At 38.9% G+C, this 144,179-nt stretch overlaps 2 pseudogenes; one reads left to right on the forward strand and one right to left on the reverse strand.

The window, feature by feature from the left end:
• Positions 1 to 13,980: 13,980 nt before the first annotated feature.
• Positions 13,981 to 76,016, forward strand: LOC128576894 (SPRY domain-containing protein 7-like; annotated as a pseudogene).
• A 4,510-nt stretch (positions 76,017 to 80,526) lies between these two features.
• LOC128578428 (syntaxin-binding protein 1-like) lies at positions 80,527 to 87,156 on the reverse strand (annotated as a pseudogene).
• Positions 87,157 to 144,179: the final 57,023 nt, after the last annotated feature.

Genomic DNA, 144,179 nt, shown 5'->3' on the forward strand with positions numbered 1-144,179 from the left:
ACACTTGAGCCCAGGAGTTTGAAGTTGCTATGAGCTATGATGATGCCAAGGCACTCTACCCAAGGTGACAGAGTGAGACTTTCTCTAAAAATAAAAATCCTTTCTTTCATCTATTTTGAGATACACAATACATTATTACTGACTACTATAAGTTCCTTTTTAAGTTTCCTTAATGTTTAAGGCTTCTCAAACTGATCAAGCTCTGCTCATCATGCAAAGACCACACTTCCTACCTCTACTTTTGTTCACTCTTTTCCCTTCTACTTTGGATATGCTTTTCCTACTTCCACTGTCTTCTCCCCATGTACAAATACTGTACATCCTTTAACTTACAATTTTTTTATTAAATCATAGCTGTGCCATTAATGCAATTATGGGGTATAATTTGCTGGTTTTATATACAATTTGAAACTTTCATCAAACAGGTTAATATAGACTTCACCGCAATTCCTTATTTTGTTAAAATATTTATCTTCAGGTAGTGCCTGTGGCTCAAGGAGTAGGGCACTCGACCCATATGCTGGAGGTGGCAGGTTCAAACCCAGCCCTGGTCAAAAAAGATATTTATCTTTTACCCTTATTACATTTAACATGTACCCTTGTAAAATACACTTTAGATGTGGTCCCACCACTTACCCTCCTTCAACCCATCCTCCCCCCCTCCCCTTCCCTCCCTCTCCTCTTTACCCTTCACCTTGGGCTATAGTTGGGTTATAGCTTTCATATGAAAGTATGGGTGCTTATATATTAGTTTCATAGTAGGGCTGAGTACATTGGATACTTTTTCTTCCATTCTTGAGATACTTTGCTAAGAAGAATATGTTCCAGCTCCATCCATGTAAACATAAAAGACGTAAAGTCTCCACCTTTTTTAAGGATGCATAATATTCTATGGTGTACATACACCATGATTTATTAATCCATTCATGGGTTGATGGGAACTTGGGCTTCTTCCATGACTTAGAAATTATGAATTGGGCTGCAATAAACATTCTGGTGCAAATATCTTTGTTATAAAGTGATTTTTGGTCCTCTGGATATATACCACTAGAGGAATTGAAGGATAAAATGACACGTCTATTTTTAGATCCCTAAGTGATCTCTAAACATCTTTCCAAAAGGAACATAAAGTTTGCATTCATACCCACAGTGCAGAAGTGTTACCTTTCCTCCACATCCATGCCAACATCTCTGGTTTTTGGATTTTTGTGATGTGGGCTAATCTTACTGGAGTTAGATGATATCTCAAAGTGGTTTTGATTTGCATTTATCTTATGATGAAGGATGATGAGCATTTTTGTCATGTGTCTGTAGGCCATGTGCCTATCCTCTTCAGAGAAGTTTCTCTTCAAATCCCTTGCCGACACTGAGATGGAATAACTTGTTCTTTTCTTGCTAATATGTTTGAGTTCTCTGTGGATTCTGGTTATTAAACCCTTGTCAGAGACAGAACCTGCAAATGATTTCTCCCATTCTGACGGCTGTCTGCTTCTTTACTTACTGTGTTCTTGGCTGTGCAGATGCTTTTTAGTTTGGTCAGGTCCGAGTAATGTATTTTTGGTGTTGCTTCAATTGCTTGGGGTGGCCTCCTCATAAAATATTCTCCCAGGCCAATTTATTCAAGTGTTTTCCCTGCACTTTCTTCTAGTATTTTTATAGTTTCATGTCTTAAGTTCAAATCTTTAAACCAGTGAGAGTCTATCTTAGTTAATGGTGAAAGATGTGGGTCCAGATTCTGTCTTCTACAGGTCGCTAGCCAGTTCACACAGCACCATTTGTAAAATGGGGAGTCTTTTCGCCACTGAGTGTTTTTAATTGGCTTATTGAAGATCAAATGACAGTAAGTAGCTGGGTTCATCTCTTCTTTCTCTATTCTGTTCCATACATCTACCTGTCTGTTTTTGTGCTAGTACCATGATGTTTTGATCACTATAGATTTATAGTATATTCTGTGGTCTGGTAGGGTGATTCCTCCTGATTTGTTTTTATTTCTGAATAATGTCTCGGGTATTTGAGTTTTTTCTGATTCCATATAAAATGAAGTACTATTTTTTCAAGGTCTTTGAAGTATGACAGTGATTCTTTAATAGGGATTGCATGAAAATTGTATCTTGCTTTGAGTAATATGAGCATTTTATCAATGTTTGTTCTTCCTGGCCAAGTGTGGTATGTTTTTCCATTAGTTAACATCTTCGGCAGTTTGTTTTCTCAGAGTTTCATAGTTCTCTTTATAGAGGTCTTTCATGTCCTTTGTTAGGTAAACTCCCAAATATTTCATCTTCTTTGGCACTACTAAAAAAGTTATAAACTCCTTGACTGTTTTTTTCAGCTTGACTATTATTGGTATATATAAAGGTTACAGATTTATGAGTGTTGATTTTGTAACCAGAGATCCTTATGTACTCCTTGATCACTTCTAAGAGTTTTGTAGTTGAATCCCTGGGGTTTTCCAGATATACAATCATATCATCGGTGAAGAGTGAATGTTTGATCTCTTCTGACCCTGTACGGATGCACTTCATTACCTTTTCTAGCCTGATTTTGATAGCTAAGACTTCCATTGCAATGTTGAAAAGCAGTGGAGATGATGGGCAACCTTGCCTGGTTCCAGACCTGAGTGGAAATTATTTCAATTGTACTCCATTCAATATGATGTTGGCTGTGGGTTTGCTGTAGATGGCCTCTACCAGTTTAAGAAATGTCCCTTCTATACCTATTTTCTTAAGCATTGTGATCATGAAAAGATGCTGGATATTAACAAAAGTTTTTTCTGCATCAATTGAGAGAATCATATGGACTTTGTTTATGTGATGAATTGTATTTATAGATTTATGTATATTGCACCAGCCTGGAGACACTGGGATAAAACACACTTGGTCATGGTGTATAATATCTTTGATGTGTTGCTGGATTCTCTTTGCTATGATCTTACTGAATATTTTTCAATCTATATTTATTATAGATGTTGGCCTATAATTTTCTTTTCTTATTGGGTCTTTTCCTGGTTTAGGGATCAAGGTGATGTTTGCTTCATACAATGTGTTGTGTAGTATTCCTTCTTTTTCTATATTTTAGAAAAGGTTAAGTAATATAAGTACTAGTTCCTCTTTAAAGGTTTGGTAGAATTCTGACGTGAAGCCATCCTCTACTGAAATTTTCTTTTTAGGGAGATTTTGTATAGTTGCTGCTATTTCAGAGCTTGATATAAGGCTGTTTAACATTTCCACTTCATTCTGGCTAAGTGTTGGGAGATGGCATGCTCACAAGTATGGGTCTATTTCCCTCAGATTTTCATATTTCTGAGAATAGAGTTTGTTGTAATATTCATTAAGGATTTTTTGAATTTCTGAGGAGTCTGTTGTTATTTCATCTTTGTCATTTCTGATTGATGAAATTAAAGATTTTACTCTTTTACTCCTGGTTAAGTTAGCTAAAGAATTATCTTTTTATTGACCTTTTCAGAAAACCAACATTTTGATTTATTGATCTGTTGTACAATCCTTTTGTTTTCGATTTCAATTAATTCTGCTCTAATTTTGGTTATTTCTTTTCTTATGCTGGGTTTAGGGTTGGAATGTTCTTCCCTTTCCAGTTGCTTGAGAAGTCCCATTAAGTTGTTAACTTCCTCTCTTTCCATTATCTTGATGAAGGTTTGCAATTCTATAAATTTCCCTCTTAGGACTACCTTTGCAGTATCCCATAAGTTCTGGTAATTCGTGTCTTCATTATTGTTTTGTTCCATAAATTTGATCATTTCCTTCTTAATCTCACATATGACCCAGCTATCGATTAGCATGAGGTTATTTAGTTTTGATGTTTTTGTATGCATATGCAGATTCCTGTTGTTACTGAGTTCAACTTTTATTCCATGATAGTCCAAGAAGATCTAGAAGATTCAAAGAATAATTTTTATACTTTAAATTTGCTGAGGTTAGACCTAAGATGTGATCAATTTTTGAGGATGTTCCATGTGCTGATGAGAAGAATGTGTACTCAGTTTTGTTAAGATGAAATGTTCTATGGATGTCTGTTAAATCCAATTGTTGAATGCTTAAGTTTAATTCCAAAATTTATTTGCTTAGTTTTTAATTGGAGGATCTATCCAACACTGCCAAAGCAATGATAAAATCTCCAACTATTCTGGTGCTGGAGGAAATCAAGTTGCTCATGTCTGTTAGAGTCTCCATTACAAATTGAGGAGCCTTCTGGTTGGGTGCATAAATGTAAATACATGAAATCGCAACATATTGAGTGTTACCCTTAACAAATAGGAAGTGACCATCCTTATCTTTCCTTACTTATGTTGATTTAAAGTCTATTGTGTCTACAAATAAAATTTCAACACATGACAGGAGGAGACAAGATGGCTGACTGAAGCCAGCTTTCCACAGAGGCTCCCATTCAGAAGGAGAGTTAAAGGACAAAAATTCAGCAAGTAACCTGGTGGATTTGAGCTGCACTAAGAGAGAAGGTTGTAGAACGCACGTCAACCCTGCTGAGGCAAGCTGCGACCACAAGGATACAAACAAAAGGTACAAAATCCATCACCAAGCGGATGGGAGTCCCCTCCCCAATGAGAACGGCTAAGAGTGCCCCACAAACAACCGGGCAGAGTTCAAAGGTCCTCCCACTACACTCCATGGGAGAGATCCTCTAAAAACTGGACCTACCTCCCCTACTGGGGTGCCACGGCATCCTTCTGCCAGGCATAAAACTGAATAAACTATATATGGTCTCTACCTGGAATTCTGAGCCCCCAGCGCTCTCCTTCGCTCACACTGGGGTCTGGAGGCAAGTCCTGGTTGGTCGACGCAGAGGGGACTGCACCAGAGTGGCAGTTCCCTGAGGCACAGTGTGACAGCCATCTTTTGGTGATAATACGGCCAGGCATAAAACTGTGTAAAACGGTGTGTCTTCTCTGCCCGCAACCCCAGGCTTCCAGCATTCCCCGCACTCCCCTCTGCTCTTGCTCCAAGGTCTGGAGGCCTGTCCCCCAGGGATCCAGAATCTTGGGCGATTGCTCGAGGGGTGTAGACAGTGCTGTTGGTGCAGACTCTAGGGTACGGAGCGGAGAGAGGACGATTGGCCGAAGGGGAGCTACACCAGAACAATGGTTGCCTGAGCCATAAGGCAGCAGCCCTCTTTGCTAGCAATACGGCTCACTACAGAATATTCTGAAGCCACACCCCCTGTCTCCCAGGGCAACCAGAGACTCTGAGTTTGCCTGAGGCAACATAAACTTACAAACCAGGGAAACTCCCAGGTGGGACAGACCCAGAGGTCCGCTTTACTAAACCTAAGAGGCACCTGGCCCTCAGGGGATCGTCAGCCTATAGACAATACAAGAGCAAAGACAAGCTGATTTGGAACTCAATTCAGCTTCTCTTCTTCAGGGGAAACGCAGAGTTGTTGTGTTCTGTTCTGTCAGTAACATTAATCAGGGGTGAGACAGGACCTGAGTGAAAACCCCTCAACCTTCATCTAGCGCCCGAGGTTGTCAGGCCTCACATCCTCCTGCTGGAGAGAGGCAGAGCGCAGCAGCCTGGCAGACTTCCTTGTGATTCAGGCAGGTACAAACTCCTGGAGTACCAATTCACTACAGGCAACTGGGTCAGCCAACTGCAGGGTTATCAGTGACTGGGTGTGAAGTGGTGCAAGGTGGGGAAGGAGGAAGCAACCTTCCCAGACTGATTTATAGGCGGGGTGGATTCTCCTGACTCCACGCAGCACTGGAGCAAGCCACACCAGAGTAGTCACCAGACCCCTGTGATCCAGTTCCCTGAGACTTCTTAAACTCTCTCACCCGAGACAGGTGCAGACTGAGGAAAATCATTTGGACATTTTTGAACTGAACAAATCACCTGAGGACAAATCAGGTGGTGCCCTAGATGCACTGTGGTAGGAAGGTGTGATATTTCTTTTCCAATTGTTTGCCTGTGGGGGGTGGGGTGACTTAATTGCTGATATTTCTACACAGCTAAGACTTCAATCCAAAGTATCTGTTTCACTAGGGTGGAACAGAAACCAGCTGAAAACAAGGCAGAACCATTTAGCCCCACCACACCAGACAGGGCCCCAGTTTCTCAGGCCACAACACTGTACGGGCCCTTGACAAAGCCCCAGGGGAAAAAATCAGAGGGAGTAAAACAACCATGGGGCGGAATCAGTGGAAAAACTCTGGTAACATGAATAACCAGAATAGATCAACACCCCCAAGGAAAGATATGGCAGATGCAATTGAAGATCCCAATCATAAACAACTGGCTGAGATGTCAGAAATTGAATTCAGAATTTGGATTGCAGACAAGATTAAAAAAGTGGAATTAGGAATTCGAGGAGAAATTCAAAAGTGTCTCAAGAATTTAACGAATTTAAAGACAAAACCACCAAAGACTTAGACACATTGAAGCAAGAATTGGCAGCCCTCAAAGATATGAAAAATACAGTATAATCCCTCAGTAACAGAGTGGAGCAAGCAGAAGAAAGAATTTATGACATCAAAGATAAAGCCTTGAACACTCCCAAACTCTCAAAGAGGAAGAGAAATGGAGAGCAAAAACGGATCACTCACTCAGAGTGCTCTGGGATAATTTGAAGAAGGCGAATATCTGAATCATAGGAGCTCCAGAAACACATGAAGTGGCCTCACTGGGCACAGAGGCCCTTCTTCATGAAATTATGAAAGAGAATTTTCCAGACATGCCTAGAGATTCTGAAATTCAGATAGCGGACAGCTTCAGAACCCCAGGACAACTCAACCCCAATAAGACATCCCCAAGGCATATCATAATTAACTTCACTAAAGTTAATATGAAGGAAAAAATTCTCAAAGCTTCCAGGAGAAAGAAAACCATTACCTGCAAAGGCAAGAATATTACAATGACTGTAGATCTCTCTGCTGAAATTTTTCAAACCAGAAGAGGGTGGTCACCGACCTTTAATCTCCTAAAGCAAAATAACTTTCAACCCCAGCTGTTTAATTTCTCCATTTATGATGGAGAAATTAAATACTTTAATGACATTCATATGTTGAAGAAATTTGCCATAACCAAACCAGCTCTTCAGGATATTCTCAGCCCTATCCTCCATAATGACCAACCCAATCCTATAGCACAAAAGTAAACTCACTCAGAAACTTCGGATCAAACTCCAATTTCCACACTGGTAAAAGGATTAAAAATGGCCACTGGACTTTTGAAAAACTGGATACCCAAAACTTCACCAGACTTATCAATATTCTCCATTAACGTGAACGGCTTAAACTGTCCTCTAAAGAGGCATAGGTTAGCTGACTGGATACAAAAACTCAAGCCAGATATCTGTTGCATACAAGAGTCACATCTTAACCTAAAAGACAAATACAGACTCAGGGTCAAAGGATGGTCGTCCATATTTCAGGCAAATGGTAATCAGAAAAAAAGCAGGTGTTGCAATTTTATTTGCAGATACAATAGGCTTTAAACCAACAAAAGTAAGGAAGGACAAGAACAGTCACTTCATATTTGTTAAGGGTAATACTCACTATGATGAGATCTCAATTATTAATATCTATGCACCCAACCAGAATGCACCTCAATTTATAAGAGAAACTCTAACAGACATGAGAAACTTGATTTCCTCCAGCTCCATAATCGTCAGAGATTTCAACACTCCTTTGGCAGTCTTGGATCGATCCTCCAACAAGAAGCTGAGCAAAGAAATCTTAGATTTAAACCTAACCATCCAACATTTGAATTTAGCAGACATCTACAGAACATATCATCCCAACAAAACTGAATACACATACTTCTCATCAGCCCATGGAACTTACTCCAAAATTGATCACATCTTAGGTCACAAGTCTAACCTCAGTAAATTTAAAGGAATAGAAATTATTCCACGCATCTTCTTGAACCACCATGGAATAAAACTTGAGCTGAGTAACAACAGGAATCTGCATACTCATACAAAAACATGGAAGTTAAATAACCTTATGCTGAATGATAGCTGGGTCAGAGATGAGATTAAGAAAGAAATCACCAATTTTTTGGAACAAAACAACAATGAAGACACGAACTATCAGAACCTCTGGGACACCGCAAAGGCAGTTCGAAGAGGAAAATTTATAGCACTGCAAGCCTTCCTCAAGAGAACAGAAAGAGAGGAAGTTAACAACTTAATGGGACATCTCAAGCAATTGGAAAAGGAAGAGTATTCCAACCCCAAACCCAGTAGAAGAAAAGAAATAACCAAAATTAGAGCAGAATTAAATGAAATTGAAAACAAAAGAATAATACAACAGATCAATATATCAAAAAGCTGGTTTTTCGAAAAGGTCAATAAAATAGATAAACCTTTGGCCAACCTACTCAGGAAATAAAAGAGTAAAATCTCTAATCTCATCAATCAGAAACAACAAAGACGAAATAACAACAGACTCCTCAGAAATCCAAAAAATCCTTAATGAATATTACAAGAAACTTTATTCTCAGAAATATGAAAATATGAAAGAAATTGACCAATACTTGGAAGCACGTCACCTTCCAGACTTAGCCAGAATCAAGTGGAAATGTTGAACAGGCCCATATCAAGTTCGGAAATAGAATAATCCATACAAAACCTCCCTAAAAAGAAAAGCCCAGGACCACATGGTTTCACGTCTGAATTCTACCAAACCTTTAAAGAGGAATTAGTACCTATATTACTTAACCTGTTCCAAAAGGTAGAAAAAGAAGGAAGACTACCCAACACGTTCTATGAAGTAAACATCACCTGATCCCCAAGCCAGGGAAAGACCCAACAAGAAAAGAAAATTATAGACTGATATCACTAATGAATATAGATGCAAAAATATTCAACAAGATCCTAACAAACAGAATCCAGCAACACATCACACAAATTATACATCATCACCAAGTCGGTTTTATCCCAGGATCTCAAGACTGGTTCAATATACGTAAATCTATAAATGTAATCCAGCACATAAACAATTTTAAAAACAAAGACCATATGATTCTCTCAATCGATGCATAAAAAGCTTTTGATAATATCCAGCATCCCTTCATGATCAGAACACTTAAGAAAATCGGTATAGAACGGACATTTCTCAAATTGATAGAGACCATCTACAGCAAACCCACAGCCAAGATCCTATTGAATGGAGTTAAATTGGAATCATTTCCACTCAGATCAGGAACAAGACAAGGCTGCCCATTGTCTTCATTGCTTTTTAACATTGTAATGGAAGTTTTAGCCACCGCAATTAGGGAAGAAAAGGCGATCAAGGGTATCCATATAGGGTCAGAAGAGATCAAACTTTCGCTCTTCGTGGATGATATGATAGTATATCTGGAAAACACTATGGACTCTACTACAAAACTCTTATAAGTGATCAAGGAATACAGCAGCATCTCAGGTTATGAAATCAACATTCATAAATCGGTAGCCTTTGTATATACCAACAACAGTCAAGTTGAAAAAACAGTTAAGGACTCTATCCCATTCACAGTAGTGCCAATGAAGGTGAAATATTTGGAATTTATCTAACAATGGACGTGAAAGATCTCTATAAAGAGAACTATGAAACTCTAAGAAAAGAAATAGCTGAAAATATTAACAAATGGGAAAACATACCATGCCCATGGCTGGGAAGAATCAACATATTTAAAATGTCTATACTACCCAAAGCAATATATAATTTCAATGCAATCCCTATTAAAGCTCCACTGTCATACTTTAAACATCTGGAAAAAACAATACTTCGTTTTATATGGAATCAGAAAAAACCTCGAATAGCCAAGACATTACTCAGAAATAAAAACAAAGCAGGAGGAATTATGCTACCAGACCTCAGAGTATACCACAAATCAATAGTGATCAAAACAGCATGGTATTGGCACAAAAACAAAGAGGTAGATGTCTGGAATAGAATAGAGAATCAAAAGATGAATCCAGCTACTTACCGTTATTTAATCTTTGACAAGCCAATTAAAAACATTCAGTGGGGAAAAGATTCCCTATTTAACAAATGGTGCTGGGTGAACTGGCTGGCAACCTGTAAAAGACTGAAAGTGGACCCACACCTTTCACCATTAACTAAGATGGACTCTCACTGGATCAAAGATTTAAACTCAAGACATGAAACTATAAAAATACTAGAGGAGAATGCAGGGAAAACCCTTGAAGAAATCGGGATGGGCGAGTATTTTATGAGGACCGCCCGGGCTGTTGAAGCAGCTTCAAAAATACACTACTGGGACTTCATCAAACTAAAAAGCTTCTGCACAGCCAAGAACACAGTAAGTAAAGCAAGCAAACAGCCCTCAGAATGGGAGAATATATTTGCAGGTTGTGTCTCCGACAAAGGTTTAATAATCAGAATCCACAGAGAACTCAAACGCATTAGCAAGAATAGAACAACGGATCCCATCACAGGCTGGGCAAGGGATTTGAAGAGAAACTTCTCTGAAGAAGACAGAGAAGTGCGGCCTTCAGACATATGAAAAAATGCTCATCATCTTTAATCATCAGAAAAATGCAAATCAAAACTACTTTGAGATATCGTCTAACTCCAGTGAGACTAGCCTATATTACAAAATCCCAAGACCAGAGATGTTGGTGCGGATGTGGAGAAAAGGGAACACTTTTGCCCTGCTGGTGGGAATGCAAATTAATACATTCCTTTTGGAAAGATGTATGGAGAACACTTAGAGATCTAAAAATAGATCTGCCATTCAATCCTGTAATTCCTCTCCTGGGCATATACCCAGAAGACCAAAAATCACATCATAACAAAGATATTTGTACCAGAATGTTTATTGCAGCCCAATTCATAATTGCTAAGTCATGGAAGAAGCCCAGGTGCCCATCGATCCACGAATGGATTAATAAATTGTGCTATATGTACACCATGGAATATTATGCAGCCTTAAAGAAAGATGGAGACTTTACCTCTTTCATGTTTACATGGATGGAGCTGGAACATAGTCTTCTTAGTAAAGTATCTCAAGAATGGAAGAGAAAGTACCCAATGTACTCAGCCCTACTATGAGACTAATTTAGGGTTTTCACATGATAGCTATAACCCAGTTACAACCTAAGAATAGGGGGAAGGGGGAAATGGAGGGGATGAAGGGTGGAGGTGGGTAGAGGGAAGGGGATTGGTGGGATTACACCAGTGGTGCATCTTACAAGGATATATGTGAAACTTGATAAACGGTCTGTGAAGCTAGTGAATGATGCCCATGATCATATCAATGTATACAGCTATGATTTAATAAAAAAAAGAAAAAAATAAAATAAAATAAAATTTCAACACCTGATCTTTTTCTGATTTCCATTAGCCTGAATTATAGATGACCATCCCTTTACCCTGAGTCTATATTTATCTTTAAAGTTAAATGAGATTCTTGTATGCAGCAGATATCTGGCCTGAGTTTTTATATCCAGTCATCCAACCTGTGCCTCTTGAGAGCATAATTTAAGCCGTTCACATTAATTGAAAACATTAATAAGCCTGGTAGAATTTTGGGTATCTTTTCGCCAGTGTAGAAATTGGAATTTGATCAAAAGTTTCTGAATGAGTTTACTTTGGTGATGGATGATTTTTCTGGTCATTATGGAAGATAGATCTAGGAATATACTGGAGATCTGGTTTAGTTATGTCAAATTTCTTCAACATGTGAATGTCATTAAAGTATTTAATTTCTCCTTCATAAATGAAATTCAGTTTAGCTGGATACAGGATCCTAGGTTGAAACTTACTTTGTTTTAGGAGTTTAAATGTTGATTACCACCCTCTTCCAGCTTGAAAAGTTTGAGCAGAGAGATCTGCAGTCGTCCTAATCTTCCCATTGTAGGTTATGGTTTTCTTACATCTGGGTGCTTGCAGAATTTTCTCCTTCATATTAACTTTGGCAAGGTTAATTATAATCTGTCTGGGAGTTGCTTTATTTGGGTTGAGTAGTGTTGGGGTTCTGAAACTGTCTGATATCTGAATTTGAGAATCTCTTGGTATGTTTAGGAAGTTGTCTGTGATTTTCTCTTGGAGTGGAGCCTCTGGGCCTTTCAAAGCAACCTTGTCACCTTCAGGAATTCCTATAAAACGAATATTAGTTTTCTTCTAATTGTCCCAGAGCTCTCTGAGAGAATGATCTGTTTTTGCTCTCCATTTCTCTTTCTCTTTGAGTGTTTCGGAGCGTTCAAAAGCTTTGTCTTCAATGCCAGAAATCCTTTTTTCTGCCTGCTCCATTCTGTTACTGAGGGATTCTACTGCATTTCTCAGATCTTTGAGGGCTGCAAGTTCTTGCCTCAATGTGTCAAAATCTTTGATAATTTTGTGTTTAAATTCATTGAATTCTTGAGACAACTTTTGAAATGATCCTTGAATTTCTAATTCCAACTTTATCTCCATTCTGTTAATCTCATTTGCAATCCAAATTCTGAATCCGATTTCTGATATCTCACCCATTTGTTTATAAATAGGATGATCTGGTGTATCTGTTTCATCATTTCTTGGGGGAGCTGATCTACTCTGATTATTCATGTCACCAGAGTTTTTCTGCTGATTCTGCCCCATGATTATTTTTCACCATTTGGCTAGATGGGCAGATAAGTTGAAATTGGATTGGAGGCTCCTGGAGTAGATTAAGCAGCCCTTTGCCCAAGAGCTGGGAATGGTGACTGCAAGTTTTCCCCTACAGCTTTGCAAAGGACCCATACAGTACTATGGCCTGAGACTCTGGGGACCTGCTTGGTGTGGTGGGGCTAAGTGGCTCTGTCTTGTTTTCAACTGGTCTCTGGACAATCCTAGTGAATCAATAGCTCTGAGTTGAAGTCTCTGCTGTGGAGAAATACCAGCAACTAAGACACTCCACTCCCCATGGGCAACAACTGGAAAAGGATAATCAAACCTTCCTACAACAACACAACTTGGGTACCATCTTGGATGGTCCTTGGGTGATTGTCCCAGGTCAAGAGTTCAAAACCAATTGTCCCAGTCATCACCCAGTCTCAAGTGGGAGATTTCAAAAAGTCTCCAGAAACTAGATAACAGGAGACTGCTGGCAGCTCAAGTATGACTTGGTCTGGTACTCCATGAAGTCAGAAGTGCCCACCCAGCGACTGAATTAGTCTAGGAAGTTTGATGTCTCCTTCCCCACCTTGAACCTCTGTCACACCCAGTCACTGGTAACCCCACAAGTCTGTGACCCTATTCCCTCCAATGAGCAGATGCACCAGGGATTTGGGCCTGCCTGAGTCACTGGAAGATCTATGTCTCCAGGCTGCCACACTCTGCCAGAAGCCAGCAAAGGGAGCTGAATCCTGACTACCTCGGGTGCTTAATGGAGGCTGGGGAGTTTCACTCATTTCCAGCCCCACCCCCAATTGATGTTGCTGCCACTTATATTCTCACAGAATTTGCATTTCTGTCCTGGCTATAGTCCCCTGTGGGCCAAGCACTGTTTGAGTTCACAGAAATTGTGACTCATCTCCACCCTGTGCCACTGCTGCTGCACCAATTTTCACGGAGCTGATGTCTCTGTCTCCACTGCACTCTGTGTTGGGGTGGGCATGGTTAGAGCTCACAAATGACTCTCAGTTCCTGCCCTTCCCTGGGCTGATGCTGCTGCCACACCTGCTTTTGTCCCAGCTATGCTCCCCTGGGGACCAGTTGCATCTTGGGCTCACAAAAGCAGCAATTCTGACTCATCCCTGCCCTGGGAATATGCTGTCTCTGCACACACATGGATTCTATTCTCTGTCCTCTCTGTGCCCCACCAGGGTAAGTACTACCTCAGGCATGCCCTTTGCTCACAGGGCCTATGTTTCCAGCCCAGATCTGTTCCACCCATGGCCACCATCTAACCAGAGGCCCAGCTCCCTCTGGTTGCTAAGAGAGGTTGGAAGTGTTTCTCCAAAACATCACCTGGGGTGTGGGCCCTATTGTTCCCACTGCTGCTGCTGCACTGCACCACAGGGCACCATCTCTCCCTCTCCCATATGGCTCCTTCATTCCACAGTTCCCGCTTTACACCCGTGCTGCTGATTCAGCACAGAGTTTTAACAGTCCATGCCCTGTCCACACTTCTCGAGAAAATGCCAAAGAATGTGGACTGCATGGGGGACAGGCTTCCAGATGACAGAATGAGGGTGGAGGGGAGTGCTGGGAGTTCAGAAGTGATGGTAGAGTATATGTTCAGTTTTATGCCTGGCAGGAGAGTGCTATGGCACAATAACGGGTCCTCTTGGGGAAAGGGGTTCAGTTTTTAGAGGGTCTGTCCTGTGGGATAAAATAGGGGGAGATCTGAACTCTGTTTACTTGTTTGTGGAACAAACTGAAAGTTGTTCTTACGAGGGGACTCCCATCCACTTGGTGATGGGTTTTGTACCTATTGTTTGTTTCCTTGGGGTCACAGCTTGCTTCAGCAGGGGTAATGTGTGCTCTTCAATCTTCTCTCTTGACTCAGCTCCAAACCATTGGCTTACTTGCTAAACTTCTGTCCTTTAACTCTCCTTCTGGACAGGAGCCTCTGTGTAAAGCTGGCTTCAGTCAGCCATCTTGCCTCCTCCAAGTTACAATTTTAATGTCATCTTTACTATAAAGTCATTTGGGTTTCCCCAGCATCTGAATTCTCATCCTCTGTCTCTGTGCCTTCCTCAGACACTGAGCTGGTTCTACCTTAGATTATGCTCTTTATATCAGGTCCAGGAGAGAGAGTATAGAAACAGAAAATGCTATCTTGAAAGCAGAGGCATATTATAATACTAACACTCTACTATCTATGATTCCAGGTATGTCAGAAGAGATTTGGGTCCCTAGGAATGCTGAACCAGCCATACAGCTCCAAGAGTGTTCCCTGCTATTTATACCTGAGATTCTATTATCAAGATACTCTCAACAATGAGCCTCTCTTCTCATTTATTTAGCCACATTATTACTGGTCTGTTTACTAGAAAGGCCTTGACCACACCTGTTATCTCCCATACTAAACCAATTAGAATACCTGTAATAAAAATGACATTATGACCATTACAACAAAATTCTTACAGTTGGTGGACTAGTTGATGATAGAGGCTCCAAACATCAACTACAATGCCTTTCTATATCTTAAAAGGCCTTCTTGTTGGAACAAGATCTAAAACATCTGGTCAGAGAATATCTTTTAGTCTGGCTTAAACAAAACCGCTCAGCTCCCTCCAAAAGCTCAGCTCCCTCCTAAAGGATAATTATTACACTCTCTTCAACTCCACAGGAAAATTCTAATGGACCTGAAAAATAATCTCTGAAACCCACTTCTTCCATTAGGGTTATGTTCAGCTACATATAACAGAAAACCAAGTTCAGTGATTTAAGCAAGAAAGGAGTTTCTTTTCTCATGGAACCAGAAGTCTAATCATATGCATTCCAGGGCAAATATAGCAGCTCCACAATATTCATATTGCAAGATAGCTCCTACAACTCTAGATAATACATGTCCATTCCAGGAAGGAAGAAGAAAAGTCTACATGGGGAAAGTCAGCCATATTTGTCCCCTTTTGTCAGGAAAACAATTATTTTCCCTAAAGCCCCATCCAGTAGACTTCAAGGTGCATTTTATTGGCCAGAACTGCATCATATGATTATCCTTATCTGCAAAGGCACTAAATAAATCAAGTGGGTGTATTATAGACCCATATAAAGTCAGGGGTCTTTTAGTACAGAAGAAATTAAGAAAAGAATATTAGATAGGCAATGAATGGTGTTTACCACTTATATACAGAATCAAAGGAATTTAAACAAAAAAATGCATAAAAGTAATTGTAATATATGGTTTATGTCCCTTTTTAGGCTTTACCTTCTCTAAAGTTAGAAACTATGTCTTCATCTCTCCATTCATCACAGCAGGCAGATAACACCTATTCTTTACTCACTATATACCTGAAACTGTGCAGACACTTCATATATATGGTATTGTCTAAAGTCCTCCCAATAACCATAGAAGGGAAGTATCATTACTCTTCCTATTTAGTAGTTGATGAAACCGAGGCTCAGAGAGTTGGGATGACTTGTTTAAGATCACACCTCTACCAAGTGCTTTAGGTAGAATCTGAATCGTCCCTTCAGATGCTAAAGGCTTCATTCTTCCACTACATCAGTGTTCCTGACATAGTTATGGTACTTAATAAATCAACCACAATGGTTAGCTACCTCAAAGGATCATATGCCATCACATCTGGGACCATTCTGCAAATGGCTTCTTATTGGCATATACACACCACTTACCCACCCACCTTTCTGTCTCACTACAGATTTCTTTCCAGAGCAGAAAATGCTCTTGTAGCTTAATATGGGCTGTTCCAGGCTCTGAATAATCCTTGTTGCTATGGTAAAAGACATTGTTTCAAGGACAACAGACAAAAGCAGCTGTTTGAAGCAAAAAGGAGAGATAAGTTTTTATAGAAGTATGACTAAGGCTGACTATGATATCTCTGAGGGGTGATGTCTCAGTCACATCAGCACAGTGCTAAGGAGGAAAGGAGTAGAAGCCTTGCAGTCAGGAGACTTATGTCCTATTCCAAGTTTTGTCATTGATGTTTTCTGTGACCTTAGAAAAGTCACTTTCCAGTCTCAGTCTCAATCTTTAACATCTATAGAACAATATGATTGAATAGATAAGGTTGTTTTGAGATCTGAGCTGACCTATAATTAATAAGGTGCCACATGTCAGAGTCACATTCACGAGCAGATACATATGAGTATGTGTGCATGCACATGTGGACACACAAACACACACACGGTTTTGAACAAACCCTATCAATTGTGCAAGCACCAGACTTTTACAGAACACATTTTAGTAAGAGTCAAATTTAGTACTTTCTCTCTGCTTGCCAAGGCTAAGCCATGTGATTTTTTTCAATCTATATTCACTCACAAGAAGAATGTTGTTTTTCATGATGTCATTCAAATAATATTCGTTAAAGTGAGTGAGCCTTAAAGCTGGGCCTGAGAAGCCTGCTTCATTGCATTATTTCAGTATATTAAATAATGTCGGGTGCTCAAGTCTAACTATGATGAGAAGAAAATCTGCCAATATTTTGGTTTTATCCACTAGCACTGAGGATGGTCTTAGTGTTTGCTGAGCAATCAGGTAGATTTTTTTAAATGTTTACATTCTTCCTATTAAGCTTTCAAGCCCATTTTTCCATTGGCCTTGCTCCTAGAAAAGGCTCTGGGACATACCTGGGTCTAGGTATTTCTGGGTTAGTAGCCAGGGGAGAGTACCTAGCCCCTCAAGGTTCTTCACCTCTACTAGAAACCCCTTAATTTTGCTCCCCATCCTTCATAAGACAAGTGAAAAATACAAATAGTTTGTTGGAATTTGTGGAACTTTATTTTCCACTGTGTAGCTGTTTCCATGGCCCTCATACAAGTAAAGGAGCAGCATGTACAGTGGTGAAGGCAATGGCCTCAAGTAAGCCCCTACTCTTTAATTTTCTTAAACTAATCTGTAAAATTACAGGATTGAATGAGTACTTTCTCAGGATTGTCTCTTTTAATTTAATCATGGTCTGCACACACAAACACATGCTTGTTAAAATGCACTCTCCAAGTACTTGGGACTTGGAGATGATAATTAACACCATCTTCAGTACCTGTGGATCACAACAAATCCAAGGGATACCATTCACATTGTGAGGAACATCACTCACCTTAGGCTCTGAACTTTAGCACTCTTGACACTGTGAGGGGCTTTGCAGTGCATTTTAGGATGTTAAGCAGCATTACTGCCCTCTACCCACAAGATGACAGTAACACTACCTCCAGTTATGATAGTCCAATTTCTCCATACATTGCCAAATATCCCTTGTATGACAAAATCAACCCCAATTGAGTAGCTAACTAAAAGAGGAAACAAGGCAGGTAGGCCTGAGGGTAGCCTTGCAGGGGTTTGTGCACTGTTATAGGATATAGAGAAGACAGAAGAGGATTAATAAGCCTCCCAGTGAGAGAACAAGTAGCATAAAAGTACTAAGAGGAGGACTAATGAGCCAAAGTACAGGGACCTCCTGACTAGAGGAAGGCCTGACAACATCTATAGCCCTCAGCGGCAAGTGAACACACAATATGCAAAAGATAAGGTGGTCTCACATAATGACAATCATACTAATTGCTTAAAAAAAATATCACCCTGTAAGTGTAAAGGCTCAGAGCAAAGCTGAGCTCTATTCTATAAAGGAAAGAAAGTTACATTTTTGCACTGTTTTGTGAGTATTCCATTACTATTTATCCACAAGACTTTTTAATTTGTTTTTCATAGTGACAAGGTTTTGTTGTGCTGCCCAGGCTGAAGAGAAGTGATCCAATGATATTTCATTGAAGCTTCAAACTCCTGGCCTCAAGCAATCCTTCCATCTCAGTCTCTTAGAATTCTAGTATTACAGGTGTGAGCCACCATGCCTGGCCATATTGCTTCATATTCTTAGAACTGACTATAAAGAAATAAGTGCCCTTGTTAATATGTGCTCACTTAGATTTCAGAACCTCAAAATTACTTGTCCTGATATTTCTTTGTACAGGAGAAAAACTGCTTTCAGCTCATGTAAGTCTCCTCTGCTTTCACCATTTCAGATGAATAAAGAAACATGCCCACCATATCACAATTTCAGGGTGGCCATAAAGTGTGTGTGAAATTCAAAATAGTGTGCAGGAGTTGAGAAAGATGGCAGACCACTATGGCTCAAAGGAGTGGGGCGCTGGCCCCATATGCCAGAGGTGGCAGGTTCAAGCCTAGCCCTGGCCAAAAACTGCAAAAAAAGAAAGGTGGAATACCAGAAGGATCATTCATCTGAGCTTTTCTAGAACAACTGGGGTAAAAGAGAGAACACAGTCATACCTGGTGTACCTTACCCAGAGTCATAGTTCAGGGAGCACAGCGAGGAGGTGGTGAGCCAGATACACTGTATGATCTGGAGTGGTGGAAATCTGGTAAATTAGGCAAGTGATTGTGACTATCTGGAATCAGCTGACCCCCAACAGGGGTCTGGGATAGGAGGAAGCCTTTATGGGGTTTACAACTGTTAAGGGAAGCTGTGCTTTGAGTGTAAAGCTTGGAAGAGTGGGTGGACTCAAACAATATATAGGAGCCAGATTTGAATAGCAGTTGGAGTGGATTTGCCATAGGTTTGGTGTCTGGCAAGGCAGGCATACTGAAAAGGTCTCAATGGTCAGGGGGCTGCCATTGTGGAAAGGTCATGAGAAGGTCTTAGTGGGGGCCTAAAGCACAGCTCTCTTAATTACACCTGCCAGTATCAGAACTCCACTCTTGGGAAAGGATGAGGGACTCCCACACCCCATGGGAACTGGAGTCAGGGGGCACTGTGAGACTTGCCCCTGAAGGATTCTTATGAGCTTTAAGATCCCAATCCAGCAGGGTCTGAATGCTGAGGAAACAACCAGGTGATCACCAAAGGCAACTAAGTTTGAAATAAGGACCATAGAAGTTGCTGGCTGTGCTCTTTATCTCCTAAGAAAACCACAGCACCACTGGTGTCCTGACGATATATTGCAACATACTGTCATCAAGAGAAAGGACTTCTGTTTGAAACAGAGGAGGCAGTGAGATGTAAAAAGGAGAGCAAGGAGGTGAACAAGAAGAGAGAACACATAAAGAAGAACCAATAGAAAAATTCAGGCAATATGAAAAACCAAAACAGAGGAACTCCTCCAAGGGACCATGAGACAACTACTGCAGAAGACTCCACCTATAAAGATTTAATGGACTTGACAGAAAGAGAATTTAAAATATGGATGATAAAGACAATAAAAAAATGGACTAGAAAATGGAAAGACAGAACCAGAAGTCAGATGAGAGATATGTAGAATATAGAAAGGATATTGCAGAGCTTAAGGAAATGAAGGATACAATCAGGGAATGTAAAGATGCAGTAGAAAGTATCAAAAATAGGTTAGACCATGGAGGAGAAAGAACCTCAGAAATAAAGGGTAAAGTTCTCAAGTTAACCAAAGTACTTAAAGAGGCACAAAAGAAGAGAGAGAAAGCAGAACAAGTGCTTAGAGAACTACTAGACTCCATGAAGCATTCAAACATATACATAATAGGGATTCCTGAAGGGGAAGACAATTGCCCCAGAAGAATGGAAGCCCTACTGGAGACTATCATAAATGAAAATTTCTTACCTGTTTGGAGTGGGACACAATTAAAAGAGGGACTTTATCTAACACATGCAATTAGTGTAACCTGATTCTTTTTACCCTCAATAAATCCCAAACAATCAATCACTCAATAAATAAATAAATAAAATAGTGTGCAACTTAAAATTGCACCCAAACTTTACAGACACCCTCTATATATGTTTACTTAGGCTATAGGCTCCAGAACTTCTACAGACAAAGCCCCATGATTTTTTTTCTTGTCATATTTTTCTCTCCACTTATTTCCTCTCTTACCTAATTTCCCTGCTCTTCACAGTACATGGCTATGTGAAAGATAATTTGCCTTGGATTCTTCAAAATTGCCTCTTACAGATCTTGCTATGGTTACTTTTCATTTTTTTATTGATACTTATTAGATGTACAAATTTTCAGGGTACATATGATAGCTTTATATATGTACATTCATATAATCAAATCAGTGTAATATGGATAGCCATCACCCAAATATTTATATTATCTCTACACCTAGCAGTTTTTAACCAGCTTTAGAACCTGAATTCTGCCACGAACTTATTGTAGAAATTATGCCCTTCTTCTGCCCTAGAACATTTAATTTTCTACAATGGACAACAAATACATGCTTGAATACACACAGAATTTTGCTGGTCCAATAGGACCTTGTAACAGCCCTTAAGGAGCTTGGACATGAGCTGAACAACCTTTCCACCTGCCAGGCCAAATAAATTCCAATAATTCTTTCTTATTAGTCAGGGCCTTTGGGGGGGGTACTAATTATGCTGGAGTTAGGGAAGGATAAAGGAAGAGCAAGGAGACTTTCAATTACAGGGAAATTTCAAACACTGCAAGTTGAGGGTGCCTCAGTACATTGCTTAATAATCTCTTCATAATTACCTGAATTCACTTAAATACATAAGTCTCATTGGCTTTGCGTAAGTTGTATTCCCTTCCTGGAATGGCTTCCTCTTCCCTTTTACCTAATTAATACTTCAAGGCCTGGCTGAAGTTCTAGGAAGGCTGCCCTGCCTCCTTTAGCCTCCTAGATCTCTCCCTTCCCTGAACTACAACACATATTGTCACTTGGCACTTACGATAGATTGTCCCTTATAAAATATCCAGTACTTTTGTCTTTGTTAGTTATTTAGTTTTACCTGGAAGCTCCTTAAGAGAAAGGATGATGTACAGGAATTCCATATTGTCCACAGCTGGCCCACAGCAAACCATCTATAATAAGGACATATTTAGTGACCAGTTGAATGAGGATAGGAAGAGAATGTCAGGTTAACACACTCCTTTAGAAAATATTTGGGTTTTGTACCCCTAACAGAGGATTTTGTTCACAATAGAATTTTTTTTTTTTGTGGTTTTTGGCCGGGGCTGGGTTTGAACCCGCCACCTCCGGCATATGGGACCAGCGCCCTACTCCTTGAGCCACAGGCACCGCCCCACAATAGAATTTTAATAAAGACAGTCTAACTAAAAATGGACCTTCCATCTGATCCCATAATCCCATTATTAGGCATCTACCCAGAAGAACATCTACCCAATTTACCTCAAGGACATTTGCACTAGAATGGTTATTGCAGCTCAATTCACAATTGCCAATATGTGGAAGCAACGCAAGTGCCCATCAACACATGAATGGATTAACAAACTGTGTTATATCTATACCATGGAGTATTATGCAACCATAAGAAAAGATTAAGACTTTACATATTTTGTGTTTACCCAGATGGAGTTGAAACACATTCTTCTTAAAAATATAAAAGAATAGAAAAAATTATGCAGTGTACTCAAAACTTATATAAAACCAATATATAAACAACTACATGCCCACATGAAAGAAAAACATAAGTAGTCTAATGAGGAGGAGGGGAGGAGAGAGAGAGATTGGCAGGATCTCACCTAATGTGCACAACATGAAGGTGCTCAGCACACTCCCAGGGTGAAGGACTCAATTACAAATTTAAATTTAATTTAGAAATGAAAACAATGTACCTTAAACATTTATACCCTCATATCAATCTGAAATATAAATAAATAGCCAAATCACTTACAAAAAAAAGAAACTCTAATTTATAATTTTTCTCTATAAGGGGCCTGGCCTAGGAGTTAGCTGCCTTCAGGCTCTGAGATTTTGTCCTTAAATAGACAAAATATTTTAAATTGCACATGAACTTTATGGACACCCTGTAAAATAATAGCAAATACTGATGGAGAATATATGCTAGGCACTATTATAACTGCTTTATGTGAATTAAATCATTTTATTCTTCTCAGCTTTGTGAGGTAATTACTGCACTTATTTTACAGAAGAGGAAACTGTAGCACAATGATGTTAAGTAATTTGCCCAAGATCACACATTTAGAAAGTAGAGGAGCTGAATAGGAACCCACAAAATCTGACTCCAGAGTCTATTCTTGTAAGAGCTTTACTGAACAGCTGCCCTTAGTTGGAAGCATAAAGAATGTATTGACAAATAATTATGATCGGACATTTAAAACAGTATGTAAGCTCTGTGCCTGTAGCTCAGTGGTTAGGACACTGGCCACATACTCCAGGGCAGGTGGGTTTGAACCTGGCCCAGGTCTGCTAAACAACGATGACAACTACAACAAGAACAAAAAATATATATATATATTTGGGTGTTGTGGCAGATGCCTGTAGTCCCAGCTACTTGGGAGGCTGAGGCAAGAGAATTGCTTAAGCCCAACAGTTGGAGGTTGCTGTGAGCTGTGACATCACAGCACTCTACCGAGGATGACATAGTGAGACTCTATCTCGAGAAAAAAAAAAAAGTATGTAAAGGACATAGGTTTAATAAAATAAAATGCTGAAAATTTTGGGGGAGGAAGATGGCTGAATAGAAGCAACTTCCATCAGAGGCTAATAACCACAGGGAGGAAAACTGGCCAGAATTGGAATCCATGAAGACAAAGGTGGGGAGTTGAGAAGTTAGGCAAGCTGTGACTCCAAGGAAGAGCATCCAAGAAAACAAATTACAGGTACAAAGCTCATCGCCAAGACAACAGGAGATCCCTCCCTCAAGTGGGAGGCTCATTGTGGACTCTCTGCAAGCAAGCAGGGAACACAAAACCTCTCATTTTACCCCCACCAGGGAGAGATGCTAAACACCAGGTCTCCTTCTCCAGGGAGGTCCCACTTGTGAACTTAGAAAACACCCTGCCTGGCAAAAAATTGAGCAAATATTTTCTCCACAGTTCTGAACTCCCAGTCCACCCTCCTGCCCCCACTCCCTGCATGGCTGTCTGTAGTTCTGCCCCCTGCAGATCCCAGATTGGCCCTTCCCTGAGAAATCTGAGCATTGCATGGGCCACTAGAAAGCAGCATGGAAACTGAATTGTGGGAAAGCAGGGGGGCACGGGAAGAAAGGGACACATAGGGGAGAGAGAGACTCACCACAGTGGTGCACAGCAGGAGGAGGTGCAGATCCCTGGTTCTTCCTGTGCCTAGTGAGCAGAGGCATTGACCCCTGGTTCTGACTGTGTCCGGCAGGCAAGGGTGCAGATGCCTGATTCTGACTGATCCCTGCATATGGGGGCACAGAACTCCAGTTTTGACTGTGCCCAGCAAGCAGAGGTGCTAACCCACAGTTCTGACTGTGCAGGATAGTGGGAGCGCAACCCCCAGTTCTGACTGTTGCCCAAGGGTGGGGGATCAGATCCCCAGTACTGACTGTGCCCAGCAAGCAGAGGTGGTGATGCCCAGTTTGGACTGTGCTCAGTGGTCGGGGCACTGATGCCCAGTTGGGACTTTGATGGCAATTGGTGGGTCGCCAGAGGGGACTGGGCACCATCCCCTTGGGTTTGTGAGCAGGACTGCCTGTGGATTTCTATCCACCACTGGAGACTCTTTGATTTCTCTCTGTTGAACAGTGTTTGTATACCTGAGACAATATGATTGGAACTCTTTACTGGTGCTGTCCACCCAGGGACCCTCTGAGGATGAGGTGTGGAATTTCTATAGTGGGAAAGAACTGAATGGTGGGGACCTGCTGCTGTAGCGGCCCATATCCCTCCCCAGCTAGGATTTAAACCTAATACCACAATTTCTTAGAATAGGGTAGAGGTTGGCTGATTTCAAAACAGAGCCAGCTTGTGCTATCTCACCAAACAGGTCTTCAGAGTCTCCATCCACAATTCTGAAAGGGACCTTTGTAAGTTTGTAGGGGAAAAGCCACAATTACAAAGTCCATCACTTTGGTAAAGGGCTGATTAACTCTACTACCAGGGTCCCCCAATTCAATCTCACCCTACCAGTTGTAATAACCAAATGGCAGAAAATAATCATGAGGCAGAGACAAAAGAAGAACTCTGGCATCACCAATAATCAGAGTAGATCAATCCTCCCAAGGAATGACAAACAAGATACAACTGAAGATGCAATTCATAGACAAATGGCTGAATTGTCAGAAATATATTTCAGAATATGGACAGCAAATAAGATGAATACAATAGAGGAAAAGATGGAAATAGAAATCAAAAGAGTAGTTTAAATGTTGTCTCAAGAAATTAATGAATTTAAGGACAAACTCACCAAAGATATGGACATAATGAGAAAAGATATATCAGAGCTCAAGGAAATGAAAAAAATTATTCGACCAGCTTTGAAGTACAGTAGAATTCCTCAGTAATAGAGTTGGCCAGGCAGAAGAAAGGATTTCAGAAATTGAAGACAAGGCTTTTGAACAATCCCAAGTGTTCAAGGAGGCAAAAGAATGGAAATCAAGAACAGAACAGAAAGAAATGTGGGATCATTCCAAAAGAACAAACATTTGACTTATAGGAATTCCTGAAGGAGAAGAGGATTGTCCAAAAATCACAGATGCTATACTCCAAGACATTTTGGAGGAGAATTTTCCAAGTATTGCAAAAGATACAGAAAGAAATTCAGACAGTTGATACTTTCAGAACCCCAGCAAGCCTCAATCCAAATAAAACATCTCCTAGACACATTGTAATCAACTTTGCCAAGTCACTATGAAGGAGATAATTCTGCAAGCAGTCAGACATAAGAAAAGCATTACCTATAGGGGAGGAATATTAGGATGACTGTAAATCTTTCAACTGAGACTTTTCAACCCAGAAGAGTACGATCATTGACCTTCATCTTTAAAAAAAAAAAACAAAAAACTTTTACCCAGGATCCTGTACCCAGCTAAACTGAATTTCATTTGGGATGGAGAAATCAAATACTTTACTGACACACACATGTTAAGGAAATTTGACATAACTAAACAAGCTCTCCAGGATATACTCAGACCCATTTTCCATAATGAGCAACACAATGGTCAACCACCAAAGTAAACTCACCCAGAAATTATTGAACAAAGACTAACTTCCACAATGGTGAAAGGATTAAAAATATCCATTGGACCTTTGAAAAACATGACACCCAAAACACTGCCATGCTTATCAATTCTCTCAATTAATGTGAATGGCCTAAATTGTTCTCTAAAGAGTCATAGGTTGGCTGACTGGATACAAAAACTTGGACAAGATATATGTTAAATACAAGAGACCCATCATACATTAAAGGATAAAAAAGACTCAGGGTGAAAGGATGGATATCTATAATACATGCAAATAGGAATCAAAAAAAAAGCAAGGGTTGCAACTCTATTTTCAGATATAATAGGTATTAAAATAACAAAGATAAGGATGGACACTGCATATTTGTCAAGGGAAACACTCAACATAAAGAGATTTCAATAATTAATAACTATGTGCCCTACCTGAATTCTCCTCAATTTATAAAGCAAACTCTGACAGATATGAACAATTTCATATCCTCCTGTACTGTCATAGTTGGAGATTTTAACACCCCTCTGTCACTTCTGGATAGATACTCCAGGAAGAAACTAAACAAATAAATAATGAACTTGAACTTCACCCTAGAACAAACGGACTTAACAGACATCGACAGAATATTTCATCCTAATAAAACTGAATACAAATTCTTCTCATCAGGCCAAAGTTCATCCTCCATAATTTATCATATATTAGGACACAATACTAACCTCAGGTAATTTAAAAGAATAAAAATTATTCATTGTATCTTCTTGGACCATCACAAAATAAAAGTTGAACTCAACAGCAACAGGAATCCTCACACAAAAACAAAGTCATGGAAACTAAATAACCTTATGCTGAATGATATCTGGGTCAAAGACAAAATCAAGAAGGAAATCACCAAATATTTGGAAAAAATGATAATGAGGACACAAATTATCAAAACTTGTGGGATACTGCATAGGCAGTCCTAAGAGGGAAATTTATAGTGTCAGAAGCTTTCATAAAAAAAAAAAAAAACAGAGGAAGTCAACAAATTAATGGGTCATCTCAAACAACTAGAAAAGGAAGAACATTCCAACACCAAACCCAGCAGAAGAAAAGAAATAACTAAAATTAGAGCAGAATTAAATGAAATTGGAAATAAAAGAATCATTCAGAAGAACAAAGAAACAAAATGATGGTTTTTTTGAAAAGATTAATAAAATTGATAAACTGCTGGCTAGACTAACCAGAAAAAGAAAATTAAAATCTCTAATATTGTCAATCAGAAACAATAAAGGAGAAATGAAAAAAAATTCCACAGAAATTAAAAAAAAAACAATGATTACTACAAAAAACTCTATTATCAGAAATATAAAAATCTGGACAAAATGAACCAATACATGGAAGCACACCACCTTCCTACACTTACCAGAAAGAATTAGAAATATTTAATAGACACCTATATAAAACACTGAAGTAGCATCTACTATACAATATCTCAAAAAAAAAAAAAGAACTCCCAGACCAGATGGCTTCTCATCAGAGAATTCTATCAAACCTTTAAAGAGGAACTAGTACCTATATTATATGACCTTTTCCAAAACATAGAAAAAGGAAGTCTCCATCTCTTTTATTGCTGAATCGTATTCCCTGGTGTACATATGCCACAATTTGTTAATCCAATCATAGGTCGATGGGTACTTGTGAATAATTAATTGGGCTGAAATAAACATTCTGGTGCAAATGTATTTGTTTTAAAATGATTTCTGATCATCTAGATAAATACCTAGTAGGGGGTTTGCAGGATCAAACAGTAGATTCAGTTTAAGTTCCTTGAGTATTCTCCAAAATTCTTTCTAAAAAGGCCATATTAGCTTGCATTCCTCCCAGCAGTGATAATATAAAACCATAAAAAGAGATGGAGATTTCACATCTTTTATATTTACCTGGATGGAGCTGGAACAGATTCTTCCTAGTAAAGTATCTCAAGAATGGGGAAACAAGTATCTAATACTTAGTAAAGTATTCAATACTACTATGAAATCAGTATATAAATCACCTACACATTCATAGGAATCGTAAAACATAACTAAAGTCCAGAAAGGAAGGAAGAGGAAAGAGAGGGGAGGGCAAGGGTGAGGCCGGGAGGAGGGAGGGTATTTGGGGGATCCAACCTAACGTGCATAATGCAATGACACATTTTAAAACTATTAGGAATAGAGTATAATTGTTTTACCATAACAAATAAGTAAACAAGGAGACGGTTATGGTAATCACTTAGATGTAAGCATTCCACATTCAATATCAAATCAGCACATTGTACCACATAAAAGCATGAATGCACAGTTAAGATTTTATGAAGAATTTTAAAAAACAAGAATTAGTTACAACTAGCAAAAAAAGAAAAAGAAAAATAAGGAAAACTCCCCAACACATTCTATGAAACAAATATCACCTTGACCCCAAACCAGGAAAGGACCCAAGAAAGAAAGAAAACTATAGGACCAATATCATTAATGAATATTGGTGTGAAAATATTCAATAATATACTAGCAAGCAGAATTCAACAACACATCAAAAAAATTATACACCATGATCAAGTTGGTTTTAAACCCGGGTTACAAGTTTGGTTCAACGTATGGATATCTACAAACATAATACATCACATAACTAAAATAAAAAAACAGGCTCTTTCTCGGCCTTCTCAGCCTTCTCGGCCATGGAGAAAAAGATGCTGAAGAGCCGAGTTGTGCGCAGCTTACTGGGGGCGGAGCATGATGGCGGACAGGACGGACGTGTAGCCCACCTCTCCCAAGCCACCAGGTTAGAGGAAAGGCGGGCTGGACCTTCCCTGTGTGTGGATTATTGGAGTGGACAGACAGCTGGAGACACCCAGCGAACTGGTGGATTGCTATATATGAGGGGTAATTTAAAATCACAGACTCTGTTGTAGAGATTCTTCCCAGCTTGGCCGTGCCGGCCAGCAGGCCCCTCCCCTGTGGAGGTCAGCAGCTTGTAAATGCTGACAAAACCCAATTGACAAATAATTATTCCTGAACTGAGGGAGGCATCCGAAAGGAGAGCCACTCAAAACCACCGGGAGCTGGGCAAACTGTTGGACAATTGAAGGGAAGGGATCCTGCCCAGGAAACAGACATTTTGAACTACCCAAAAGGGCGGGCACCTTTCCTCTAGTCGTTGGAGGGGGCTGGCGGTTTAGGCTGCGCAGCGAACTGGCGGGCACCAATCCAAAAGAGAAACTCTGAACCATAAAACCCAGAATAAGTCCCCTGAATGCTCCAACCCCGGGACCCGGCTTGAAGCCATGGACCCAGCTTTGGCTGCTAAAGCCGGGAAGCTACTGAAGCCACAGACCCGGCTGTAGCTGCTGAGGCCGTGAACTTGGCTTCAGCCCCGGGAGCCGGCTACAACAGATAAAACCGCAAGCCCGCCAACGATCGCGCAACCTCAGCACCACTCCCCCTACAGCCAATTGCAGTCGCAAAGACTTGAGAAGCGTGGACACCTGCACTGAGTGGGAAGTTCGGTCGCAAGTGCTGTCTGGAAAAGAACAACCGAGGTTCCACAATTCTTAGGCGACAAACTTTTGCAGAAATTCCAAAATGGCGATCGGCCATGGAAGGTGGTTACCATGGTAACAGTATAAACTGTAAATCAGGTATAAGCCTCGGAACCACTCACAGAGCTACCTGGTGTCCAGAAAGTATATTGCAGTATGAATATATTCCTATGAAAGTTAATCCCTACAGCAAAAATATAGATAAATAGAGGTATATTTCAACACGCAAGAATATTTTTGTAGTTGATGGCTTTTTTTTTTTTTTTGTTTTTGTGGAGTTTTTTTGTTTGTTTGTTCTGTTTTTGTCTGTTTTTTCCTCACCGTTTTCTTAAAGGAGATTTCGATAATTTTTTATTATTACTTTTTATATAAATATATTTTATTTCTATGTCTTCTAATTTTAATTTCTTCTTTCTTCTCATTTAACATTCCTAATAACACCACTTTTTTCTCTCTATTTTTTTCCTTTCTTTCAATTATTTTACGATTATCACTATTTTTATTGCAGTTGTTCTTATATTGCTGTTGTCGTGGCTGTTACCTGTATGTCTATGTGTTTCTGTCTGTCTCTGTATCTATGGGCCCGTGTGCCTGGAAACCTTTGTATCTGTTTATTTGTTCATTTGGTCTCAATGAGCTTGGTGTTACGACCCACAACTCTGAGCTCCTAACACTCCCCTCCATTCTCACTCCGCGATCTGGAGACCTGCCCCCCCCAGGAGTACAGATTCTTGCGTGAACTCTCGAGAGGTGCAGACAGGACCTGGACTGCAGCTGGCCAGTGCTGACTCTATAGCAAAGGAGCGAGAAGATGATGGTCTGATAAGAGGGAATTACACTGGAGCAGTGGTGCCCCAAGGTGCAGAGCAACAGCTGTCGTCAGCAATAACAAGGCACAACCCCAGATATCCCATAGCCTCTCCTCCTATCCTCGTGGGCAACCAGATGGGGTCAAGCATCTTCTCAGATGGCAACAAACATGGAACAGACCTGGGACTGAAACACAGCCCTGTGAGTAAAGGGTTTGCCTGAGGCGGCACTGACCTGGGTGGAATACGGGGACTAGAAAACACAGCTGCAGAGCCAGGAAACTCCCAAGGTGGGGCTGATCCAGAGGACAGCTTGACTGAGCCTAAGATGCACCTGGCCCTCAGAGGATCACCAGCCTATAGACAAAGGAGGCCAAGAGGCTGCAGCCGACAACTGATCGTGCTGCAAATATAAACCCACAGGACTAAAGACAGGGCCTGAGGCACAGGTTCTGGGAACTCAAATCAGCCTCTCCTCTGCAGAAGAATCTAGCAGGGTCAGAAACAAACTCCCACAGGGTTGTTCCGTTCACCCAGTAACATAAACTAAGCGTGGGGCTGGAACTGAGTGAACACCTCCAGCCTCCATCAAGAGCCCGAGGTTGACAGGCCACACCATGCCCTGCTGGATAAAGACAGAGAGTAGTGGCCTAGATGAGCAGACACAGACTACCCTGTGACTTAGGCAGGTACAAACCCCTGGGGTATCTGCTTACTGCAGACAACTGACTGGGGGGCTAGCAGCAACTGGGTGTGACAGAGCTGCAAGGTGGGGAAGGAGGCATCAATCTTCCCAGACTGATCTATTTACTGGGTGGCTTTTCCTGACTCCACGCAGCACTGGAGCAAGCCATATTAGAGAAGTCACCAGACCCCTGTGATCCAGTTCCCAGGGACCACTTGAACTCTCCCACCCGAGGCAGCTGTTGACTGAGACAATTGATTTGGAACTTTGGAACTGAGCCATTCACCTGGGGACTATCCAGGTGGTGCCCTCGGTACATGGTGGTAGGAAGGTTTGATTTTCCTTTTCCATTTGTTGCCTGTGGTGGGTGGGGTGACTTAATTGCTGGTATTTCTCCACAGATGAGACTTCAACCCAGAGTAATTGTTTCACTAGGGTCAAATATAAACCAGCTGAAAACAAGACAGAACCACTTACTCCTCTACACCAAACAGGGCCCCAGTTTCTCAGGCCACAGCACTGTACAGGTCCTCGATCCAAAACACCAGGGGACAAATCAAAGGGAGTAAAATAATCATGGGGCAGAATCAGCAGAAAAACTCTGGTAACATGAATAACCAGAATAGATCAACACCGTCAAGGAAAGATATGGCAGTTGTAATTGAACATCCCATTCAGAAACAACTGGCTGAGATGTCAGAAATCGAATTCAGAATTTGGATGGAAAACAAGATTAAAAAAATGTAACTAGGAATTTGTGGAGAAATTCAAAAGCTGTCTCAAGAATTTAACGAATTTAAAGACAAAACCACCAAAGACTTAGACACGTTGAAGCAAGAATTTGCAGCCCTCAAAGATATGAAAAATACAGTGGAATCCCTTAGTAACAATATGGACCAAGCAGAAGAAAGGATCTCTGACATCGAAGATAAAGTCTTTGAACGCTCCCAAACTCTCAAAGAGGAAGAGAAATGGAGAGCAAAAATGGATCACTCTCTCGAAGAGCTCTGGGATAACTTGAAGAAGGCAAATATCCGACTCATAAGAATTCCTGAAACAGATGAAGTGGCCTCACTGGGCACAGTGGCCCATCTGCATGAAATTATGAAAGAGAATTTTCCAGACATGCCTAGAGAACCGGAAATTCAGATAGCAGATAGCTTCAGAACCCCAGCACGACTCAACCCCAATAAAACACATCCCAGGCATATCATAATTAACTTCACTAAAGTTAATATGAAGGAGAAAATTCCCAAAGTGGCCAAGAGAAAGAAAACTATTACCTTCAAAGGGAAGAACATTAGAATGACTGCAGATCTCTCTGCTGAAACTTTTCAAGCCAGAAGAGGGTGGTCATCAACGTTTAATCTCCTAAAGCAAAATAACTTTCAACCCCGGATCTTGTACCCAGATAAACTGAGTTTCATTTATGATGGAGAAATTAAATACTTTAATGACATTCATATGCTAAAGAAATTTGCCATAACGAAACCAGCTCTTCAGGATATTCTCAGACCTATCCTCCATAATAACCAACCCAATCCTCTACTACAAAAGTAAACTCACTCAGAAACTTCTGATCAAACTCCAACTTCCACAATGCCAAAGGATTAAAAACGCCCACTGGACTTTTAAAAAACTCAATACCCAAAATTTCACCAAACTTATCAATACGCTCCACTAATGTGAATGGTTTAAACTGCCCTCTAAAGAGACATAGATTAGCTGACTGGATAAAAAAACTCAGGCCAGACATTTGTTGCATAAAATAGTCACATCTTAACTTAAAAGGCAAAAACAGACTCAGAGTGAAAGGATGGTCATCCATATTTCAGGCAAATGGTAACCAGTAAAAGCAGGTGTTGCAATTTCATTTGCGGATACAATAGGCTTTAAAACAACAAAAGTAAAGAAGGACAAAAATGGTCACTTCATATTTGTTAAGGGTAAGACTCAATATGATGAGATTTCAATTATTAACATCTATGCACTAACCAGAATGCACCTCAATGTATAAGAGAAACTCTAACAGACATGAGCAACTTGACTTCCTCCAACTCTATAATAGTCAGAGATTTTAACACTCCTTTGGCAGTGATGGATTGATCCTCCAACAAAAAGCTGAGTAATGAAATTCTAGATTTAAATCTAACCATCCAGCATTTAGATTTAGCAGACATCTACAGAACATTTCATCCTAACAAAACTGAATACACATACTTCTCATCAGCCCACGGAACTTACTACAAAATCAATCACATCTTAGGTTACAAGTCTAACCTCAGTAAATTTAAAGGAATATAAATTACTCCATGCATCTTCTTGGACCATCATGGAATAAAACTTTAGATGAGTAACAACAGCAATCTGCATACTCATACAAAGACATGGAAGTTAAATAACCGTATGCTGAATGATAGCTGGGTCAGAGATGAGATCAAGAAGGAAATTGCTAAATTTCTGGAACAAAACGAGAATGAAGACACGAACTATCAGAACCTCTGGGACACCACAAAGGCAGTTCTAAGAGGGAAATTTATAGCACTGAAAGCCTTCCTCAGGAGAACGGAAAGTGAGGAAGTAAGAAACTTAATGGGACATTTCAAAACACTGGAAATGGAAGAACACTCCAACCTCAAATCCAGTAGAAGAAAAGAAATAACCAAAATCAGAGCAGAATTAAATGAAATTGAAAACAAAAGAATAATAAAACAGATCAATAAATTAAAAAAACTGTTTTTTTGAAAAGGTCAACAAAATAGATAAACCTTTGGCCAACCTAATCAGGAAAAAAAGAGTAAAATCTCTAATCTCATCAATCAGAAATAACAAAGATGAAATAACAACAGACTCCTCAGAAATCAAAAAAATCCTTAATGAATATTACAAGACACTTTATTCTCAGAAATACGAAAATCTGAAGGAAATTGACCGTTACTTGGAAGCATGTCACCTTCCAAGACTTAGCCAGAATCAAGTGGAAATATTGAACAGGCCCATATAAAGTTCAGATATAACATCAACCATACAAAATCTCCCCAAAAAGAAAGGCCCAGGACCAGATGGTTTTACGTCAGAATTCTACCAAAACCTTAAAAGAGGAATTAGTACCTATATTACTCAACCTGTTCCAAAAGGTAGAAAAAGAAGGAAGACTACCCAACACGTTCTATGAAGCAAACATAACCCTGATCCACAAACCAGGAAAAGAACCAACAAGAAAAGAAAATTATAGACCAATATCACTAATGAATATAGATGCAGAAATATTCAACAAGATTCTAACAAACAGAATCCAGCAACATATCAAACAAATCATACATCATGACCAAGACGGTTTTATCCCAGGGTCTCAAGGCTGGTTCAATATACGTAAACCTATAAATGTAATTCAGCACATAAACAAATTAAAAAACAAAGACCATATGATTCTCTCAATCAATGCAGAAAAAGCTTTTGATAACATCCAACATCCCTTCATGATCAGAACACTTAAGAAAATCGGTATAGAAGGGACATTTCTTAAACTGATAGAGGCCATCTACAGCAAACCCACAGCCAATATCATATTGAATGGAGTTAAATTGGAATCACTTCCACTCAGATCTGGAACCAGACAAGGCTGCCCATTGTCTCCATTTCTCTTTAACATTGTAATGGAAGTTTTAGCCACCGCAATTAGGGAAGAATAGGCGAACAAGGGTATCCACATAGGGTCAGAAGAGATCAACCTTTCGCTCTTCACAGATGATATGATTGTATATCTGGAAAACACTAGGGACTCTACTACAAAACTCTTAGAAGTGATCAAGGAATACAGCAGTGTCTCAGGTTACAAAATCAACATTCATAAATCAGTAGCCTTTATATATACCAACAATAGTCAAGTTGAAAAAACAATTAAGGACTCTATCCCATTCACACTAGTGCCAAAGAAGATGTAATACTTGGGAGTTTATCTAACAAAGGACGTGAAAGATCTATATAAAGAGAACCATGAAACTCTAAGAAAAGAGATAGCTGAGAATGTTAACAAATGGAAAAATATACAATGATGCTCATGGTTGGGAAGAATCAACATTGTTAAAATGTCCATACTACCCAAAGCAATATATAGTTTCAATGCAATCCCCATTAAAGCTCCACTGTCATACTTTAAAGATCTTGAAAAAACAATACTTTGTTTTATATGGAATCAGAAAAAACCTCGAATACCCAATACATTACTCAAAAATAAAAACAAAGCAGGAGGAATCACGCCACCAGACCTCAGACTATACTACAAATCAATAGTGATCAAAACAGCATGGTACTGGCACAAAAACAAAGAAGTAGACGTCTGGAACAGAATAGAGAACCAAGAGATGAATCCAGCTAATTACTGTTATTTAATCTTTGACAAGCCATTTAAAAACCTTCAATGGGGAAAAGATTACCTATTTGACAAAGGTGCTGGGTGAACTGGCTGACGACCTGTAGAAGACTGAAACTGGACCCACACCTCTCACCATTAACCAAGATAGACTCTCACTGGATTAAGGATTTAAATCTAAGACATGAAATTATAAAAATACTAGAAGAGAGTGTAGGGAAAACCCTTGAAGAAGTTGGGTTGGGCGAATTTTTCATGAGAAGGACCCCCCGGGCAATTGAAGCTGCTTCAAAAATACACTATTGGGACTTGATCAAACTAAAAAGCTTCTGCACAGCCAAGAACACAGTAAGTAAAGCAAGCAAACAGCCCTCAGAATGGGAAAAGTTATTTGCAGGTTATGTCTCCGACAAAGGTTTAATAACCAGAATCCACAGAGAACTCAAGCGCATTAGCAAGAAAAGAACAAGGGATCTCATCGCAGGCTGGGCAAAGGACTTGAAGAGAAACTTCTCTGAAGAAGACTGGCGCACAGCCTTCAGACATATGAAAAAATGCTCATCATCTTTAATCATCATAGAAATGCAAATCAAAACTACTTTGAGATATCATCTAACTCCAGTGAGACTAGCCTACATCACAAAATCCCAAGACCAGAGATGGTGGCGTGGATGTGGAGAAAAGGGAACACTTTTGCACTGCTGGTGGGAATGCTAATTAATACATTGCTTTTGGAAAGAGATATGGAGAACACTTAGAGATCTAAAAATAGATCTGCCATTCAATCCTGTAATTCCTCTCCTGGGCATATACCCAGAAGACCAAAAATCACATCATAACAAAAATATTTGTATTAGAATATTTATTGCAGCCCTATTCATAATTGTTAAGTCATGGAAGAAGCCCAAGTGCCCATCGATCCACGAATGGATTAATAAATTGTGGTATATGTACACCATGGAATATTATGCAGCCTTAAAAAAAGATGGAGACTTTACCTCTTTCATGTTTACATGGATGGAGCTGGAACATATTCTTCTTAGTAAAGTGTCTCAAGAATGTAAGAAAAAGTACCCAGTGTACTCACCCTTATTATGAAACTAATGTAGGACCTTCACATGAAAGCTATAACCCAATTACAACCTAAGAATAGGGAGAAGGGGGCATGGGAGGGGATGGAGGGTTAAGGTAGGTGGGGGGAGTGGGATTAATGGGTTTACACCTGCGGTGCATCTTACAAGGGAATATGTGAATCCTAGTAAAAGTGGAATGTAAATGTCTTAGCAAAATACCTAAGAAAATGCCACGAAGCCTATGTTAACTAGTGTGATGAAAATGTGTCAAATGGTCTATGAACCAAGTGTTTGGTGCCCCATGATCACACTAATGTACACAGCTATGATTTAATAAAAAAAAATAAATAATAGAAAAAAAGAAAATACCTAGAACAGGGGTGGTTGGAGAATAGGGTAGATCTCTGTTTAACTTCTTAAGAAATTGCCAAAGAATTTTTCAAAAAAGTTACACCACTTTTATTCTTACCTGCAGCATATGACAGTGCCAAGTTTATCTCCACATGTCCTTACAGACATTTTTGGCAGGACAATTATTTTAATTTTAGCATCTTCAAGTGTGTTTATTTGCCATCTGTGTATTTTCTTTGGTGAAGTGTCACTTGAAATCTTTAGACACCTTTTTAATTGAGTCATTTGTCTTCTTTTTTACTGAGTTATGAAGGTTCACATTTGTATGTTGTATATACTAGTATTTTACCAGAAATGTGATTTCCAAATATATTTCTCCAGTGTATGGTTTGTATTTTTATTCTTTTAACTGCATCTTTCAAACAGAAGCTTCTCTTGTAATGAACTTTTGATGAATTGTACTCTTGATGTCATATCTAAGAAATCTTGGTCTAATCCAAGTCACAGAGTTCTTTTTTTTTTTCTTCTAGAAGTTTTAGAGCTTTATATTTAGGCCTATGATCCATTTTGAGGTAATTCTTGTATTTGTTGTGAGGTATGGATTAAAGTTCTATTTTTTTATATGAATATCCATTTGTTTCATCATAGTTCGTTGAAAAAAAAATACTTTCTCTACTCTATTACCTTTGCATCAGTGTTGAAAAACAGAAGTGTGACAAAGGTATTTGTAAATATCTGAGGTGACGAGTAGTCTAATTAGCCTATTTGGATCAATTCACAGTTTGCCTATATTAAAATAGCAAATGTGCCCTGTAAAGATATACATTTAGTATGTACCCATATTAAGTGATAATAAACATTAAAAAAAAACCATAAGAAAATAAAATAAAAAACAAAGACCTCATGATCTCTAAATTGCTGCAAAAAAAACCTTTTGTTAATATCCAGCATACTTTCATGATCACAACACTTTAAAAAATAGGCTTAGATGGGTCAATTCTTAAACTGATAGAGGCCAGATATAGCAAGCCCACAGCCAATATCATATTGAATGGACTAAAATTGAAAACATTTCCACCCAGATCAGGAATGAGGCAAGGATGCCCACTTTCTCCACTGCTATTCAGCACTGTAATGGAAGTCTTAGCCATTGCAATCAGGCAAGAGAAGGCAATCAAGTGTATCCAGATGGGATCAGAGGAGATCAAATTCTCACTCTTCACAGATGATATGATTCTATACCTGAAAAATCCCAGGGACTCAACTATAAAACTCTTAGACGCAATCAAGGAATACAGTAGCATCTCAGGATACAAAATGAATACTTACAAATCAATAGCTTTTATATATGCCAACAATAGTCAATCTGAAATTATAGTCAAGAACTCTATTGTTTTATACTAGTGCCAAAGAAGATGAAGTATTTGGGAATTTACCTAAAAAAGGATGTGAAAGATCTCTATAAAGAAAACTATGAAACTCTGATAAAATAAATAGCTGAAGACATTAACAAATGGAAAAACATACATGCTCATGGCTGGGAAGAATCAACATTGTTAAAATGTCCATACTACCTACAGCAATCTATATATTTAATGCAATCCTTATTAAAGTATCATTGTCACACTTAAAAGATCTGAAAAAAAATAGCGCTTCTTTTTATAAGGAATCAGAAAAAAAACCTTGAATAGCCAATACATTACTCAGAAATAAAAACAAATCAAGGGGAATCACATTACTAGACTTCAGGCAATACTATAAATCTATAATGATCCAAACAGCATGGTACTGGCACAAAAACAGAGAGGGAGATGTATGGAACAGAACAGAAAACCAAGAGATTAACCCAGCTACTTATGGTCATTTGATCTTTGATAATCCTATCCAAAATATTTGGTGGGGGAATGACTCCTTATTTAACAAATGGTGCTGGATGAACTGGCTAGTGACCTGTGAAGAAAACTGAAACTGGACCCCCACCTTTCACTATTAACAAAAATTGATTCTCATTGGATAAAAGACTTAAACTTAAAATATGAAACTATAAAAATACTAGAAGATAGGACAGAGAAAACACTTGAATAAATCAGCCTTGGAGAATATTAAATGAGGAGGACCCCCCAGGCAATTGAAGCAACACAAAAAATACATTACTGGGATTTGATCAAACTAAAATCCTTCTGTACAGTGAAGAACACAATAAGTAAAGCAGACAACCTTCAGAATAGGAGAAAATTTTTGCAGGCTATGCTTCCAACAAAGGTTTGATAACTAGAATCCACAGAGAATTCAAACTAATCAATGAGAAAATAACCCCATTTCTATGTAGGCAAGAGACTTAAACAGAAACTTCTCTGAAACAGACAGATGTATGGCCTACAAACACATTTAAAAAGCTTATCATCTTTAATCTTCAGAGAAATACAAATCAAAAGCACTTTGATATATCATCTAACTCCAGTAAGATTATCCCACATCACAAAATCCCAAAACTACAGATGTTGGTGTGGATGTGAAGAGTAGGGAAGACTTCTACACTGCTGGTTGGGAAGCAAGCTAATACATCATTTTTTTGAAAGAAGTTTGGAGAATACTCAAGGAACTAAAAGTAGACCTATCATTTGATCCTGTAATTCCTCTACTAGGTATATATCCAGATGATCAAATATCATGTTACAACAAAGACATTTGCACCAGAATGTTTACTGCAGCTCAATTCATAATTTCCAAAAAAAAAGAAAAAGAAAAAGGAAAAGAAAATGGCCCAATTGCCCTTCTACCCACAAATGGGTTAACAAGTTGTGGTGTGTGTATACCATGGAATACTACGCAGCCATAAAAATATGGAGACTTCACATTTTTTAGGTTTACCTGGATGGAGCTGGAACACATTCTTCTTAGTAATGTTTCTCAAGAATGGGGGGGGGAGTAGCCTATGTTCTCAATACTACTATGAAATCAATATATAATCACCTAAACATTCATACAAATGGTAAAAAAAAAAAAAACTACACTCCTTAAAGTAGGAAGGAAGAGTAGAGAGAGGGGATCTGAGGGGGGAGGCCAGAAGAAGGGAGGGTATTTGGGGGGAATCTCACCTAATGTGCATAATGCAATGGTATGTTTGAAAACTATTAAGAAAAGAGTATAATTGTCTTACCACAACAAATAAGTAAGTGAGGTAATGGATGTGTTAATCAGTTTGATATAAGCATTTCACATCGTATATTATATCAGTACAATGAACCCCATAAATGCAAAAATGTACACAGTTATGATTTAATGAAAAATAAATAAATAAATAAATAAAAAGCTTCTGCTCAGCCAAGAGCACTGTAAGCGAAGCAAACAGACAGCCTTCAGAATTCGAGAAAATCTTTGCAGGTGATACTTCTGACAAAAGTCTGATAACTAGAATCCAGCGAGTGCCCAAACCAATCAGTAAGAAAAGAACAAACAACCCCATTTCCTTGTGGGCAAGAGAGTTGAAAAGTAACTTCTCTCAAGATGACAGGAAAATAGCCAACAAACACATGAAAAATGCTGAACATCTTTGTCAGTACCACGTGCGCTAACCAATTGTGCCACTGGAGCACTAATGCTGAACATCTTTAATCATCAGAGAAATGCAAATCAAAACCACTTTGAGATATCACCTAACTCCAGTAAGATTACCCATCATCACAAAATCCCAAAACTATAGATGTTGGCATGGATACAGAGAGAAGGGAACACTTCTACACTGCTGGTGTGCATGCAAGCTAATATAGCCTTTTTGGAAGAAGTTTGGAGAATTCTCAAAAAACTAAAGGTTAACCTAATGTTCGATCTTGCAATTCCTTTACTAGGTATCTACCCAGATGATCAAAAATCATTTTACAACAAAGGCATTTGCACCAGAATGTTTATTGCAGCTCAATTCAAAATTTCCAAGTCATGGAAGCATCCCAAATGCCCATCAACCCATGAATGGACTAACAAATTGTGTTATATGTATACCAGGAAATACTATGCAGCTATAAAAAAGGATGGAGACTTTAAAACTTTATGTTTACCTGGATGGAATTGAAACATATCCTTTTTAAGTAAATTATCTCAAGAATGGAAAAAAGTATCCAATGTACTCAATACTATTATGAAACCAATATATCATCACCTAAACATTCACATGAAGGATAAAACACAACTATAGTCCAGAAAGGAGGAGAGATGGTGAGGGTGGGAGGAAGGAGGATATTTGTTGGGACCTCACCTGTTGTGCACAATGCAATGGTACATTTCAAAACTGCTAAGAGTATAGTATAAATGTCTTACCAGAACAAGTGAGTAGTGAGATGATGGCTATGTTAGTCAGTTTGATTTAAGCATTCTACATTGAATATCAAATCAGAACATTAAACCCCATAAATGTACACATTTAAGATTTAATTATTCAAATATATAAACAATAAAAGGCTGACACAAACACCCTGGTTGTAAACACAAAGTTAGTATCATAAAGGCAAATATACACAGAATGCTGCCACCTCTGAGCAAACAATTTTGATATGTATGAATTTTGAAACTATAAGATTTTCAGCAAAGCAAGTTACTTCAAAGGGGTAACAGACTTAAATCAAAGAGGAGAAACAAACTTAAATCAAGTCTCTAATGAGCTACAAAAGAAATTAACAAGAAGATGTTTTCAGAGTTCCAAAAAGTGAAATATCTTAAGAAGATTTTCTATTTTCAAAAAATACAGAGTGGCCATAAAGTTCAGCACACTATTTTAAATTGCACATTAACTTTAAGGTCACCCTGCATATAAAGTTTTGGCCCCCTTGATGTATTTTAATTATTTTTCTCAATACTTGGGCAGGTCCTGTCAGCACATGTATGGACAGGCTGGTGTCCATAATAGATAACTAAAATGTAGATAGTTTATCATGGTGATTCACAGCTGTGTAACAAACCAACTCAAAACTTAGCAGTGGGTTGTAAGATGTTAGTTTCATTTCTTGGTTTTCAAGTTTCGATTCCAAGTGTCTATGTCTCTGTTTTTGTGTCAGTACCATGCTGTCTTGACCACTATGGCCTTGTAGTACAGACTAAAATCTGGTATGCTGATGCCCCCAGCTTTATTTTTATTACTAAGAACTGCCTTAGCTATACGGGGTTTTTTCCAGTTCCATACAAAATGCAGAATCATTTTTTCCAAATCTTGAAAGTACAATGTTGGTATTTTGATAGGAATGGCATTGAATAGGTAGATTGCTTTGGGAAGTATAGACATTTTAACGATGTTGATTCTTCCTGTCCATGAGCATGGTATGTTCTTCCATTTGTTGATATCCTCTGCTATTTCCTTTCTGAGGATTTCATAGTTTTCTTTATAGAGGTCCTTCACCTCCTTCGTTAGGTATATTCCTAGGTATTTCATTTTCTTTGAAACTATGGTGAAGGGAGTTGTGTCCTTAATTAGCTTCACTAGACTGTTTATTGCAGCTCAATTTACAATCGCCAAAATGTGGAAACAGCCTAAATGCCCACCAACCCAGGAATGGATTAACAAGCTGTGGTATATGTATACCATGGAATACTATTCAGCCATTAAAAAAAATGGAGACTTTACATCCTTCGTATTAACCTGGATGGAAGTGGAAGACATTATTCTTAGTAAAGCATCACAAGAATGGAGAAGCATGAATCCTATGTACTCAATTTTGATATGAGGACAATTAATGACAATTAAGGTTATGGGGGGGAGAGAAAGAGGGACGGAGGGAGGGGGGTGGGGCCTTGGTGTGTGTCACACTTCATGGGGGCAAGACATGATTGCAAGAGGGACTTTACCTAACAATTGCAATCAGTGTAACCTGGCTTATTGTACCCTCAATGAATCCCCAACAGTAAAAAAAAAAAAAATTAAAAAAAAATACTAAGCAGTGGGGGTGGGTGAGGAAAGATAGCCAAATGGAGCCAGATTTCAACAGAAGCTTCTACGCAGAGGGAAAGATAATGGCCAGAATGAACCCAATAAAGCTGAAGGTTAGAATCTGAGCTGAGAGAGAAGATTGATAAGTGCACATCATCCCTGCTGAGGCACACTGTGACTACAAAGAAGCAAATTTCAGGTATAAAACCCATCCCAAAGAGGATGAGGATCCATCCCCTCCCCCAAGAATGTGGCTCACTGTGTGATCTCTATAAGCAAGCAGTGAACAGAAGACCTCTTTTTTTCACCCCATGGTAGAGAGTTGCTGAAGGAAGGGACTCCTGATCCAGAGAGATCCCTCTGTGAGCCTAGGCATTCTCTTGCCTGGAACAAAAGTTGAACGAATATTTTCCCTGCCGTTCTGAGCTCCCAGGCCACCCTTCCCCCCTCGCCAAGTGGTCTGGAAGCATACTCCCTACAGAGACCAGAGTGTCTGCAGGTTCCTTGCTAGGGCTGGGCATTACATGGGCCACAGTGGCACAGCTGCCCTGAAACTGTGACTCCTGTAGAAGTGAAGAGAGACACAGGGGGGAGGGTGATTGGCCCTGTGCCACAAAAGTGCATATCAGCGGCAGGCAGAGGCACGGGAAATTGGGTGGAGGCACCAGCCATACAGCAGCAATAGTGGAGCTCTCCCACTGGGATCAAATTTTGGAGAGATGCCCCCCTAATTTTGTGGACTGCCAGGAGACAGACCTCACCCCACAGGAATACCAGAGGAGGAGTGCAACAGGGCCAAAGGCACGGACTCTGAGAAAGAGAAACACGCACTGCAAAGGTAACCCCCGGGTCAGAACGAACTCATGTGGAACACTTTCAAGTTTCCAATGAGCACTGGGGGAGTCAGGCTCGAGCTCCTCCTGCCTACTGGTGGCAAAACGCAGCAGCCCAGCTGAGGAAGCATTGACTCCCCTTTGACTCTGGCAGGTGCAAATCCCTGGCATATTTATCATTGGAGGAAACTAGGCCACGGCCCTGTGGGGTTACCAGTGACTGGTTGTGGCATGAGTGCAAGGTGGGGAAGGAGTCGCCAACCTCCCTGGACTAACTCTTTTGCTGAGCAAGCCTTTCTGACTCCACGGAGGACTGGAGTGAGCCACACTTGAGGTGCCAGTGGACCTCTCCTGTCTGATTACTGGAGACCTTCTGAAGTCTCCCATTTGATCAATAATTGTGCTGACCAGAACAATTGGTTTTGGAACTCTTGACCTTGGCTGGCCACCTGGGTAAACTCCAAGGTTGAGCCCTGGTTGTGTTCTAGTGGGAAGGACTGATTCCCCTCTTCTAGTTGTCAATGGTTGGGGGTGGGGTGTATTAGTTGCTTGTATTCCTCCCCAGCTGAGATGTCAGCCCAAAGCCACTGACTCACAAGGATTGAATAGAGGTTGGTTGAATACAAGAAAGAACCACCTAGCCCCATCACACCCAGCAGGTCCCCAGAGTCTCAGGCTGCAGTTCTGAATAGGACTTTTGTAAAGGTGTAGGGGAAAAGCCACAATCACCAGTCCCAGCTCTTTGATAAAGGTCTGATTAACTACAACTCCAAGAGCCCTCAGTCCAATTTCACCTTACCAGCTGCTCTAGCCAAACTGTGAACAATAATCATGGCAACATCGTGAACATTGTGAAAAAACTCTGGCAACATGAATAATCAGAGTAGATCAACTCCCCAAAGGAATTACAAAAAGAACACAACAGATGTCATTCATAAACAAATGGCTGGAATGTAAGAAATACAACTCAGAATGTGGATGGCAAATAAGATTAATAGAATGGAAGTAAAGTTAGAATTAGAAATTCAGAGAGTATTTCAAAAGTTGTATCAAGAGATCAATGAATTCATTTAGACACACTGAGGAAAGAAATTACATACCTCAAAGAATTGAGAAATACAGTAAAATCCCTCAATAATAGAATGGAGCAGGCAGGAGAAAGGATCTCTGATGTCAAAGACAAAGCTTTTGAATGCTCCCAAACACACACAGAGGCAGAGAAGTGGAGAGCAAAAAGAGATCATTCCCTAAGACAATTGTAGGACCACACCAAGAGAGCAAACATTTGCAATATAGAAATTACTGAAGGAGAACAGGTTGTTCCTAAAGGCACTGATACCCTATTCCAAGATATAATGGAATAGAATTTCCCAAGCATGGCAGGAGATACTGAAATTCAGATAGCAGACAGTATCAGAATCCCAGCATGACTCAATCCAAATAAACCATCTCCTAGACACATTGTAATTAACTTTGCCAAAGTTAATATGAAGTAGAAATTCTGCAAGCAGTCAGACTTCAGAAAATTATAACCTACAATGGAAAGAATATTAGAATGACTTCAGAACTTTCAGCTGAAACTTTTCAAGGCAGAAGAGGATGTTCATCAACTTTCAATCTCCTACAGCAAAACAACATTCAACCCAGGATACTGTATCCAGCTAATCTGAGTTTCATTTGTGATGGAAATATCAAATAACTTATCAACTTACACATGTTAAGGAAATTTGTCATGACTAAACCAGCTCTCCAGGAAATTCTCAGACCCATCCTCCATAATGATTAGCTTATTGATCAACCACCAATGTAAACTCACTCAAAAGCCTTGAACAAAACCTACCATCCGCAATAGTGAAAGGATTAAAAATATCTACTGGACACTTGAAAAACATGATATCCAAAACACTACCATGCTTATCAATACTCCCAATTAATGTGAATGGCTTAAATTATCCTCTAAAGAGGCACAGGTAGGCTGACAGAATACAAAAACTCAGGCCAGAAATCTGTTACATACAAGAATCTCATCTTACCTTACAGGATAAAACTAGTGTATTGCTCTGAAAGGCTAGAGATTGGACGTGCCTTCCAGTGTACAGATGGGGTGTTGCTCTTCCTCAGACCAATCTCTATTCCCGAGCTCAAGCAATCCACAGACCTCCACATCCCAGAGTGCTAGAAAACTCCTCTCACAACCTTCTTATAAGGATGACAGATGAATATCCAACAAGAACAAGGGGACGTGGGGGATGAACACTACTGGAGCAAGCACTCAACAGAAGCTCCAGTCCAGAGGGAGAGATAATGGCCAGAAAGAACCCGACAAAGCCGAACAAGGGGAGCTGAGCTGAGAGATGAGATAGATAATTTCTTGTTTTCCCTGCTGAGGCAAGCTTCAACTCCAAAGAAACTAATTTCAGGTACATATCTCATCCCAAAGAGGCTGTGTGGCCATCCCATCCCCTAAGAGAGTTGCTTGCTTGCTGTGTGATCTCTACTAATGAGCAATGAACTGAGGCTCTCCTTCCTCACCCCACAAGAGGGAATTGCTGGAAGTTGTGACTCCTTCTCCAGAGAGCCCCTGTTGTGAGCCCTGGAATTCCTTTGTCTGGCAAGAAGGTTGAACAAATACTTTCCTTGCCACCTTGAACCTTCAGTTTACTCCTCTGCCATGGCCTGGCAGTCTAGAAGTCCAAACGCTGCAGAAACCAGAATGTCTGCACTTCTTGGCAAGGACCAGGAATTGCATAGATGGAGGCAGTACAGCTGTGCTGTATCTGTGAATCCAGTAACTGTGTAGAATGACATAGAGGGAAAGGTGACTGATCTGGCACAAAAAAAGTGTATCTCAGCAGAGGATGGAGGATTGCGTCTCTGCACTATGGGTCGAGGCTCGGAAACTGCACAAACCCAAGAGGAGAAAACTCCCACCCAACATTAGCATTAATAGAGTGATCCTGCTGGGGTCTAATTTTGAGGAATCATCTCCCCAACTTTGTGGCCTGACAGAGGGAACCAGACCTCACCCTAAAGGGATACCAGAGCTGCAGAACAGCAGCAATAAAAGTGCAGTGACTGAGGGAGAAATTTTTTTGTTGTCTGGATATCCTCAAGTTTAGTTTGAGCTCAGGTGGAACTTTAACTGTCATTGAGCACCTGAGGCAGGCAGACCTCAGCTTCCCCTGCTGGATGGTGGCAAACTGTGGTAACCACGAGGAGGAGACAGTGACCTGACTTTGACTCTGGCAGGTGCATAGCCCTGGAACATTTGCTTATTGGACAGACCTGGGACATAGAGACTGGGTTAACAGAGACTGCCGGTGGGGCTACCAGAATGAGGTGACCAGAGTCCAGTGGTGAAGGGCAAGCAAGGTGGGAAGAGAGGCATCAACCCCCTTGCTCCAAACCTCCTACTGGACGTGCCTTTTGGACTCCTCAGAGCAGCAGAGGTGCTCAAACCACACTTGAGCTACCAGTAGACTCCTAATATCTAGTTGCTGGGGACCTTTTGAACTCTCCAACTAGAGAGTGGGTGCTGTTTGGAACAATTTGATTGGAACTCTTGAACTGGACAAATCACTGAAGGACCCTCCAAGGTGGTACCCCAGTTTTGCTGTAGTGGGAAAGTTTGATTTCCCTCTTCCAGATATTACCAGTGGAGGAAGGGATGTCCTGGTTTCTTGTATTTCTCCAAAGCTGAGACTGCAACCCAGAGTAACTGATTCACTAGGATTGGACAGAGATCAGCTGAATACAAGACAGAGTCACCAACTCCCACTACACCAAGCAGGCCTCTACAGTCACAGACTGCAGTACTGTACAGGTCCTTTGCAAAATTGTAGAGGAGAAGCTGCAGTCACCAGTCCCAGTTCCTTAGTGAAGGGCTAGTCAACAACAACCCCAGAAGTCTCCAATTCAATTTCACCTTACCTGTTCATCTAGCTAAACACTCAAAAACAATCATGGGGCAGAATCAGTAGAAACACTCTGGCAACATGATAATCAGAACAGCTCAACTCCCCCAAGGAATGACAAACCAGCTAAACAAGAGGATCCCATTCACAAACAGATGGCTGAGATGTCAGAAATCAAATTTAGAATTTGGAATGCAAATAAGATCAACAGAATGGAAGTAAAGATGGAGTTAGAAATGGTAATATTAATTCAGAAGATGTCTCAAGAATTCAATGAATTCAAAGACAAAATCACCAAAGATTTTGACACATTGAGAAAAGAAGTTGCAGCCTTACATCATATGAGAAATACAGTAGAATCCCTCAGTAACAGAATGGAACAGGCAGAAGAAAGGATTTCCAACATCGAAGACAAAGCTTTTGAACAATCCCAAATGCTCAAAGAGGAAGAGAAGTGGAGAGCAAAAACAGTTCATTCTCTCAGAGAGGTCTGGGATAATTAGAAGAAAACTAATATTCACCTTATAGTGATCCCTGAACTCAGTGAACAATCTTCGCAGGGCACAGAGGCTCTTCTTCATGAGATTATGAAAGAGAACATTCCATGTCAAGATATTCTGAAATCAAGAGATTCAGAAATCAAGAGATTCATGTCAAGAGATTCTGAAATCAAGAGAGCAGACAGTTTCAGAACCCCAGTATGACTCAACCCCAGTAAGACATCCCCCAGGCACATCATAATTAACTTCACTAAAGTTAATATGAAGAAAATTCTGAAAGCAGCCAGATGTAAAAAAAAAATAAAAAACATAACCTACAAGGGGAAGAATATTAGAATGATTACAGTTCCCTCTGCTGAAACCTTTGAAGCTAGAAGAGGGTGCCCATCAAATTTTAATTTCCTAAAACAAAATAACAACTTTCAACCCCGGATCCTGTATCCAGCTAAACTGAGTTTCATTTATGATGGAGAAATTAAATACTTTAATGACATTCACATGTTGAAGAAATTTGCCAAAACTAAACCAGCTTTCCAGGATATCCTGAGACCTATCCTCCATAATGATCAGCAAAATTCTCCACCACAAAAGTAAACTCAATCAGAATGTTTTGATCAATTTCCAACTTCCACAGTGGGAAAAGGAATAAAGATGTCCACTGGACTTTTGAAAAACTTGATACCCAAAATTCTACCAGGCCTATCAATATTCTCAATTAATGTGAATGGCTTACATTATCCTCTAAAGAGGCACAGGTTGGATGACTGAATACACAAACTCAGGCCAGATTTCTGCTGCATACAAGAAGCTCATCTTACCTTAAAAGATAAATATAGACTCAGGGTGAATGGATGGTCATCTATATTCCAGGAAATTGGAAAGCAGTAAAAAGCAGGTGTTGCAATTTTATTTGCAGATACAATAGGCTTTAAACCAACAAAAGTAAGGAAGGATACGGAGGGTCACTATATATTTGTTAAGGGAAAGACTCAATATGATGAGATTTCAATTACTAACATTTATGCACCCAATGAAAATGCACCACAATTTATAAGAGAAACTCTAGTGGACATGAGCAACTTGATTTCCTCCAGCTCCATAGTAGACAGAGATGTTAACTCCCCTTTTGCGGTGCTGGATAGATCCTCCAATAAGAAGCTAAGCAAAGAAATTTTAGATTTAACCATAACCATCCAACAATTGAATTTAACAGACATCAACAAAATATATCATCCTAACAAAACTGAATAGACATTCTTCTCATCAGCCCATGGAACATACTCCAACATTGAACACATCTTAGATCACAAATCTAACCTCAGCAAATTTAAAAGAATAGAAATTATTCCTTGTATCTTCTAGGACCATTATGGAATAAAAGTAGAACTCAGTAACAACAAGAATCTGCATACTCATACAAAAACATGGAAACTAACTAACCTCATAATGAATGATAGCTGGGTCATAGATGAGACTAAGAAGGAAATTAAGAATTTTTTGGAACAAAGCTACATTGAAGACACGCAGTATCAGAACCTCTGGGATACCGCAAAGGCAGTCCTAAGAGGGAAATTTATAGCATCGCAAGCCTTCATCAAAAGAACGGAAAGAGAGGAAGTTAACAACTTAATATGACATCTAAAGCAATTGGAAAAAAAAAGAACATTCCAAACCCAGGAGAAGGAAAAAAAAATAACCAAAATTAGAGCAGAATTAAATGAAATTGAAAACAAAATAATTATACAACAGATCAATAAACTAAAAAGTTGGTTTTTTGGAAAGGTCAATGAAATAGATGAACCTTTGGCTAACCTAACCAGGAAAAAAAAAAAAAAAAGAGTAAAACCTAATTTCATCAATCAGAAATAGTAAAGATGAAATAATAACAGACTCCCCAGAAATTCAAAATATCCTTAATAAATACTACAAGAAATATTATTCTCAGAAATATGAAAATCTAAAGGAAATTGACCAATACTCGGAAGCACGCCACCTCCCAAGAATTAGCCAGAATGAAGTGGAAATGTTGGAGAGGACTATATCAAGTTCTGAAATAGAGTCAGCTATACAAAATCTCCCTAAAATAGGGAGCCTGGGACCAGATGACTTCACATCAGAATTCTACCAAACCTTTAAAGAGGAACTACTACCTATATTACTCAAACTTTTCCAAAATAAAAAAAGAAGGAATACAACCCAACACAATCTGTGAAGCAAACATCACCTTGATTCCCAAACCAGGAAAAGACCCAACAAGAAAAGAAAATTATAGACCAATATCACTAATGAATATTGATGCAAAAATATTCAACAAGATCCTAGCAAACAGAATCCAGCAATACACCAAACAACTTACACACCATGAACAAGTGGGTTTCATCCCAGGGTCTCAAGGCTAATTCAATATACCAAAATATATAAATATAATTTGTCACATAAACAAATTAAAAAACAAAGACCATACGATTCCCTCAATTGATGCAGAAAAAGCTTTTGATAACTTCCAGCATCCTTTCATGATCAGAACACTTAAGAAAATGGGTATAGAAGGGACATTTCTTAAACTAATACAGACCATCAACAACAAACCTACAGCCAATATAGCACTGAATGGAGTTAATTCGAAACCATTTCCACTCAGATCAGGAACCAGGCAAGGTTGCTCATTGTCTCCACTGCTCTTTAACATTGTAATGGAAGTTTTAGCCATTGCAATTAGGGAAGAAAAGGCGATCAAGGCTATCAATATAGGGACAGAAGAGATCAAACTTTAACTCTTGGCAGATGATATGATTGTATATCTGGAAAATACCAGGGATTCTACTACTAAACTCTTAGCAGTGATCAAAGAATACAGCACTGTCTCATGTTACAAAATCAACACTCATAAATCTGTAGCCTTTATATATACCAACAATAGCGAAGCTGAAAAAAAAAATCAAGGACTCTATTCCATTTACAGTGGTGCTAAACAAGATGAAATATTTGGGAGTTTACCTGACAAAGGACGTGAAAGATCTCTATGAAGAGAACTATGTAACTCTAAGAAAAGAAACAACTGAAGATGTTAACAAATGGAAAAACATACCATGCTCATGGTTGGGAAAACCAACATTGTGAAAATGTCTATACTACCCAAAGCAATATACAATTTTAATGCAATCCCTTATAAAGCTCCAATGTCATACTTTAAAGATCTCGAAAAAAAATACATTGTTTTATATGGAATTAGAAAAAACCTTGAATAGCCAAGAAATTACTCAGAAATAAAAACAAAGCAGGAGGAATTATGCTACCAGAACTCAGACTATACTATAAATCAATAGTGATCAAAACAGAATGGTACTGCCACAAAAACAGAGAAGTACCTGTATAGAACAGAATAGAGAAACAAGAGATGAACCCAGCTACTTACCGTTATTTCATCTTTCACAAGCCAACTAAAAATTATTCAATGGGAAAACATTCTCTATTTAACAACTGGTGCTGGGCGAACTGGCTGGCGACCTATAGAAGACTGAAACTGGACCCACACCTTTCAACTTTAACTAAGATAGATTCTCACTGGATTAAAGATTTAAACTTAAGACATGAAACTATAAAAATACTATAAGAAAGCGCAGGTAAAACTCTTGAAGAAATTGGATGGGGTGAATATTTTCTGAGAAGGACCCCCCCTTCCCGGGCAATTGAAGCAGCTTCAAAAATACACTACTGGAACCTGATCAAACCAAAAAGTTTCTGCACTTCCAAGAACACAGTAAGTAAAACAAGCAGACAGCCCTCAGAATGAGAGAAGATATTTTCAGGTTATGTATCCAACAAAGGTTTAATAACATGAATCCACAGAGAACTCAAACGTATAAGCAACAAAAAAACAAGTGATCCCATTGCAGGCTGGGCAAGGGACTTGAAGATAAACTTCTTTGAATTAGACAGGCACATGGCCTACAGACATATGAAAAAATGCTCATCATCTTTAATCATCAGAGAAATGCAAATCAAAACTACTTTGAGATATCATCTAACTCCAGTAAGATTAGCCCGTATCACAAAATCCCAAGTTCAGAGATGTTAGCGTGGATGTGGAGAAAAGGAAACACTTCTACACTGCTGGTGGATATGCAAATTAATACATTCCTTTTGGAACGATGTTTGGAGAACACTTAGAGATCTAAAAATAAATCTTCCGAGGGGGAGGACACAAGATGGCTGACTGAAGCCAGCTTTCCACAGAGGCTCCCGTCCAGTAGGAGAGTTAAAGGACAAAAATTCAGCAAGTAACCTGGTGGATTTGAGCTGCACTAAGAGAGAAGGTTGAAGAACACACATCAACCCCGCTGAGGTGAGCTGCGACCACAAGGTTACAAACAAAAGGTACAAAATCCATCATCAAGCGGATGGGAGTCCTCTCCCCCATAAGAACGGCTCAGCATGCCCCACAAACAATCAGGCAGAGTTCAATGGTCCTCCCACTACACTCCACGGGAGAGACCCTCTGAAAACTGGACCTACCTCCCCTAGTAGGGTGCCATGGCGTCCTCCTGCCAGGCATAAAACTGTATAAACTGTATATAGTCTCTACCTGGAATTCTGAGCTCCCAGCACTCCCCTTCACTCATACTGAGGTCTGGAGGCCAGTCCCAGTCGGTGGAGAGGGGACTGCACCGGAGTGGAAGTTCCCTGAGGCACAGTACGACAGGTGTCTTTTGGTGACAATATGGCCAGCATAAAACTCTATAAAGCTGTGTGTGTTCTCTGCCCACAACTCCAGGCTCCCAGCGCTCCCCACGCTACCCTCTGCTCTCGCTCCAAAGTCCGGAGGCCTGTCCCCCAGGGGTCCAGACACTTGGGCGATTGCTCGAGGTGTGTAGACAGTGCTGGGCTGTAGCCAGTCGGTGCAGACTCTGGGGTATGGGAGTGGAGAGAGGATGGTTGGCTGGAAGGGAGCTACACTACAGCAGTGGTTGCCTGAGCCATAAAACAGCAGCCCTCTTTTTCTAGCAATATGGCTCACTATCAAATATTCTGAAGCCACACCCCCTATCTCCCTGGGCAACCAGAGACTCTGAGTATAGGATTTCCTGAGGCTACTCCAACTTGCAAACTGGGGAAACTCCCAGGGCAGGGCTGACACAGAGGTCCGCATTACTATACCTAAGTTGCACCTGGCCCTCAGGGGATCGTCAGCCTTTAGACAATACAAGAGCAAAGACAAGCTGATTTGGAACTCAATTCAGCTTCTCTTCTGCAGGGGAACCGCAGAGTTGTTCTGTTCTGTTCTGTCAGTAACATTAATGAGGGGCAAGACTTGACCTGAGTGAAAACCCCCCAACCTTCATCAAGCGCCCAAGGTTGTCAGGCCTCACCTCCTCCTGCTAGAGAGAGGCAGAGTGCAGCGGCCTGGCAGACTTCCTTGTGATTCAGGCAGGTGCAAATTCCTGGAGTACTGATTCACTACAGGCAACTGAGTCAGCGAACTGCAGGGCTATCAGTGACTGGGTGTGACAGCAGTGCAAGGTGGGGAAGGAGGCATCAACCTTCTCAGACTGATCTATTGAAGGAGTGGCTCCTCCTGAATCCACACAGCACTGGACCAAGCCATACCAGAGTAGTCACCAGACCTCTGTGATCCAGTTCCCAGAGACCTCTTAAACTCGCTCACCTGAGACAGGTGCAGACTGAGACAATTGATTTGGACCTTTTTGAACTGAACCAATCGCCTGAGGAAAAAATCAGGTGGTGCCCTGGGTGCACGGTGGTAGGAAGGTTTGATTTTTCTTTTCCAATTGTTTGCCAGTGGGGGGGGGGGTGACTTAATTACTGATATTTCTCCACAGCTGAGACTTCAATCCAGGGAATCTGTTTCACTAGGGTGGAACAGAAACCAGCTGAAAACAAGACAGAACCACCTAGCCCCACCACACCAAACAGGGCCCCAGTTCTCAAGCCACAAAACTGTACAGGCCCTGAACAAAGACCCAGGGGAAAAATATCAAAGGGAGTAAAACAACCATGGGGCGGAATCAGCAGAAAAACTCTGGTAACATGAATAACAAGAATAGATCAACCCCCCCCCCAAGGAAAGATATGGCAGATGTAATTGAAGATCCCATTCATAAACAACTGTCAGAAATGAAATTCAGAATTTGGATTGCAGACAAGATTAACAAAGTGGAATTAGGAATTCGAGGAGAAATTCAAAAGTGTCTCAAGAATTTAACGAATTTAAAGACAAAACCACCAAAGACTTAGACACACTGAAGCAATAATTTGCAGCCCTCAAAGATATGAAAAATACAGTAGAATCCCTCAGCAACAGAATGGAGCAAGCTTAAGAAAGGATTTCTGACATCGAAGATAAAGCCTTTGAACACTCCCAAACTCTCAAAGAGGAAGAGAAATGGACAGCAAAAAGGGATCATTCTCTACGAGAGCTCTGGGATAATTAGAAGAAGGCAAATGTCCAAATCATAGGAGTTCCAGAAACACATGAAGTGGCCTCGCTGGGCACAGAGGCCCTTCTGCATGAAATTATAAAAGAGAATTTTCCAGACATGCCTAGAGATTCTGAAATTCAGATAGCGGACAGCTTCAGAACCCCGGCACGAACTTCACTAAAGTTAATATGAAGGAGAAAATCCTCAAAGCTGCCAGGAGAAAGAAAACCACTACCTTCAAAGGGAAGAATATTAGAATGACTGCAGATCTCTCTGCTAAAACTTTTCAAGCCAGAAGAGGGTGGTCACCAACTTTTAATCTTCTAAAGCAAAATAACTTTCAACCCCAGATCTTGTATCCAGCTAAACTGAGTTTCATTGATGATGGAGAAATTAAATACTTCAATGACATTCATATGTTGAAGAGATTTGCTGTAACCAAACCAGCTCTTCAGGATATTCTCAGACCTATCCTCCATAAGGACCAACCCAATCCTATACCACAAAAACTGGGGCCCTGTCTGGTGTGGTGGGGCTAAGTAGTTCTGTCTTGTTTTCAGCTGGTTTCTGTTCCACCCTAGTGAAAAAGATTCTCTGGACTGAAGTCTCAGCTGTGGAGAAATATCAGCAAATAAGTCACCCGCCACCCACCAGCAAACAATTGGAAAAGAAAAATCAAACCTTCCTACCACCGTGCACCCAGGGCACCACCTGATTTTTCCTCAGGTGATTGGTTCAGTTCAAAAGTAAACTCACTCAGAAACTTCGGATCAAACTCCAATTTCCACACTGGCGAAAGGATTAAAAATGCGCACTGGACTTTTGAAAAACTCGATACCCAAAACTTCACCAGACTTATCAATATTCTCCATTAATGTGAACGGCTTAAACTGTCCTCTAAAGAGGCATAGGTTAGCTGACTGGATACAGAAACTCAGGCCAGACATTTGTTGCATACAGAGTCACATCTTAACTTAAAAGACAAACACAGACTCATGGTGAAAGGATGGTCATCCATATTTCATGCAAATGGTAATCAGAAAAAAGCAGGTATTGCAATTTTATTTGCAGATACAATAGGCTTTAAACCAACAAAAGTAAGGAAGGACAAGAATGGTCACTTCATATTTGTTAAGGGTAATACTCAATATGATGAGATCTCAATTATTAATATCTATGCACCCAACCAGAATGCACCTCAATTTATAAGAGAAACACTAACAGACATGAGCAACTTGATTTCTTTCAGCTCCATAATAGTCGCAGATTTCAATACTCCTTTGGCAGTGTTGGATCTATCCTCCAACAAGAAGCTAAGCAAAGAAATCTTAGATTTAAACCTAACCATCCAACATCTGTATTTAGCAGACATCTACAGAACATTTCATCCAAACAAAACTAAATAGACATACTTCTCATCACCCCATGGAACATACTCCAAAATCGATCACATCTTAGGTCACAAGTCTAACCTCAGAAAATTTAAAGGAATAGAAATTATTCCATGCATCAGTGTAACTGGCTTATTGTACCCTCAATGAATCCCCAACAATAAAAAAAAAAAAGAAATTATACCATGCATTTTCTCGGACCACCATGGAATAAAACTTGAGCTGAGTAACAACAGGAATCTGCATACTCATACAAAAACATGGAAGTTAAATAACCTTATCCTGAATGATAGCTGGGTCACAGATGAGATTAAGAAAGAAATTGTGAAATTTTTGGAACAAAACATCAATGAAGACACAAACTATCAGAACCTCTGGGACACCGCAAAGGCAGTTCTAAGAGGGATATTTATACCACTGCAAGCCTTCCTCAAGAGAACGGAAAGAGAGAAAGTTAACAACTTAAAGGGACACCTCAAGCAACTGGAAAAGTAAGACCATTCCAACCCCAAATACAGTACAAGAAAAAAAAATAACCAAAATTAAAGCAGAATTAAATGAAATTGAAAACAAAAGAATAATACAACAGATCAATAAATCAAAAACCTGGTTTTTCGAAACGGTCAATAAAATAGATAAACCTTTAGCCAACCTAATCAGGAAAAAATGAGTAAAATCTCTAATCTCATGAATTAGAAACAACAAAGATGAAATAACAAGACCAGCTCTACAGGAAATACTTCAACCTGTTCTGCACACTGACCACCACAATGGATCAGCAGCAAAGTAAGGACTCAGAAATTAAACGACAGAACCTGACCTCCACACTGATGCAAAAGATAAAACTAAGCAATGGACTCTCACCAAATAAGACGAATAGAATACTACCACACTTATCAATTATCTCAAGAAATGTTAATGGCTTGAATTCCCCACTAAAGAGACATAGATTGGTTGACTGGATTAAAAAACACAAGCCATCCATTTGTTGTCTGCAAGAAACACACCTGGCTTCAAAAGACAAATTAAAGCTCCGAGTCAAGGGTTGGAAGACAATTTTTCAGGCAAATGGAATTCAGAAGAAAAGAGGAGTTGCAATCTTATTTTCAGATACATGTGGATTTAAAGCAACTAAATTCAAAAAAGACAAAGATGGTCACTTTATATTGGTCAAGGGAAAACTACAACAAGAAGACATTTCAATTCCAAGTATTTATGCACCCAATTTAAATGCTCCCAGATTCTTGAAACAGACCTTACTCAGTTTGAGCAATATGATATCTGATAATACCATAATAACAGGGGACCTTAACACTCCTCTTACAGAGCTGGACAGATCCTCTAAACAGAAATTAAACAAGGATATAAGAGATTTAAATGAGACCCTAGAACAACTGTGCTTGATAGACGAATATAGAACACTCCACACCAAAGATAAAGAATATACATTCTTCTCATCACCCCATGGAACATTCTCCAAAATTGATCATATCCTGGGACACAAAACAAATATCAACAGAATCAAAAGAATTGAAATTTTACCTTGTATCTTCTCAGACCATAAGGCACTAAATGTGGAACTCAACTCTAACAAAAATGCACGACCTCACCTAAAGGCATGGAAATTAAACACTCTTCTGTTGAATAACAGATGGGTGAAAGAAGAAATAAAACAGGAAATCATTAACTTCCTTGAGCACAACAACAATGAAGACACAAGATACCAAAAACTGTGGGATACAGCAAAATCAGTTTTGAGAGGAAAATTCATCGCTTTAGATGGCTACATTCAAAAGCAGAAAGAGAGCGCATCAACAATCTCACAAGAGATCTTATGGAATTGGAAAAAGAAGAACAATCTAAGCCTAAACTCAGTAGAAGAAAAAAATATCCAAAATCAAATCAGAGATCAATGAAATTGAAAACAAAAGAATCGTTCAGAAAATTAATGAAACAAAGAGTTGCTTTTTTGAAAAAATAAATAAAATAGATAAACCTTTGGCCAGAAGGTTTCTAACGAGAAATAGAAAAGTAAAGTCTCTAGTAACCTCAATCAGAAATGATAAAGGGGAAATAACAACTGATCCCACAGAGATACAAGAGATCATCTCGGAATACTACCAGAAACTCTATGCCAGGAAATTTGACAATGTGAAAGAAATGGATCAATATTTGGAATCACACCCTCTCCCTAGACTTAGCCAGGAAGAAATAGAGCTCATGAACAGACCAATTTCAAGCACTGAGATCAAAGAAACAATAAAAAATCTTCCAACCAAAAAATGCCCTGGTCCAGATGGCTTCACTCCAGAATTCTATCAAAACTTCAAGGAAGAGCTTATTCCTGTACTGCAGAAATTATTCCAAAAAAAATGAGGAAGAAGGAATCTTCCCCAACACATTCTATGAAGCAAACATCAACCTGATACCAAAACCAGGAAAAGACCCAAACAAAAAGGAGAATTTCAGACCAATCTCACTCATGAATATAGATGGAAAAATTCTCAACAAAATCCTAGCCAATAGATTACAGCTTATCATCAAAAAAGTCATTCATCATAATCAAGTAGGCTTCATCCCAGGGATGCAAGGCTGGTTTAACATACGCAAGTCTATAAACGTTATCCACCATATTAACAGAGGCAAAAATAAAGATCACATGACCCTCTCAATAGATGCAGAAAAAGCATTTGATAAAATCCAGCATCCTTTTCTAATTAGAACACTGAAGAGTATAGGCATAGGTGGCATATTTCTACAATTGATTGAAGCTATCTACGACAAACCCACAGTCATTATTTTACCGAATGGAGTAAACCTGAAAGCTTTTCCTCTTAGAACTGGAACCAAACAGGTTTGTCCTCTGTCACCTTTACTATTCAAGGTAGTGCTGGAAGTTCTAGCCAATACAATTAGGCAAGACAAGGAAATAAAGGGAATCCAAATGGGGGCAGAGGAGGTCAAACTCTCCCTCTTTGCTGACAACATGATCTTATACTTAGAGAACCCCAAAGACTCAACCACAAGACTCCTACAAGTCATCAAAAAATACAGTAATGTTTCAGCATATAAAATCAATGTCCACAACTCAGTAGCCTTTGTACACCAATAACAGTCAAGATAAGAAGCTAATTAAGGACACAACTCCCTTCACCATAGTTTCAAAGAAAATGAAATAACTAGGAATATACCTAACGAAGGAGGTGAAGGACCTCTATAAAGAAAACTATGAAATCCTCATAAAGGAAATAGCAGAGGATATTAACAAATGGAAGAACATACCATGCTCATGGATGGGAAGAATCAACATTGTTAAAATGTCTATACTTCCCAAAGCAATCTACCTATTCAATGCCATTCCTATCAAAACACCAACATCGCACTTTCAAGATTTGGAAAAAATGATTCTCCATTTTGAATGGAACCACAAAAAACCCTGTATAGCTAAGGCAGTTCTTTGTAACAAAAATAAAGCTGGGGGCATCAGCATACCAGATTTTAGTCTGTATTACAAAGCCATAGTTCTCAAGACAACATGGTACTGGCACAAAAACAGAGACATAGACACTTGGAATTGAATTGAAAACCAAGAAATGAAACTAACATCTTACAACCACCTAATCTTTGATAAACCAAACAAGAACATACCTTGGGGGAAAGACTCCCTATTCAATAAATGGTGTTGGGAGAACTGGATGTCTACATGTAAAAGACTGAAACTGGACCCACACCTTTCCCCACTCACAAAAATTGATTCAAGATGGATAAAGGACTTAAATTTAAGGCATGAAACAATAAAAATACTCAAAGAAAACATAGGAAAAACACTGGAAGATATTGGCCTGGGGAAAGACTTCATGAAGAAGACTGCCATGGCAATTGCAACAACAAAAATAAACAAATGGGACTTCATTAAACTGAAAAGCTTCTGTACAGCTAAGGAGACAATAACCAAAGCAAAGAGACAACCTACACAATGTGAAAGGATATTTGCATATTTTCAATCAGACAAAAGCTTGATAACTAGGATCTATAGAGAACTCAAATTAATCCACATGAAAAAAGCCAACAATCCCATATATCAATGGGCAAGAGACATGAATAGAACTTTCTCTAAAGACGACAGACGAATGGCTAACAAACACGTAAAAAAATGTTCATCATCTCTCTATATTAGAGAAATGCAAATCAAAACAACCTTGATATATCATCTAACCCCAGTGAGAATGGCCCACATCACAAAATCTCAAAACTGCAGATGCTGGCGTGGATGTGGAGAGAAGGGAACACTTTTACACTGCTGGTGGGACTGCAAACTAGTACAACCTTTCTGGAAGGAAGTATGGAGAAACCTCAAAGCACTCAAGCTAGACCTCCCATTTGATCCTGTAATCCCATTACTGGGTATCTACCCAGAAGGAAAAAAATCCTTTTATCATAAGGACACTTGTACTAGACTGTTTATTGCAGCTCAATTTACAATCGCTAAAATGTGGAAATAGCCTAAATGCCCACCAATCCAGGAATGGATTAACAATCTGTGGTATATGTATACCATGGAATGCTATTCAGGTATTAAGAAAAAAATGGAGACTTTACATCCTTCGTATTAACCTGGATGGAAGTGGAAGACATTATTCTTAGTAAAGCATCACAAGAATGGAGAAGCACGAATCCTGTGTGCTCAATTTTGATATGAGGACAATTAATGAAAATTATGGTTATGGTGGGGAAGCAGAAAGAGGGAAGGAGGATGGGGGTGGGGCCATGGTGTGTGTCACACTTTATGGGGGCAAGACATGATTGCAAGAGGGACTTTACCTAACAATTGCAATCAGTGTAACCTGACTTACTGTACCCTCAATGAATGCCCAACAATACAAAAAAAAAAAAAGAAAATCGGTATAGAAGGGACATTTCTTAAACTGATAGAGACCATCTACAGCAAACCCACAGCCAAGATCATATTGAATGGAGTTAAATTGGAATCATTTCCACTCAGATCAGGAACAAGACAAGGCTGCCCATTGTCTCCATTGCTTTTTAACGTTGTAATGGAAGTTTTAGCCACCACAATTAGGGAAGAAAAGGCGATCAAGGGTATCCATATAGGGTCAGAAGAGATCAAACTTTCGCTCTTCGTAGATGATATGATAGTATATCTGGAAAACACTATGGACTCTACTACAAAACTGTTAGAAGTGATCAAGGAATACAGCAGCGTCTCAGGTTACAACATCAACATTCATAAATCTGTAGCCTTTATATATACCTAGAAACACAAGTTGAAAAACAGTTAAGGACTCTATCCCATTCACAGCAGTGCCAAAGAAGATGAAATATTTGGGAATTTATCTAACAAAGGACGTGAAAGATCTCTATAAAGAGAACTATGAAACTCTAAGAAAAGAAATAGCTGAAAATATTAACAAATGGAAAAAACATACCATGCTCATGGCTGGGAAGAATCAACATTGTTAAAATGTCCATACTACCCAAAGCAATATATAATTTCAATGCAATCCCTATTAAAGCTCCACTGTCATACTAAAAGATCTTGAAAAAACAATATTTCGGTTTATATAGAATCAGAAAAAACCTCAAATAGCCAAGACATTACTCAGAAATAAAAACAAAGCAGGAGGAATCACGATACCAGACTTCAGACTATACTACAAATCGATAGTGATCAAAACAGCGTGGTATTGGCACAAAGAACAGAGAAGTAGATATCTGGAACAGAACAGAGAACCAAGAGATGAATCCAGCTACTTATCATTATTTAATCTTTGACAAGCCAATTAAAAACATTCAGTGGGGAAAAGATTCCCTAATTAACAAATGGTGCTGGGTGAACTGGCTGGCAACCTGTAGAAGACTGAAACTGGACCGACACCATTCACAATTAACTAGGATAGATTCTCACTGGATCAAAGATTTAAACTTAAGACATGAAACTATAAAGATACACAGGAGAGTGCAGGGAAAACCCTTGAAGTAATCGGTCTGGGCAAGTATTTTATGAGGAGGACCCCCCGGGCAATTGAAGCAGCTTCAAAAATACACTACTGGGACTTGATCAAACTAAAAAGCTTCTGCACAGCCAAGAACACAGTAAGTAAAGCAAGCAAACAGCCCTCAGAATGGGAGAAGATATTTGCAGGTTATGTCTCCAACAAAGGTTTAATAATCAGAATCCACAGAGAACTCAAACGCATTAGCAAGAATAGAACAAGGGATCCCATCGCAGGCTGGGGAAGGGATTTGAAGGAAACTTCTCTGAAGAAGACAGGCGCACGGCCTTCAGACATATGAAGAAATGCTCATCATCTTTAATTATCAGAGAAATGCAAATCAAAACTACTTTGAGATACCATCTAACTCCAGTGAGACTAGCCTATATCACAAAATCCCAAGACCAGAGATGTTGGCGCGGATGTGGAGAAAAGGGAACACTTCTACACTGCTGGTAGGAATGCAAATTAATAGATTCCTTTTGGAAAGAGATATGGAGAACACTTAGAGATCTAAACATAGATCTGCCATTCAATCCTATAATCCCTCTACTGGGCATATACCCAGAAGACCAAAAATCACATCATAACAAAGATATTTGTACCAGAATTTTTATTGCAGCCCAATTCATAATTGCTAATTCATAGAAGAAGCTCAAGTGCCCATCGATCCACGAATGGATTAAGAAATTTTGTCATATGTACACCATGGAATATTATGCAGCCTTAAAGAAAGATGGAGACTTTACCTCTTTCATGTTTACATGGATGGAGCTGGAACATATTCTTCTTAGTAAAGTATCTCAAGAATGGAAGAAAAAGTACCCAATGTACTCAGCCCTACTATGAAACTAATTTAGAGTTTTCACATGAAAGCTATAACCCAGTTACAACCTAAGAATAGGGGGAAGGGGGAAAGGGAGCGGAGGTAGGGAGGACGTGGGTAGAGGGAAGGGGATTGGTGGGATTACACCAGTGGTGCATCTTACAAGGGTATAGGTGAAACTTGGTAAACGGTCTGTGAAGCTAGTTAATGATGCCCCATGATTATATCAATGTACACAGCTATGATTTAATAAAAATAAATAAATAAATAAATAAATAAAATAAAATAAATATAGTGCTGCCATTCAATCCTATAATTCCTCTACTAGGTATATACCCAGAATTCCAAAAATCACATTATAACAAAGATATTTGTACCAGAATGTTTATTGCAGCTCAATTCATAATTGCTAAGTCATGGAAAAAGCCCAAGTGCTCATCGATCCATGAATGGATTAATAAATTGTGGTATATGTACACCATGGAATATTATCCAGCCTGAAAGACAGATGGATACTTTACCTCTTTCATGTTTACATGCATGGAGCTGGAACATATTCTTCTTGTAAATTATCTCAAGAATGGAAGAAAAAATATCCAATGTACTCAGCCCTTCTATGAAACTAATTTATGTCTTTCTCATGTAAACTATAACCCAGTTATAACCTAAGAATAGGGGAAAGGGGCAAAGGGAGGGGAGGGAAGTGGGAGGGAGGGGGTGGGGGCGGAGGAAGGGGTATTGGTGGGATTACACCTGCGGTGCATCCTATAAGGGTATATGTGAAACTTAGTGAATGTGGAATGTAAATGTCTTAGCACAATAACTAAGAAAATGCCAGGAAAGCTATATTAACTAGTGTGATGAAAATGTGTCAAATGGTCTATAAAACCAGTGTATGGTGCCCCATGATTGCATTAATGTACACAGCTATAATTTAATAATAAAAAAATTTAAGGATAAAAATAGTCTGTGGGTGAAGGGATGGACAGCTATAATTCAAGGAAATGGAAATCAGAAAAAATAGGGAGCTTCAATTTTATTTGCAGATACAATAGTCTTTAAAACAACAAAGGTAAGGAAAGATACGGATGGTCACTTTGTATTTGTGAAATGAAACATTCAACATGAATAGATTTCAATTATTAACATTTACACACCCAACCAGAATGCTCCTCAATTTATAAAAGCAAACATAACAGACATGAACAATATGATAGCTTCCTGCACTGTAATAGTTGTAGATTTTAACACCCCTTTGGCAGTATTGGATAGATTCTGCAAGAATAAACTAAATGAAGAAATATTGGTCTTAAACTTGACCCTACAACAAATGGATATAATAGACATCTACAGAAAACTTCATCTGAATAAAACTGAATACACATTCTTCTCATCATGCCACAGATCATCCTCTAAAATTGATCACATCTTAGATCACAAGTCTAACCTCAGCAAATTTAAAAGGATAGAAATTATTCCTTGTATTTTCTCAGAAGACCACAGAATGAAAGTAGAACTTAAAAACAATAGGAATCTTCATACTCAAACAAAGTCATGGAAACTAAATAACCTTATGCTGAATGATAGCTGGGTCAAAGATGAGATTAAGAAGAAAATTACCAAATTTTTGGAAGAAAATGATAATGAAGTCATGAATTATCAAAACCTGTGGGATACTGAAAAGGCAGTCCTAAGAGGGAAATTTATAGAATTACAAACCTTTCTCAAGAGAACTGAAAAAGAGGAAGTCAACAACTTAATAGGATATCTCAAACAACTAGAAAAGGAAGAACATTCCAACCTCAAACCCAGCAGAAGAAAAAAAAATAACCAAAATAAGTCCAGAATTAAATTAAATTGAAAAAAAGTATCATTCAGAAGATAAACAAATCAAAAAGATTTTTTTGAAAAGATTAACAAAATTGAGACAAGATGGCGGACTGAAGCCAGCTTTCAACAAAGGCTCCCGTCCAGAAGGAGAGTTAAGGGACAGGAATTTAGTAAGTATCCTGGTGGACTTGAGCCTCACCAAGAGAGAAGGCTGAAGAACGCACATCAACACCGCTGAGGCAAGTTGTGATCACAAGGATGCAAACAAAAGGTACAAAATCCACCACCAAGCGGACGGGAGTCCCCCTCCCCCATGAGACCGGCTCAAGAGCCCCACAATTGAACAAGCGGGCAGAAATTAAAGGCCCTCCCACTACACTCCACGGGAGAGACCTTCTAAAAACAGGACCTACCTCCCCTACTGGGGTGCCGTGGCATTCTCCTGCTGCACATAGGGCTGAATAAAACTTTGGGAATCCTTTGCCGGCAACCCTGAATCCCCGCGCTCCCCTCCCGCCCACTGAGGTCTGGAGGCCTGTCCCCCAGGACTTCGGATCCTTGGGTGATTTCTCAAGGGGAGTGGAGAGTCCCCGAGTTGCGACTGGTCAGCATTAACTCTGAGGCGCGCAAGTGAGGAGAGGGCACGGGGCTGAGGGGGAGTCACGCCTCGCGGCACTTAACTGCGGTGCAGTGCACCAACCCTCCCCAAGCATACGGGGCCCAAGACTGAATAAGACTCTGGCCTCCCCGCTGAGAGCTGAGAACCCCTACCCTCACTCAGGGTCTGAGGCCTATCCCCCAGGAGATGGGATCCTTGGGTGATTTCTCGAGGGGAGTGCACAGTGCCTGAGCTGCGTCAGGTCAGCGCTGACTCTGGGATACGTGAGCGAGGAGAGGGCATTCTGCTGAGGGGAAATCAAGCCTTGGCGGCACTTCCCTGCGGTGCAGTGCAGGAGCCCTCCCCGGACCGCAGTATTGCGTAAAACTGAATGAAACTCTAGATTCCCCCCCCACTCACAATCGGGGTCTGGGGGCCCATCCCCCAAGAGTTCTAATTCTTGGGGGATCTCTTAAGGGGTGTGGACCCAGCACAAACTGCGGCCGCTCAGTGCTGACTCTGGGGCACGGGACAGAGGAGAAAAGGGTCGCCTGAGTGCCCACACCAGAGCAGCAGTTCCCTGGAGGTAGATCAACAGCCGTTTTTTCTTTAATGGCAGAACGCTCACTTCTGGATATTATGAGGCCACACCCCCTGTCTCCCTGGGCAACCAGAGGAGGCCACCGGCGACACGGCTCACAAAACCAGGAAGCTTCCAGGGCGGGCCGACACAGAGAGGTATTCAGACGCAATTCTCCAACAGCAAAGACGTTTGAACTCAAAACAGCCCGTCTTCTGTAGGCGACGACAGGAACAGAGACAGAACCTCACAAAGTTGTCTGTTCTGTTCTGTTCTGTTAGCAGCATCCATCAGGGACGGGGCTAAGCCTGAGTGAACACCTCCTTCCCATCACCTGCATCAAACACTCAAAGATGTCAGGCCCCATCTCCTCCTGCTAGATAGCGGCAGTCTGCGGGGGCCTGGCAGACTTCCTTGTGATTCAGGCAGGTGCAAACCCCTGGAGTGTCTGTTCACTGCAGGCAACTGGGTTAGCCATCTGCAGAGATACCAGTGACTGGGTCCGACGGAGGGGCAAAGTGGGGAAGGAGAGGTCAACCTTCCTAGACTGCTCTGTTTACTGGGTGGCTCCTCCTGACTCCATGCTGCACTGGGGTGAGCTGTGTCAGAGGAGTCACCAGGCCCCTGTGATCCAGTTCCCAGAGACCTTCTGAACCCTTCCACCCGAGACAAGTGCCGATTGAGACAGTTGATTCGGACCTTTTGAACTGGGCTAATAGACTGAGGACTTTTCAGGCGGTGCCCTGGGTGTGCGATTGTAGGAAGGTTTGATTCTCCTTTTCCAACTGGGGCCAGAGGTGGGCAGGCGGGGTGACTTAATTGCTGATTTTTCCACACAGCTGAGACTTCAAGCGAGAGTAGAAGTTGCAATAGGATCAAACAGAAACCAGCTGAAAACAAGACAGAACCACTTTGCTCCACCACACCAGACAGGGCCCCAGTTTCTCAGGCCACAACACTGTACGGGCCCTCGATAAAACCCCAGGGGAAAAACCAAAGGGAGTAAACCATGGGGCGGAATCAGCGGAAAAACTCTGGTAACATGAATAATCAGAATAGATCAACCCCCCCAAGAAAAGATACGGCAGATGTGATTGAAGATCCCATTCATAAACAACTGGCTGAGATGTCAGAAGTCGAATTCAGAATTTGGTTTGCAGACGATTAATAAAATGGAATTAGGAATTCGAGGAGAAATTCAAAAACTGTCTCAAGAATTTAACGAATTTAAAGACAAAACCACCAAAGACTTAGACACACTGAAACAAGAACTTACAGCCCTCAAAGATATGAAAAATACAGTAGAATCCCTCAGTAACAGAATGGAGCAAGCAGAAGAAAGGATTTCTGACATTGAAGATAAAGTCTTCGAACGCTCCCAATCTCTCAAAGAGGAAGAGAAATGGAGAGCAAAAACGGATCACTCACTCAGAGAACTCTCAGATAATTCGAAAAAAAAACAACAGAAGGGTTATAGGAATTTCGGAGAACGATGAAGTGGCTGCCAAGGGCACAGAGGCCCTTCTGCATGAAATTATGAAAGAAAATTTTCCAGACATGCCTAGAGAATCTGAAATTCAGATAGCAGACAGCTTCAGAACCCCAGCACGATTCAACCCCCATAAGCCATCTCCAAGACATATCATAGTTAGCTTCACTAAAGTTAACATGAAAGAGAAGATTCTCAAAGCAGCCCGGCGAAAGAAAACTATAACGTACAAAGGTAAGAATATTAGAATAACTGCAGATCTCTCTTCTGAAACTTTTCAAGCCAGAAGAGGCTGGTCATCAACTTTTAATCTCCTAAAGCAAAAAAACTTTCAACCCAGGATATTGTATCCAGCTAAACTGAGTTTCATCTATGATGGAGAAATTAAATACTTCAATGACATTCATATGTTGAAAAAATTTGCCATAAGTAAACCAGCTCTTCAGGATGTTCTCAGACCTATCCTCCACAAGGACCAACCCAATCCTATACCACAAAAGTAAACTCGCTCAGAAACTTCGGATCAAACTCCAACTTCCACACTGGTGAAAGGATTAAAAATGTCCACTGGACCTTTGAAAAACTCAATACCCAAAATTCCACCAGACTTATCAATACTCTCCATCAATGTGAATGGCTTAAACTGTCCTCTAAAGAGGCATAGGTTAGCTGACTGGATACAAAAACTCAAGCCAGATATTTGTTGCATACAAGAGTCACATCTCAACTTAAAAGACAAATACAGACTCAGGGTGAAAGGATGGTCATCCATATTTCAGGCAAATGGTAATCAGAAAAAAGCAGGTGTTGCAATTTTATTTGCAGATACAGTAGGCTTTAAACTATCAAAAGTAAGGAAGGACAAGAATGGTCACTTCTTATTTGTTAAGGGTAATACTCAATATGACGAGATCTCAATTATTAATATCTATGCACCCAACCAGAATGCACCTCAATTTATAAGAGAAACTCTAACAGACATGAGCAACTTGATTTCCTCCAGCTCCATAATCGTCGGAGATTTCAACACTCCCTTGGCAGTGTTGGATCGATCCACCACAAAGAAGCTGAGTAAAGAAATCTTAGATTTAAACCTAACCATCCAATATTTAGATTTAGCAGACATCTACAGAACATTTCATCCCAACAAAACTGAATACACATACTTCTCATCAGCCCATGGAACTTACTCCAAAATTGATCACATTTTAGGTCACAAGTCTAACCTCAGTAACTTTAAAGGAATAGAAATTATTCCATGCATCTTCTCGGACCATCATGGAATGAAACTTGAATTGAGTAACAACAGGAATCTGCATACCCATACAAAAACATGGAAGTTAAATAACCTTATGCTGAATGATAGCTGGGTCAGAGATGAGATTAAGAAAGAAATAGGTAATTTTTTGAAACAAAACGACAATGAAGACACAAACTATCAGAACCTCTGGGACACCGCTAAGGCAGTTCTAAGAGGGAAATTTATAGCACTGCAAGCCTTCCTCAAGAGAACGGAAAGAGAGGAAGTTAACAACTTAATGGGACATCTCACGCAACTGGAAAAGGAAGAACATTCCAACCCCAAACCCAGTAGAAGAAAAGAAATAACCAAAATTAGAGCAGAATGAAATGAAATTGAAAACAAAAGAATAATACAACAGATCAATAAATCAAAAAGCTGGTTTTTTGAAAAGGTCAATAAAATAGATAAACCTCTGGCCAACCTAATCAGGAAAAAAGGGGTAAAATCTCTAATCTCATCAATCAGAAACAACAAAGACGAAATAACCACAGACTCATCAGAAATCCAAAAAATCCTTAATGAATATTACAAGAAACTTTATTCTCAGAAATATGAAAATCTGAAGGAAATAGACTGATACTTGGAAGCACGCCACCTTCCAAGACTTAACCAGAATCAACTGGAAATGTTGAACAGATCCATATCAAGTTCAGAAATAGCATCAACTATACAAAACCTCCCTAAAAAGAAAAACCCGGGACCAGATGGTTTCACGTCAGAATTCTACCAAACCTTTAAAGAGGAATTAGTACCTATATTACTCAACCTGTTCCAAAATGTAGAAAAAGAAGGAAGACTACCCAACACATTCTATGAAGCAAACATCACCCTGATCCCCAAGCCAGGAAAAGACCCAACAAGAAAAGAAAATTATAGACCAATATCACTAATGAATATAGATGCAAAAATATTCAACAAGATCCTAACAAACAGAATCCAGCAACACATCAAACAAATTATACATCATGACCAAGTTGGTTTTATCCCAGGGTCTCAAGGCTGGTTCAATATACGTAAATCTATAAATGGAATTCAGCACATAAACAATTTAAAAAACAAAGACCATATGATTCTCTCAATTGATGCAGAAAAAGCTTTTGATAATATCCAGCATCCCTTCATGATCAGAACACTCAAGAAAATTGGTCTAGAAGGGACTTTTCTTAAACTGATAGAGGCTATCTACAGCAAACCCACAGCCAATATCATATTGAATGGAGTTAAATTGGAATCATTTCCACTCAGATCAGGAACCAGACAAGGCTGCCCATTGTCTCCATTGCTTTTCAACATTGTAATGGAAGTTTTAGCCACCGCAATTAGGGAAGAAAAGGCGATCAAGGGTATCCATATAGGGTCAGAAGAGATCAAACTCTCGCTCTTCACAGATGATATGATTGTGTATCTGGAAAACACTAGGGACTCTACTACAAAACTCCTAGAAGTGATCAAGGAATACAGCAGCGTCTCAGGTTACAAAATCAACATTCATAAATCGGTAGCCTTTATATACACCAACAACAGTCAAATTGAAAAAGCAGTTAAGGACTCTATCCCATTCACAGTAGTGCCAAAGAAGATGAAATATTTGGGAATTTACCTAACAAAAGACGTGAAAGATCTCTATAAAGAGAACTATGAAACTCTAAGAAAAGAAATAGCTGAAAATGTTAACAAATGGAAAAACATACCATGCTCATGGCTAGGAAGAATCAACATTATCACAATGTCCATACTACCCAAAGCAATATATAATTTCAACGCACTCCCTATTAGAGCTCCACTGTCATATTTTAAAGATCTTGAAAAAACATTACTTCGTTTTATATGGAATCAGAAAAAACCTCGAATAGCCAAGACATTACTCAGAAATAAAAACAATACAGGAGGAATCACACTACCAGACCTCAGACTTTACTACAAATCGATAGTGATCAAAACAGCATGGTATTGGCACAAAAACAGAGAAGTAGATATCTGGAACAGAATAGAGAACCAAGAGATGAATCCAGCTACTTACCGCTATTTGATTTTTGACAAGCCAATTAAAAACATTCAGTGGGGAAAAGATTCCCTATTTAACAAATGGTGCTGGGTGAACTGGCTGGCAACCTGCAGAAGACTGAAATTGGACCCACACCTTTCACCATTAACTAAGATAGACTCTCATTGGATTAAAGATTTAAACTTAAAACATGAAACTATAAAAATACTAGAGGAGAATGCAGGGAAAACCCTTGAAGAAATTGGTCTGGGTGAGTATTTCATGAGGAGAACCCCCCGGGCAATTGAAGCAGCTTCAAAAATACACTACTGGGACTTGATCAAACTAAAAAGCTTCTGCACAGCTAAGAACACAGTAAGCAGAGCAAGCAGACAGCCCTCAGAATGGGAGAAGATATTTGCAGGGTTTATCTCTGACAAAGGTTTAATAACCAGAATCCACAGAGAACTCAAACGCATCAGCAAGAATAAAACAAGGGATCCCATCGCAGGCTGGGCAAGGGATTTGAAGAGAAACTTCTCTGAAGAAGACAGGCACACAGCCTTCAGACATATGAAAAAATGCTCATCATCTTTAATCATCAGAGAAATGCAAATCAAAACTACTTTGAGATATCATCTGACTCCAATGAGACTAGCCTATATCACAAAATCTCAAGACCAGAGATGTTGGCGTGGATGCGGAGAAAAGGGAACACTTCTGCACTGCTGGTGGGAATGCAAATTAATACATTCCTTTTGGAAAGATATATGGAGAACACTCAGAGATCTAAAAATAGATCTGCCATTCAATCCTGTAATTCCTCTGCTGGGCATATACCCAGAAGACCAAAAATCACAACATAACAAAGATATTTGTACCAGAATGTTTATTGCAGCCCAATACATAATAGCTAAGTCATGGAAAAAGCCCAAGTGCCCATCGATCCACGAATGGATTAATAAATTGTGGTATATGTATACCATGGAATACTATGCAGCCTTAAAGAAAGATGGAGACTTTACCTCTTTCATGTTTACATGGATGGAGCTGGAACATATTCTTCTTAGTAAAGTATCCCAAGAATGGAAGAAAAAATACCCAATGTACACAGCCCTACTATGAAACTAATTTGGGACTCTCACATGAAAGCTATAACCCAGCTACAACTTAACAATAGGGGGAAGTGGAAAAGGGGGTGGGTCGGTAGAGGGAGGGGAATCGGTGGGATCACACCTGTGGTGCATATTACAGGGGTATTTGTGAAACTTGGTAAATGTGGAATATAAATGTTTTGGCACAGTAACTGAGATAACGCCGGAAAGGCTATGTTAACCACTGTGATAAAAATGTGTCAAATGGTTTATGAAGTGAGTGTATGATGCCCCATAATCATATCATTGTATACAGTTATGATTTAATAAAAAAAGATTAATAAAATTGATAAACCTTTGACTAATCTAACCAGAAACAGAAAAGTAAAACCCCTAATATCATCAATCATAAACGATAAAGGCAAAATAACAACAGACATCTCAGAAACTCAAAACATCCTTAATGAATACCACAAAAAACTCTATTCTCAGAAATATGAACATCTAGAGGAAATAGACCAATACCTGGGAGCACACCGCCTTTCTAGACTCAGCCAGAAAGAATTGAAAAATTTTAATAGGCCTATATCAAGCAGTGGAATAGCATCAACTATAAGAAATCTCCACTCCCCACCCCCCAAAAAAAAGGTCTGGAACCAGATGGCTTCACATCAGAATTATACCAAATATTTAAATAGGAACTAGTACCTATATTACATAACCTTTTCCAAAACATAGAAAAAGAAGGAATACTTCCCAACACATTCTACAAAGCAAATATCTCTGATCCCCAAACCAGGAAAAAAACTAACAGGTGAAGAAAATTATAACCAATACCATTAATGAATATAAATACGAAAATGTTCAATAAGATCCTAGCAAACAGAATTTATGAGAAAAAAAAGAATTTACCAACACATCAAACAAATTATATATCATGACAAAGTTGGTTTTATCCCAGGGTTACAAGTTTCATTCAATGTATATAAATCTATAAATATAATATATCATATAAACAAAATTAAAAACAAAGATCATATGATTCTCTCAATTGATGCAGAAAAAGCTTTTGATAATATCCAGCATATTTTCATGATCAGAACACTTAGGAAAATAGGGTCATTTCTTAAACTGATAGAGGACATATACAGCAAACCCACAACCAATATTATATTGAATGGAATAAAACTGAAAACATTTCCACTCAGATCTGGAACTAGGCAAGGATGCTCATTGTCTACACTGCTATTCAACATAGTAATGGAAGTCTCAGCCATCATAATCAGGCAAAAAAAGGCAATCAAGGGTATCCAAATAGGGTCAGATTAGATCAAACTCTCACTCTTCGCAGATGATATGCTCTTATACCTGGAAAATCTCAGGGACTCAGCAACAAAATTCTTAGAAGTGATCAAGGAATACAGCAGTACCTCAGAATACAAAATCAATACTTACTAATCAGTAGCTTTTATGTATACCACCAATATTCAAGCTGAAAAAATAGTCAAGGACTCTATTCCTTTTACAGTAGTGCCAAAGAAGATGAAATATTTGGGAATTTGCCTAACAAAGGACATGAAAGATCTCTATAAAGACAACTATAAAACTCTGATGAAAGAAATAGCTGAAGATTTTAACAAATTGAAAAATATACCATGCTCATGGCTCAGAAGAATCAACATTGGTAAAATGTCCATACTACTCAAAGCAATATATAATTTTAATGCAATCCCTATTAGATCTCCACTGTCATACTTTACAGATCTCGAATAAATAATACTTCATTTTATATGGAATCAGAAAAAAACTCGAATAGCCAAGACATTACTCAGAAATAAAAACAACGCAGGAGGAATCACGCTACCAGACTGCAGGGAATGCTATAAATCTACAGTGATCAAAACATCATGGTACTGGCACAAAAATAGATAGGTAGATGTATGGAACAGAATAGAGAACCAAGAGATGAACCCAGACACTTATCGTCATTTGATTTAATAAAAAAATATTGTTAAGAGAAGAAAAATAAATTAATGTAATGGGGAAAATACTTAGCAGCAGAAAATAATCCTTTTATAATGCTCACAAATGTTGGGGATGAGGAATTTTGGCTGGATTCTCCTGGGTCACTCATGTGGCTATTATTATCCAATAGCTCAGCTGAGACTTGATAGTCTAAGACAGCCTCATTTATATGCATGACAATCAGTACTGTTCATCAACTCATATTATCTCTCTATATATGTTCTCTCATGCTAAAAGTGACCAGTCCTCCTTTTCAAGTATAGAAGAAGAATTACCAGTAAAACCAGAGAACAATCACAATGGACAAGGGTTTTTCAAGATTCTGTTTGTATCATATTTGCCAGCATACCAATGGCCAAAGCAAATCACTTTGCCAAGTGTAAACGCGAGAGGGAACCATAAAAGCACATAGATACTAGGAGGCATGATTCATCAGAGACAATTACTTTAAAAATCTAATATAGCTATTATTTTGAATTTAGCCAGATACATCCAGCAGTTGATAAAATTGTCTGCTTATTTTCCCATCCTCTTTGGGTTCTACAGGAAAACTATTCAAATATTTTCTGAAAACAATGTTCAGGGTAAATCCCAAGAGGGAGAAGACCCTGTTTTTGGCCTGTTTGTGACACCAAATGCCAACAAAAGGAAAAGGGAAACTTAAATATATCCTTCTAAATGAAAGAAGCCACTCTGAGAAGGCTACATACTGTACAGTTCCAACTATACCATGTATATGACATTCTGGAAAAGGCAAAACTAAAAGGATGATAGAAAAGATATGGGAGGTGGAGCCAGTAATCCCTGCGTGATGGCCACCTAAGTTTTTGCTGACTGTGGTGCTGCAGAGACAGCAGATTTCACTACATCCCTCTGAAGGCAGTGCTGGCAGTGCAACAGGACCCACAGCACAGGGGAATAGATGTTATCATTGTAAAAAATGGAAAAATTAATGTGGAACAGGAGGTTTAGCCAATGCACCTTTGCATCAAAACAAAACTGGACCCACAGCTTTCACCTCTAACAAAAATTGATTGTCACTGGATAAAAGACTTTAACTTATGACATGAAACAATAATGATTCTTGGAGAGAGTGCAGGGAAACACTTGAAGAAATTGGCCTGGGAGAATACTTTATGAGGAGAACCCCTCAGACAATTGAAGCAATAACAAAAATACATTACTAGGATCTGATGAAACTAAAAAGCTTCTGCACTGCCAAGATCACAGTAAGTAAAGCAAGTAGACAGCCCTCAGAATGGGAGAGGGTATTTGCAAGTTATGTTTGTGACAAAGGTCTGATAACAAGAATCCACAGAGAATTCAAACTAATTAATAAGAAAAGAACAAGGGATCCCATTTCATTGTGGACAAGAGACTTCTATGAAAAAGACAGACACATGTCCACAGATATATGAAAACATGTTCATCACCTTTAATCATCAGAGAAATGCAAATCAAAACTACTTTAAGATATCATCTAATTCCAGTAAGAGTAGCCCATATAACAAAATCCCAAAACTACAGATGTTGGCATAGATGTGGAGAAAAGAGAACATTTCTGCACTGCTGGTGGGAATGCAAACTAGTATGTTCCTTTTGGAAAGAAGTTTGGAGAACACTCGGGGATTTAATTGTAGATCTGCTGTTTGATCCTGCAATTCTTCTACTAGGTATATATCCAAAAGACCAAAAATCTCTGCAACAAAGATATCTGCACCAGATTGTTCAATGCCACTCAATTCATAATTGCCAAGTCATAGAAGAAGCCCAAGTGCCCCTCGACCCATGAATGGATTAATAAATTGTGGTACAATTATACCATGGAATACTATGCAGCAGCCCTAAAAAAAGATGAAGACTTTACCTCTTTTATGTTTACATGGATGGACCTGGAACATATTCTTCTTAGTAAAGTATCTCAAGAATGAAAGAAAAAGTATCCGATATACTCAGTACTTTTATGAAACCAATTTATAATTATTCACACTTTCTTATGAAAGATAGATCACAACTATAGCCCAGGATGAAGGAGAGAAGTGAAGGGGGAAGGGAGAAGAGGGTGAAGGTTTGACTTAGGGAGGGTAAATGGTAGGACCACACCTAAGGAGCATATTGCAAGGATACAAGTCAAATCTATCAAGTAGAGAACATAAATGTCTTAACACAATAATTAAGTCAATGAGGTGAAAACTATATTAGTTAGTTTGAGGTAAGCACTTCAAATTGTATAAAAAATCAAGACATTATATCCCACAAATGCATAAATGTATTCATGATTTATGTGTATATGACTTAAAAGTAAAAATAAAAATAAAAATAAAAAAAGAAAGGAAGGAAGGAAGGAAAGGAAAGAAACTTTGAATTCAAAATCCAGTCCACAAGAATCTGGGGTGTTGGTATTGCAACTCGGAAAGGTAACTTGAATCAGACTCCTCTTGGCCAAGACATGCACAATCTGATGAAGAGAAATGATGGAGCCCTGTACTACAACAATGAAGAGAAAAAGTGACTTCCAGCAGTCAATCTTCCATGGGACAGAGAAACGATGATATTACATATGACCATGTAGTCAGGGGTCCTCAAACTTTTTAAACAGGGGGTCAGTTCACTGCCCCTCAGATTGTTGGAGGGCCGGACTATAGTTTAAAAAAAAAAAAACTATGAACAAATTCCTATGCACACTGCACATATCTTATTTTGAAGTAAAAAAAAAAAAAATGAGAACAAATACAATCACACCACCTCATGTGACCCACGGGCCACAGTTTGAGAACCCCTGAATAAAATGTATACTTGAATGGAAAAAATATGCATTGCTTAACATTAGGTATACAAGGGTCAATGTACCCAGTTGTTGATATTGATGACAGTGCAATTTTGGATTGGCAGTTCAATAAATTTTACCATACTCCTCCACCAAGTTTTAAAAAAATATTATTTGAACAACAGATCTTCTGAATGTCTTTGTTTTTGAAACTTGTATTTCTGCACCATTAAAAGTGTTTACCATTTAGTAAAGTTTCACTTGACCAATAGACTAAAATACACTCTTAACTATATGCTTTTTAATGTTGTCTAAGGAACCAATGTATTCAATATGTACAATTCTGAAGTTGTGGTTTTAAATGCTTATGTTTTATGCTATGAAAATCAACATTTGGAAAATCACCTGGCAAATGTGATACAAACAGAAGCTTAAAAAACCTTTGTCCATTGGGATTGTGTGGCGAGAGTTTTCCAGGCCTTAGAACATCATGGCCTGAGCTCATGAAGGATGATGGGAACTGTAACAGTGGCCATCTGCAGTCCTCCCCTCATACTCTTCCCCAAGTGACCCAGCTCCTTCTCAAGCCTCCTTCACAGATTTGGGAAAGAATATCTAGTACAAATAGGCAATGCTAACAGGGGCTTGTGATTTTCTGAATTGAAAAAATTCCAGACTTTATAGCACATGTTAAATGGTATCCTGTTGTATCCTTGCAAATCAGAGGGGAGAAAAGGCTCCAGTGACTATTCTTGAATCTCACCCTGGCTTCCCATCCAATACAACTGTGCTCTGGTGTGCCCATCAGAGTGGACATTGACACTCTTAGGGAGAAAGAGAGACAAGTACTATTTGTCTAGAAAAGAATGCTATTTGTGCTCCAATGTATTACTCAACAATTATCAGAGTATGGGAAGTCTACCCTAAGGAGTGGTGACAAAGAGAGAAATGACTAGACTGGAGGGCCTTTAGGCTTGGAGGGTGGAGTGAGTGAAGGGACAGTGCAGAGAGAGAGGAGATTATGTAAAGAACTCATTATAAAGAATCTCTTATGCTTGATAAAACACATGTGTATTTTCCACAGTCTATTGAAGACATTGTCCATTTCATAGGTGCATATCCCTTCCACAAGGAGCCAAACAGGAGGCAGTTATGCATTAAGAGTAAGGACCACAAGCTCTGGTGTTTAAATGGCAAGTTGATCACGGTGTGGCAGGAAGGAAAAGTACATATAAATTTGTTAAAATGGATACTGTAAGGACCAAGGGTGTGGCACCATGAAATGAAAAAAGTTTGGGGATCAGACAGATCAAGGTTTGAATTTTGCTTCAGTTATTTATTTATTTTTAATTTATCATTTCAGGTTCATTGAGGATACAAAGAATTGGGTTGCACTGATTACATTTGTTTGGTGATGTCCCTGATATACTTGTGTCCCACCCCCAAGAGGTGTTCCATACACTGTAACCCCTCATCACCCTCCTTCCTCTCCTATCCTTACTCCCACACACACACCACTGCCTACCTTGAATTAATTTTTTTCTCGTGGTTTTTTTTTCTTTTGGACCATGAAGGGGCAGTGATTTCTTTATTTATTAGACTCAAGTGCTTAGATACAGAATAGTACAAAGATGATACATGTTTATGCTTCAATACTTTAAAATACTGAGATTCTGATAATTTCAAGGTAAACAAGTTTAAAGATAGACTAATGTTTTTAAAATATCCTTTGATAAATTATTTTTATATAAATAACAGAGAAAGGGAAATTTGGACAAACAAGTTCCCGAAGCATGAGCACTGTTTGGTCTGAGGAACAAACAAGCAGTGGGAGAAAGGAACAGATGCAAACACAGCTGTGTCCTACAAAAATAAGATATCTTGGGAGGGAGAACACAGAGGGAGAGATCTGAAAACTCATCTGTGTGTAAAGGGGAGGTTTCAAAACTGTAAGAACACCACATGCATCTACTGGAAGGGCAGGAAACAGACTCTGAGAGGAAGGCAGGAGTGAAGAGAGGGCACACACCATGTTTGCAACACAACATGATACAAGGCTTCAGGAGGCCATGGGAGGCAAGGAACTTGTCGGGGTCCTGCCCCAAGAGCAGAGTTCATTGTGACCTGTACAACTGGTGGTGATCAACTGAAGAAATATGGAGTTAGAAGCAACAGTAAAGAAAGACAAAAGACAGAGTAGAATTAAAAGCAGGAGCTGAAGGATCCATTGCCCATCATGAGATTCCGGCAATGACCCAGAGTGTTTGCTCCACTCTGATTTTATTGAAGTCTATTTGCCCAGAGGGTAAGATAAGGGAGGGAACAAAGAGGTCAGCAGTTTCTGGGCTTGATCATATGAGCTTCTCTTGTTATTATAATTAACCTTAAGGGTGGCATTCAGTAATCTGAAATCTGAGCCTTGGATTGGAAGAGCCTCCTGCTTGAGGTCACACACACAGATTTCTAGAAAGGTGTTAAACTCAGCTAGTTCTCTGTGGAGTAAAATGCCACAAGCCTTAATCTCCTCTGAGGGAACTGTGGGAGGGAGGCATTTTCCTCCCATCACCACAGAGAATTTTCCTCTTCTGTAAGGGATATAAGCTCTTCTGCCCATATCTCAGGGCTAGAGCTACCACCTTGGTCTCTGCCCAATCTCCACAATGGGTATCTGCTTTGCCTGTTCAATGGGCAGGAAATGTATCTTTTATTAGGACTTGTCATACCTTCTTCTATGACCATTATTCTCCTCAGAGTGCTCACAGACCCAGCAGAGTGTTTGTAAACTGTATACCCAACAGGCTAGAATTTCAGAAAAAGCAAGAAGCTTGCTAGCAATAGCTAGCTTAAATGTAAACTAGCTGACTTTTCTTTGTTCTGACTCACTCAGCTTACTTTTTAGTTTTCCTCTTTTTGTGAGGGTATTTTCCTTTACCAAGAATGGGGTCTTCAGTCCCCATTCCCCCAGCAGAACTGGACAGGGGACTTTTTTTGTGACTTCCACTGCCATTATATTTCATGACAACAGTAGCAGAACAAATGGTGTATTCACCACTGGAGAATGAAAACTGCTGAGTCTTGAGGATGAGACATCCTTCTTGCATTTGTTTAATTTCTGCATTAGAGCTAAGTTTTTATACATCTAAGTTTTTATACAGGGAATAAATTGAAAATTTTCTCTTATAAGCATGATGACATACTACACAAAATAAAGTATTTGAAATATCTTAAACTGAGGAGAATCTGACAAAAGATACTTGCGAAGGGGGCACAGAGTCTGTATAAATCCAACAGACTATTCTCAGGCCAAGAACCTTCTCCACAGCCAAGGGCCCTCTAACCAGGGGCCTCCAGACCCATCTTTCCTAGTCCATTCCTGACCCTTGAACTAAGGTTGACCCTGCTAAGGAAGCTGAGCTATTAGGAGTAACACCTGGGGATGGAGGGCTCTGGTCAAGAGGTCAAGCCTAACTGCTTCTCCAGAAGAGACAAAGACCTCCAGTGTAAGTTTGATTTTTACTTCCCAGTACTGTAGACATATGCCATGGAGGAAGCAGGGTCAGACTATGGAGAATAAGACAGCCTGGCTTCAAAAGGACACCGAGCCTCTACTTAGAGCCGCACCACCTGGAACATGCCACTGGGAAAAGCGAAGAGGCTTTGTCACTCTTCAACTCTCATGAGATGTCCCCTGACTATCTGGGCAAAAGAAGAGACTGGGGGCAGGAACTGAAGTGAAGATAACAGAGCAATCCTCAGGGTGAAACACTCCAACAACACAGGCATCTCTGTGACCCCCAGCGAGAACAGAAACAACCCAAAATCAGTTTTAAAAATCACTCAAACTAAAAAAAGTAAAAATAAAGAAAAATAAAATCACTCAAATTTCTGCCTTTCCATACTCAAGCAATATGCACATGTTGCATAGGGCTATGTACAAGGTCACAGAATCAAATAACCGGGAAAGGTATCCATTCTAAACAATTCAAAACTCCTGCAGTACATCATCTGTACATAAACCTCTCCTTTTAGGATACATATATAAGATACTCTAAAAAAATACAATGCATTATTTTTTGTTTGTTTGTTTGAAACTAGAAGAGGGCATCATTAAACAGGAGAATGCAGTGGCAACAGTGCCATCCAGAACTTGTAGGGCTGAGGAGACAAGTCAGCAAAGTAACCGAGGGGCAGGGCGGTTGGGAGCTGCAGTGCACTGCAGAAGAGGAGTGTGTTTGGAGAGGTCGCTTTTTTTTTTTTAAGTTACATATACATAGATCATGAATACATTTATGCCTTTGTGGGATTCAATGTGTTGATTATTTGTACATATTGGAGTGCTTACATCCTACTAATTAACATAGCTTTCACCTCATTTACCTAATCACTGTGTTAAGACATTTTTGTTCAATACTTGATAGATTTGACTTGTACCCTTGCAATATGCTCCATAGGTGTGGTCCCACCGTTAATGCTCCCTCTATGGAACCAATCCCCTCCCTTCCCACCCCCCTCCCCTTCCCTCCTTCATCCTGGGCTGTAGTTGTGATTCATCTCTCATATGAAAGTGTGAGTGATTATAAATTGGTTTTATAGTAGTACTGAGTACATTGGATTTTTTTTTTCCATTCCTGAGATATTTTACTAAGAATATTTTCCAGCTCCATCCATGTAAACATAAAAGAGGTGGCTTATTTTTTTAACTGCTTATTCATCTGTTTTATTCGATTTCTTCAGCGTGTCCAGCAGTTTCTGTGGGGTGAGAATGTGCATGGATCCTATGAGCACCTCCCACTTTCTGCTGGCTTGGGTCATCTCTTGAGTGCAGTGCATCTCATTCAGGCTCACACCTACCAGGATGAAAATGATGAGACGGGGACCACAGCAGTACTCCCCTGGGGCCTTATTCTTATGCCAGTGCTCATAGTGAGTGCTGATAGCAGCAGTGCTAAAAGAGACAGAGGAATGAATGGAGATGGAAGGGTAGTGCTTGGTGTCAAGTTTGTCCTCAATAGTATCCTCCATGATGTCCTTAATGATTGGAGTCAAATGTGACAGCTGTTAGGTCTGCTCACTGACACACTCCTTCTGTTCTAGCTTGCTCCAGTGACACAGAGTGGAGTCTGTGACAATGAGCATGCCTAGGTGAGCCATGTTATAATGATCTCACTGTCCTGGGAGGTGGGGAGAGGATCTGGGCGTACTGGATCAGATGTTCAGGTTTTCCTCAGTGATGCCACTCTTTAAAAAGGTATAGACGGGAATGCAAAGTAATATGTTCCTTTTCAAAAGATGTTTGGAGAACACTTAGGGATCTAAAAATAGACCTGCTATTTGATACTACAATTCTTCTACTAGGTATATACCCAGAAGACCAAAAATCACATTATAACAAAGATATTTGTACCAGTATGTTTATTGAAGCCCAATTCATAATTGCTAAGTCATGGAAGAAGCCCAAGTGCCCATCAACCCACAAATGGATTAATAAATTGTGGTATATGTACACCATGGAATATTATGCAGCCTTAAAGAAAGATGGAGACTTTACCTCTTTCATGTTTACATGGATGGAGCTGGAACATATTCTTCTTAGCAAAGTATCTCAAGAATGGAAGAAAAAGTATCCAATGAATTCAGCCCTACTATGAAACCAATTTATAGCTTTTATATGAAAGCTATAACCCAATTATAGCCCAATAATATGGGGAAAGGGGAGAGGGAGGGGAAGGTAGAAGATGTGTGGAGGGAGGGTAATTGGTTGGACCACACCTATGGTGTATCTTACAGGGGTACATGTGAAATTTACTAAATTTAGAATATAAATGTCTCAACACAATAACTAAGAAAATGCCGTGATGACTATGATAACCAGTTTGATGAATATATTACAAATTGTATATAAAACCAGCACATTGTACCCTATAATTGCATAATGTACACAGCTATGATTTAATAATAAAAAAACATGAAAAAAGTAAAATAAAAAGATGTAAAGAAGAATGATGTGGATTTTGTCATAAGTGCTGATATTGGCATCCAGCAGAATGGGCACAATGGCTTGCATGTGGTCCTTAATCTTCTCTCCCTCGGCATCCACTCCCATGGCCAGGTCCTGCTCCACATGGCAGAGCTTGTCTATGGCACTTTGGTAATGCTTCATACAGTCCTCAGCAGGGTGCAAGAGGGTGGAGTACTTGCTGAGCTCTTTCTGGAATCTGGGCATCTTCTTCAGCATCTGGAACAGGTCTCGCATGGAGGTCTTGTCTCCAGTATTCATTCTTTTGCTAGAAAAAAAAATCTTTCAGAGACCAAGCGACTTCCTGGGACACCTCCGCCATGTGCTTGTGGCACAGCGCCATCCACAGGTCGTCATCCTCGTCCAGAAGCCATTCCTCTTTGATACCACTTTTCTCATACTTGTATACATCATTTTCAATAGGCAGCAAAATTGCAACTCAGAGCCTGAAAAGTCAGCTCGTGAAGCACAGGGGAGCTGGGATCTAAGCCTCAGTCCAAGATCAGGAGCTGAGAGTGGGCCTTGTCTTGTCCCCCCCCCCCCCATTGTTGGGTCATCAGCTTTATAGGCATCAAACTTGTCCGGAATTAGCTGAGCCACAAAGCCATTGTCCTTGTATTCCCCACCCCCGTACTGCACAGCGGAGTACTCCTTCAGGGTGGCACACAGAATTGTAATCTGCTCTGCCAGACGCTCCAATATGGAGTTCCTCATCTGAGCCTTGTGGGGACTATAAAAACTTTGGAAAGAGTCTGCACAGTCCAAGAAATACACCTGGGATTCATATGGGAGAAATGCAATGTAGATTTCCTCCAGAGTTTTGATAACTTTTGCAGCTCAAGATTTTGCCAGCTCACTAAACAAGGTATCTGGACAAGAGTCAGTGAAGAAGACATGTGCAGCCCAATATTTACCAGTTGGTAGGTCCTTAAAGTCATTGATGGAAAAGTGGACAGACTTCTCAGAGTAAGTGATGAGATATACAGCATCCAGGCTGGGGAGTGGCTTTCTGCGCTTGTTGATATTTCCCACAATTGCTATGCCTTTGGTCATGATGTCTGTCATCTTGCAGTAGGAAGAGGGAATCCTCAAGCTTAAATGATCCACCACCAACACCTTCCACTTCCCCTTCTTCTTAACCTTCTTTTTTAAAATTATTATTGTTGGGGATTCATTGAGGGTACAAATGTGTCAAATATTGACACCCCACCCATCGCCCTCCTTCCCTCTCTCTGCTCTTCCTTTCCCCCACCCCCTCCCTCCTTCTCTCTCTCTGCTCTCCCCTTTCCACACCCCCACCATGTCATTGTCATTAATTGTCCTCATATTAAAATTGAATACATAGGATTCATGCTTCTCCATTCTTGTGATGCTTTACTAAGAATAATGTGTTCCACTTTCATCCAGGTTAATACAAAGGTTGTAAAGTCTCCATTTTTTAATGGCTGAATAGTATTCCATGGTATACATATAACACAGCTTGTTAATCCATTCCTGGGTTGTGGGGGCATTTAGGCTGTTTCCACATTTTGCTGATTGTAAATTGAGCTGTGATAAACAGTCTAGTGCAAGTTTCTTTATGGTAAAAGGACTTTTTTCTTCTTTTGTGTAGATGCCGAGTAATGTGATTGCAGGATCAAATGGGAGGTCTACCTTGAGTTCTGTGAGGGTTCGCCATACTTCCTTCCAAAAAGGTTCTATTAGTATCAGTCCCACCATCAGTGTAAAAGTGTTCCTTTCTCTCCACATCTGTGCCAGCATGTGCAGTTTTGAGATTTTGTGATATGGGCCATTCTCACTGAGGTTAGATGATATTTCAGGGTGGTTTTGATTTGCATTTCTCTAATAATTAAGGATGATGGGCATTTTTTCATATGTTTGCTAGCTATCTGTCTGTCTTATTGAGAGAAGGTGCTGTTCATCTCTCTTCCCCATTGATATATGGGATTGTTAGCTTTTTTTCATGTGGATTAATTTGAGTTCTCTATAGATCCCAGTTATCAAGCTTTTGTCTGATTCAAAGTATGCAAATATCCTTTCCCATTGTGTAGGTTGTCTATTTGCTTTGGATGTTGTCTCCTTAGATGCACAGAAGTTTTTCAGTTTAATTAAGTCCCATTTGTTTACTTTGGTTGTTATTTCGATTGCCATGGCAGTCTTCTTCATAAAGTCTTTCCCCAGGCCAATATCTTCCATTGTTTTTCCTAAGCGTTTTTTGAGGATTTTTGTCATTTCATACCTTAAATTTAAGTCATTTACCCATCTTGAATCAATTTTTGTGAATGGAGAAAGGTGCGGGTTCAGTTTCAGTTTTTTGCATGTGAATATCCAGTTCTCCCAGCACCATTTATTGAATAGAAAGTATTTCCTCCAGTGTATGTTCTTGTTTGGTTTATCTAAGATTAGGTGGTTGTAAGATGTTAGTTTCATTTTCTGGTTTTCTATTCAATTCCAAATGTCTATGTCTCTATTTTTGTACCAGTATCATGCTGTCTCGACCACTATGGCCTTGTAGTACAGACTAAAATCAGGTATGCTGATGCCACACCTTTGTTTTTATTACTAAGAACTGCCTTAGCTATACGTGTTTTTTTCTAGTTCCATACAAAATGTAGAATCCTTTTTTCCAAGTCTTGAAAGTACGATGTTGGTATTTTAATAGGGAAGGCATTGAATCTGTACATTGATTTGGGAAGTATAAACATTTTAACAATGTTGATTCTTGCCAGACATGAGTGTGGTATGTTCTTCCATTTGTTAATATCCTCTGCTAGTTCCTTTCTTTGGGTTTCACAATTTTCTTTATAGAGATCCTTCACCTCTTCTGTTAGGTATATTCCTAGGTATTTAATTTTCTTTGAAACTATGGTGAAGGGAGTTGTGTCCTTAATTAGCTTCTCATCTTGACTGTTATTGGCATGTACAAAGGCTGCTGACTTGTGGACATTGACTTTATATCCCAAGACATCACTGTATTTTTTCATGAGTTCCAGGAGTCTTGTGGTTGAGTCTTTAGGGTTCTCTAAGTATAAAATCATGTCATCAGCAAAGAAGGAGAGTTTGACCTCCTCTGCTCCCATTTGGATTCCCTTTATTTCCTTGTCTTGCCTATTTGTATTGGCTAGAACTTCCAGCACTATTATGAATAGTAATGGCGACAGAGGACAACTTTGGTTCCATTTCTAAGTGGAAAAGCTTTCAGTTTTATTCCATTCAGTAAGATATTAGCTGTTGGCTTGTCACAGACAGCTTCGATCAGTTTATGAAATGTGCCACCTATGCCTATACTCTTCAGTGTTCTAATTAGAAAAGGATGCTGGATTTTATCAAATGCTTTTTCTCCATCTATTGAGAGGATCATATGGTCTTTGTTTTTCCTTCTGTTGATATGATGAATAACATTTATGGACTTGCGTATATTAAACCAGACTTGCATCCCTGGGATGAAACCTACTTGATCATGATGTATGACTTTTTTGATGATAAGCCATAATCTATTGGCTAGGATTATGTTGAGAATTTTTGCATCTATATTCATTAGTGAAATTGGTCTTAAGTTCTACTTTTTAGTTGGGTCTTTTCCTCATTTTGGCATCAGGATGATATTTGCTTCATAGAACACGTTGGGGAAGATTACTTCCTCCTCAATTTATTGGAATAATTTCTGCAGTATGGGAATAAGCTCTTCTTTGAAGGTTTGATAGAATTCTAGTTTGAAGCCATTCAGACAAGGGCATTTTTTTGTTGGGAAATTTTTAATTGTTTCTTTGACCTCAGTGCTTGAAATTGACCTATTTAGGAGATCTATTTTTTCCAGGCTAAGTCTAGGGAGAAGGTGTGATTACAAATGTTGATCCGTTTCCTTCACATTGTCAAAACTCAGGGCATAGAGTTTCTGGTAATATTCAGAGATAATCTCTTGTATCTCTGTGGCATCAGTTGTTATTTCCCCTTTATTATTTCTGATTGAGATTACTAGAGATTTTACTTTTTTATTTCTAGTTAGTCTGGCCAAAGGTTTATCAATTTTTTTTTTTTTTCAAAAAACCAACTCCTTGTTTCATTGATGTTCTGAATGATTCTTTTGTTTACAATTTCACTAATCTCTGATTTAATTTTGGATATTTCTTTTCTTCTGCTGGGATTTGGCTTAAATTGTTCTTCTTTTTCCAATTCCATAGATGACTTGTGGATTTGTTGATGCTGTCTTTCTTTTTTTTCAAATGTATGCATCTAAAGCTATAAATGTTCCTCTCGAGACTGCTTTTGCTGTATCCCACAGGTTTGGTAGCTTGTGTCTTCATTGTTGTTATGCTCAAGGAAATTAATGATTTCCTTTTTATTTCTTCCTGCACCCAACTGTCATTCAGCCTAAGGTTGTTTGATTTCCAACACTTTGTGTGGGATTGAACATTTTTGTTGGAGTTGAATTCCACCTTTAGTCCCCTGTGGTTTGAGAAGATGCAAGGTAAAATTTCAATTCTTTTGATTCTGTTGAGGTTTGTTTTATGTCCTAGGATATGATCAGTTTTGTTGAATGTTCCATGGGAGGATGAGAAGAATGTATATTCTTTAGCTTTGGGATGGAGGGCTCTATATACATCTATCAAGCACAGTTGTACTAGGGGCACATTTAAGTTCCTTATTTCTTTGTTTAATTTCTGTTTAGAGGATCTGTCCAGCTCTGTGACAGGAGTGTTAAACTCCCCTGTTATGGTGGTGTTATAGGATATCATATTGCTCAGACTAAGTAAGGTCTGTTTCAAGAATCTGGGAGCATTTAAATTGGGTGCGTAAATATTTGGGATTGAAATGTATTCTTGTTGTATTTTTCCCTTGACTTTTTTGACTTTACTTGCTTGAAATCCAATGTATCTGAAAATAAGATTGCAACCCTTCTTTTCTTCTGGATTCTGTTTGCCTGAAAAATTGTCTTCCAACCCTTAACTTTGAGCTTTAATGTGTCTTTTGAGACAATGTGTTTCCTGAAGACAGCAAATGGATGGCTTGTGTTTTTAATCCAATCAACCAATCTATGCCTCTTCAATGAGGAATTCAAGCATTTATTGAAATAATTGATAAGTGTGGTAGCATTCTATTCATCTTATTTTGTGAAAGTTCATTGCTTAGTTTTGTCTTTTGCATCATTGTGGAAGGTAGGTTCTGTCCTTTAATTTCTGGTTGCTTACTTTGCTGGTGGTCCCTTGTGATGGTCAGTGTGTAAAACAGGTTGAAGTATTTCTATACTTCTTAATCTTCTTTATCACATCATGCATGATCTTCACTCTGACCCTGGCTTTGAGACCAATGGGATCCATGGTGCAGCACAAGTCTCCAAGCTCTGACCCTCCTCAAATGATGCCTGTGAACTCCACTGCCTCCTCCCATTGGTGTTCTCAGCTACCTGCAGATTGCCACACAGCAGCCATGCTGACGACTGACTGATGCATGGACTCAACATGGGGTGCCTTGAGTTTTTCTCTTATGTGGGTATGTATTATATCAGCCGCTGGGTTCATATTAGAATTGAGTTCACTGGATACTTATTTCTCCATCCTTGTGATACTTAACTAAGAAAAATGTGTTTCAACTCTATCCAGGTTAATATATAAGATGTAAAGTCTCCATCTTTTTAATGGCTGAATAGTATTCCAGGGTATGCCTACACCACAGCTTGTTAATCCATTCCTTGATTGATGGGCATTTACGTTCTTTCCATAATTGAGCTGCAACAGTCAATTGCAAATGTCTTTATGATAATAATGATATTTTTTTCTTCTGGGTAAATGCCCAATAATGGGATTCAGAATCAAATTGGAGGTCTAATTCCAGTTCTTCGAGTATTCTCCATACTTTGTTCCCCAAAAGTTGTATTAGCTTGTGGTCCCTGCAACAGTGTAAAAGTGTTCCCTTCTCTCCACTTCCACACCAGCATCTACTGTGCTGTGGCCTATGCTCACTGAGGTTAGGTGATATCTCAGTTTTGATTTGCATTTCTCTGACAATCAGGGACAATGAGCATTTTTTTCAAATGTCTGTTAGTCATTCATCTGTCTTTATCACAGAAGGTTCTGTTCATATCTCTTGCCCAGTGATAGATGGGATTTTTTGCTCTTTTTTTTGATAAATTTGAGTTCTCTGTAGGTCCTAGTTATCAAACCTTTCTCCAATTGGTAATATGCAAATATCTTTTCCCATTCTGAAGGTTGTCAATTTGCTTTGGTAGTTGTCTCAGCTGTACAGAAGCTTTTCAGTTTAATTAAGTCACAATTATTCACTTTTGTTGTTCTTGCAATTGCCACGGAAGTTTTCTTCATAAAATCTTTCCTCATGCCAATATCTTCAATTGTTTTCCCAACGCTTTCCTTGAGGATTTTTATTGTTTAATGCCTTAGATTTAAATCTTTTATTTATCTTGAGTCAATTTTTGTAAGTGGTAAAAGGTGTGGGTCCATTTTCAATCTTTTACTGAAAAAGAACTGTGGTTATCCAGTTCTGCCAGCACCATTTGTTGAACAAGGATTCTTTTCCCCAATGTATGCTTTTATTTCATTTATCAAAGAACAGATGGAAAGTAGACACTGGTTTCATCTCTTGGTTTTCTATTCAGTTCCATATGTATATGTTTCTATTTGTGTGCCAATATGATGCTGTTTTGATTACTGTGGAAGTGTAATATAGCCTGAAGTCTTGTAGGGTGGTGCCTAAAACTTTGTTTTTATTACTGAGAATAGCTTTGGCTGTACGAGGTTTATTCTATTTCTATACAAAACAAAGTAATATTTTTCCAGTTCTTCAAAGTATGGTGTTGTTATTTTAATGGGTGTTGCATTGAATCTGTAGATTTCTTTTGGTAGAATAGACATTTTGACAATCTTCATTCTTACCAGCCAAGAGCATAGTATGTTCTTCCATTTGGTTATGTCTTTTGCTATTTCTTTTTTTAGGGTCTCACAATCCTCTCTGTAAAGATCCTTCACCTCTATTTTTGGGTATTTTCCTAAGTATTTCATTTTCTTTGAAGCTACCATGAAGGGAATTGTGTCCTTTATTTTCTTCTCAACTTAGCTGTTATTGGAATATACAATGTCTACCAATTTGTGGATTTTTATTTTATATGCTGAGACATTACTGCACTTGCTGATCACTTCCAGAAGTTTTGAGGTTGAGTCTCTGGGACTTTCTAAGTATAAGATCATATCGTCAGCAAAGAGTGAAGTTTTGAGTACCTCAGCCCTCATTTGGATGCTCTTTATATCCTTCTATTGCTTAATTGCATTGGATAGAACTTGCAGCACAAGGTTGAATAATAGTGGCAATAGTGGACGTCCTTGTCTGGTTTAAATTCTAAGTGGAAAAGCTTTCAATTTTACTACATTCTGTATGGTGTTGGCTGTGGGTTTGTAATAGATGACTTCAATCAGTTTAAGAAATGTGCCACCTACTCCTATTTCCTTACATGTTATTGTAGGAATGTATTTTGAATTTCTGTGAAATGCTTTTTCTGCATCTACTGACAGAATCATGGCCTATTTTTTTGCTTCAGTTGATGTGGTGTATTACATTTACGGATTTGCATGTTTTTTTTTTTTTATTCTTAGGGATTCATTGAGGGTACATAGAACCAGGTTACATTGATTGCTTTTGCTTGATAAGGACCCTCTTGTAGTTGTGTCCTGCCCCCAAAAGGCGTACCACACCACTTGACCCCCCACCTCCTTTCTCCTTCCTTTTCTTATCTCTCCCCATCCCCCCACCCACCTCCTTCCTTTTCTTGTCTCTCCCCATCACACTTGGTGTAGTGCAATGGTGTCATAGCTGACAACAATCTCAAACTCTTGGGCTCAAGAAATTCGCTTGCCTCAGCCTCCCAAGTAGCTGGGACTACACATGCCCACCATACCATAACATCCAGCTATTTTTATTTTTTTTTCTTATTGTTGGGGATTCATTGAGGGTACAAGAAACCAGGTTACATTGATTGGATTTGTTAGGTAAAGTCCCTCTTACAATTGTGTCTTGCCCCCATAAGGTGTGTCACACACCAAGACCCCACTACCTTCCCTCCTTCCCTCTCTCCGCTCTTCCCTTCTCCCACCCCCTCTCTCCTTCCCTCTCTCTGCCCTTCCTTTCCTCATCCCCCACCTCCCTTCTTTCTCTCTCTGTTCTCCCCTCCCCCCACCCCCCACCTTGTACTAAGACCTTAATTGTCCTCATATCAGAATTGAATACATAGGATTCTTGTTTCTCCATTCTGTGATGCTTTACTAAGAATAAGTATTCCACATCCATCCAGGTTAATACAAAAGATACATAGTTTCTTCTTTGTTAAAGGACCTAACTAAAAAGGAGAGCTACAGACTGATTTCACTAATGAATATAAATACACAAATAAAATTTTAGGTAGTAGATTGCAGCCACACACTAAAAAATTATACATCATGATCAAGTAGGCTTCATCCAGGGGACAGAAGTCTGGTTTAACATATGCAAATCCATCATAATGTATAATTTTTTAATGTGTAGCTGCAATTTACTACCTAAGAATTTATTATTTGTGTATTTATATTCATTAGTGAAATCGGTCTTTTGTCTTTTTTAGTTACGTCCTTTCCTGGTTTTGGAATCAAGGTGATGTTTGCTTCATAGACTGTGTTAGGGAAAGTTCCTTCCTTCTCAATGTTTTGGAATAAGTTCTGCAGTATAGGGACAAGCTCATTTTAGAAGGTGTGATAGAATTCTGATATGAAGCCATCTGGAACTGGATTTTTATTGTTGTTGGAAGCTTTTTTATTGTTTCTGCAATCTGAGTGCTTTATATTGGTCTGCTCAAGAGATTTATTTCTTCCTGGTTAAACCTAGGGAGATGGTATGATTCCAGGTATTGGTCCATTTCCTCCACATTGTCAAATTTCTTGGGATAGAATTTTTGGTAGTGGTTAGAAATAATCTATTTTACGTCTGTGGTATGTATCAGTGGTTATTTCCCCCTTTTGGTTTCTGATTGAGATTATTGAAGATTATACTTTTCTATTTCTGGTTAAGCTGCTCAATGGTTTATCAATTTTATTTATCTTTTCAAAGAACCAACTTTTTGTTTCATTAATTTTCTGAATTTTTTTTCAAATTCATTTATTTCTAATTAATTTTGTTTATTTCTTTTCTTCTACTAGGTTTTGGGTTGGATTGCTCTTCCTTTTCCATTTCTTTAAGATGATTCATTTAGTTGTTGATGTGCACTGTTTCTGTCTTTCGGATATAGGCATCTAATGCAATAAATTTTCATCTTAGGACTGCTTTCGCAATGTCCCACAGGTTTTGGTAGCTTGTGTCTTCATCATTGTTATGTTCAAGGAAGTTAATGATGTCCTTTTCTATCTCTTCCTTGACCCAACTGTCTCTCGGCACAGGATTGTTTAGTTTCCACACCTTAGTGTGATGATGACAATTTTTGTTAGAGTTGAGTTCAACTTTTATTGCCTTGTAGTTTGAGAAAATACAAAGCACAATGTCAATTATTTTGATTTTGTTGAGGTTTGCTTTGTTTTCTAGGATATGGTCTATTTTGGAGAATGTTCCATGGGCCAAGGAGAAGAATGTGTATTCCTTAGTTTGGGGATGGTGTGTTCCACATGTGTCTATTAAGCACAATTGTTCTAGGGCCACGTTTAAGTCCCTTTATCACTGTTTAGTTTCTATTTAGAAGATCTGTCCATCCTGCAGGAGAAGTGTTAAAGTACCCTCCTATTATGGTGTTATAGGATATCATATTGCTCAGACTAATTAAGGTCTGTTTTACAAATCTGGGAGCATTTAAGTTGGGTGCATAAATATTTAGAAATGAAATGTGTTCTTGTATTATTCCTTTGATCAATATGAAGTGTCCATTATTGTATTTTTTTACTATAGTTGTTTTAAATCCACTTGTATCTGAAAATAAGATTGTGATACCTCTTTCTTCTGATTTCCATTTGCCTGAAATATTGTTTTCCATCCCCTTACCCTAAGTCTTACTTTGTCCTTCAAGGCTAGATGTGTTTCCTATAGCCAGCATATGGAAGAATTGTGTTTTTTTTATCAAATCAGCCAGCCCATGCCTCTTCAGTGTTAATTCAAGCCATTAACAATAAATGTTAATTCAAGCCATTAACATTTATTGAGATGATTGTTCGGTGTAGTGGAGTTGTAGTCATCTTATTTTGTGAAAGAGCATTGCTTAGTTTTATCTTTTGTGCCATTGTGGACAGAAAGTTTTGTCCTTTTGCCTCTTGGGTGTTTAGTTTGCTGGTGGTACATTGTGATGGTCAGTGTGTAGAATAGGTCTAAGTATTTCCTGTAGTGCTCATCTTTTTGTGGCAAACTTCATTAATGTTTGCTTATCAGTAAAAACAAATTATTTTGCCATTAATTTTTAAGTTTAGCTTAGCAAGATGTAGAATTCTGGGCTGAAAGTTGTTTTGTTGAAGTAGGTAAAAGGTAAATGTCCCTACTCTTCTGGCTTCAAAATTTTCATTTGAGAAGTTCACTTTCATGCTGATGAATTTGCCACGTAGGTCGATTGATGTTTACTCCTGACTCCCTTCAGAATTTTCTCTTTTGTCTTCACTTTGCACAGGTTCATGACAATGTGTCTTAGAGAAGCTCTGTTTGAGTTGGAACAACATTGGGCTTGATATCCCTCTGAAAAGAGTGTGTCAGAATCTTTGGTGATACTTGGGAAATTTTCATCTATGATATCCTCTAGTAGGACTTCTATTCCTCTCAGGAATTCTTCTTTCCCTTCTGAAATACCTATAATTCATATATTTGAATGTATCATGAAGTCCCTTAATGCTCTCAGTGAAAGTTCTGCTTTCTCTTTTTTTTTTCTGTCTAACTGCTCATGTCAACTTATGAGCTTTATCCCCTACATCTGAGATTCTTTCTTATACATGCTCTAATCTATTATTGATACCTTCTACTAAATCTTCAAGTTCCCCAATTGACTACTTCAATTCCTAAAGCTCTGCTATATCCTTTCTATATCCTTCATATCATTTATCTCTTATTTGTTTCTGTTTTTTTTTATTTCCTTTTTGTTATTTTACTCATTCTCATAAATTTCCTTCATTATTTTTACCATCCATATTTTAAATTCCTTTTATATCATTTCTAAAGTTTCTTCCTAGGTGGAATCCTTTGCAGTAGCTACTTCAAGATCCCTTGGGGAGATTGCTCTGTTCTGGTTTTTCATGTTGCCAGGATTTTTCTGCTGTTTCTTCCTCATGACTCTTTTCTTTTTGTCTGCTGACTTACCATACTTTTTCCTTCCAATTTCTCTTCCTCTTTAACTCACCATGCCTCTGCCCTATGGTTTTGAAGTGCCCCTTTAGTATAGCACAAAAAGGAAGAGAAGAATGAAGAGCAAGGAAGGAGAAAAGATTAAAAAAGAGAAAAGAAAAGGGATAAGGTGGGTAAACGGGAAGATTGACAAAAAGAAGAGAGGAACAGAAAGAGATAGGAAGGAGAAATGATGTTGTACAGAAGGGTACTTTGACCCACAATCACAAATCCCAGCCTCTTGGAGGTGGTTTGGTTGGTTTCCTTGAGGTCAGGAGCTCTTTTCCAGCCTCAGCAGACACAAGACCCCACCTCCACCAAATAGAAAAAAAAATACTATAAATCAAAACAAAACAAGCAAACAAAAAACCTTAAGGTATAAAATTGGGGAGAACAAAAGAAAAACAGGAGCAGAAAGACTAGCAAAAATGGAGCCCTTATTATTGAAGAAATAATGAAAAATTATAATTATAAGAGAACAAAAAATAAAAAGAAAAATCTAGGGAAGAAAGTTGAAAATAATTTTAAAAAGAAAAATATACATATATATCTTGCCATATATTTCCTAGGCAACAGGTGATCTTCGTCATATGAGATGCTAATCACTATGCTGATACAGCTGTATAAAATGAAGGCTGGAAGCCTCTGTCTTGCTAAGGATGCCTGGTCCCGTCTTTCTGACTTCTTTGCCTTCAATCACTACAAGGTTGGGAACCTCAAGTTCTCCTCAGCCCACTTAATATACACACCTCAACTTTTCCAAACTGTGTCCCTTAGATATGCAGTGGCTTTCCCAGGAAAGTATGTAGCTCAAATCTCCCAACAAATGGCTGCCCAGCTTATCAGGTGAGCCAGACCCAGCCTTGCACTAGAATCCTGAGGGATTAATCTGCAAGGCAGCTTTCCCACAACAGCTTTACCTGGCCCACAACCAAACAATGAAAGCTCTGCTCCATCTGGTGGTTTAGTCCTGGCCCCTGGGCGCTGTTCAAGATCACTTGCTCACTCACCCAAGGTAACTCAACCAAGTGCCCAGGTCCAAAAAAAAAAAAAACCCTCAGGGAAGGCTTTCTGTGTCTGAAAACTGCCACCACTGCCTCTGCCACATTGGCCAGCCCCTGCTAGCATGCAAGTACTCACCCTTCTGCTACTTCTCCACTGTTTCCAACCTCCTCTTATGGTCCTGAAGCCTCCTGCTGCTTCCCTGTGCCCCGGAAGTGATGTTTCTTGGCAGAGCCCACCAGGCAGAGGATCCTGGAGTCCTTTCTCCCCAATCTCACCACACATGGCTGCAAAGAAGCTGTCTCTAGTCTGACAGCTAGCTTTCCATCCTGAATTAGTTATTTGTTACCAGCATGATTGAACAGGTTACTTACCATTTCTTTTTTTTATTATTATTAAATCATAGCTGTGTACATCAATATGATCATGGGGCACCATACACTTGTTTCACAGAATATTTGACACATTTTCATCTCATTAGTTGACATAGACCTCCTGGCATTTTCCTAGTTACTTTGCCAAGACATTTACATTCCACATTTGCCAAGGCTCACATGTACCCTTGTAAGATGCACCACAGGTGTGATCCTTTCAATCCCCCTCCCTCTACCCACCTCCCCCCTCCCTCCCCACACTTTCCCCCTTCCCCCTGTTCTTAGGTTGTAACTTGGTTATAGCTTTCATGTGAAGGTCCTAAGTTAGTTTCATAGTAGGGGTGAACACATTGGATATTTTTTCTTCCATTCTTGAGACACTTTACTGAGAAGAATATGTTCCAGCTCCATCCATGTAAACATGAAGGAGGTAAAGTCTCCACCTTTCTTCAAGGCTGCATAGTAGCCTTCAAACACTCCCAAACTCTCAAAGAGGAAGAGAAATGGAGAGCAAAAACAGATCTTTCTCTTAGAGAGCTCTGGGATAATTCGAAGAAGGCAAATATATGAATAATAGGAGTTCCGGAAAACGATGAAGTGGCTTCAATGGGCACAGAGGCCCTTCTGCATGAAATTATGAAAGAGAATTTTCCAGACATGCCTAGAGATTCTGAAATTCAGATAGCAGACAGTTTCAGAACTCCAGCACGATTCAACCCCAATAAGTCATCCCCCAGACATATCATAATTAGCTTCACTAAAGTCAACATGAAGGAGAAAATTCACAAGGTTATCAGGCGAAAGAAAGCCATTACCTACAAAGGTAAGAACATTAGAATGACGGCAGATCTCTCTGCTGAAACTTTTCAAGCCAGAAGAGGGTGGTCATCGACTTTTAATCTCCTAAAGCAAAATAACTTTCAACCCCGGATCTTGTACCCAGCTAAACTGAGTTTCATCTATGATGGAGAAATTAAATACTTTAATGACATTCAAACGTTGAAGAAATTTGAAACAACCAAACCAGCTCTTCAGGATATTCTCAGACCTATCCTCCGTAATGACCAACCCAATCCTCTACTACAAACGTAAACTCACTCAGAAACTCCTGATCAAACTCCAACTTCTACAATGGTGAAAAGATTAAAATTGTCCACTGGACTTTTGAAAAACTCGATACCCAAAATTTCACCAAACTTATCAATAATCTCCATTAATGTGAATGGCTTAAACTGTCCTCTAAAGAGACATAGGTTAGCTGACTGGATACTTACCATTTCAAAGACTCAGTTTTTTCATCGTTACATCACCTTCTCTTTGTTCTTTTCCCTGCTAGAGTAGGACTCTATAGTCTCCTTTCCTTTCATCACTACACCTTCTGGAAGACAATTTTTAGTTGTGAAATTTACTCCTATCAGTTGTTGTGAGGATTAAATGCAGCAATGGAGACAAAGCCCCTGCTATGTTTCTTGGCACTGTTCCTACAAGTGGCAGTTCCATTGTCTTTTCCCCACCCCTCTCTTCCTTATACTAGTAGAAAGTGAAACTCTCAAGGAGAATGAGAAAAGTGTTACAGAATGTTATTTGTGCTCTAAGGTAGCTCTGCATTAGCAGAGTCTAGGATGTCAACCTTGACATTAAAAAAAAAAAAAAACATTTCTTCATTATGTGCTATGAATACTAACTGAAGAAAAATTGAAAAATTCAGATGTTCAAAACAGAACATCTGTAATTCTACCACTCATATTACCACTGTTAACATTTTGGTATGTAGTCTTCTAGACTGTTTTTATGTGTACCTAAACAATATTTATTTGTTTTCATTTTATAAAAATAGGCTAATAAAATATATATTGTTTTGCAAACCTTATTTTTTCATTTAATAATCTATTGTGGATAATTTTTCATGTTCATAAATAGTACAGCTCTATAAGCTACATCTAAATTCTTAAAGGTCAAATTGTAGAAGTCTACTGCAAGGATCATTTTACTGAATTATCTCTCTTGATTTTTCTGCAAGCATAAAACTGCTGTACAAAATAGTCTATTTATTTTTTAAAACTATGTGTAAAAAAGACAAGGAAAAGTAATCATAGTAGACTTATATCAGTGGCAGCCAATGACCCACTCCTCCCACTATTTATGTCCTTGGGTACTTACCTCCCACATCAATGCTGGGCTTGACCTTGTGACTTATTTTGGAAAAAGGGATATTAGCTAGAATGAAGTGAAGAGAGGCCTATTTTCTACAATTTCTTGAACTAGTCCTTGGAGCCAAGCTCCTGTGCAATAAGAAAGTATGCTAGGGAAAGAATGAGGCCACTTAGAAATTCCCTGGAAGATGAGATACCATGTAGAGAGAGAAAACTCATGGAGGAAAATCAAGGAACCCCAGCTCAACCACCACCTGACCTAGGGCCACAAGTGATCCCAACAAATATCACTGGAAGAAAAGAGCCAATAATATCATGAAAAATAGAAGATTACTGTTTAAAGCCACTAAATTTTAGGGTGGTTTGCTTGCAGCAATAGGCAACTTAAGGTGGAAGCTTACCCTTAAAAACAAACAAATTGTTTTTCTTTGTTGGGTGCTTTCCTGGTTTGGGGATCAAGGTGATATTTGCATCATAGAATGTGTTTGGAAGTATTCTTTCTTTTCCTATGCTTTAGAAAAGATAATGTAATATAGCTACTCGTTCATCTTTGAAGGTTTGGTAGAATATAGTATGAACCATCTGGTCCCGGGCTTTTCTCTTTTGAAAAATTTGGTATCATTGGTGCATTTTCGGTGCTTGATATAGGGCTATTAAAAATTTCTACTTTTCTCTGCTTGAATTTAAAAAGGTGGTTTGATTCCAGGTATTGATTCATTTCCTCTATGCCTTCAATTTTCCAGGCATAGATTTATTTCTAGTAATCATTGGGGGTCATTTGTATTTCTGCAGTATCTGTTATTTCCACTTTTTTGCTGAGGATGAGGTTATTAGCAAACTTACTTTTCTTTTTTTATGGTTTAAGGCTTTTGTTTTCTCTTTATTTATTATTATTAAGTCATAGCTGTGTACATTAATACAATCATGGGGCAACATATACTGGTTTTATATACTATTTGACATATTTTCATCACACTAGTTAACATAGCCTTCTTGGCATTTTCTTCGTTATTGTTTTAAGGCATTTATATTCTACATTTTGTAAGGTTCACATGTACCCTTGTAAGATGCACCGTAGGTATAATCCCACCAATCACCCTCCCTCAGCCCACCGTTCCCCCCTTCTCCCTCTCGCCCTTCCACATATTCTTATGTTATAACTGAGTTATAGCTTTCATATGAAAGCCATAATTTGTTTCACACTAGGGCTGAATACATTGGATACTTTTTCTTCCATTCTGGAGATACTTTACTAAGAATATTTTCCAGTTCCATCCATGTAAACACGAAAGGGGTAAAGACTCCATCTTTCTTTAAGGCTGCATAATATTCCTTGGTGTACATATACCACGATTTATTAATCCATTCGTGGATCGATGGGCACTTGGGTTTTTTCCATGACTTAGCAATTATGAATTGGGCTGCAATAAACATTCTGGTGCAAATATCTTTGTTACGATGTGATTTTTGGTCTTCTGGGTATATACCTAGTAGAAGAATTATAGGATTGAATGACAGGTCTACTTTTAGATCTCTAAGTGTTCTCCAAACATCTTTCAAAAGGAATGTATTAATTTGCATTCCCACGAGCAGTGTAGAAGTGTTCCTTTTATTCCATGTCTATGCCAACATCTCTCGTTTTTGGATTATGTGATATGGGCTAATCTTACTGGACTTAGATGATATCTCAAAGTAGTTTTGATTTGCATTTCTCTGATGATTAAGGATGATGAGCATTTTTTCATTTGTCTGTAGGCCATGTGCCTGTCTTCTTCAGAGAAGTTTCTCTTCAAGTCCCTTGCCCACCCTGAGATGGGATCACTTGTTCTTTTCTTGCTAATATGTTTGAATTCTCTGTGGATTCTGGTTATTAAGCCTTTGTCAGAGACATAACCTGCAAATATCTTCTCCCGTTCTGAGGGGTGTTGTTTTACTTTCTGTGTTCTTGGCTGTGCACAAGATTTTTAGTGTGATCAGGTCCCAGTAGTGTATTTTTGAAGCTGCTTCAATTGCCCGGGGGGTGCGCCTCATAAAATATTCATGCAAGCAGATTTTTTCAAGATTTTTCTCTGTACATTCTTCTAGTATTTTTATAGTTTCATGTCTTAAGTTTAAATCTTTAATCCAGTGAGAGTCTATCTTAGTTAATGGTGAAAGGTGTGGGTCCAGTTTCAGTCTTCTATAGGTCACCAGCCAGTTCACCCAGCACCATTTGTTAAATAGGGAATCTTGTCCACACTGAATGTTTTTAATTGGCTTGTCAAAGATCAAATAACGATAAGTAGCTGGGTTAATCTCCTGGTTCTCTATTCTGTTCCATACATCTACCTCTCTGCTTTTGTGCCAGTACCATACTGTTTTGATCACTATTGATTTATAGTATAGTCTAAGGTCTGGTAGCATGATTCCTCCTGCTTTGTTTTTATTTCTGAGTAATGTCTTACCTATTCAAGGTTTTTTCTGATTCCTTATATAAAATGAAGTATTATTTTTTTCAAGATCTTTAAAGTATGTCAGTGGAGCTTTAATAGGAATTGCATTAAAATTATACATTGCTTTGGATAGTGTGGACATTTTAACAATGTTGATTCTTCCTAGCCATGAGCATGATATGTTTCTCCATTTGTTAACATTTTCAGCTATTTCTTTTCTTAGACTTTCATAGTTCTCTTTATAGAGATCTTTCACATCCTTTGTTAGATAAACTCCCAAATATTTCATCTTTTTTGGTACTACTGTGAATAGAATACAGTCCTTGACTGTTTATTCACCATGACTATTTTTGGTATATATAAAGGATACCAATTCATGGATGTTGATTTTGTAACCTGAGACACTGATGTATTCCTTGATCACTTCTAAGAGTTTTGTAGTAGAATCCCTGGTGTTTTCCAGATACACAATCATATCACCTGCGAAGAGCGAAAGTTTGAGCTCTTCTAATCATATATGGATACCCTTGATCATCTTTTCTTCCTTAATTGTGATGGCTAACGCTTACATTACAATGTTAAAAAGCAGTGGAGACAATGGGCAACCTTCCCTGGTTCCTGATCTGAGTGGAAATGATTTCAATTTAACTCCATTCAATAGTATATTGGCAGTGGGGTTGCTGTAGATGGCCTCTTTAAGTTTAAGAAATGTCCCTTGTATACCAATTTTTTTAAGTGTTCTGATCATGAAGGCATGCTGGATGTTATCAAAAGCTTTTTCTGCATCACTTGAGAGAATTATATGGTCTTTGTTTGTTAATTTGTTATATGATGAATTATATTTGTAGATTTATGTATATTGAACCAGCCTTGAGACACTGGGATAAAACCAACTTGGTCATAATGTATAATTTGTTTGATTTGTTGCTGGATTCTGTTTGTTAGGATCTTCTTGAATATTTTTGCATCTATATTCATTAGTGATATTGGTCTATAATTGTCTTTTCTAGTTGGGTCTTTTCTTGGTTTGGAGATCAGGGTGATGTTTGCTTCATTGAATGTGCTGGGTAGTATTCCTTCTTTTTCTATATTTTGGAACAGGTTGAGTAATATAGGTACTAGTTCCTCTTTAAAGGTTTGGAAGAATTCTGACATGAAGCCATCTAGTCCTGGGTTTTTTCATTTTAGGGAGGTTTTGTATGGTAGACGCTATTTTAGAACTTGATATAGGCCTGCTCAACATTTCCACTTGATTCTGGCTAAGTCTTGGAAGGTGATGTACTTCCAAGTATTGGTCAATTTCCTTCGGATTTTCATATTTCTGAAAATAAAGTTTCTTATAATATTCATTAAAGATTTTTTGAATTTCTGAGGAGTCTGTTGTTATTTCATCTTTGTCATTTCTGATTGATGAAATTATAGATTTTACTCTTTTTTTCCTGCTTAGGTTAGCCAAAGGTTCATCTATATTATTGACTTTTTTAAAAAACCAACTTTTTGATTTACTGATCTGTTGTATAATCCTTTTGTTTTCCTTTTCATTTCATTCTGCTCTAATTTTTTTATTTCTTTTCTTCTACTGAATTTTGGGTTGAAATGTTCTTCCTTTTCCAGTTTTTTGAGATGTTCCCATTATTCTGTTAACTTCCTCTCTTTCCCTTCTCGTGAGGAGGGCTTGCAGTACTATAAATTTCCCTCTTAGGATTGCCTTTGCAGTATCCCAGAGGTTCTGACAATTCGTGTCTTCATTGTCGTTTTGTTGCAAAAATTTGGCAATTTCCTTCTTAATCTCATCTCTAACCCAGCTATAGTTCAGCATAAGGTTATTTAAATTCCATGTTTTTGTATAAGTATGCAGATTCCTATTGTTACTGAGTTTGACTTTTATTCCATAGTGGTCCGAGAAGATGCAAGGAATAATTTCTATTCCTTTAAATTTACTGAGGTTAGACTTGTGACCTAAGATGCAATCGATATTAGAATGTGTTCCATGGGCTGATGAGAAGCATGTGTAATAAGTTTTGGTGGGATGAAATGTTCTGTAGATGTGTTTTAAATCAAATTGTTAAATAGTTAGGTTTAAAGCTAAAATTTCTTTGCTCAGCTTCTTATTGGAGAATCTATTCAACACTGCCAAAGGAATGTTAAAATCTCTGACTATTATGGAGCTGGAGGAAATCAAGTTACTCATGTCTGTTAGAGTTTCTCTTATAAATTGAGGCACATTCTGGTTGGGTGCATAAATATTAATAATTGAAATCTCATCATATTGAGTATTACCCTTAACAAATATGAAGTGACCATTCTTATCCTTTCTTACTTTTGTTGGTTTAAAACCTATTGTATCTGCAAATAGAATCGCAACACCTGCTTTTTGCTGATTTCCATTTGCCTGAAATATGGACGACCATCCTGTCACCCAGAGTCTGTATTTATCTTTTAAGGTAAGATGAGATTCCTGTATGCAGCAGATATCTGGCCTGAGTTTTTGTATCCAGTCAGCCAACCTGTGCCTCTTTAGAGGACTGTTTAAGCCATCCGCATTAATGGAGAATATTGATAAGCCTGGTAAAATTTTGGGTATTGAATTTTTTCAAAAGTCCAGTGGACATTTTTAATCCTGTCACCTCTGTGGAAGTTGGAGTTTGATCAAAAGTTTCTGAATGAGTTTACTTTTGTGATAGAGGATTGAGCTGGTCATTATGGAGGATAGGTGTGAGAATATCCTGAAGAGCTGGTTTGGTTGTGGCAAATTTCTTCAACATGTGAATTCCATTAAAGTATTTAATTTTGCCATCATAAATGAAACTCCATTTAGCTGGATACAGGATCTGAGGTTGAAAGTTATTTTGTTTTAGGAGATTAAAAGTCGATGACCACCCTCTTCTGGCTTGAAAGGTTTCAGTAGAAAGATCTGCAGTCATTCTAATATTCTTCCCTTTGTAGGTTATGGTTTTCTTACATCTGGCTGATTTCAGAATTTTCTCCTTCATATTAACTTTAGTGAAGTTAATTATGATGTGCTTGGGGGATGTCTTATTTGCATTGAGTCATGCTGGCATTCTGAAACTCTCTGCTATCTGAATTTCAGAATCTCTTGGCATGTCTGGAAAATCCTCTTTCATAATTTCATGGAGAAGAGCCTCTTTGCCTTATGAAGGCACTCTTCACTTTCAGGGATTCCAATGAGGCGGATATTAGCCTTCTTTGAATTATCCCAGAGCTCTCCGAGAGAATGATACGTTTTTGCTCTCCATTTCTCTTCCTCTTTGAGAGTTTGGGAACGTTCAAAAACTTTGTCTTCAATGTCAGAAATCCTTTATTCTGCTTGCTCCACTCTGTTACTGAGGGATTCTACTGTATTTTTCAGATCTTTGAGGGCTGAATATTCTTGCTTCAATATGTCAAAATCTTTGGTGATCTTGTCTTTAAATTCGTTGAATTCTTGAGACAACTTTTGAATTTCTCTGCGAATTTTCAATTCCCACTTTTTCTCCATTCTATTAATCTTGTTTGCAATCCAAACTCTGAACGTGATTTCTGACATCTCGGCCCACTGTTTATGAATGTGATCTTCAGTTACGTCTGCCATATCTTTCCTTAGTGGGGGATTTGATCTACTCTGGTTATTCATGTTACCAGAGTTTGTCCACTGATTTCACCCCATGATTATTTTACACCATTTGACTAGATGAGTGGATGAAGAAAAGTTGGGTTCATGGCTCCAGGAGTAGAGATTAATCAGCTTTTTGCCCAAAAGCTGGGACTCCTGTCTGTACCTTTTCCCCTGGAGCTTTGACAAGGATCTATACAGTGCTATGGCCTGAGAAACTGGGGACCTTCTTGATGTGGTGGGGCTAAGTGGCTCTGTCTTCTTTTCAGCTGGTCTCTGTCCGACCCTAGTGAATAAGGTACGCTGGGTTGAAGTCTCAGCTGTAGAGAAATACTAGCAATTAAGTCACTCCACCACCACCCCCACAGGCAACAATTGGAAAAGGAAAATCAAACCTTCCTACAACCACACACCCAGATACAACTTGGATAGTCCTCAGGCGATTGGCCCAGTTCAAGAGGTCTAAATCAATTGTCTCAGTCAGCGCCTGTCTCAGGTGGGAGAGTTTAAAAGGTTTCTGGCAAATAGATCACAGGTGTCTGCTGACAACTCAACTCAAATGTGACTTGTTCCGGTGCTCTGTGAGGTCCAGAGGACCCACCCAATAAATAGATTTGTCTGGGAAGGTTGATGCCTCCTTCCCCACCTTGCACCTCTGTCACACCAAGTCACTGATAACCCTGCAGGGCTGTGACCCAGTTTCCTCCAATGAGCAGATACTCCAGGGGGTTGCACCTGCCTGAATCACTGGGTGATCTATGTCTCCTCAGCCACACTTCTGCTCTCTGCCACTATCCTGTGGGGGGAGGTGAGGCCTGACAACCTCGGGCACTTGATGGAGGCTGGGGTTGTTCACTCAGTTCCAGCCCTGCCCATGATTGATGTTACTGACAGAACAGATCAACTTTGCAGAATTTGTTTCTGTCTCAGCTAAATTCCCCTGCAGAAGAGAAGCTGTTTTGAGTTCACAGAACCTGCGCCTCAGGCCCTGTCTTTGCTGCTGCCTGGTAGTTTGTATTCGCAGCACAGTTAGCTGTCAGTTCTAGCCTCCTGCCCTGCTTTGTCTAGGCTGATGATCGCCTGAGGGCCAGGTGCATCTTAGGCTCAGTAAAGCGTTCCTCTGGGTCAGCCTCACCCTGGGAATCTGCTGGCTTGGCACATGCATTTTCTAGTCCCTGCACTCCACCCAGGCCAGTACCGCCTCAGGCAAACCCTTTACTCATGGGGCCTGCGTTTCCATCCAAGATCTGTTCCGCTGGTGGTTGCCACTTGAGAAGATGCCCGAACTCAACTCTTTTCCCAGAGAGACAGGTGGTGTGACTCTGGAATACCAGGGGTAAGCCCTAATGTTGCCAAAAATGGCTGCTGCCCTGTGCCTTGGGGCAAAGCCACTCCAGTGTGGTTGCCTCTCAGCCAACCATCCTCTCCTCACTCCCATGCCACAGAATCAACACCGGCCAGCAGAAGTCCATGCCCTGTCTGCACCTCTTGAAATAATACCCAAGAATCTGGACTCCTGGGGGACAGGCTTCCAGACCTCAGAGTGAGAGTGGAGGGGAGTGCTGGGAGCTCAGAATTGCAAGTAGAGAATATATACAGTTTTATGCCTGGCAGGAGAGCACCATGTCACCCTAGGAGGGGAAGTAGGTCTAGTTTTTAGAGGGTCTCTCCCATGGGATATAATGGGAGGACTTTTGAACTCTGCTCATTTTGTTTATGGGGTACTCCGAGCCATTCTCATGGGGGAGGGGACTCCCATCCACTTGGTGATGGATTTTGTACCTTTTGTTTTTATCCTTGAGGTTGCAGCTTGCCTCAGTAGGGTTGATGTGCGTGCTTCAACCTTCTCTCTTGGTGCAGCTCTAATCTTCCAGGTTACTTGCTAAATTTCTGTCCTTTAACTCTCCTTTTGGATGGGAGCCTTGTGTCTGAAGATGACCCAAAGGTGGCAAGGACACCAAATACGTTGAAGAAAATTGAGATTCAAAATGAGCTCCAATGGACTGCAATACTGGGCTGTTCCAGCATCTTCGTGGCCCAAGCAAGGGTGAGTGGATGCCCAGCAATCTTACTTTTCTATTTCTGGTTAGTATGGCCAAGGGTTTATCAAATTTATTAATCTTTACCAAAAACCAGCTTTTTGTTTTGCTGATCTTCAGAATGATTCCTGTGTTCACAAATTCATTTACTTCTGCTCTGATTTTAGTTGTTTCTTTTCTTCTGCTAGATTTAGGAGTTTTGAAGTTCTGTAAGATGACCCATTAGGAGGTTGACTTGCACTCTTTCTGTTTTATTGATGAAGGCATCTAATGCTATAAATTTCCTTCATAGGACTGCTTTTGTAAAATCCCACAGTTTTTGATAGCTTGTGGCTTTATTGTAATTTTGTTTGAGAATTCTAGTGATTTCCTTCTTTACCTCATCCTTAACCCAGCTGTTGTTCAGCATAAGGTTGTTTAGTTTTCATGACTTTATGTGGGTCTGAAAAATTCTGTTGGAGTTGTGTTCAACTTTCATTCCATGATGGTCCAGATACAAGGAATAATTTCTATTCTTTTAAATTTGTAGAGGTTTGATTTGTGTCCTAAGATATGATCAGTTTTGGATAATGACCTGTGGGCTGATGAGAATAATGCATATTCAATTTTGTTAGGATAAAATATTCTGTATATGTCTGTTAAGCTAATTTTTCTAGGGTCATGTTTAAGTCCATTGCTTCTTTGTTTAGCTTTAGCTTGGAGGATTTGCCCATTTCTGTCATAGGGGTGTTATAATCTCAAGCTATTATGAACTTGGGAAATATCATATTGTTCAGACTAGTTTGGGTTTGTTTTATATATATGGGAGTACTGAGATTGGGTGCATAGATTTTTTTTATTAAATGCCACCCCACCCACCCCCGGCAATTGATGCATAGGTATTTAGGATTAAAAACTGTTCATGTCTTATAGTTCCCTTGAATGATACATATTGTTAATGTCTTTCTTATTTGTGTTGGTTTAACTCTAATTGGATCCATTAATGTCTTTCTTATTTGTATTGGTTTAAGTCTAATTGGATCAGCAAATGATATTGAAACCCATGCTTTTTTTCTGATCTCCATTTGCCTGGAATATTGTTTTCCATCCTTTCTCTTTGAATCCTGTTATCCTTAGAGGTTAGATGAATTTCTTGAAGCCAGTATATATTAGATTTGTGTTTTTTATTCAGTAAGTCAGCCTTTGCCTCTTCAGTGGGGAATTCAAGCTATTCACATTAACTGAGAGAATTGATAGATGTGGTGGACTTTTATTCATCTTGATTTGTGGAGATCTATTGTTCAATTTTATTCCTTGTGCCCTTGAGGAAGTTAGGCTTTATTCTTTAATATCCATGTGTGTTTACTTTGTTGGTGGACCATCATGCTGGTCAGTATGAAGAATTGGTCTGAGTACTTCCTACAGAGCTGATCTTGTGGCAAATTTCCATCAAATATGAAACTTGGTTTAGTAGGCTACAGAATCCTGGCTTGTAAAGTTTCTACTGAAATATCTGCTGTCATCCTGATGTTTTTCCTCTTGTAGCTAGGAAGTTGCATACACCTGGCTGCTTGCAGAATTTTACCTTTCATTTTGACTTTGGTCAAGTTAATTACAATGTGTCTAGGAAATTCTTTCTTTGAATTGAGTCATGCTGGAGTTTTGAAATTATCTAGTCTCTGGATTTATGGGTCTCTTGTGCTTCTTCACCATAATTTCTTTAATTAGAGTTTCTGTTCTTTTAGGACCATCCGCTTCTCCTCCAGGAATCCCTTTAATTTGAATATCCGATCTTTTGGAGTCATCGCATACCTGTGTCAGAGAATATTCTGTTTTTGTTCTCTTTTTTCTGCCTTTATAAAATGGTTGCATTAGTTCAAAAGTCTTGTCTTCAATTTCTGAATTTATTTCTTCTCCATGTTCTACTCCCCATTGTACTTTGAAACTCCTCGAATGCCTCTTTAATTCCTTAAGTTCTGCTACATTTTTCCTATTATATCCATATCCTTGATTACTTTTGTCTTTAATTTCACTAATATCTTGAGGAAGTTTTGGGATTTCTTTTTGGATTTCTATATCCATCTTTTCCTCAATTCCATTCATCTTAATTGCCATCCATATTCTGAATTCTCTTTCTGATATTTCAACAATTTCTCTATGGATGGTATTTTCTGCTGTATCTCCCTTATAATCTCTTGAGGGAGTTGATCTGCTCTTATTTTTCATGTTGTCAGGGTTCTTCTTCTGGTTCTTTCCCATGCATTTTCAATTTTTTTATATTAATTATACTCTTTAAGCTGAAAGGTTAGGTTTCCCCCTAAATAGTTATTGAGAGATGATCTAATTGGGTGCCCTTAGATCAAACAGAACCCTGGATACCTGTTTGGCAACTGAAACTAAAATGCATGGGGTGAAATCAGTTCTGGAGGCCTCAGGATATGGAACTCCCCAGCCCTTCATTTCTGAGTATTGTAATGAGTTAGTTTACATCTATGGCCCTTACCACACATACCCTCCCAAAATTCCATTTTGGGACTGCAGCATGAGAATCTCTGAGGGCAGGCCTTGTTTTTTTCACGTTGGGTGAGGTAGCTTTTGGAGGTGGAACTCTGGGTGCTTGTAGGCTGTGGGCATCTCTCGGTATCATGCTAATCTGCTTCTGTCCTAGTAACAGCCCACCCTCAGTCCACTTTAAAGAAGCTATGGAATTTCACTGAAGTCCCTGCTATAATAGATTCTAACCACTGTGTTTTCCCCTCCGCCATGACTGGAGGTAGGGTTATCCACAGACCATCCAATTGCTCCCACTCAATTTCCTGCCGCAAAGAACAAATGCCCCTCATGCAAACAATTTCAAAATGCCAGGTTTTTTTCTGGAGTCCTGGCTGCAACTGACTGGATATACTGTGATCCTCACCAACATATGAGGGAACCACGGCCATACATATGTTTTCTGGACCTTCCTAAAGCAGGTTCATTTGAGGCTAGGCCTGTCTCTCTCCAAGACAGTAGGGGAGGTACTGGGCCAAACAGCCAGGAGAGGCCTACCAGGCACTGATGCTGGGCATAGACAGTTCAGAGAGCAGGGGAAAGATCCCACTTAGCAAGAGAGACACCCAGGTGGAACTCCACTTCATCAAAGTCAATGTAGCCAAGCCACAGTTTCCTTTCACTGTGGGTGGGTGAGATACACTCAGTTCACTAGACCCTTAGAGACTCCAACAGACACATTAAGAGCACAGAACTTATCTCTCTTTTGTTGTGGCTTGTTAAAGATCTAGTTGGTTGTGGTGAGGAGAGAAAATGACATCTGTGAACCTTGGTTCCCCAGTTGGTCAGGAGATCCTTCACCTTTATGGTGCCTTGGGGTAGGGCTGACCTTCCAGGCTACCTGGGCTGGTTGGGCTAACACTCCACTTTCCTGAGCACTGAGAGGCTGGCCTTTGTAGGGGTATCTGTCATGCAACCAAAGGGGAGGGATGGGCTGTGGACACAAGTTAGAAGAGACAAAGTTTGTTCACTTTTTGTCAGGTGGAGTGGGAACCCAGGGGGTGGAAATTCCTAGGTGTAGGAAAACTGGTGTTTTGAGGGTCTTTCCCCTGTGGGGTGAGAAATCAAATATTCACTGCTCTGCACAGAGAACCCATGGAAATCCTCTAGTTTGGTACCTTTGTTTGTTATCAGGCTCTTTAAGTTCTTTCACTCCATAGTTGTTCTCTGTTCTCTCCCTTCATATTTGACGTCCTTGTTTTTCTCAGTAGAGATGTTAAGCTCCTTGATTTCTTCACCTTGTGTTCAACACACAGATTTCAACTGCTCTGAGTTCACTTCAATCCAATTTTTCTCCTTCTGGAACAGAGCCTCTGGCAAAAGATATCTCTAGTCAGCCATCTTGCCCAGGGATCAGACATTTCAAGAAAAAATTTTATAACATCCCTACATAGCATCATTTGAGGCAAAGAATCTTGGAATTGGTGAAACAAGACAAGTTTTGGAGTGAGTAGAAAATGCCAAGGGAAGTGATAAGAATCTTAGAGGTTGGGTGCAGTGACTCACGTCTGTAATCCTAGCACTTTGGGGAGGCTGAAGTGGGGGATCACTTGAAACCAAGAGTTCATGACAATATTGAAAGACCCTGTTTCTACAAATACATATATAATCTAGGCACAGTGGTGCACACCTGCTGTCCCTGCTACTTAGGAAGTGAAAGCAAGAAGACTGCTTGAACTCACGATTTTAAAGTTGCAGTGAGCTATGATTTTGCCCACTGTATGTCAGCTTGTGCGACAGAGTGAGAACTTGTCTCAAAAAAAAAGACTGAGAGTTGTGGCTAGAAATGCATACACAATATTTATTATCTAATTAGAAAGAATGAAAGAGAAAAGTCAAATCAGCTTTGTCTTTGTTTTCTATTGCTGATAAGGCATTTACCAGGTTACTAGCGAGATAGGTTCTGTAGGTATGTTCTTAAGTTGAATTTGTGTGTAAGTTGGAATAGATATATTTACCTATTACTGTAATAGCCTCCATTCATAAGTGCAAGTAATATGTCAATTGGATGCTTGTTACTCAGGACCTTATTGTAGTAGCCTCCATTCATAAGTACAAGTTGTACATAAGTCAGATGTTTGTAACTCAGGGACTGCCTGTATAAAAATTTAGTGCAAAGTTAGGGGCTTATAATAACACATATATTATCTTACATCTGTATAAGTTAAAATGTTGACACAGGTCTCAGGGGGCTAAAATCAATGTGTCAGGATGCCTGAAATTCTTTTTTTTTTTAATACTATGATCAAATGTGTTTCATTCCAGGAATGGAAGGATGGTTAAGCATATACAAATCAATAAACAGGATACATCACATGAACAGAATGAAGGACAAAAATTACATAGTCATCTCAATAGATGCAGAAAAGTTATTCAATAAAATTTAACATCCCTATATAATGAAAACTCTCAAGAAACTAATCATAGAATGAACATATGTTAGCCCAATAAAGTATATATATGGCAAACTCACAGCTAACATCATACTGAATAGGGAAAAGTTAAAAGAATTTTGTTTTAGTTTTTGTTTTTTGGGGTTTTTTTCTATTTTTTATTTTGACATGTTAATCTTTTATTTCCATTTTCAACAATGGTATCAGGTTGTATTATTAATAATATTGTTATTAATATTATAATTATATATTGGAAAAAAACTGAGATTCAGACAAATTAAAAAGTCTATCCAGTTCACAGCAAGTAGAAGCACCAAAATACATGCCCTCATGAGTATCTCTCTAATTCCTACAACCTACTTTCCTTTTTTTGTTGTTATTTATTTATTTTTTTATTAAATCATAGCTGTGTACATTGATATGATCATGGGGCACCCTACACTTGGTTCATAGACCGTTTGACACATTTCATTACATACAACTCTGTTGCACAAGTTGACATAGCCCTCCTGGCATTTTCTTACTTTGCTAAGACATTTACATTCCACATTTACTAAGTTTCACATATACCCTTGTAAGATGCACCGCAGGTGTGATCCTTTCAATATCCTCCCTCTACCCACCTCCCCCCTCCCTTCCCACCCTTTCCCCCTTTCCCCTATTCTTAGGTTGTAACTGGGTTATAGCTTTCATGTGAAGGTCCTAAATTAGTTTCATAGTAGGGGTGAGTACATTGGGTACTTTTTCTTCCATTCTTGAGACACTTTACTAAGAAGAATATATTCCAGCTCCATCCATGTAAACATGAAAGAGGTAAAGTCTCCATCTTTCTTTAAGGCTGCATAGTATCCCATGGTGTACATATACCACAATTTATTAATCCATTCGTGGATCGATGGGCACTTGGGCTTTTTCCATGACTTAGCAATTATGAATAGGGCTGCAATAAACATTCTGGTACAAGTATCTTTGTTATGATGTGATTTTTGGTCTTCTGGGTATATGCCCAGCAGAGGAGTCTCAGAGGGGAGAATCTGTTTCCTTGGTTTTTCCAGATTATAAAGTCATTTGAATTCCTTGGTTTGTTCCTTCTTACAAAGTCAAAAATCTTGCATCTCTCTGTGCCTTTCTTCTGTTAATCCTTCTCATTGACTCTTCTTCTTATTCTCCCTTCCACTTTTAAGGACCCTTGTGATTACATTAGTTACAATCAGATAATCCAAAATAATTTCCCTGGTTTAGGTCAATTAATTATAAACCTTAATTCCATTTACAACTTTAATTCCTCTTTGCCATGTACAATAAAGCACTCACAGGTTCTGAGGATGTAGACATTTTGGAGGGTTGGGCACTATTCTCCCTAACACTAGCTTCATGGGTGAATTTGAAAGCCCAAGAGGATGATATTGCAACTGATGATGAAGATTAGAGGAATCCCTTTGGAAAGGAAGACAATAATATGTCACCAAATTAAGTGGAGTGTCCAAATGGCAATTGTCCCAGAGCTGTTCATCACACCTGGAGCTAAAGTCTGAAATCCTTGATCCACTAATCCCTGAAAAGGAGTAATTTTATAAATAACACAAGGATGAAAAGCTGAAGAAGGAAGAGCCATCATCACCTCTTATCTAGGCTCAACATGGGGCAAACACATTATTTGTAGAACTGAAAGGAACCTAAAAAGGTCCTAGACTCAGGATCCAGCAGATGGTGCAACAAAATTCTCAAAAGGAGATCATTTAGCTGGTCTCCTCAACCACATCTATGGCCCAGATGTTCCATGTAACAAGAGCACATTCCCACACCAAAAAGCAGGTAGTATATGCTCCATGAAGTCTGTGGCCAATGTAAACGTGTGAAGGAACCCATCCACATGGCAAACCAAGTTTGTTATTCGTGTCACTTCAAAGCCAGGGCCTCAATATGTACACCATGGAATATTATGCAGCCTTAAAGAAAGATGGAGACTTTACCTCTTTCATGTTTACGTGGATGGAGCTGGAACATATTCTTCTTAGTAAAGTATATCAAGAATGGAAGAAAAAGTACCCACTGTACTCAGCCCTACTATGAAACTAATTTAGGGCTTTCACATGAAAGCTATAACCCAGTTACAACCTAAGAATAGGGGGAAGGGGAAAGGGAGAGGAGGGAGGGGGAGGGGGGTAGAGGGAGGGGGATTGGTGGGATTACACCTGCAGTGCATCTTACAAGGGTATATGTGAAACTTAGTAAATGTGGGATGTAAATGTCTTAGCACAATAACTAAGAAAATGCCAGGAAGGCTATGTCAACCATTGTGATGAAAATATGTCAAATGGTCTATGAAGCTAGTGTATGATGCCCCATGATCATATCTATGTACACAGCTATAATTTAATAAAAAAATAAAATAAAATAAAAACAAAGTCAGGGCCTCAATGAATTACTGCCTTATGAGGTCATTTAATTATGATTAAGTGAACTAAGAACCAGTGTAAATGGCATTTTATTCTCCACTGAATTAAGATGTGAGATGTAGCTGAAGTGAATACTATTTATGGCCCAAACTTATGCAACCTCACAGTAATTTCATGACAATTTTACTATAAGACAAGCGGTGCCAGTTCTTGAAACAATTAAAAGTACATATCAGCTCCAAGGTTGGAATTTAGGCTTTTACAGGAATCCAAGAGACAGGATGAGGAGCAGTTTCTTTGTGGCTAATTTACTCTAGACAGCAGCAGCTGTTTCGTCTACCTGCAGCAAACATCTCAATTAGGATGGGAAGACCTACCCTGAGAAAACCATGCTGGTCCCAAAAGGTCAGACCATACTGCACATCTCTAAGAGCCAGGTTCCTCCCAAATGAAACAGTCCCTCCTCAAATTGAGAAATGCTTCATAGGCAATCAGCTTTTCAAATCCCTAGACTAATGTATCGCTACACTCTGTGATATCCCTTTATGTCCTTGAGGAGATTACTTTAGTCTGAGTTACAATCCTTGAAGGGAAAGAAATTACTGTCCACAGATCTCAGGTAATTTATGGAGTAGGACATGGGTAAGTCAGAATGTGCCCCCATTTACCCTGGGTACCTTCTTATCCATTGCCAGCCATCTCTTCTATTCCAGTACTTCTACTTCTTCAGGTTGCACCAGTTGGTATCCTCCTAACTTCGGATTTTGCACTCCACCTCAGGGATTCTGATCTCCTCTCTCCCATTCACTGATGTGGGTCCCAGGAACAGATCACTGAGTCAACCAGATAAGAGAAGAACTTCACTATGTTTAGCTTCCAAGTTTCCTTACAAATTAGGAAACTTCAACTTTGCCATCACAATCAGTTAAATTCAAATATAGGACCAGGATCTTCTCCTTGCAGTTCCTGACCCTCATGACAGTGCCTGATTACATCAGGCATAAAGAAAACAGGGAGATGGGGAAAGTGTTATTAACATATAATCATTGTATAAAATAATATACTTTGATTTATAAATCCAGATAATTTGAAGAACTTGGCTATTTAAATCTTTTTCCAAGGGGCAAGATGGCTAACTAGAGGCAGCTTATGTCAGAGGGTTCCATCCAGAAGGAAGAAAATTGGACTATAGTGAATTCAGAGCAGTTAAAATTGGAGGGTATATTTCAGGGAGAAGAAATTAAGGTCTTCAGCAATCGCACTGAGCCAAACTGTGAGGACAAAGATAAGAAAGAGGGAGACAGCAGAAAACAGTTAGGGAGTGGATGAGACTTGGAGGAGACCGAAGCTGAATATAAAGATAAAAGTGGACCTCTTCCCCACCTTGGGGGCTCTCTACTAGCAGTGAACCATGGGATCTTTCACTCCATGGGAGAGTGCCATTAGGAAACAAAGGCCCACCTGTCCTGCACCTAGGCATATCCTCCTCTGGGTAACCCTCTTGTCTAGCAGAATATTAAGCAACTTTGGCTCCAGCTGACTTGTGGCCATAGCTAATCACCCCCCCCCTTTTCTTTGGTTGCTAGATACAGTACCCCCTGATGAGGCCTGCTTCCCTCTGCACTAGCAAATGAGGAATGCTAGCCCAGCTCTGACAGCCTGGAAGAGCGGCTTGACCAGCAGGCAACAAAGAGATGAAGAAACTTTGGACACTACCAGCCCCAATAGTGAACATGGAAACAAGAGTTTCAGAGGCCACTTTCTTTCTCACTGGCAACCAGCCAGAATGACTGCCAAAGAAAAGGAAAGGGAGGTAGAACTGCCTCCCCACCATATTTGATGGGAACTCAGGGCTGCCTCTGCAGTATTTGGCCCAGTGAACTGAGAGTGTTCTGCCCCTGCTGCAGAAGAAAACTGTGGCTCAACTACACTAACATTGGCAAGGCAGGAGCTTAGGCCCAGGTCTGCCTCCTGCTAGGAGGAATCTTTCTCTGCCATATGGAGTGTTTCAGTCTGCCATGGCATCTGTGTGCTGCAGGATCATCCTGGAGGTTCTGTCCCCAGCACTGTCCCTGCTGGCTTGGAGAAGGGAGAGGCCTAGCCTCAGGAGACTCTGCTATGACAAATCCTTCAAGGTATATTGCAAGCTGAAGATGCCCCTCCCCCAACAACAAATGAAAGCTGCAGCTTTCTGAATCATTGCGGATGGGGCTGACATTATGGCTGGAACACTTTAGCTTACTATCCAGTAGCCACCCCTGGCTTAGGAGCATCACGTGGAGGTCCTGTCTCATTGCCACCTCACCAAACTTAGATAAAACAAGGCCAGTCCTCAGGGAACCCCCACACTGTGCAGCACCAAAGGGAGCTTTGGGAGACTATATGTGGGGAGGTACACAGGTAAAAACTGCAACTTATTTAAATAGTCAGGGTGGGAGAGAATTGTGAGTTCTGCATTCCAAGGCCTCTAAACCTGACATCAGGCCCTCAGATTAGGCATCCAACTGGTCCTAATATAGGCAGTCAAATGGCCCTAATGCCCACTGAGCAGCTGGAGTAAAAAGGAGCTGTGGCTTAGCATTGGCAAGTCATAGAAGGGGCATAGAGAGAGCTGTGCTTCAGGGAAGCTGGTGCCAACACCAATCAACCTGACTCAACATTCAAATATCCCCAGAGACAGTTGAGCAGCACTATTGCCAATAGATAGGTCTGCCACTTGGGTGACTCAGAATCTGCCTTCTAGGCCCCACTACCTCTTGGAAGCTGCCTATTGGATCCCAGCTAGAATATCTCTCAATAACAATTTAGGGACACCTAAAATTCTAGCTTAAAATTCTTTTACATGTATATGTATAAATTGAAAACACATGAGGGGGAATCAGAAAAAAAAAATCCTGCAACAAGAAAAATTAGAGCATATCAACTCTATGAAGAGTTTATAAAGGAGATACAGCTAAAAAATACCACCCACAAAAACATGACAAAAATAGATTCAGAATATGAATGGCAAATAATATGAATGGAATTGAAGATAAGATGGAAAAAGAAGTCAAAAAACTGTCTCAAGAACTCAATGAAAGTAAAGAAAAAATCACCAAGGATCTAGATATAATTAGGAATAATATAGGAGAGTTTAAAGAATTGAAAGAGGCATTCAAAGAGTTTCAAAATACAGTAGAGAGTCTCAGCAACAGTGGAACAAGGAGAAGAATCTCAGACTCAAAGACAAGACTTTGAACTAATCCAATCAGTAAAAGAGGCAGAAACAAAGAAAGCAAAAAAAAAAAAAAAAAAAAAAAAACAGAGCAATCTCCTAGAGAGATATGGGGACTTCACAAAGCACACAAACATATGAAACATAGGTATTCCTGAAGGAGAAAAGGGGTTCTAAAAGCATGGAACCTCTGCTTCAAGGTATCATGGTGAAGAATGACCCAAGCATTGTGAGAGACCCAAAAGTACAGTTACTAGATAGTTACAGAATTCTAAGTATCCCCTAGACACATTGTAATTAACTTGGCCAAAATAAAAATGAAATAGAAAATTCTCCAAGCATCCAGGCATGAGAAACTTTTTACCTACACCAAGTTGACCGTGGACTTTTCAGCAGAAATTTTACCAGCCAGAAGAGAGTGGGTGCCTGTCTTTAACCTTCTTAAGCAAAGCAACTTTCGGCCCAGGATACTGTATCCTGCTAAACTAGTTTCACTTTTAATGATGAAATGAAATATTTTACTGACAAGAAATCATTGAGGAAATTTGCCACTACAAAACCAGCTCAGCTGGAGGTACTAAGACACATATAACCTAACCATCACAACAGACCACCAGCAATGTTAAGATACTCAGAAACTAAAAATCAGCTCCCAGCTTCCACAATGATGTAAGGAATAAAACTACACAACAGAACTCCACAAAACAATATGAACAGCACTCCATCATATTTGTTAATTCTCTCAATAAATGTGAATGGTTGAATTCCCCACTAATGATACACAGACTAGATGACTGAATAAAAAGACATAAGCCAACTTCCTGAAACACATCTAAACTCCAAGGACAAAACAAGACTCAGAGTAAAGGATTGGAAAACGATATTTCAGGCAAAAAGAAATGAGAGTAAAGCAAGAATAGCCATCTTATTGGCAGACTTGTTGGGCTTTAAACTAAAAAAGTAAAGATAGATAAACATGGGCACTTCATACTGCTCAAGGGAACAATGAAACAAGAAGACATTTCAACACTAAACATCTATGCACCAAAGTTAAATTCTCCCAGACATATAAAACAAAATATACCTGATCTGAACAATATAACATCCTCCAACATCACAATAACTAGAGACTTCAACACCCCTCTGACAGAACTGCACAGAGCTCCAAGAAAAAACTAAACAAAGAAGCAATGGTCTCAAACACGACCTTGGAACACATGAGCTTAACAGAAATATAAGACATTCAACGTCAATAAAACTGAATACATATTCTTCTCATTAGTTCCTGGATCATTCTCCAAAATTGATCTTATCTTAGGGCAAAAGTCAAATATCAACAAATCTAGAAGAATATAAATAGTACCTTGTATTCTCTTATATGATAACAAAAAAATAGAACTCAAGTCCAATAAAAAAGCTTTATCCTTACACAAAGACATGGACACCAAACAACCTTATGCTGAAGGACAGCTAGGTCAAGGAGGAGCTAAAAAATAATATCATTAAAGTAATTAAACAAAATGACAATGAAGCCACAAGCTATCTAATCCCATGGGATACAGCAAAGGCAATCCTAAGAGTGAAATTTATCAGATGAAGGCCCATATTAAAAAAAAGAAAGAGGGAAAATCAACAACCTACTGAACCATCTCAAGGAATTAGAAATGGAACAGTAATTGTACCCCAAACCTAGCAGAAGATAAGAAAAAAAAATAGATCATTAATTAAATGAAATTGAGAACAAAAGAGCTATTTGGAATATCTATGATGAAAAAATTGGCTCATCAAAAAGATTAATAGAATTGATAAATCCTTGGCCAGTTTCAGTGAAAATAGAAAAGTAAGATAACCTCAATGAGAAACAATGAATGGGGTAATAACAACAGATACCATAGTAATTCAAAAGATCATCAATGATTACTACAAAAAACTGTATGCCCAGAAACTTGAAAACATAAAGGAAATGAACCATTATCTGTAATCACACTACCTTCCTAACTCAACCAGAAAGAATTAAAAATTTTGAATAGACCAATATCAAGCACCAACAATGCAACAGAGATTAAAAATCTTCCTATAAAGAAAGACCAAATGGTTTTACACCACAATTCCACCAAACCTTCAAATAAGAGCTTTTGTGTTTATTTCAGAATCTATTCAAAAACATAGTGAAGGAAGGAATCCTCACCAATGAGTGAATCAAATATCACCACGTTACCAAAAACAGAAAAAGATCCAACAAAAAATGAAAACTACAGATAAATATCATTAATGCAAATATATTTAATATTAATGCAAAATATTCAATAAGATCCTAGCAAACAGAATACAGCTGCACATTCAAAAGATATATACATTACAGTCAGGGTGCTTTATCCCAGAGATGCAAAGATAGTTCAATGTATGCGTAAATGTAATACACCACATAAATAGAAAACAAAGACTAAGAAAGGCCATCTATGACAGAACCACAGCCAATGAATGAAAAAGCTGGGAAGATACCTAACAAAGGATGTGAAAGATCTTTCAGAAAAAAACTAAGAAACCCTGAGAAAAGAAACAGCAGAAGATATTAATAAATGGAAGAACATAACATGTTCATGGCTGGGAAGAATCAACATTGTTAAAATGTCCATATTACCCAAAGAAATCTACTGATTTAATGCAATCCCCATCAAAGTACCAACATCAGACTTCCAAGAATGTGGAAAAAAATAGTTCTTTGTTTCATATAGAACATGAAAAAAAAAAAAAAAGAGCCAATGCAAGTATAAGAAATATAAAGAAATCTGGAGGCATCATGTTACCAGATTTCAGGTTGCACTACAAGTCTATAGTAATCAAAACAACATGGTACTGGCACAAATATAGAGACATTGATCTATGGAACAGATAGAGAACACATAGATGAAACCAGCTGCGTATAACCATCTGATGTTTGATAAACCAAACAAAAGCATACACTTTGGAAAAGAATCCCTACTTAATAAATGGCATTGGGAGAACTGGTTAGCTGCATGTAGAATTCTGAAACTGGAACTGTACCTCTCCCCACTGACAAAAATTGATGCTCACTGGATAAGATTTAAATCTGAGAAAAAAAAAAAACAATAAAAACTCCTGAAGAAAGTATGAAGGAACTCTTGACAATATCAGTGTAGGGAAAATATTTTTTGAAGATGACCTCATTTGCAATTACATAAAGATAAATAAATAAATAATCAAGCTAAAAAGCTTCCTCACAGTTAAGGACACAAAAACTAAAGCAAACAATACCATTCAGAATGAGAGTAGATATTTGCATGTTACAAACCTGACAAAAGCCTACTAACCAGAATCTACAGAGAACTCAAACCAATAAACAAGAGTAAACAACCCCACTTACCATTAGGCAAGAGACATGAATGAAATGTTCTCCCAATAAGACAGATGAATGGCCAATAAACCCATCAAAAAATGATAATCATCCCTAATAATCAGAAAAATGCAAATCAAAATCACCTTAAGATACCACCTAGGGGGAAAAAAGATATCACCTAGCTATGGAAGCAATAAGGCAGACTAGAGACATTTCCTTACCAACCACTCCCAGTGAGACACAGAAGAGAGAACTTCAGACACCTCTGGCGGGGGGAACCTAGCCTTAATCATCACTCTGGGGGGGCAAGTGAAGCAGTAGGAGACTCCAGAGTGAACAAAGAGGTATACAGCTGACAAAGACCAGCACAGAAGGCAAGTATGGGTAGAGGCAAAGGTCAGCCAGCCAGCCCTCCCATGAAAGCTAAGGACAGGAAAGAGCTATCTTGCAGATTTTTGTTTTGGGAGTGCTTGCTAGAGCTTCCTGGGAAGGGCTTAAGTGAGCAAGTAAACTCAAACAGCATCTGTCAGCCAGGATTGAACACTGGGCATGGTGGAACTTCCATTGGCTTGGCTACTAACAGGGCACTCCCACTGTGAGAAGGCCATATAAGAGGAATAGTCCACAGTATCCTAGTGCACCTGCTGAGCTCAGGCATCCATCCTTGGGGTGAGCTGAACGGACCCTGCACCCCTGGGAAGGCCACTTTGCTGTCAAGGTCCACTGTTTGGATGTCAAGATGTGCCTCCTAAGAAAATTGGTGAGAGCTTCATGATCCAATCCTGGGTACCTTCATATCCATTGCCAGCATCTCTTCTGAAAATTGTGCAAGCAGCAAGGAGTAACCAGCAAATGACTACAAGGGCAGATATCCATCAGGGTGACAGCAGACATTTCAGCTGAATCTTCTCAAGCCAGAAGAGAATGGTCATCTAACTTTAACATTCTAAAATAAAGCAATTTTCATCCCAGAATTCTGTATCCTGCTTAACTAAGATTCAAAATTGATAGAGAAATCAAATCTTTTACTGATATTCCAACATTAAGGAAATTTGGCACAAAAAGACAAGCCCAACTAAAAATAATTAGACCTATACTCCAAGCTGATCATCACAATGGACTGCCAGCAAACTAAATATCCAGAAGCTAAATGACAAAACCTAGCTTCCACAATGATGCAAAAGATAAAAGTAAGCAATGGACTTTCAGATAATAAGATGAATAGAACTCCACCACACACATTAATTCTCTCAATAAACGTAAATGTTTGAATTGCCCACTGAAGAGGCACCAGTGGTCAATTGGATGAAACAGCACAAGCCATCTATATATTTCTCTAGGAAAGATACCTAACCTTTAAGGACAAACAAAGCTCAGGGTGAAACATTGGAAAACAATATTTCAGGCAAATGGAAATCAGAAGAAAGAAGGAGTCACAATATTATTTTCAGATACAAAAGGATTTAAAGCAAATAAAGTTAAGAAAGACAAAAGTGGTCACTTCATACTGGCCAAGGAAAAAATACAACAAGAGGACATCTGAATCCTAAATATTTATCCCCCCAAGCTAAACAGATCTTAATTGGTCTGACCAATGTGATATCCTATAACACCATAATAGGATAACCTCCCAAGAGAACTAGACAGATCCTCTAAGCAGAAACTAAACAAAGGTACAAGAGTCTTAAGTGTGATGCTAGATCAAATGGGCTTAAAAGACAGATAAAGACCACACCATCCAAAAGCTAAGGAATATACATCCTTATCATCCCATGGAATATACTCCAAATTGGTCATCTTCTGGGGCACAAAGCAAACTTCAACAAAATCAAAAGAATTGAAATTATACCTTGTAATCTTCTCAAAACACAAGACAATCCAAATAGAACTCAACTCCAACAAAAATTTTCATCCCCACACAAAGGCATGGAAATTAAATAACCTCATACTGGATGATAGATAGGTCAAGGAAGAAATTGAAAAGGAAACTATTAAACTGCTTCAACATAACAACAATGAAGCTACAAGTTACTAAAACCTGTGGGAATCTGCAAAAGCAGAGTTAAGAGGAAAATTTATCGCATTAGATGTCCACATTGGAAATACAGAAAGGGAGCATATCTACAACTGAATGAATCATATCAAGGAAATTGAAAAGGAAGAGAAATCCAATCCCAAACCTAGGAGAAGAAAAAAATATAAAGTCTCCTTTCCACCTTTAAGTACGCCATCAATAACTTCTTAACAGGCAAGCTGGAAAATTTTGTGCTAAGCTTTGTGCAATATTTTGAGGCTAGCAGAGCAAATCTGGCTCTATGAATGGAAAAAGGGTACACAATAGAAGAAAGCAGAGTTTTGCGCACACACAGAGCCACAGACTCCCAGGGCAGGGCTGACCCAGAGGACCACTTTACTGAGCCTAAGACACACCTAGCCCCCAGAGGATCAACAGCCTAGACAAAGGAGAGCAGGAGGCTAGAAATGACAGCTAACTGTGCTGCGAATACAAACTTTCACCAGCAAAGAAAGGGCCTGAGGTGCAGGTTCTGTGAACTCAAAATAGCTTCTCTTCAGCAGGGGAATTTAGCTGGGACAGAAACAAATTCTGCAAAGTTGTTCTGTTCAGTCATTAACATCAATCAGGGGCAGGGCTGGAACTGAGTGAACACCTCCCAGCCTCCATCAAGCGCCAGAGGTTGTCAGGCCTTACCTCCACCTGCCGGATAAAGGCAGAGAACAGCGGCTGGGCAGAGCAAACATAGATTACCTTGTGATTCAGGCAGGTGAAAACCCGTGCAGTATCTGCTCATTGGAGACAACTGGGCCACAGCCCTGCAGGGTTATCAGTGAGTGGGGGTGACAGAGGTGCAAGGTGGGGAAGGAGGCATCAACCCTCCCAGATTAATCTATTTGTTGGGTGGGTCCTCTTGAACTCACAGAGCACTGGAGCAAGTGATATTTGAGTTGTCAGAGACCCCTGCAATTTAGTTACCAGAGACCTTTTAAACTCTCCCACCTGAGACAGGTGCTGACTAAGACAATTGATTTGGACCTTTTGAACTGAGCCAATCACCTGAGGACTATCCAAGTGCGGCCCAGGGTGTGGAATTGTAGGAAGGTTTGACTTTCCTTTTCCAACTTTTGCCTGTGGGGGGCAGGGTGACTTAATTGCTAGTATTTATCCACAGCTGAGACTTCAACCCAGAGTAACTGTTTAATGAGGGTTGGACAGAGACTAGCTGAAAACAAGAAAGAGCCACTTAGCCCCACCACACCAAACGGGTCCCCAGTTTCTCAGGCTGTAGCACTGTACGGGTCCTCAGCAAAGCTTCAGGGAAAAAGCCAAATGGTGCAAAATAATCATCGGGCAGAATCAGTGGAAAAACTCTGGTAACATGAATAACCACAGTAGATCAACCTCCCAAGGAAAGACATGACAGCTGTAACTGAAGATCCCATTCATAAACAGATAGCCAGGATGTCAAAAATGGAATTCAGAATACGGATTGCAAACAAGATTAATAGAATGGAGGAAAATTTGGAATTAGAAATTCGAGAAGCAATTCAAAAGTTGGGATTAGAAATTCCAGGAAAAATTCAATAATTGTCTCAAGAATTCAAAAAATTTAAAGGCAAAATGACCAAAGATTTTGACACATTGAAGCAAGAATTGGCAGTCCTCAAAGATCTGAAAAAACACAGTAGGATCCTTCAGTAACAGAGTGGAGCAAGCAGAAGTAAGGATTTCTGACACTGAAGACAAAGCTTTTGAACACTCCCAAACTCTCAAAGAGGAAGAGAAATGGAGAGCAAAAACGGATCATTCTCTCAGATAGCTCTGGGATAACTCGAAGAAGGCTAATATCTGCCTCATTTGAATAACTGACAGCAATAAAGTGGCTTCGCAAGGCAGAGAGCCCCTTCTCCATGAAATTATGAAAGATAATTTTCCAGACATGACAAGAGATTCTTAAATACAGATACCAGACAGTTTCAGAACCCCAGCACAACTCAACCCAAATAAGACATCCCACAGGCACATCATAATTAACTTCACTAAAGTTAATATGAAGGAGAAAATTCTGAAAGTAGCCAGACATAAGAAAACCATAACCTACAAAAGGAACAATATTAGAATGACTGCAGATCTCTCTGCTGAAAATTTTCAAGCCAGCAGAGGGTGGTCAGCGACTTTTAATCTCCTAAAGCAAAATAACATTCAACACTGGATCCTGTATCCAGCTAAATTGAGTTCCATTTATGATGTAGAAATTAAATACTTTAATGACATTCACAAGTTGAAGAAATCTGCTATAACCAAACCAGCTTTTCAGGATATTCTCAGACCTATCCTCCATAATGACCAGCCCAATCCACTACCACAAAGGTAAAGTCACTAGGAAACTTTTGATCAAACTCTAACTTCCACAGCAGAGAAAGGAATAAAAATGTCCACTGGACTTTTGAAAAACTCAATACCCAAAATTTTACCAGACTTATCTATATTCCCCATTAATGTAAATGGCTTAAACTCTCCTCTAAAAAGGCACAGGTTGGCTGACTGGATAAAAATTTTATGCCAGATATTTGATGCATACAAGAATCACATCTTACCCTAAAACATAAACATAGACTCAGGATGAAAAGATGGTCGTCCATATTTCAGTCAAATGGTAATCAGAAAAAAGCAGGTGTTGCAATGCTATATACAGATACAATAGGCTTTACACCAACAAAAGTAACAAAAAATAAGAATGGTCACTTCATATTTGTTAAGGGTAATAATCAACATGATGAGATTTCAATTATTAATATTTATGTACCCAAACAGAATGTGCCTCAATTTATAAGAGAAACTCTAACAGACATGAGCAACTTGATTTCCTCCAGCTCCATAATAGTCAGAGATTTTAACACTCCTTTGGCAGTGTTGGATAGATCCTCAAAGAAGAAGCTGAGCAAAGAAATTTTAGATTTAAACCTAAACATCCAACATTTCGATTTAGCAGACATTTACAGAACATTTCATCCCAACAAAACTAAATACACATATTTCTCATCAGCCCACAAAACATACTCCAAAATTGATCACATGTTAGGTCACAAGTCTAACCTCAGTAAATTTAGAGGAAGAGAAATTATTAATTGCATCTTCTCGGATAAACATGGAATAAAAGTTGAACTCAGTAACAACAGGAATCTGCATACTTATACAAAAACATGGAATTTAAATAGCCTTATGCTGAATGATAGATGGGTCATAGATGAGATTAAGAAGGAAATTAAGAAATTTTTGGAACAAAACGACAAAGAAGACACGAATTATCAGGACCACTAGGATACCCCAAAGGCAGTCCTAAGAGGGAAATTTATAGCACTGCAAGCCTCCCTCAATAGAATGGAAAGAGAGGAAGTTAACAACTTAATGGGACATCTTAAGCAACATGAAAAGGAACAACATTCCAAACCCAAACTTAGTAGAAGAAAAGAAATAAGCAAAATTAGAGCAGAATTTAATGAAATTCAAAACAAAAGGATTATACAACAGATCAATAAATCAAAAAGTTGGCCTTTTGAAAAGTTCAATAAAACATATAAACCGTTGGCTAAACTAACCAGGAAAAAAAAAGTTAAATCTCTAATTTCATCAATCAGAAATGACAAAGAAGAAATAACAACAGACTTCTCAGAAATTCAAAAACTTCTTAATGAATATTACAGGAAACATTATTCTCTGAAACATGAAAATCTGAAGGAAATTGACCAATACTTGCAAGCACATCACCATCCAAGACTTAGCCAGAATCAAGTGGAAATGTTGAACATAACAATATCAATTTCTGAAATACCATCAAACATACAAAAATCTCCCTAAAAAGAAAAGTCCAGGACCAGATGGCTTCAGGTCAGAATTCTACCAAATCGTTACAGTAACTACTACCTAACCGTTAGGGTAACTACTACCTATTACTCAACCTGTTCCAAAATATAGAAAAAGAAAGAAGACTAAGCAACACGTTCTATGAAGCAAACATTACCCTGATCCCCAAACCAGGAAAATACCCAACAAGAAAAGAAAATCATAGACCAATTTCACTAATGCATATAGATGTAAAAATATTCAACAAGATCCTAACAAATAGAATCCAGCAACACATCAAAAAAAGTATACATCATGACCAAGTCGGTTTTATCCCAGGGTCTCAAGGCTGGTTCTATGTATGTAAATCTATAAATATAATTCAGCACATAAACAAATTAAAAAACAAAGACCATATGATTCTCTCAATTGATGCAGAAAAAGCTTTTGATAATATCCAGCATCCCTTCATGATCAGAACACTTAAGAAAATTGGTATAGAAGCAACATTTCTTAAACTGATAGAGGCCATCTACAGCAAACCCACAGCCAATATTGTATTGAATGGAGTTAAATTGAAATCATTTCCACTCAGATCAGGAACCATACAAGGCTGCCCATTGTCTCCACTGCTCTTGAACATTGTAATGGAAGTTTTAGCCATCGCAATTAGGAAAGAAATGGTGATCAAGTGTATCCATACAGCGTCAGAAGAGATCAAACTTTCACTCTTCACAGATGATATGGTTGTACATCTGGAAAACAGCAGGAATTCTACTACAAAACTCTTAGAAAGAACACAGCAGCATCTCAGGTTACAAAATCAACATTCATAGATTGGTAGCCTTTATAAATACCAACAATAGTCAACCTGAAAAAACAGGTAAGGACTCTATTCCATTCACGGTAGTGCCAAAGAAGATGAAATATTTGGGAGTTTATCTAACAAAGGACGTGAAAGATCTCTATAAAGAGAACTACGGAACTCCTAGAAAAGAAATAGCTGAAAATGTTAACAAATGGAAAGATATACCATGCTCATGGCTGGGAAGAATCAACACTGTTAAAATGTCCATATTACCCAAAGCAATATACAATTTTAATGCAATCCGTATTAAAGCTCCATTGTCATACTTCAAAAATATTGAAAAAATAATACTTCGTTTTATATAGAATCAGAAAAATCCTCGAAGAGCCAAGACATTACTCAGAAATAAAAACAAAGCAGGAGGAATCATGATACCGGACCTCAGACAATACTATAAATCGATACTGATGAAAATAGCATGGTACTGGCACAAAAACATACAGAAAGATGTGTGGAACAGAATAGAGAACCAAGAGACGAACCCAGCTACTTACCATTATTTGATATTTGACAAGCCAATTAAAAACATTGAGTGGGGAAAAGATTCCCTATTTAACAAATGGTGCTGGGTGAACTGGCTGGCAACCTGTAGAAGACTGAAACTGGAACCACACCTTTCACCTTTAACTAAGATAGACTCTCACTGGATTAAAGGTTTAAACTTAAGACATGATACTAGAAGAAAGCAGAGGGAAAACTCTTGAAGAAATTGGTCTTGCTGAGTATTTTATGATGAGGACCCCCACCCCAGGCAATTAAAGCAGCTTCAAAAATACACTACTGGAGGAGGTAGAGCAAGATGGCGGCCGAGTAACACCTTCCCTGCAACTGGGCACAGTGACTCTGGGGAGATAAGACTCCAGGCATCTCTGGCTGGTGGCAACTGCCTATAATCATCCCTTTGAGGATACAGGGAGTCAGCAAGGGTCTTCTGGACCCCAAGAGGAGGACAAAAACAGTGGAAAACTGGCAAGTGGTTGTGTGTGTTCGATCGACTTAATCCCACCGGCAGCTGTAAGTAAAAGCAGCAGTGACACTACAAACTGGAAAGGCCTTACCTGTGAACTTTTTTGGTGTTTTTGGACTTGGCATTCAGTTGAACTACCTTGGGGAGAGCTTGAGCAGGAGTGTGGAGAACTTTGGCCATTGTCTATGGCCCCAGACTGAGCGCTGAGCTGGACAAAGCTAATAATGTTCACCTGTGGCCACAAGGAGCCATTGTGAGAGAACTGCCCCAACAAGCTCTGCCCTCAGGGTCGCAGAGCAAGGATTGGGCAGGAGTTAGTAACCAAGTGACAGAGAAGCCTAAAGGCAGAAACTATCTGCCTTATTGCTTTAAGCCTCAGGGGCAGAGTGAGAACGGTTTTGGCATACTGGAGCCTCGGGCTGTTGCCCTGGGTAGAGTGTCGTGGCGTCACAGCTAATAGGAACCTCAAACTCCTGGGCTTGGTGGCACCCAGACCTCCATAACAGCTCTGCCTCAACCCCTGACACACGTCCCGTGTCCCGGGCCTCCGCATGCTATGACCAGAAACTGTGGGAGCCGTGCAACCCTGTGTCCTCCTTCCTGTACCCCCCCTGCCTCCATAACGGCATGCTCGTCTGGCCAGGTAATCAGGTAGCCACGTGACCTCTGGAGCCCTCCCTGCATCTGTGCAGAGCCCTTCTCCTGGCCAGAGACTACTGGAGGCTTGGGTTCTCTCTGCCAAAGTCACTGGGCGCCAGGTGCCCACCTCCTGCCCTGTTGCTGGATCCGGGTGTGTCACATTCCAGAGATGCTTCCACAACCAGAACTCCCTGGCTGGTGCAGCCCCAGAGGAACTACACAGGGTTACTCCCTACAAAGATACAGCAACAATAGAGTGATCCTGCTGGAGACTAATATTGGAGAGACACCTCCCCAACTCTGAAGATAGCCAGAGGCAACAGTGAAAAACAATCATGAGGTAAAATCAACAGAAAAACTCTGGCAATATGAACAATCAGAGTAGATCAACTCCCCCAAAAAGCAATGGGGCAGACACAGCACAAGACACCATGCTTGAACAAATAGCTAAGATGTCAGAAATCGAATTCAGAATCTGGATAGCAAATAATATTGAATTAGAATTCCAAGCAGTAACCCAAAAGATATCTCAAGAATTCAACGAAATCAAAGACCAAATGACCAAAGATTTTGACACATTGACACAAGAAGTTGCAGCCCTCAAAGATCTGAGAAACACAGTAGAATCCCTCAGTGACAGAATGGAGCAAGCAGAAGAAAGAATTTCTGTCATTGAAGAAAATGATTTCAAATGCTCCCAAACTCTCAAAGAGGAAGAGAAATGGTGGGCAAAAACAGATCACTCTCTCAGAGAGCTCTGGGATAATTTGAAGAAAACTAATATTTGTCTTATAGGGCTCCCCGAAAGCAACAAAGTGGCTTCACAAGGCAGAGTATCTTCTCTATGAGATTATGAAGGAGAACTTTCCACACATGCCAAGAGATTCTGAAGTTTAGATAGCAGACAATTTCAGAACTCCAGCATGTCTCAACCCAAATAAGACATCCCCCAGACACATAATAATCAATTTCACAAAAGTTAATATGAAGGAGAAAATTCTGAAAGCAGCCAGATGAAAGAAAACCATCACCTACAAGGGCAAGAAAATTAGAATAACTGCAGATTTCTCTGCTGAAAAATTTCAAGCTAGAAGAGGATGGTCATCAACTTTTAATCTCCTAAAACAAAATAATTTTCAACCCAGCATCCTGTACCCAGCTAAACTGAGTTTCATTTATAATGGAGAAATTAAATACTTTAATGTCATTCACATGTTGAAGAAATTTGCCATAACTAAGCCAGCTCTCCAGGATATTCTCAGACCTATTCTCCATAAGACCAGCGTAATCCTCCACCACAAATTAAACCCACCCAGAAAATTTTGATCAAATTCCAACTTCCACAGTTGCAAAAGGATTAAAAAAGTCCACTGGACTCTAGAAAGGCTTATCAATATTCTCAATTAATGTGAATGGCTTAAATTGTCCTCTAACGAGCCACAGCTTGGCTCACTGGATACAAAAACTCAAGCCAGATATCTGCTGCATACAAGAATCATATTTTACATTAAAAGACAAATATAGACTCAAGGTGAAGGGATGGTCATCTATAATCCAGGCAAATGGAAATCAGAAAAAAAGCAGGCATTGCAATCCTATTCATAGACGCAATAGGTTTAAACCAACCAAAATAAGGAAGGATAAGGATGGACACTTCATATTTGTTAAAGGTGATACACAATATAATGAGATTTCAATTATTAATATTTATGCACCCAACCAGAATGCACCTCATTTTATAAGAGAAACTCGAACATATATGAGCCAATTGATTTCCTCCAGGTCCATAGTAGTTGGAGATTTTAACACCCCTTTAGCAGTCCTGGATAGATCCTCCAAAAAGAAGCTAACCAAAGAAATTTTAGATTTAAACTTAACCATTCAACATACAGACTTGACAGATATCTACAGAATATTTCATCCCAACAAAACTCAATACTCATTCTTCTCATCAGCCCACGGAACATACTCCAAAATCGAATACATCCTATGCCACGAATCTAACCTCAGCAAATTTAAAAAAATAGAAATTATTCCTTCCATCTTCTCAATCATGAAATAAAAGTGAACTCAATAACAACAGGAACCTGCATACCCATACAAAAACATGGAAGCTAAACCACCTTATGATGAAGGATAGATGAGATATAGACGAGATTCAGAAGGAAATCACCAAATTTTTGGAACAAAACAACAATCAAGATACAAATTACCAGAACCTCTGGGATACTGCAAAGACAGTCCTAAGAGGGAAATTTATAGCACTGCAAGCCTTCCTCAAGAAAACGGAAAGAGGGTGGCGCCTGTGGCTCAGTGAGTAGTTTGCTGGCCACATATGCCATGGGTGGTAGGTTCAAACCCTGCCCCAGCCAAACTGCAACAAATAAATAGCCGGGTCTCGTGGCGGGCACCTATAGTCCCAGCTGCTTGGGAGGCTGAGGCAAGAGAATCATGTAAGCCCAAGAGTTACAGGTTGCTGTGAGCCATGTGACGTCATGGCACTCTACCCGAGGTTGGTACAGTGAGACTCTGTCTCTACGAAAAAAAAAAAAAGAAAGAAAGAAAACGAAAAGAGAGGAAGTTAATAACTTAATGGCAAATCTCTAGGAACTGGAGAAGGAATAACACTCCAACCCCAAACCCAGCAAAAGAAAAAATATAACCAAAATCAGAATTAAATGAAACTGAAAATGAAAGAATTATACAACAGATCAATAAATCCAAAAGTTGGTTTTTTGAAAAGATCAATAAAATAGATAAACCTTTGGCCAACCTAACCAGGAAAAAAAGAGTAAAATCTCTAATTTCATCAATGAGAAATAGTAATGATGAAATAACAACAGACCCCTCAGAAATTCAAAAAAACGAATACTACAAGAAACTCTACTTTCAGAAATATGAAAATCTGAAAGAAATCGACCAATACCTGGAAGTACACCACCTACAAAGACTAAGCCAGAATGAAGTGGAAATGTTGAACAGGCCTGTATCAAGTTCTGAAATAGCATCAACTATTCAAAATCTCCCTAAAAAGAAAAGCCCAGGACCAGATGGCTTTTCAACAGAATTCTACCAAACCTTTAAAGAAGAACTAGTACGTATAATACAAAACCCCGTCCAAAATATAGAAAAAGAAGGAATATTACCCAACACATTCTACGAAGCAAGCATCACCTTGATCCCCAAACCAGGGAAAGACCCAACAAGAAAAGAAAATTATAGATCAATATCACTAATGAATATTGATGAAAAAATACTCAATAATATCCTAACAAAAAGAATCAAAAAACACATCAAAAAAATTATACACGACGACCAAGTGGGATTTATCCCAGGGTCTCAAGGCTGGTTCAATATACATAAATCTATAAATGTAATTCAGCACATAAACAAAATAAAAAATAAGAACCACATGATTCTTTCAATTGATGTAGAAAAATCTTTTGATAATATCCAGCATCGCTTCATGATCAGAACACTTAAGAAAATTGGTATAGTCCCAGCTACTCGGGAGGCTGAGGCAAGAAATCGCCTGAAGCCCAGGAGTTGGAGGTTGCTGTGAGCTGTGTGAGGCCACAGCACTGTACCGAGGGCCATAAAGTGAGACTCTGTCTCTACAAAAAAAAAAGAAAGAAAGAAAGAAAATTGGTATAAAAGGGACATTTCTTAAACTAATAGAGGCCATCTACAACAAACCCACAGCCAATATTGTATTGAATGGAGTTAAATTGAAATCATTTCCACTTAGATCAGGAACCAGGCAAGGTTAACCATTGTCTCCATTGCTCTTTGAAATTGTAGTGGAAGTTTTAGCCGTTGCAATTAGGGAAGAAAAGGTGATCAAGGGTATCCACATAGGTTCAGAAGTGATCAAACTTTCACTCTTCTCAGATGATATGATCATATATCTGGAAAACACTAGGGATTGTACTACAAAACTTTTAGAAGTGATCAAGGAATACAGCAATATCTCAGGCTACAAAATCAACACCCATAAATCTGTAGCCTTTATATATACCAACAAAAACCAAGCCGAAAAAATAGTCAAGGACTCTATTCCATTCATAGTAGTGCCAAAGAAGATGAAATATCTGGGAGTATAACTAACAAAGGACATGAAAGATCTCTATAAAGAGAACTATGAAACTTTAAAAAAGAAGTAGCTAAAGAAGTTTACAAATGGAAAAACATACCGTGTTCATGGCTGGGAAGAATCAACATTGTTAAAATGTCTATACTACCCAAAGCAATATATAATTTTAATGCAATTTCTATTAAAGCTCCATTGTCATATTTTAAAGATCTTGAAAAAATAATACTTCGTTTTATATGGAATCAGAAAAAACCTCGAATAGCCAAAACATTATTCAGCAATAAAAACACAGCAGGAGGAATCACGCTACCAGACCTGAGATAGTACTATAAACTGATAGTGATCAAAACAGCATGGTACTAGCACAAAAACAGAGAAGTAGATGTCTGGAGAGAACCAAGAGATGAATACAGCTACTTACCGTTATTTGATCTTTGATAAGCTAATTAAAAACATCCAGTGGGGAAAAGATTCCCTATTTAACAAATGGTGCTGCGTGAACTGGCTGGCAACCTGTAGAAGACTGAAACTGGACCCATACCTTTCACCATTAACTAAGATAGACTCTCACTGGATAAAAGACTTAAACTTCAGACATGAAACTATAAAAATACTTGAAGAAAGTGCAGGGAAAACTCTTGAAGGAATCGGCTTGGGTGAATATTTTATGAGGACTCCCCAGGCAATTGAAGCAGTATCAAAAATACACTACTGGGACCTGATCAAACTAAAAAGCTTCTGCACAGCCAAGAACATAGTAAGTAAAGCAAGCAGACAGCCCTCAGAATGAGAGAAAATATTTGCAGGTTATACCTCCAATAAAGGTCTAATAACCAGAATCCACAGAGAACTCAAATGTATTAGCAAGAAAAGAACACGTGACCCCATCTCAGGGTGGGCAAGGGACTTGAAGAGAAACTTCTCTAAAGAAGACAGACGCACGATCAACAAACACATGAAAAAAAGCTCATCATCCTTAATCATCAGAGAAATGCAAATCAAAACTACTTTGAGATATCACCTAACCCCAGTAAGAGCAGCCCACACAACAAAATCCCAAAACCAGAGATGTTGGCATGGATGTGGAGAAAAGGGCACACTTCTACACAGCTGGTGGGAATGCACACAAATAAGTTCCCTCTGAAAGGATGTTTGGATAGAGACCTAAAAATAGACCTTCTATTCGATCCTATAATTCCTTTACTAGGTTTATACCCAGAAGATGAAAAATCACAATTTAACAAACACATCTATACCAGAATGTTTATTGCAGCCCAATTCATAATTGCTAAGTCATGGAAGAAGCCCTAGTGCCCATCGACCCATGAATGGACTAGCAAATTGTGGTACATGTATACCATGGAATATTATGCAGCCTTAAAGAAAGGTGGAGACTTTACCTCTTTAATGTTTACATGGATGGAGCTGGAACCTATTCTTCTTAGCAAAGAATCTCAGGAACTGAAGAAAAAGTATCCAATGTACTCAGCTCTACTATGAAGCTAAATTATAGCTTTCACATGAAGGCTATAAGGAAAGGGCCGAGGAAGGGTAAGGGAGTGGGGAGGTTATGGTAGAGAGAGGGTATTGGGTGGGGCCACAACTACAGTGCATCTTAGAATGGGTACAGGTGAAACTTACGAAAGGCAGAATACAAATGTCTACATACAATAACTAAGAAAATGCCATGAAGGCTACATTGAACAGTTTGATGAGAATATTTCAGATTGTATATGAAACCAGCACATTGTACCCCTTGATTGCACTAATGTACACAGATATGAGTTAACAATAAAAAAAAAAAATACACTACTGGGACCTGATCAAACTAAAGAGCTTCTACACAGCCAACAACACAGTAAGTAAAGCAAGCAGACAGCCCTCAGAATGGGAGAAGATATTTGCCGGCCATGTCTCCGACAAAGGTTTAATAACCAGAATCCACAGACAACTCAAATGTATAAGCAATAAAAGAACAAGTGATCCCTTCACAGGGTGGGCAAGAGACTTGAAGATAGACTTCTCTTAAGAAGACAGGCACATGGCCTACAGACATATGAAAAAATGGTCATCATCCTTAATCATTAGAGAAATGCAAATCAAAACTACTTTGATATATCATCTAACTCCAGTAAGTTTAGCCTATATCACAAAATCCCAAGACCAGAGATGGAGGCGTGGATGTGGAGAAAAAGGAACACTTCTACACTGCTGGTGGGAATGCAAATTAATACATTCCTTTTAGAAAGATGTTTGGAGAACACTTAGAGATCTAAAAATAGATCTGCCATTCAATCCAATAATTCCTCTACTAGGTATATACCCAGAAGACCAAAAATCACATTATAACAAAGATATTTGTACCAGAATGTTTATTGCAGCCCAATTCATAATTGCTAAATTGTGGAAAAAGCCCAAATGCTCATCAATTCATGAATGGATTAATGAATTGTGCTATATGTACACCATGGAATATTATGCAGCCTTAAATAAAAATGAAGACTTTACCTCTTTCATGTTTACATGAATGGAGATGGAACATATTCTTCTTAGTAAAGTATCTCAAGAATGGAAGAAAAAGTATCCAATGTACTCAGCCCTACTATGAAACTAATTTATGGCTTTCATATGAAAGCTATAACCCAGTTATAACCTAAGAATAGGGGGAAGGGGGAAAGAGAGGGGAGGGAGGGGTGAGGTGGGCAGAGGAAGGGTGATTGGTTGGATTACACATGTGGTACATCTTACAAGGGTATATGTGAAACTTAGTAAATGCAGAATGTAAATGTCTTAACACAATAACTAAGAAAATGCCAGGAAGACTATGTTAACCAGTGTGATTAAAATGTGTCAAACGATCTATAAAACCAGTGTATGGTGCCCCATGATCGCATTAATGTACATAGCTATGATTTAATAAAAAAAAAAATTTAAAAAAAGGAAGAAAGAAGGAGAACTTTCCAGACATGGCAAGAGATTCTGAAATCCAGATAGCAGACAGTTTCAGAAACCCAGAATGACTCAACCCGAATAAGACATCCCTCAGGCACATCATAATTAACTTCACTAAAGTTAATATGAAGGAGAAAATTCTGAAATCTGTAAGACATAAGAAATACATAACCTACAAGGGGAAGAATATCAAAATAACTGCAGATCTCTCTGCTGAAACCTTAAAAGCTAGAAGAGGGTGGTCACAGACTTTTAATCTCCCAAAACAAAATAACTTTCAACCCAGGATCTTGTATCCAGCTAAAATGGGTTTCATTTATGACAGAGATATTAAGTACTTTAATGACATTCACATATTGAAGAAATGTGCTATAACTAAACTGGCACTACCAGGTATTCTCAGACCTATCCTCCATAATAAACAGCTCAATCCTGCACCACAAAAGTAAACTCGCACAGAAACTTTTGATCAAATTCCAACTTCCACAGTGGCAAAAGGATTAAAAATGTCCACTGGAATTTCGAAAAACTAGATACCAATAATTCTAACAGGATTAACAATATTCTCAATTAATGTGAATGGCTTAAATTGTCCTCTAAAGAGGAACAGGTTGGCTGACTGGATATAAAACCTTGGGCCAGATATCTGGAACCAGAAAAAAGCAGATGTTGCAACTCTATTCACAGATACAAAAGGTTTTAAAACACCAAAACTAAGGAAGGATAGGATGGTCACTTCATATTTCTTAAGGGTAATACTCAATATTATGAAATTTCAATTATTATAATTTATGTACCCAACCATAATGTGCCTCAATTTATAAGAGAAACTCTAACTGACATGAGCAACCTGATTTCCTCCAGCTCCATAATAGTCAGAGATTTTAACACTCCTTTGGCAGTGTTGGATAGATCCTCCAATAAGAAGCTAAGCAAAGAAATTTTAGATTTAAACTTAAACATTGAATATTTGGATTTAAAAGACATCTACATAAGATTTCATCCTAACAAAACTGAATACACATTCTTCTCATCAGCCCATGGAACATACTCCAAAATCGAGCACATCTTAGGTCACAGGTCTAACCTCAGCAAATTTAAAAAATAAAACTTATTCCTTGCATCTTCTTGGACCATCATGGAATAAAAGTTGAACTCAGCAACAACAGGAATCTGCATACTCATACAAAAACATGGAAGTTAAATAACCTTATGCTGAATGATAGCTGGGTCATACACAAGATTAAGAAGGAAAATACCAAATTTTTTGAACAAAATGATATTAACAGAACCTCTGGGATACCACAAAGGCAGTTCTAAGAGGGAAATTTATAGCACTGCAAGCCTTCATCAAGAGAACGGAAAGAGAGGAAGTTAACAACTTAATGGGACATCTCTATCAACTGGAAAAGGAAGAACATACCAACCCCAAACCCAGCAGAAGAAAATAATAACTAAAATTATAACAGAAATAAATGAAATTGAAAACAAAAGGATTATACAACAAAGCAATAAATCAAAACGTTGGTTTTTTGAAAAAGTCAATAAAATAGATAAACTTTGGCTAACCTAACCAAGAGAAAAAGAGTAAAATCTCTAATTTCACCAATCAGAAATGACAAAGATAAAATAACAACAGAGTCCTCAGAAGTTAAAAAAATCCTTAATGAATATTACAAGGAACATTATTCTCAGAAATATGAAAATCTGAGGTAAATTGACGAATGCTTGGAAACATGCCACCTTCCAAGACTTAGCCAGAAGGAAGTGAAAATGTTGAACAGATCTATATTAAGTTCTGAAATAGCATCAACTATACAAAATCTCCCTAAAAAGAAAAGTGCAGGACCACATGGCTTCACATCAGAATTGTACCAAAGCTTTAAAAGAGGAACTAGCACCTATATTACTCAATCTGTTCCAAAATATAGAAAAAGAAGGAATCCTACCCAACACATTCTATGAAGCAAACATCACCCTGATCCCCAATCCAGGAAAAGACCCAACAAGAAAAGAAAATTATAGACCAATTTCACTAATGAATATTGATTACAAAATAGTCAACAACAGCCTAACAAACAGAATCCAGCAACACATCAAACAAACTAAACACCATGACGAAGTCGGTTTTATCCCAGGGTCTCAAGGCTGGTTCAATATACATAAATCTATAAATATAATTAAGCACATAAACAAATTAGAAAATAAAGACCATATGATTCTCTTGATTGATGCAGAAAAAGCTTTTGATAACATTCAGCATCCCTTCATGATCAGAACACTTAAGAAAATTGGTATAGAAGTGACATTTCTTAAACTGATAGGGGCCATCTACAGCAAACCCACAGCCAATATCGTATTGAATGGAGTTAAATTGAAATCATTTCCACTCAGATCAGGAACCAGACAAGGTTGCCCATTGTCTCCACTGCTTTTTAACATTGTAATGAAAGTTTTATGCATCACAATTAGGGAAGAAAAGGCGATAAAGGGTATCCATACAGGGTCAGAAGAGATCAAACTTTCACTCTTCACAGATTATATGATTGTATATCTGGAAAACACCAGGGATTCTACTACAAAACTCTTAAAAGTGATCAAGGAATACAGCAGAGTCTCAGGTTACAAAATCAACATTCATAAATCGGTAGCCTTTATATACACCAGTAGTGCCAAAGAAGATGAAATATTTGGGAGTATATCTAACAAAGGATATGAAAGATCTCTATAAAGACAACTATAAAACTCTGATGAAAGACATAGCTGAAAATGTTAACAAATGGAAAAACATACCATGATCATGGGTGGGAAGAATCAACATTGGTAAAATGTCCATACTACCCAGAGCAATATATAATTTTAATGCAACCCCTATTAAACCTCCACTGTCATCTAGCTGGTGACCTGTAGAAGACTGAAACTGGACCCACACCTTTCACCATTAACTAAGATAGACTCTTGCTGAGTTAAAGATTTAAACTTAAGACATGAAACTATAAAAATACTAGAAGAAAGTGCAGAGAAAACTCTTGAAGTAATTGGCCTGCACGAATATTTTATGAAGAGGATCCCACAAGCAACTGAAGCAGCATCAAAAATACACTACTGGGACCTGATCAAATGAAAAAGCTTCTGCACAGCCAAGAACACAGTAAGTAAAGCAAGTAGACAGCCCTCAGAATGAGAGAAGATATTTGCAGGTTATACCACCGACAAAGGTTTAATAACCAGAATTCACAGAGAAGTCAAAATTATTAGGAAGAAAAGAACAAGTGATCCCATCTCAGGCTTTGCAAGAGACTTGAAAAGAAACTTCTCTGAAGAAGACCGTCATGCAGCCTACAGACATATGAAAAAATGCTCATCATCTTTATTCATCAGAGAAATGTAAATCAAAACTACTTTGAGATATCATCTAACTCTAGTAAGATTAGCCCATATCACAAAATCCCAAAACCAGAGATGTTGGAGTGGATGTGGAGAAAAGGGAACATTTCTACACTGCTGGTAGGAATGCAATCTAATATGTTCCTTTTGGAAAGATGTTTAGAGAACACTTAGAGATCTAAAAATAGACCTTCCATTCTATCCTACAATCCTTCTACTAGGTATATATCCAGAAGACCAAAAATCACATTATAACAAAGATATTTGTAGCAGAATGTTTATTGCAGTGCAATTTATAATTGTTAAATCATGGAAGAAGCCCAAATGCCCATCCACCCATGAATGGATTAATAAATTGTGGTATATATACACCACGGAATATTATGCAGCCTTAAAGAAATATGAAGACTTTACCTCTTTCATGTTTATATGGATAGAGCTGGAACATATTCTTCTTAGCAAAGTATCTCAAGAATGAAAGAAAAAGTATCCAATGTTCTCAGCCCTACTATAAAACTAATTTATGGCTTTCATCTTACAAGGGTACATGTGAAACTTAGTAAATGTAGAATAAATTGTCTTAACACAACAACTAAGAAAATGCCAGGAAGGCTATGTTAACCAGTGTGATTAAAATGTGTCAAATGGTCTATAAAACCAGTGTATGGTGCCCAATGATCACATTGATGTACACAGCTATGATTTAATATTAATAAAAAATATATATAAAAAGAAAGCTATAGCCCATTTATAACCTAAGAATATGGGGAAGAGGGAGAGGGAGGGGAGGATGTGTAGAGGGAGGGTAATTGGTGGGACCACACCTACGGTGCACCTTACAAGGGTACACGTGAAACTTACTAAATGTAGAATATAAATGTCTTAACACAATAGCTAAGAAAATGCCAGGAAGGCTATGTTAACCAGTGTGATGAAAATATGTCAAATTGCATATAAAACCAGTGTATGGTGTCCCATAATTGCATTAATGTAAACAGCTATGATTTAATTAGAAGAAGAAGAGGAGGAGGAGGAGGAGGAGGAAGATAGCCTGGCTTTGTGGCAGGCATCTGTAGTCCCAGATAATTGGGAGGCTGAGGCAAGAGAATCATTTAAGCCCAAGAGTTTGAGGTTGCTGTGAGCTGTGATGCCAGAGCACTCTACCCAGGGCTACAGATTGAGACTCTTGTCTCACAAAAAAAAAAAAAAAAGTAACACCTAGATACATGGTAATTAACCTATGAAGAATTCAAAATTAAAGACAAAATTCTGTAAGCAACCAGGTATAAGCAAATTCTTACAAGGGAAAAAATATCTGGGTGACCATGGAGTTCTCAGCTGAAACTTTTCATGCCAGAAGAGGGAGGTCATCTGTCTTTAACTTTCTTAAACAAAACTATTTTCCTCCCAGGATTCTGTACCTTGCTAAACTGAGTTTCATTTTTGACAGAGAAATCAAATATTTTATTGACATGCAAACACTGGGAAATTCACCACAACAAGACTAGCTCTGCAGGAAGTACTCAGACCCGTTCTCCAAGCTGACCAACACAATGGACCACCAGCAAAGTAAAGGCATGCAAAAACTAAAGCACAAAACCTAGCTTCCACAATGGCACAAGGATAAAACTAATTAATAGACCTCCACAAAATAAGACAAACAAAACTCCACATTACTTACCAGTTATCTCAATAAATGCATAAGGCTTGAATTTTCCACTAAAGTGGCACAGACTGGATGACTGAATAAATACATACCTACACACACATGCACACACACACGTGCAGGCGTGCCAGAGCCAAATATATATTCAAGAAACACATCTAACCTCTAAGAATAAAATGCCATTCAGGGTGAAAGGATGGAAAACAATATTTCAGACAAATGGAAACATGAAGAAAGGAGGGGTTGCAATCTTATTTGCACATCTAATTGGATTTAAACCAATAAAAATAAGTAAGGACAAAGACGGACACTTCATACTCGTCAAGGGAACAATATAACAAGAAGACATTTTAACCCTAAACATTTATGTACCCAACTTAAATTCTCTCACATATATAAAACAGTTTCTAACTGATCTGAACAATATACTATCCTGCAACATCACTATAACTAGGGACTGCAACATCCATCTCACAGAACTGGACAAATCCTCCAAGCATAAACTAAAAAATAAGCAATGGACTGACAGTGCCTGTAGCTCAGTGGGTAAGGGCACCAGCCACATACACCAAGGTAGGCAAGTTCGAACCTGGCCCAGGCCTGCTAAACAACAATGACAACTGAAACAAAAAAATAGCCAGGCATTGTGGTGGGTGCCTGTGGTCCCAGCTACTTGGGAGGCTGGGGCAAGAGAATCACTTAAGCCAGCAGTTCTCAACTTGTGGGTCATGACCCCTTTGGGGGTCGAAGGACCCTTTCACAGGGGCTGCCTAAGACCATCCTGCATATCATATATTTACATTACAATTCATAACAGTAGCAAAATTACAGTTATGAAGTAGCAACAAAAATAATTTTATGGTTGGGGGTCACCTCAACACGAGGAACTATATTAAAGGGTCATGGCATTAGGAAGGTTGAGAGCCACTGGCTTAAGCCAATGAGTTAGAAGTTGCTGTGAGCTGTGATGCCACAGTACTCTACCAAGGGAGATAAAGTGAGACTCTGTCTCAAAAACAAATTTAAAAAACTTATTTTAAAAAGAAGCAATGGACTTAAAAATGAATTTACAACAAATGGGATTAACAGACATATAATGTCCACCCCAATAAAATTGAGTATACATTTTTCCACCCCAATAAAATTGAGTATACATTTTTCTCATCAGCCCATGGATTATCCTCAAAATTTGATTATATCATAGGATATGAATTAAATCTCAACAAATTTAAAAGAATAGAAAATAAACCTTGGATCTTTTCATACCACCATGAAAGAAAAGTAGAATTTAACTGCAACAAAAATGCTCATAGTCCATAAAATCATGAAAACTGTAAGACTGAATGACAGCTGGTTCAAGGAGGAAATGGAAAAATAAATCATTAGGTATCCCAAGAAAAAATAACCAACAACAAAAACAATGAAGTTACAAGTTATCAAATCCTGTGGGATACTGCCAAGGCAGTCTAAGAGGGAAATTTATAGCATGAGATGCCCACATCCAGAAAACAGAAAAAGTACAAGTAAGCAACCTAATGGACTATCTCAAGGAGTTGGACTAGGAAGAGCAATCCAACCCCAAACTCAAGAGAAGAGAAGAAATAACCAAAATTAGACCAGAATTTAATGAAATTGAGAAAACAAGAATCATTTGGAAGATGAACAAAATAAAAAGTTGGTTATTTTAAAAGATTAATATAATTGATAAACCCTTGGCCAAACTAACTAGAAATAGAAAAGTAAGATCTCTCATAACCTCAATCAAAAACAAACAACAACAACAAAAAAAAAAGGAAAATAACAACAGATACCATAGTGATTCAAAATATCATCCATGATTACTATAAAAAACCTACATGTCCAGAAATTTGAAAACATAGAGAAATTGGACCACTACCTGGAATCATACCACCTTCATAAATTCAACCAAAAAGAATTACAAATTTTAAGTAGATCGACAACAAGCACCAACAATGTAACAGCGATTAAAATTCTTCCTATAAAGAAAAGTTCTGGATCAGATGGTTTAACACCATAATTCTACCAAACTTTCAAAGAAGGGCTTGTACCTACATTGCAACATCTATTTCAAAACATTGAGAAGGAAGAAGTCCTCCCAAAAATCATCAATGAATCAAATATCACCCTGAAACCAAAACCAGGAAAGGACCCAAAAGAAAAGGAAAACTAGACATCAATATCATTAATAAATATTGATGCAAAATATGCAATAAAACCCTAGAACACAGAATACATTTGCATATTCAAAAAAATTATACATCATGTTCAGGTGAACTTCATTCCAGGGATGCAAGAATGGTTCAACAGACATAAATCCATAGATGTAATTCACTACATAAATAGAAGAGAAAACAAAGAAGATATAATCCACTCCTTAGATACAGAAAAAGCATTTGATAAAATTCAGCACCCTTTTCTGTCAAGAACATTTAAGAAAATAGGCATAGATAGGATATTTGTTAAACTGACAGAGGCCGTCTTCGACAAACCCACAGCCAATATCACACTGAAGGGAGTAAAACTGAAAGCATTTCCACATGGAACTGGAACCAGACAAGGAAGTTCACTATTGCCACTATTATTCAACATTGTGTTGGAAGTTCTAACCAACACAATCAGGCAACAGAAGGATATAAAGAGCTTCTAAATGGGGGAAGAGGAGGTCAAACTCTCACTTTTTGCTGATGATATTATCTTACACTTAGAACACCTCAGAGACCCAACAACAAAACTCCTGGAAGTGATCAAGAAATACAGTAACATCGCAGCATATAAAATCAATGTCCACAAATCAGTAGCCTTTGTATATGCCAATAACAGCCAAGTTGAGAAGCAAATCAAGGACATGATTACCTTCACACTAGCTTCAAAGAAAATGAAATACTTAGGAATATACCTAACAAAAGAGGTGAAGGGTCTTTACAAAGAGAATCATGAAACTCTAATAGTAGAAGACATTAACAAATGGAAGAATATGTCATGCTCTTGGCTGAGAAGAATCAACGTTGTTAAAATGTCAATTCTACTTAAAGAAATCTATAGATTCAATTCAATCCTCATTAACATACCAACATCATACTTTAAAGAACTATTAAAAATGTACTTTGTATTGTATGGAACCAGAAAAAATCTCATTTAGCCAATGCTAAATTAGTAATAAAAGCAAATCCAGGGGCATCATCCTATCAGACTTTAAGTTATATTACAAGTCCACAGTGATCAAAACAGCATGGTATTGGCACAAAAATAGAGACATAGGCATATGAACAGAATAGAAAATGAAGAGAAGGAACCAGTCTCTACTTGCCATCTGATCTTTGATGAACAGAACAAAATCATACACTGAGGAAAACAATCCCTATTCAATAAATGATGCTGGGAGAACCGGATAACCACATGTATAAGACTGAAACTAGACCTACACCTTTCACAACCTACAAAAATTGACTCAAGATGGATAAGAGACTTAAATCTAAGACACAAAATGATAAAAATCTTAGAAGAAAGTATGGGAAAAACTCTTGGTAATGTTGGACTGGGGGAAGATTTTATTATAAAGACTTCAGTGGTCATCCCAAAAGTGACAAAAATTAACAAATGGGACTTAATGAAGCTGAAAACCTTCTGCATAGCTAAGGACACAACAAGTAAAGCAAAAATACAACCTTCAGAATGGGAAGAGATATTTGCAGGGTATGAATCTGACAAAGGGTTGATAACTAGAATCTGCAGAAAACTCATATTAATTAAAAAAAAAAAAGAAAGAAAAAAAAACATACCCAACTACCACTGGGAGAGATATGAACAGAACCTTCTCTTAGGAATGAAAATGAATGGCTAATAAACATTTGAAAAATGCTCATTGTCCTTGATTTTCAGAGAAATGCAAATCAAAACCATTCTGAGATATTACCTAATCTCAGGGAGAATATCCCACATCACAAGGTTTCAAATGCAGATGCTAGTGTGAATGTGGAGAGAAGGGAACACTTTAACACTGTTGGTGGGACTGCAAATCAATACAACCTTTTTGGAAGGAAGTATAGAGAATCCTCAAAGAATTCAAGTTAAACCTCCCATTTGATCCTGCAATCTTGCTACTAAGAAACCAACCAAAAGAAAATATTCATTTTATCATGAAGACATTTGCACTGGATTGTTTATTGCAGCCCAATTTACAATCACCAAAATGTGGAAACAACCTAAATGCTCACCATCATGGGAATGGATTAACCAGCTGTGGTATATGTATATCATGGAATACTATTTAGCCATTAAGAAAAATAGAGACTTTACATTTTTTATATGAACCTGGATAGAGTTGGAATGCATTCTTCTTAGTAAAGTATCACAAGAATGGGGAAATAAGAATCCAATGTACTCAACTCTAACATGAAGCCAGTTAACCATCTAACACATACCTACATAAGTGAAAAACTCAAATCATTTAAAGGTGGGGGTGAAGGAACAAGGGAGCAGAGAGAGAGGAGGAGGCAGGGAAATGGGGGTTACAGAATATGGCACAACTCTTGGGGGCCAGTGCAAATGTCCTTGTGGTAAAATGTTTTTTTTTTTTCCTTCTGGGTAAATAATTAGTAATGGGATTGCAGTGTCAAATATGAACTTATCATGTCAACTCATCTTATCAACTATAAGAGATACTTTACTTAACACATGCAAACAGTGTAACCTAATTCTTTGTACCCTCAAGGAACCTGAAACAATAAAAAAAAGTTTACTCTCACTGGATAAAAGATTTAAGACATAATACAATAAAAATTCTAGAACAATGTGTGGGAAAAATTTTGATGATATTGGCATGGGAAAAAATTTTATGAAAAAGATTCCCTTGGCAATTGCAGCAACACCAAAAATAAATAGGACATGATCAAGCTAAGAAGCTTTTGCACAGCCAAGGGTACAACAACTAAAGCAATTAAACAACCTTCATAATGGGAAAAGATATTTGTATACTATGAATCTGACAGTGGGCTGATACCTAGAATCTACAGAGAGTTCAAATTCATCAACAAAAAAGAGCAAACAATTTCATTTATAAGTGG

Source organism: Nycticebus coucang, chromosome X, assembly GCF_027406575.1.
Source record: "Nycticebus coucang isolate mNycCou1 chromosome X, mNycCou1.pri, whole genome shotgun sequence".
Classification (NCBI taxonomy): Eukaryota; Metazoa; Chordata; class Mammalia; order Primates; family Lorisidae; genus Nycticebus; species Nycticebus coucang.